The 143,664-nt window shown below is 48.3% G+C and overlaps 1 protein-coding gene and 1 non-coding gene across 11 annotated transcripts; both read right to left on the bottom strand.

Annotated features, from left to right (window-relative positions):
* Positions 1-46,177: 46,177 nt before the first annotated feature.
* Positions 46,178-101,151, bottom strand: TLE3 (TLE family member 3, transcriptional corepressor). 10 transcript variants are annotated; one of them, XM_077919098.1, is made up of 20 exons: positions 100,142-101,151; positions 99,424-99,512; positions 98,070-98,133; positions 95,544-95,588; positions 80,426-80,488; positions 78,588-78,662; positions 69,908-70,112; positions 68,737-68,753; positions 66,242-66,361; positions 65,869-65,919; positions 63,937-64,089; positions 62,035-62,167; positions 60,464-60,648; positions 59,600-59,676; positions 57,819-58,068; positions 53,310-53,557; positions 51,831-51,978; positions 49,894-50,044; positions 48,461-48,537; positions 46,178-47,751 (listed from the first exon to the last, which is right to left on the bottom strand). In XM_077919098.1, the coding sequence occupies exons 1-20, from the start codon at positions 100,163-100,165 to the stop codon at positions 47,644-47,646; spliced, it is 2,283 nt and encodes a 760-aa protein (XP_077775224.1). In that variant the 5' UTR covers positions 100,166-101,151; the 3' UTR covers positions 46,178-47,643. The 10 variants fall into 10 exon arrangements, with proteins under 10 accessions (XP_077775224.1, XP_077775223.1, XP_028561383.1 ...); XM_077919097.1 differs by having other exon boundaries at positions 60,449-60,648; XM_028705550.2 differs by having other exon boundaries at positions 60,449-60,648; positions 78,558-78,662.
* TRNAV-CAC (transfer RNA valine (anticodon CAC)) lies at positions 60,055-60,128 on the bottom strand. Its single transcript has one exon. It is a non-coding gene; the product is annotated as a tRNA-Val (tRNA).
* Positions 101,152-143,664: the final 42,513 nt, after the last annotated feature.

Genomic DNA, 143,664 nt, shown 5'->3' on the forward strand with positions numbered 1-143,664 from the left:
CTGTGGCTCTAAAGGATTTCAGGTGAGGGTCTTTCCTACCTGGAGATACCAAGGAGGAGAGAGAGGTATCAATGGCCACTAGCCATGATGGCTCTGCTCTGTCTCCACAGTTGGAGACAGTGATGCTTCTGAATGCCAGTTGCTGGAAACCACAGGAGGGGAGAGGGCTCTTGGGCTCGGGTCCTGTTTGCGGGTTTCCCATAATAGGCACCTGGTTGGCCACTGTGAGAAGAGGATGCTGGACTAGACGGGCTTGTCTTACGTTCTTATGAACCAGAGATAAAAGGTAAAGGTAAAGGTACCCCTGCCCGTACGGGCCAGTCTTGACAGACTCTAGGGTTGTGCGCCCATCTCACTCAAGAGGCCGGGGGCCAGCGCTGTCCGGAGACACTTCCGGGTCACGTGGCCAGCGTGACAAGCTGCATCTGGCGAGCCAGCGCAGCACACGGAACGCCGTTTACCTTCCCGCTAGTAAGCGGTCCCTATTTATCTACTTGCACCCGGGGGTGCTTTCGAACTGCTAGGTTGGCAGGCGCTTGGGACCGAACAAGGGGAGCGCACCCTGCCGCGGGGATTCGAACCGGAGATACCCTGCATCAAAGGATATGCTATCATTGAACCACGGCCCACAGAAGCAGGTGGCACAGTTGTTCTTGCCGATAGATTACAGGTGATGTGGCGGGCCAGGAAATCCTGTTGGCAGCCCTGCCAGGCACCTGATGGATGCTTTGGGTCTGAGTGCATTGCTGCTTCCAGGTCTGCAATGAGCTGTTCGTGTGGCATGGTCACCATGCACCAAACAAGGCTGCAATTGCAAAGTGTGCATCTGTGACACTGTGAAAAGGTCAGATTTCTCCCACAGAGGGAGAGAGGGTGGCCACATATTGCACTTTACAGAGGACAGTTCTTTGTTCAATGGAGTCATCCATCAGAAGGGCTTGCCCAGCCCAAGCCCAGTTTAAGGGGCGGGTGGGTTGAAGTACTTCACGCAGCGCATGGTTAAACTGTGGAACTCCCTCCCACAGGAGGCGGTGATGGCCACCAACCTAGAAGGCTTAGAAGAGGATGAGACAAATTCATGTAGAATTTGATGGCTACTAGCCAAGATGACAAGGGACGCGGGTGGCGCTATGGGTTAAACCACAGAGCCTAGGACTTGCTGATCAGAAGGTCGGCGGTTCGAGTCCCCACGATGGGGTGAGCTCCCGTTTCTCGGTCCCTGCTCCTGCCAACCCAGCCGTTCGAAAGCACATCAAAGTGCAAGTAGATAAATAGGTACCCCTCTATCGTGAAGGTAAGCGGTGTTTCCGTGCACTGCTCTGGTTTTCCAGAAGCGGATTAGTCATGCTGGCCACATGACCTGGAAACTGTACGCCGGCTCCCTCAGCCAATAAAGCGAGATGAGCGCCGCAACCCCAGAATCGGTCACGACTGGACCTAATGGTCATGGGTCCCTTTACCTTTAGCCAAGATGACTAATGTTTCCCTCTAAGGCTGGAGGCAGCAATGCTTACAAATACCAGTTTCTGGAAGCCACGGGAAAGAAGTGGGCTGTCGTGCTTGAATCCTGCTTATGGGCTTCCCATTGAGGCAGTTGTTTGGCCACTATGAGAACAGGATGCTGGACTTGATGGGCCATTGATCCAGTGGGCTCTTCTTATTTTCTTAAGTTGCCCATCAGGAGTAGACGCATCTGGTCAGCACACTCAGTGGGCACACCGCTGCCTCATCCCAGTTCCAGCCTTCCCCACCCCATAAAGAGTTGTATTGTTTCTCTGTTTAACTTAGAACAATTATATCTAAATTTGCTTTGCATCTGTATAAATTCATAAATGCCAATTTTATGCAAATACTTTGCCTTTTTTTTGGAACAATGCCTTCAGCGGTGCTGCAACCGAGCTCTCATCAGTGTTCCAGGCAAAGTGACCAAGCACTTCCAGCAGATTTGCCAAAGGAAGAGAGAACTGGATTTAAAAAAAAACCCGCAAGCTGAGCTTCCCACTGCAGCCTGGCAACACATAAGGAACAATCCCCCGCGGAGCTGTTGCGATTAGATTTCACCCTGTGGCATTATAAAGCCTCTTCCTGCCAGGGAAGGGCACACCGTCCATCTCCATGAGCCCCTCATCTAATTTAAGTTGTTTATCTTGGTGGCAGCAAGAAAATGAGAGAGAGAGAAATTAAATCACACTTCTGGAACTCTTGGTCTGGTTTATTACCCTCTTATTATATTTTCCTGAGTTGTAATACAGAGTTTTGTGCCCCGTGCCCTCGGCCTCCTTGCAAGTCTGCCAGAACCTTTTAACGGTGACCCAGAGGATAGCTCCAGCCTTAGACATTATTGCATTCCCACTTATTCAGTCTGGGTCTCGTTCCGGCAAATGCAGTCATCTTGAATTGTTCTCAGCAAAGTCTGCAGGTTTTCTCTTTTAACAAGTCTACCGGGCTCGCAGAACACATATCAAGTTATAACGCTCATAAGTGGCCTGAGTCCATGGAAATGACAATATAGATGTCATCCTCTGTGACCCAGCCATTCGCTCTGGCTCCATCCTTGATGCAGGGTTCTGGAGTGAAGCATTGTGGTCCTCCGAAGAATGGAGCTGGCTGAGATCCCACCATGCTGTCGTCGGATGTCAGTGGATTCACATAACCACTTTTCACCAGTTCAGACCTTGCGGCTCATCTGAATCCACCCCAAGGGGCTAGATAACCCCAGACAGGAATTGTTGTGGTGGTGTGTTGGCAGGGAAAGCAGCTGGGCAAATTGCCATCAGTGCAACTTTTTCATATGACATCACATAAGGACATAAAACAAGCCTGCTGGACCAGGTCCTTGGCCTATCTAGCAATCTTCATAATCTTCTCAGACTTGTTGGAGAGGCTGTGGAAAAAGAGGCAGCTTTCCCCACCTATGGAGGGACTGCCCACAGGTAGGGAGTTCCACACGCTGTGTGAAGAAGGTCCTTTACTTTATCTGCCCAGAATCTCCCAACAAAAATATCGGTCGTGATCATTAGAAACACCCACCCAATGGCCGGCGGGCCATTAAGTGCCGTGGTGGAAGCCATGATAAAAGGCAGGCAAGGAGAAGAGGCCGACGAGTGCAGTAAGGCATCCGTGCGGAAGGAGACGGCAGCTACGGGGCTGTAATGCTTTGCGGAGCGTGCTTAATGGAAATATCAGCTCGGGCCTGCGAGAGACGCGGCGTTCATGTATAATCAAATGAGGCTTTTCAAACACTTCTGAGCGCCCGCCATCTGCTCTGCTGCAATGTACTGGCAGCTCATTCCAAATCCTGGCTCGATTGCAGATTTCTGCGCCGGGACAGCCGTGCGAGGGTGGGAGGGGCGCTGCACTTCAGGGCAAGCAGCATGACGGTGAATTGCCCCCCCCCTTTTAATCACTTACGGTGCACTGAAGGTGTGTTGGGCTGTAGGAAGTGCTTTGTCAGGACTTCTCATGGATGACCCTCGCAGCTGGCCTCTCCTAGAAAGCGTCGATGGTCTCCAGGACTGGGCCTCCTGCACAAACACCCCAGGAGGAGTCAGTAATAAGATTCTTGCACAGGGAAGAACATCAGAAGATCCTGATGAATCAGGCCAGTGGCCCATCAACCACAAGCACGTCCTGAGCCCAAAAGCCTTCTCTCCTCTTGCAGTTTGTAGCAACTGGTATTCAGACACATTGCTGCCTCCAACGTTCTGCCATGGGGCCAAAAGACTTCCCTTCGTTTTAAATCAAGTTTCTAGTCCTCATGTTTCTCACAAAAGGCTTGATTTTAATAGGAAGCGCTGGGATGAGAGAAAGGGGGGGGGTGAGTCAGTGTTTTACTGATAAGGTGAGAAGGAAAAGAAAAGCAAGAATTAACAGCCCCTCTCCATTGGGTGTGGGACTCTGTGCAAGCTGAAGGCTTTGCTCCATTCTCTGTCCAAGTGGTTGACCAATGCGGTGTACACAAGGAAGGCGTGTAAAGCCCTGAGAATTACGCAAAATTTTACAAGTAGCTCTCCTGAACTTCGGAGAAAACAAAGTAAAATCACACAGTTTTTCCTTCGGGAGAGCAAAACAGAGTCGATTAAGCTGATACAAGATGAATTGTCCCCTCTACTTCCTGTTTCAGACTGGTCAATAAATCTTAAAGGGGACATGCAAGAACCTAGGAACACAAGTCCTTCAATAAATTTGACTCTAGAATTGGCCCTGGCAGAGGATTTGACAAGATGACCATTGGGGGCCCTTCTCGTAGGGATTGCATTCCTCAGATTAGCATCACAGCCTTGTGAGGTTGCACAGTCTGCAGGCACTGGGACCACATGCTCAGGGTGCCATCACTGCATTCCTTGGTCTTGCCCCACTCTGCCTCAGCTAGGCAAGGCTCTATGATCTTGGAAGGGCAAGGGCTGTCATTGAAACACCTTTCTAATCTTTGTGCTTTGTGCATCCCTGCATGAGAAAATGGTCTCTGTGCAGCTGGCGTTCCCCCCTCTTAGTTTAGACTCCCCCATCTCCTAGCATCCTTTGGCTGTTCTGGACTGCAATTCCCATCACCCCCCAGCCAGCATGGGAGCAGATGTGCTACAAAAATCAGTGCTTCTGTGTAGTGTAGTGGTTAGAGTTGCTCGACCTGGAATTGGAAGACGAGGGTTCAGATCCCCACTCAGTCACAAAACTCACTGGGCCAGTCACTGTCTCTCAGCCTAGCCTACCTCACAGGGTTGTTGTGCAGATTAAATGAGGAGAGGGAGAACCACGTACACCACCTCGAGTTACTTGGAGGGGGGAAAAGGCAGGATATAAATGCAATAAATAAATAAATGACAGCATACCTGTAGGGTGGCAGGGCGGGGGAAGGCTGTCCTGTTGCATTTGGGGAAGTTCAAGCCAATGTGTTTTGGGGGCTGCAGGTGCTAAAAAAGCATAGAATGACAGGATCTTTTGTAAGGGACCCATAGGGTCATCTAGTCCAACCCCTTGTAGTGTGACTCTTTTCCTTTCAAACAAGACCAACTTTTGGGGTGCTGCTCTTATGGGGAAGTGGTTAGCCGGCTGGAAGTGACACTGAGATTAGCCAGGAAAAACTGGATTCTCCTAAGGAGCCTTCATTAAAATACATGTTCCATGCATTTTAATTTATTGGATATTCAGTAAACAGCTTTTGCTAATTAAGCTCCTGATTCACCTCCTTTCTCTCTCTCTTTCTTTGTCGCTCCACAAAAGTCCAAGTTGGATTCCATCTTGCCAACAGCCCAGCTGATTTTCCACAAAGGGCGGGGCAAGGAGGAGAGACACACACAACCGCTTTGTGTCTCAGAGGTGTGCTCAATAACTCCCAGTGTAAACAGCGCTGAACGGTTTCGTCTGGACTTCATTTGATCATTGTCGCGGCTGCCGCCGCCACCACACAGAGATATTAAATTCATCTCTGCAGCTATTTATGGCTCCAGATAGCTGCCGGATTTGCATAGCATGTTCCTTAATACAAACAAGACTCTGAGTCCCAGAGCTTTTGTGGAGAATTCCTCACCGTCTGCCCTGTTCAGTTGTTAAATGCATTTATACAATTTGTTCTCTGAGCAGAAATCCCTGCCGGGAGGGACTCTATGTGCTCAGATAGCTTAAAACTGACTGGGGCAATCACTTAGATGCAAAGTAACAGGGGGGGTGAAAACTCCCAGGCAATTCTCCCACGTGGGGCTCCCATTGAAAAGGAGGTGAAATCCATACCGCACTCCTAAGGTTGCTCTGTGTTGTTCAACAACTGAAGCTGAACCTGTTGGATTTCCGTGGGAGAATTTCACAGATGATTTAGTTCATGATGAAGAACATAAAGGGAACATAAAGACCCCTGACAGTAAAGTCCAATCAGGAACAATTCTGGGGTTGCGGTGCTCATCTCGCTTTACAGGCCAAGGGAGCCAGCGTTTGTCCGCTTCTGCAGACAGTTTTTCTGGGTCATGTGGCCAGCATGACTAAGCCGCTTCTGGCAAACCAGAGCAGCGCACGGAAATGCCGTTTACCTTCCTGCCGGAGTGGTACCTATTTATCTACTTGCCCTGCGTGCTTTCAAACTGCTAGGTTGGCAGGAGGAGGGACCGAACAACAGGAGCTCACCCTGTCGTGGGGCCTTGAACCGCCAATCTTCCAATCGGCAAGTTTAAACCACAATGCCACCCGCGTACCATGAAGAACATAGAATCCTAGAATTGTAGAGCTGAAAGGGACACCAAGGCTCATGAGGTCCAACTCCCTGCAAGGCAGGAGGTCTAGCTAAAGAATCCATGGGCGAGGGCAAAAAACTCTGCTGAAGGAGGGTCCACAACCTCCCAATGGAGTCCATTCCACTATCAAACAGCTCTTATCATCAAACAGTTATTCCAAAGGTTTAGTTGGACTCTCCTTTGTCGTTTGAATCCATTGGTTCAGGTCTTCCCCTCTGGAGCAGCAGAAAGCAAGCTTGCTCCATCTTCCATATGACAACCCTTCAGATATTTTAAGTCAGCTATCATTTCACCTCTGGGTCTTCTCTTCCAGGCTAGTCGTACCCAACTCACTCAACTGTTCCTCACTGGTTTGGTTTTCAAACCCTTGATTATCTTGGTTGTCCCTCCTTGGTGCACATTCCAGCTTGTCAACACCCTTCTTCAGCTGTAGTGCCCATAACTGGACATAGGACTCCAAGTGGGGTCTGACCAAGGCAGAATGGGACGCTAGACCTTGAATGGGACGCTAGACTATTGTTGATGCAGCTTAGAATTGCATTAGCTTTTTTTGCTGCCGTATCACAGGGCTGCATCCAGGGCATAGAGACACAAGACTAGAAGGGCACTGACATCACTTCCTGCGAAGAGGAGCTCAGAGCTGCAGGGCAAGCCCAACTATGTCTTGGCTCTTTCCCAGTTTCCCAGTAAGAGACTTGGAAGGAAACAGTCAAGACCACCTTTGAAATACGACATGTAACTCCACTTGGTAACAAAAGCAGAAAGCGAAGAGTGTCTGGACAATGCCTTGGCCAGACTCTTCTTTTGCTCTGCCTTGGAATTCAGAGACGGATCTACAAATGCATAATATTGTTCCCCATGGTGGGGAGAAGGAGGAGGTTACTGGTCACAGTGCATTGTTGGACATGAATGCAAAGGTTGAATCTTAATCCAGATTTATGGTTTGGTTATGAGTTCAGATGTGTCAGGCACTGCAGAAGAACAGGCAACAGAGAATCCATTAAAAAGAAAAACCCAAAGCTTTTTGTTTCCTTCCACTAATTTAACAATTAAGAAACTCATCTCCTTTTGGAAAGGAGAACAAAAGGGCCTAACAGATCCAATTCCTGCCCCATCCTTCATGGAAAACCTGTATTTTCCTTGGAAAAGCTGTATTTTGTTACGCTCTGGGGGAGGTCTTTAAAAACTTGAACCTTGCAATGACCTCTGGTTTTAAATGAATACATTGCACTGAACTGGAAACTAGAACTGTATCAAAACTTCTCTCTCTGTGGTTTGAGTTGACTTCCTCCTCCCTTGCCAACAAACACTATTCATATCTTGCTCCCACCCCCCCTTTTTTTTAATCAGTGTTTCTGTGGTTTTCAAAAGATGCAGAGCGCTACTTGGCTGTGCTGGAGTCACTCACTCGGTGTACTTTTAATACTTCCCCTTTGAGGGTACATGGTATGTGCAAAATGTTGGCACACACACACACGAGTTCTTCACATTACTCTCTGCTGCTTTCTCAACACCTGAGAGTTGGCCAACTCCCAAGGAGTGCGTTGCATGAGATAGGATCTCAGAGCACCAAAAGCACAGCAAGTTTCTCAATCTCTGGTGCAGAAAAAATATAGTACATGTTTTGGAGGTTCCAGGAGTTGCTCTGGCTGAGATCTGAGGCCTGCCTCCTCTTCCCAGACTGCCCAGCTCCCACACAAGTAGACATCCGCTCTCTGGAGTTAAGAAAGCCATTAAACGTTGCGTGTGAACCAACCCAGAACGGCCTCCTCCAAACGTCTGAGAAGCGCAGAAAGTCTTCAAGGGGTCACTTTATCTGAAATCTGACTCTCTGGAAGGCCACCTCGGAGGGAGTGTTTCAAGAAGCGGACGTTCCCTTCGCTGCCAAATGAGACTCAGACACACACACATGGATTTCAATGGGTCTTGTGTTGGGTTCCTTTCTGAGCTCCACTTCTGTTTTTCTTTTTCTTTATGGCCTTGTAAAATGTGCCTGGACAATAGCTCACATTTATCCGGTCCGTGACAGACTGCCAGCTGGCAAAGCGGACAGCGTCTGTTTGATCCAAGGGCAAAGCTACATGTTACACAGGAGAACCACGACTGGATTTCCTGAATTTAACCCTAGAATACCTGTAGTAGAATCATAAGAACTATAGAGCTGGGAAGGAACTCCAAGGGTCATCTAGTCCAACCCTCTTCAATGCAGGAATCTCAGCTGGTTTCGCTCAGTTTCACATCATTAGAATCTTAAGCTTAGCTTGCCACATTTTTACACCAATTTGATCATTCTTTTTATTTATTTGTTTGTTTGTTTTCCTATTATATCACATCATCAATGCATACTGTGTTGCAGTCATACATAAGCTACTAAGAAGGCATAGCATAAAAATAGAACATGCATAAATGAGTAATAGTGGTAAACATAATTTATTCCTCCAACTTACTTAACTTATGCATCTTAACTTTTAAAAGGTTAGTGTTTCAGTCTGCATTTCCCCTAATATACATACTTTACCCAAGCATTTTTCTTTAATATAATGCACGTTTGCATGTTAATTTTACCAATAGATGCATTTTAGGCACACATGCACTTTTGAACACCTGTTTTAGTTGGAGAACTGCACCTCAAAATTAGGAGACATGCTGATTTCAAAGGTAGTTGCCTTGAAGTGTTGCTTCAAGTAGCAACATTCAAGTTCGAGTTTCGGACTAGGACCTGGGAAACCAGAGTTTGAATCCCCACTCAGCCATGCATGGGCATAGCCAGGATTTGGGGGGGGGGGGCAGGTCTTTTGTTAGGGCTGGCAAGCCTTTTCTTAGGAGGGGGGCAGAATCTGAGTTAGTTATAGATTTTTATGGATTTTATTTTATTTTTATTAAAGCTTGCAGGGGGACCTAGGGCCAGTTACTGCCTCTCAGCCAAACCTACCTCACAGGGTCGTTGTGGGGAGGGCAGAGAACCATGTGTGCCGCCTTCAGCTGCTTGGAGGAAATGGTGAAATATGTGGGATGTAAACACAGGAGCAGTCAATGACAACATTCCTAGAGTGTACATGTTAGAACATGGGGAGGGATGTCAGTCCAGCAAGCAGGTAAACTTCCTGGGGACGGACTTCCTCCGCATGTGACCAGAGGTGGGTGTGGCCTCACCTGTGCAGGTAATGACAAAAGCACAGGGCAGGCAGCCACTCTCTCTCTTTGCCATCTTCCTTCGATGAGGAAACATCTAAGGATGCTCTCTTGGCTCCCAGCCAAGAGAGGAGATAAGGACTATCTTGCTACAATATAGATTCTGAATGTATGTAACCTTTTTAAGCTGTGCCTTCTGGGATCACATTGTGAACAGAACGTGAGTAAACTCTTTTATGCTTTTATAAAGACTGTGTCGTGTCTTGTATTTTAAGAGGGAACAAAAGGGGAAATTACCAGGGTAATTATTATAGAGGTTCTAGCGAACCTGTGCACACGTTACCGTTGCGCACTTAAAGGGGAATGTCTATAAACTCTGCTGATATTTTGGGAACTTGTTAGCACAAGTTGGATAAGGATATAATTAGTCAATATATCCTCTCCTGCACCCCAGAACATTCCCACAAAATATAAATACAATAAACAAACAAACATGGTTAAACAAAAAAACAAACAAACCCCAATCACATTAAATCAACCCACTCAAAGGCTAAATAAACAAGGCAAACTTTGGCTCTAAAAGTTAATGGCAAAATGCCAGGAAGTTCTCCATTGGGAGGGAATTCTATATTTGGGTAACAGAAGTCGACCATCTTCTCTGGAAGCCAGTGATTTTACCTCCACAGGCAAGGCCCTCCAATCTTACGAAGCAATCTAGAATCTAAACTCAACCCTTGATTTGATCAACTCCAGGCACGGGTCTACAAGGAGGAGACTTCTTTTGGGACCTTCTCTTCACAGTGGCTTCTTCAGCTTCCAAATAATAGAAGCATTTAAGCAGGCAACTAGGCTTGAGGGGGGCAAAACACAACTGACCCACCAATTGTTCATGCATTTTGAAATGTGTGATGAGCTTTCTGAGGGTCAGAGCAGTTTGACTCCCTCAGAAGGTGATGGAATTTCCTTCCTTGAAGGTTTTTACACAGAAGTTGGATGGCCATCTGTCAGGGAGGCTTTAGCTGAGATTCCTGCATTGCAGGGTGGGGGGTGGACTAGTTAACCCTCAAGGTCCAACTCTACAATTCTATGAAATAAGCAAGAAGTGCAAATATGATAAAGGTAAAGGGACCCCTGACCATTAGGTCCAGTCGTGGCCGACTCTGGGGTTGCGGCACTCATCTCGCTTTATTAGCTGAGGGAGCCGGCATACATATGGTCATATGGCCAGCATGACTAAGCCGCTTCTGGCGAACCAGAGCAGCACACGGAAATGCTGTTTACCTTCCCGCCGGAGCGGTACCTATTGATCTACTTGCACTTTGATGTGCTTTCGAACTGCTAGGTTGGCAGGAGCAGGGACCAAGCAACGGCAGCTCACCCCATTGTGGGGATTCGAAGCGCCGGCAGGTCCTAGGCTCTGTGTTTTAACCCGCAGCACCACCTGCGTCCCTTTTGCAAATATGATAGAGCTACCTTATAACAGGATCAGGACAGTCTTCTTCCCACATCCCTCATTGCTAGCATCTTCTGGCCAAGTCAAAAGGTCCACTAAGTGGGATAATTGTAAGGGCAGGGCAGGAAACAGGTGGGACACAGCTGACCAGGAATGAAGCTGCAGCAGGGGAGGGAGGCGGGAGAGGGCAAATAATTGCCTAAAATCCCTGCCTATCGAAGTTGTTAATCAAGCCTTCTCCCCGCCACTTTGCTCTGCTCCCTTTTCTTCTTCTTGACTCCAGCAAGTACTTTAACATCCTTCCCCCCCCCCCCTCTCCTTCTTCTTCAAAATTAAAGGGTGGGGGGAGAGACAGTGGTGGAACAGATAAGAGATAATTGCCTGGCTTTGACTCTGCCATTGATGTGAAAATAGGATTGGAATTACTCACTCTGGTTGAAAGGTTAGTTGAAGGTTATTACAGGGAAATTGTTATTCATACATTCCCCCCCCCCGCCGCACCCCCTCCGCCTGCTCCCCCTGTGCTGCTGGATAGCCTAAAAGATTAAATCCACCGAGTGCATAATGACCCATCATGGCGGACAATGGAGGGGGAATCTCAAGAGACGCCAGATAACGGAACAGAGGGCCTGCTGAATAATTCATGGGCCGGCAGACATCCCTTGCTAACAGATTACATGCGGGTTTTCATTAGAAGGGAAACCATTTAAAGCAGATTTCAAAAAAAAGAGAGGGGGGGAGCTGATATTTCTGAAGAGAAGTGGAATTACCATAAGCATTTCTGCACGGTTTGTTTATGCCTTTATAAGTCAGCCTTTCCCCTGACCTTCATACTGAGGGAGGGAGGCCGAAAAGGGATGAAGAGAGGCCTTTGTTCGCAGAGGCCTGCATCCCATTTCAAGAGCTAGTGCAGGGATGGGCTTTCCTCCAGCGCAGGCAGAGATTTAGATGAATTCGTAGAGGAGAGGCCTATGGGTGGCTACTAGCCATGGTGGCTATGCTCTTGGCCTCCACGGTCGGAGGCAGCAGCGCATCTGAATATCGGTTGCTGGAAACCACAGGAAGGGAAAGGGCTCTGGGTTTCCCATGGAGGGATCTGGGTGGCCACTGTGAAGACAGGAAGCTGGGCCAGATGGGCCATGGGCCTGATCCATGGGCACTTCTAGTGTTCCCATGACTTAAGCAGCACACACAAAATACTCCTTGGAGAAGGCAGGCACTGAGAAACTCAGACCACCCAAGGAAAGGAGGGAAACAGCAACCTGTTTACAGTGGTACCTCGGGTTACATACGCTTCAGGTTACAGACTCCGCTAACCCAGAAATAGTGCTTCAGGTTAAGAACTTTGCTTCAGGATGAGAACAGAAATTGTGCTCCGGCGGCGCGGCAGCAGCAGGAGGCCCCATTAGCTAAAGTGGTGCTTCAGGTTAAGAACAGTTTCAGGTTAAGAACGGACCTCCGGAACGAATTAAGTACTTAACCCGAGGTACCACTGTATACAAATCCAATTGGTAAGCAGGAGATGCATAATCACAGGGTTGTGGGTTTTAGTCCCACGTTGCGGGGAAAGATTTCTGTATTGCAGGGGCTTGCACTAGATTATCCTTGTGTGGTACCTTCCAATTCCACAATTCTGGGATTCCCTGGCTGCATTTGCAATACTGGACGATGGGGTTTGGGGGTGGAGGCTGGGATTTGTATGCTGACAATATAGCTGGGCTTGCTGTGGAAAAACGTGCCTGCATGTGGAGCAGCTGGTCCACAATAACACCCGTCTCGAAACAGCCGAGGTCTCTGAGGTCTCAGCACACACCATCAGTCACTAGGAGCTTCCTGGTTGCCCCTGACAGCAACTCTGACATCCGAGCCACAGCTCATTTCCTGCCTTTGCTGGAGTGGTAGGAAGAGTCAGCCAACAAATCAGATCCCTCACAGAGGAGATGGGGGAAGAAAAACCAGTTCAGGAGTCTGATGGATGTTGCTTGGATGCAGCCCTCCTTTCCACCACCAAAGTAGGAAGACTGTGACCAGCTCCGATTCCTGCATTGCAGGGGGCTGGACTAGATGACTCTTGGGGTCCCTCCGAACCCTACAATTCTATGATTCTGTGACTGGCATAACTGAAGATGTTGTTTGAGGGTTGGGGTGTTTTATTAGGGGGTTGCTGCTGTTGGTTTTTTGTATCTTTATTTCAGATCCTGTGATTTGTGTGGGAATTGTTTGGTCTGGTTGCGTATTTTTTATGTTTTATTTATTGCTTATGGCTACTTTTGTTATGTTATAAATGTATTTTTTTAAGATGTAAGCCACCTTGAGCACGGTTTGGGCTGTGTAAAAGCGGTATACAAATAAGATTATTTGTTGTGTTTGTACGTATGAAGGAGACGAGGGCTTTAGGCATCACAGACGAGTTCTTGAAGCCTTGCTTTTTCAATAAGGAAGGAAGGATCTGATAATAAAACAAGTTGTTTTCTGAAAGAAAGACCCCTGATCCTCCCAAGACATTTACTAAACACTCCTCATTTATTCCTGCAGACCAGCTTAAGCGCTTAATTTCAACGGAGCAGGTTGGTTGCATTATATTAAAGTCTAATTGTTTGTCAAACATGTGCTTGTTGGGAGTTAACCATGGCCTGATCCGTATCTATTTGTTGTTCCATCGACCTCAACAAATACGTTTTAAGGAACTAATCAGCATTTAGTATACAGGCAAATGTTTATCTCCTTATATCTAAATGGAATCCTAATTAAAGCCACCCAATTCGCATCGCTGCCTTTCCAAACTCCACATGGATTATGCTGGGCAGTTTAGCAGGTTGCCAGCTCCTGTTACTATTTATTACTAAGACCTGGGTGGGTGAGTTGGAAGGAGTTGAACTGACCCAGCTGTGCCCACCTGGGTATTCTGTGCAGCATCAGCAGAAGCAGCCGGGATGGGGAGGGAGGTGAGTTGCTGTGGTCCACAGGACTTCCATCATCAGGAAAGTCCTCTGTCTTGGAGCTGGCCCACCAATGAATCAAGGTGCAGCAGTTGCCTCTCAGGGTGCCGGTCCGTACAGTAATTCAATACATCCATGAAATACATCTCTAAAACCAACAATGCAAAATGTGCCACTGCAACCTTTTCTTGCAAATCCTGCTTGCATATGACAACCTGGAAAACACATTGCTCCTTTTTAGTGAAAAGTAGGCCCTGTTAGATAGGCCCATTGTGCTCCCATTTCACAGATAAGGGGATTATTATCAGAGGCAGTCACTGAACGGAGCCCATAGGCAAAGACAGAACTTAAATGAGAGAATCCAGCTGGACTTCCGTCAAAATTTACCTAATGCACAACGTGGTTTTAAAATCCAATCCCAAAAGGATGTTGTTTGAAATGCTACCAAAGTACTGCAAAACCATCTGATAAGAACAGCAAGTGTGTGTGTGTGTGTGTGTGTGTGTGTGTGTGTGTGAGAGAGAGAGAGAGAGAGAGAGAGAGAGAGAGAGAGAGAGAGAGAGAGAGACAGGCTGCACTTTCATCTTGCTCTGCTTAGCAACAACATCAAAAAGAGCCTTCAGGTAAAAGCTTTCATGTTCTTGGCTTCCATTTATTCTGCCTACCAGAAGCCCTTTCACAATATAACAGCAGTTGGTGTGTAACTCAGTCAGCATGCACTAATGCTTCTAGCGATCACAACTAAAGATTTCGCTTGAGAATCTGCTTTGGGAGCAGTAGCTTGAGTTATACAAGGAGGAAATGCCCATAAGTGTGCAGTACTGGAGTGATGGTGGGGCAGTGATGGCGGGTGGGAAGACTGAGTGGGGTGGGGGACACCATAACGGGACCCCCTCCCCTTTTGGCCTGACCATCCTCCATTCCCTCTCTACAGCTGTGTACTCATTCTCAAGCAGTGCTTTTCTTCTTTTTTTTAAAAAAAGTTTAAGGGTACAGTGGTACCTCGGGTTAAGAACTTAATTCATTCTGGAGGTCCATTCTTAACCTGAAACTGTTCTTAACCTGAAGCACCATTTTAGCTAATGGGGCCTCCTGCTGCTGCTGCGCCGCCGGAGCACGATTTCTGTTCTCATCCTGAAGCAAAGTTCTTAACCCAAGGTACTATTTCTGGGTTAGCGGAGTCTGTAACCTGAAGCGTCTGTAACCTGAAGCATCTGTAACCCAAGGTACCACTGTACTCTAATTTTCCTACTTAGATTGAAATACTGCCCCTCAATGAGGCCAAACTTAGATTCACAAAATGTTTAGGGGTATGCGTACCCCTGTGTACCCACGGGGGGGGGGGGGAGCACTGTTCTCAAGGAATATTATATTTTGATGTTCTGCCTGCAGATAGAAAAATAGAGAACAGTTTTTCTCCCTCTCTCATAACTCCAGAAGTCCCAAGCATGCTGGAAGATTGCGGCCGGTTAAAAGAAAGTACTACTTCACGCAGCGCAGAGTTAATCAAGGCAGGGATGGCTTTAAAAGAGATTCGGACAAATTCCTGGAGGAGAAAGCTATCAGTGGCTGCTAGCCAGGATGGCTCTGCTCTGCCTCCACAGTTGGAGGCAGCGATGCTTCTGAATGCCAGTTGCTGGAAACTACAGGAAGGGAGATGGATCTTGTGCTCAGCTCTTGCTTCCTGGTCTCCCATGGGAATCTTGTTGGCCACTGTGAGAACAGGGTGCTGGACTAGATGGGCCATTGGCCTGACCCAGCAGGCTCTCCTTGTGTTCAAATACAGTGGTTCAAATACATATTTAGTTATCAGCAGGGCCGGTCCTATAATGAGGCAGCTGCCTCGGGTGGCAGATGGGGAGGGGACAGAGCTGGGAGTGCCATGTGGCCTACCCTGTACCCTTTATGCTAGCCTGCTAGTCTCAACTGCCATGGAAGATACTTTCATTTCACCCAGTAAGATTCAACTGCTCCTTCACTTGGCTTCCGTATGTGCCTTGGCAGAGGGCACCGTCTTGTCCTTCGACTCAGGCAGCAAAATCTCTTGAGCCAGCCTTGGCGATCAGAAGACAGAAAACAGGCAGCCTTGAGATCTGGTGGTGAGCAAGCTGGAGTGCAGAAAGGTTCTCAGTGCCAGATAATCTGTTTGATTATTTACTTGCATCCAACTTCATCACAGCAGGCCTCTGGAAATCCATCCGTTTCGGTTCATCAGGGCCTGCTCTGATCATGACTCCTGTTGGATACACCCCAGGGATGTCTGAGCTGGAAAAGGAAAACCCAACTTTCTCCTCTTTTTAATCCTCAACTTATTTTGGATCAGATCCCTAATATAACATGAATATTCTGTTTCTCGTAGATGATAAACTACGGGCGAGGAGACAGCTGTCCTGCAGCACAGGGACAGATAACTGGGGGAACAAAGAACTTCAAAATCAGGTCACAAACTCTGCAAAGGAGGTCTGCCCTGTGTTCGTATCTTTCACCTCCACATGCTCCAGCAGTTGCCTTTTCTAAGTACACACTTCCTTCCCACAAAATTGTTCGATTTGGGGCATCGACTGGGCCACGGATGTGAAAAGGAAATGCTTCAGGAAGCCTGATCTGACAGCTGGGCCTTTTGCCTCGTGTTGCTTATTGACCTCCGGTTGTTTCCCCACCATCGTGGGAGACGGAAGATCGATGGACCGTGCAGAGCGGAGCACCTCATTGCCTCATCGACTGCGGCCAGAGAGACGTAAACATGGATCTCTGGGTGAACTTTTGAGAGTTTCTAATTGAAACATTAGACCGCTGCACCTCTGACACTGCTGGGGTTGATTTCGCTTCTCATTTAGAGCTGTGGTTTCCTCACACTGGCCAATGCACCGGGTTTTGCTCAACGTATTTTCTCCATGCTGTGCTTCGCTGTTGCTTACGTTTTGGATTTTCCAACCGCCTTCTTCATCTGGGGCTAAAAATGCAAATGAGGCTTGCGTTTCGCACTCCCCCCCCAGCAGCTGGCCAGGTGCATTTCAGTTCACAATCTCCTATTTCTTACCCGCTAATGAGGAAGCAGAGGGCACCGGGGTGGTGCAAAACAGGATCTTCCTTCTTAATATATTTCGACTGAACTGCTAGGCAACCACAGGCAGGGAGAAATGAGCTCCTGTAATCTTTCTCCACAGACTGATTGCTGGTTTCTGGAAGGCACCAACAGAAAATAAAAATCCGCATTCTGTCCCCATGCCGAGAGCTAAGTGTCCCTTTAAATAAGTTGCCCCATCATTTCTACTGCAAGACATGAGCAAGAGGTCGCACAAGGTTGCAGGATCTGGCCTTCCATCTGAATGCAAGTCCAGGCACATACCCTGCAACATTTCTCCAATGAAAATCGGGACGTCCTATTCCACAACAACAACAACTTTATTATTTTATATCCTGCCCCAGCCACTCTGGGTGGCTTCCAACATATATAAGAACATAATGAAACATTAAACATAAAAAAAACTTCTTTATACAGGACTGCCTTCAGATGTCTTCTTAAGGTTGTATAGATACTTATCTCCTTAGCTCGGGGGTTGCATAACTCCATACCCTCCAACATTTCTCCGATGAAGATAGGGATGTCCTAAGGAATCAAATCAAATTCCAGGATCAAATCAGAAACTGGGATGGCTACTGTAATTCCAGGATGGGACTGTCCCTGGAAAATAGGGATACTTGGTGGGTCTGCAGTCAAGCAGTAAAGAAATGGTGGAAAATAAATTATAGATTAAAAATCTCACTGGATTTCCTCCCATCCACCCCCACCCGATAACAGTGGACAATATTTGCCTCCTGCCCACATTCCCATTCTGGCCCTTTCACAACAGGTGATCTACAGACTTACTTGATTGGATATTGAATGCCGTTAACCTGCGTTTGAAGCCCAACCAAAAGAGGGTTGTCGGGTTTTTTGGCAACATTAGTCCTACAGAGAGTAAGCCCATTGAAAGTTATAGGCAGAGAAACTGGGTGAGAGTTAGGAACAGTCCAGGGCTTGTGTGTCCTCCTTGATCACCTTTCCATGCTAATATTTTGTGCCACCAAGAACTTAATCCCAAACACAGTACAGCAGTTAGCGCCTCCTTGTTTGAAATTAAGCTGTCCTAAATCCACAAGAATGCAGGCAAAAGGGAAAAAAAAGAAATGCAGATATGCTTTCTTGTTTTTTAAAAAATCTATCAACTTGTTTCTCCCCCCCCCCCTTTTTTTTTTTGCAAAGCCTGTCATAATGAATCATAGCCAAGCTGTAATCCTTCGTTAGAGCATTCAGCACTAATTGCTGGCAAGGAGCCACTTGTCTCTCTCTCTCTCTTCTCCCCCCACCCAACCCTCATTTTAACAAAACATTTATGCATGAAAGATTTAATGCCAGGTATCAAGCATATCATTGTAAATTTGCCACTAATTAAGGCTAATTAAAATAATTAAATGGCTGCCGAGTCACAATGCAGAATGGAAATTGCCTCCGCCTTTTCCACGCACCCTGTCCTCGATTCAGATTCCAGTGCAAACATTTCCCCCAGTCCTGATTGGGAACGGCAAGTGTGAATGTGCTTGGGTGTGTTTGTGGGGACAGACGCTCTACCTGGAGAAAGGGTAGGTGTTAATGAAGCTAATATCGCAAAACGAAGGCTGTTGCTTCTTCTCAGTTTGGGAATATTATTTATTAAGGCCCTGTCTCGTTTGCCTTTTCTTAATTTGGAGGAAGTGTTGGAAACCAGACACTTCTGTCGCTCTGGGGAGACGCCGGTCCTTGAATATTCATTACTCGCCGGGTTTTTAATCAAAGTCGCAGCCGACCCCTTTGCGCCACCAATATCTCGGCGATGAATAATTAATCCCCTGTTATTTGGAGGCCTGGAGTGAGGATGGGCAGGGTGGTGGTAGCGATAGACCGGCCTGCTGGAGACGCCACATGGCAACTCCAGATGTTTGGGGTCGGCATGTGCTCAGCTCATCAAAATGCAAAAACAACTGGCACCCAGAGCCCAGACCTTCCAGAGGTGGGCCATCTGGCAGGTGAACACAGACCTCTCAGCGTTGCAGGAAATGTGCTGATATTCACGCCACACAAGCCTGGAAAAACCTTGTTCTTTCGCCATAAAGACCACCATTGTTGTAAGCTGATTTCCTACCTGCCATTCGCCATGGTTGAGTTACGGCCACTGTAAAAATATTATATGAAAAACAGTTAAAGGCAATCAAGGGAGTCGGGTGAGTCCTGAACCAAGGTTTAAAATGCCAATGGCCCAGAGAAAAAGAGGCATGGGTCTTCTGTATGTATTGAAGGTGCCAAACATCTCTGTAGAACTCCCTCCCCACAGAGAATACAATCTCATGGTCTGCCATTTCCCACGCTTCCAAGAGGGGTGCAGATTTTTCAAGTGTCCCTATTTTCCAGGGACAGTCCCAGATTTACAGAAGCCATCGCGGTGTCTGATTTGATCCCAGAATGTCCTGCTTTTCCTTAGGATGTCCCTATTGTCATCTGAGAAATGTTGGAAGGTATGAGCTTAGCTGACCTCCCAAGTCATTTGAAGGCAGTCCTGTATAGGGAAGTTTTTTAAAAATGTTTCATGGGGTTTTTTTAATGTCAGACCCACCAAGTGTCCCTATTTTCCAGAGACTGTCCCAGATTTGGGACTGGTTTCTGATTTGATTCCAGAGCCAGTTCTGATTTGATTCCAGAATGCCCTGCTTTTCCTTAGAACGTCCCTATTTTCATCAGAGAAATGCTGGAGCGTATGGAGACGTCACTATTTTCATTGGGGAAACGTTGGAGGGTATGGAGTTATGTGACCCCTGAGCCAAAGAGATAAGTAACTATACAACCTTTAGAAGACATCTGAAGGCAGCCCTGTATAAAGAAGATTATTGTAATGTTTAATGTTTCATTGTTTTTATATATGTTGGAAGCTGGCCAGAGTATAAATAATAAAACTATTGTTAATATTGTTAAGACGCCCCTATTTTCTGCCATCAACAGTGTATATTTTCCTGGGCACGGCTGGGATCGGTCGGAGTTGTAGTCCAAAAGCTATTTATCTCTTCCAAGAAGATTGGAAGAAATTTAAAGTTTACCTTAAGAATTGTTGTAAAATTGATGAGTGCTAAAATGTCAAGGTTAAGAAAATATAGAATTACAGCTGTAAATTGATTAAGTAATAGAAGAAAGGGGGGGGGGAAAGAAAATGAGTAATCAGTCAATTGAAGCGAGGGGTTGCTGAAGAAATTTTGAAATAGGGATGCAGAAGGGGGAGGTATGGGGAAGTCGGGGAAGTAAGGTTTATGAAAAAGAGGTTGTGAAATTATACGTGTTTATATGTTTGTGTGTTTATGTATTGTTTATTGTATTGTTTTTTATGTTGGAAAATTAATAAAAATTTATATATATTTATAAAAAAAACAAAAGTTCTTTATCTCTTCCAGGGTTTCCCAAACGTGGGTCTCCAGCTGGTTTTGGACTACAACTCCCATCATCCCTAGCTAGCAGGACCATTGGTCAAGGATGATGGGAATTGTACTCCAAAAATAACTGGAGACCCACATTTGGGAAACCCTGATTTATTCCATTTATATCCAAACTTTCCTCCAAGAAACACAAGGTGTACATAGTTCCACCCATTTTATTATCGCAACAACAACCCTGCAAAGTAGGTGAGGCTGAGAGAGGCAGTTACTGGCCCAAGGTCACACCCAGTGAGCTTAATGGCCAAGTGGGGATTTGAACCCTGATCTCTCCTAGGTCCTAGTCTGACACTCTAACCGCTATGCCACACTGACTCTGGTGGGCACCAGGTTGGGGACAGCTGGTGTCTGTCAGGAGGGCCAATGTGGAAGCCCAGCCTTCTCCAAACTGCATGCTGAACGCTCTATCAAAATTTCATGATGAGTTTCAGTTACTGCCCTTTTGAAACTCAGCTGAAAGGTTACCTGTTATCCTAGATGATGATGCTCCTTGTAATACACACTCTCTCTCTCTCTTCGTGGAATTGCCACTGTGGAACTGGAGATGGGGCTACTGGGAAGTGTTGGCAGCGTCATAATGGGGAGGGAAGCTGGTTTATTGTGAGGACAAACTCGGCTGAGAGCCAGAAGTCTGTTGAGGTTGAAGCACTCCTCTTGAAACACAGTCTTGGGTTCGAATTCTTGGCTCCACTGTAAAGTACAGTGGTACCTCGGGTTACATATGCTTCAGGTTACAGACTCCGCTAATCCAGAAATAGTGCTTCAGGTTAAGAACTTTGCTTCAGGATGAGAACAGAAATCGTGCTCTGGCGGCACAGCAGCAGCAGGAGGCCCCATTAGCTAAAGTGGTCTTCAGGTTAGGAACAGTTTCAGGTTAAGAACGGACCTCTGGAACGAATTAAGTACTTAACCCGAGGTACCACTGTAGACTGGCTCAATGGCCTCAAGCCAACTGCTCCATTTCTCTGGCATGTCCCGTTTTTTCTGGAGCACTTGGTAGGTATGTCAGCATTCCTACGCACCACCCCAATCTCTGAGTGGTGAGAGGAGTTCCTGGCACTTACCCATTTCCTGTTTCCTTGGAACGAAGGTTAGCAGAAACTGCGGTGTCTCACACACCACACTGGCTCTTGTTCTCCTACCTAGCAGGTAGGTGAGCAGGGTGGAGGAAACATCCACTCATTTGTTCTATGGTGCAGAGCAGCTTCTTTGGTTATGCTAATTGTGGTGCTTAATTTGGCAGCCAAAACCATTGCCTACATTACCAGAGACTGGTTCGACAAGCTTGCTCTCATACATTTCACCCCACAGATACAGGATCCCAAGAACTGGAAGGGACACTGACCGACGCCCAAACCCACAACAGTATTGCGCACACCGACTGACAGCAATAGCTCTCCAGGCTTTTCAGTCCTCCCTCCATTCTTTGAACCTGGGAGCTTCTGCCGGTGCTCTGATGCCAATCTTCAGCTCTTCTTCTCCTGCTGTTGGCCACAGGCCTGGGGCTGAGATGCAGCTGATACAGGCGCTGCAAGAGACCCAGTTTAAACTTGCACAATAAATAATTGACTCTCCTGGCGAATTGCTCCTGGGCTTTGCACATCGCCTACCCTGTAATGGAGCACCTCTCACTTAAATATTGAAAGCCTAGGAAACTCACGGCTCCATCCTACACCTCCAGACTGACGAGCAGGATGTGAAAGAAAATGTGGATAGGACCAAAAGCATCCTTGATGAAGTGAATGCCTGTCTCAGGCTCCAGAGATCAGGGTCCGAAATACAATGTGCTAAACTCTGGGTCCCAGCATGTTCCAGGGTGGACCACACAGTGATGGGCACTCATTTGAGGTCTGTTTCATTGTTCCCTGAGCTGACAAGTTCACTGTCACCTTTGTGCGCCCTCTCAAAGAATCAGACTTCCTCCCTGTCCTCCTTAAATTATATTTGAACCCACCTACCCACCCACACTAGCAATAAAAATAAAATATGAACTGACTCTGTCTGAACTGCTGGTGTAGTCTTCTTGGGTAGCCTGTCCATGCGCATACCTATGATTTCCCAATGATTTCTGCACTGCAGCAGGTTGGACTAAATGGCCCAATGGTACAGTTCTATGATTCTATACCCTTTATGGTTTGCATCTGGAAGACTGCCAATGGGAGCGTAGCCTAACCTTGCAAAGGTAGCATACAAATAAGTGACAATGAAAATGAATTTGTCTGACTGTCTTAACCTCTTGGCTCTAGAAACTTATTTTGCCTGAGTTTAGTAACAATCTGGTTGCAGAGGGCAAGATGATCCAGCGGTATGTATCCTGCCCACATTTCCCTGTGCTTCCTCCACTGGAAGTGAAGAGGATGCCCACCAGAGAAGGAGCTTTTTCCCATTTGTAAAATGGTATCCCCAATAAAAGGGACGCGGGTGGCGCTGTGAGTTAAACCACAGAGCCTAGGGCTTGCCGATCAGAAGGTTGGCGGTTTGAATCCCTGTGACCTAACAGTCAGGGGTCCCTTTACCTTTGCCTTTTATCCCCAATAAAACACACCTGGTACTGATGTGGTCTGCTTTTTGGTGCCAGGATAAGACATGCCCAACTGCCCAGGCTCTTTAACTTCGACCCCCCTGCTTTTCATGATGGGGGGGGCTGCTTGTGGTGTTCAACTTTTTAGTGGGGGGGGGGAGTCGTCCTTAAGAACACCAGAAGAGCCTGGCTGCTGGGTCAGGCCAAAGGGCCTGAGTCTCGTGAGGATTTTGTCCAGAGCAGCTTTCCCCAACCTGATTCTCTACAGATGTTTTGGATCATAACTTCCATCAGCTCCAGAAGAACAGAAGAAGAGTCAGCTATAACAGGTCAATGACCCATCTAGTCCAGCATCCTGTTCTCACAGTGGCCAACTGGATCCAGTGCCGGATTTACATATAAGCCAAACAAGCTATAGCTTAGGGGCCCATTTTCTTGGTCGCCCCCAAAAAATGTAGAGGGGGGAAAATGGATGCACATTTCCAAAATATACGATAAAAAACAAATAAAATAAAACCTACATACAGCAACAGTGTTTTGTGTTGTGTAGGCTCCTATGATGTAAGTAATACAGCCTGCTAACCTGCTCCTAAAATATCACTGGTTTGCTCATTTCTATATATAGGGTGCCTACATTCTGCATGGACTGGTTGCATGGCAACATGTGCAAATGGCTTTAGATACCTGTTAGGTCCATAAATAGAGGGATGCGGGTGGCGCTGTGGTCTAAACCACAGAGCCTAGGGCTTGCCAATCGGAAGGTTGGTGGTTCAAATCCCCACAACGGGGTGAGCTCCCGTTGCTCGGTCCCTGCTTCTGCCAACCTAGCAGTTCGAAATAACGTCAAAGTGCAAGTAGATAAATAGGTACCACTCCAGCGGGAAGGTAAACGGCATTTTCGTGCGCTGCTCAGGTTTGCCAGAAGCGGCTTAGTCATGCTGGCCACATGACCTGGAAGCTGTATACCGGCTCCCTTGGCCAGTAAAGCGAGATGAGCACTGCAACCCCAGAGTCGTTTGCGATTGGACCTAACAGTCAGGGGTCCCTTTACCTAGTTCCATAAATATGCTACCATATAGCATATATTCAACACAAAAAACAGCGACAATTTGTTGTTGACAAAGGACAGCTGGATATATAAAGGGCCCCATTACCTTCAGTAGCTTAGGGCCTCATCAAACCTAAATCCAGCCCTGACCAGATCCCTCAATGGTAAGCCAGCAAACCAGAACTGAGAACAAGAGCCCTCTCCCGTCCTGTTGTTTCCAGCAATGGGCATTCAGAGGCACTGCTTCCCCCATTGTAGAGGCAGAGCATGGCCGTCATGGCTAGTAGCCATCACAAGTGTTGTCCTCCCTGAATTTGTCTCATCTCTGCCTCCTGTGAGGGGGAGTTCCATAAGAGCTGCCTGCCGGCTGAAGCTCTGGGAGTGGCTGGACACTGGAGACAGCTAGTGCATTACAAAACAAGACAGGTGGACCGACCTTGGAGATGGTTCCTGAGACCCCCCAATCTTCATATCAGGCCCTGCACGATCATTCAACAGAGTTTCAGGTTTCAGTAGCACATTTAACAAGTTAGGAAGAACATTTGAAAGCTTCTATTAATTATCTTCATCATGTGGCGGTTCAGAAACTGTTAATTGCCTGAAAAATTTGACACACACACACTTTTTGTCATCCTAGTCTTCTACCCTCCTCCCCCCCCCCTCCCTGGAATAAAACCCAGGTTGTCTGTTTCCTTCCCCTCCCCCACCGCCTTGTTGAGAAAAACCTGCTTCCAGCAGCTTAAAGTATTTGGTTTTTCTAGGATTATATCCTTCACCCTCCTATCAATATGAACCATTTTGCATTTCAAAAATCCTTCGGCAAACAGAGCCAGTTTGTCTTTTGTGTTTGCTAATTTAAAAACAAATATTTGCCTGCCAAGCAATACAGTCTCTTAGGATGAGCTATTAATAGGATAATTAGGCAGCCAGTAATGAAAAGGATTGCTGGTAATTATGGCAAGATTTGTTTTGGCATTTGAAGGCAGAAAAGGGAGGCTGGAGTGAGGAACATCTACCTTGAAGTTAATTAGCACGATTTGAAGATACCTGAAAGAAAAATAGGTGGCTGGTAAGGTCTTCAGTTATTTATTTATTTAATTTGCTTTTAAAGAGACGGCACAAAATTTTCTACACAATCTGGAAGGGGGAAAAAGTTCTGGCTTCTCAAAGGCAGGGTGCGGAGATCTTATGCCAGTTATTTATTTCCCACCTTTCACCCTAATGTCCCAGGGTGGTATTCAAAACAATATTTAACAAAAATTAAAACAACTTACGACCATAACAACAAGGTGGGCCCATTACACATACCTGTAATGGAATGAAAGAGACTTTGCAGAACACTGGATCTCTTGGCTGGGAGAAACTCTTATATTTATTAATCACATTTCTAATAACCACCCAGACCCTCCAAGTGTTCCTAATTTCCACGGACAGTCCTGATTTACAGATGCCGTCCCACTTTCTGATTTGATCCTGGAATGCCCCACTTTTCCTTAGGACGTGCCTATTTTCATTGGAGAAATATTGGAGGGTATAGTAGAAGGTCCCTGTTTTCATCTGAGAAATGTTGGAGGGTATGGAGTTATGTGCCCCTCAAGCCAAGAAGATAAGTACTATTCAAACTTTAGAAGACATCTGAAGGCAGCCCTGAATAGGGAACTTTTTAAAATGTTTAATGTTTTGTTAGGTTTTCATATATGTTGGAAGCTGCCCAGAGTATCTTGGGCAACCCAGCCAGGCAGGGTATAAATAATAACATTATTATTATTAGGTTGCTGTATTTCAAAAAGTAAGAACCAGGACACCCTGAATGTTGTTTTACTTGCCGAGGATCCAGAGCAAACCACCACCTTCCGGAAATTCAACCCGGACGTCACTTCTGCCCTAATTGCCAGAGAGCCAGTGTGGTGTGGTGGTTAAGAGCGGTAGACTCGTAATCTGGTGAACCAGGTTCGCTTCCCTGCTCCTCCACATGCAGCTGCTGGGTGACCTTGGGCTAGCCACACTTCTCCGAAGTCTCTCAGCCCCACTCACCTCCCAGAGTGTTTGTTGTGGGGGAGGGAGGGAAAGGAGAATGTTAGCCGCTTCGGGTAGTGATAAAGCAGGATATCAAATCCAAGCTCCTCCTCCTCCTCCTCCTCCTCCCCTTCTTCTTCTTCTTCCTCCTAATTAGTATTATGATGGAATAAAGGTAAAGGTATCCCCGCCCGTACGTGCCAGTCTTGACAGACTCTAGGGTTGTGCGCTCATCTCACTCTAGAGGCCAGGAGCCGACGCTGTCCGCAGACACTTCCGGGTCACATGGCCAGCGTTCCGTGTGCTGCGCTGGCAAGCCTGCACCAGCGCAGCACACGGAACGCCATTTACCTTCCCGCTATAAAGCGGTACCTATTTATCTACTTGCACTTTAAGGGTGCTTTCGAACTGCTAGGTGGGCAGGAGCTGGGACCGAAAGATGGGAGCTCACCCCGCCGCGGGGATTCGAACCACCGACCATACGATCGGCAAGTCCTAGGCACTGTGGTTTTACCCACAGCGCCACCCGCGTCCCGCCTATGATGAAATAGGACGTCCCTATTTCCATCAGAGAAATGTTGGATGGTATTAAAAAAAAAACATTTCATAAGTAACAACATAAAACACATATGGGCAACTGGGGTGACCAAATCCATCAATTTCAGTTTCTCTCTGGTTCACATTTTTCCTGTCTTCAGGATATTGCTGAAAATTCATCAATACTTCGGTGCAAATTTCGCCTCATACCTCCATTTTTGTGTGCAAAACGCCCATGCCCTGGTGAGGAGCAGGTCCGGATTTAGGTTTGATGAGGCCCTAAGCTACTGAAGGTAATGGGGCCTTTTATATGTCCAGCTGTCCTTTGTCAACAACAAATTGTCACTGTTTTTTGTGTTGAATATATGCTATGTGGTAATTTATGGACCTAATAGGTATCTGAAGCCATTTGCACATGCAGAATGTAGGCACCCTATATATAGAAATGAGCAAACCAGTGATATTTTAGGGAGCAGGCTAGCAGGTGGGACCCATTAATTACATGATAGGAGCCTACACAACACAACACAACACAACACAACACAACACAACACAACAACACAACACAACACAACACAACACAGAACAGAACAAAAGAAAAGAAAACAAAACAAAACAATACAAAACAAAACACTGTTGCTGTATGTAGGTTTTATTTTATTTGTTTTTTTATCTTATATTTTGGAAATGTATATCCAGGTGTTGTTGTTTTTTTAAAAAAAAAATTTGGGGGGCTCCAAAAGAGTGGGGCCCTAAGCTATAGCTTGTTTAGCTTATACATAAATCTGGCACTGAGGAGGAAGAGGTCCCTGCTGGAGTGTGGACCTTAGTCAAGCCAATCGTTGCCACCAACCTTGCAGCTGGTATATCTCAGTCCACACTGTAGGATGGATGGTTCTCTGTGAGGATTTGCTCTCCATCTGCCTGCAACCATTCCCTTCTCCTCTTTGCACCCACACTTGCCCTCCCTGAGCTGCCTGCCTGCGACGAGGACAAGACGACTGGGGGAACCAAGCACATTCTGGAGTTTAGCCGAGGTCAAACGAATATTGAAACGCAAGCAAGGCTCTTCTGTTGGATCTCTGTCCACTATGAGTTAATGCCTTATCTTTAAGTACATTTGCCATGTTACAACCCCCCACCCCACCCTCCTCTCTCAAAAAATATGCAGTAGCTGGAAGGATCTAAAAATGATTAATTAGAAAATTACATTTATATAACCCTTTAATCTGCATTTATAGGTTGCCAAGGGCAGAAGGTGAGGTAGGGGAATTACATGCAGATTAGCTTTGATCCCAAAGAAGCCGAGATCTGAGATTATTTTCCAAGAAAGAAGATGGAAAGTACGAGTAGTGTGCTGATTTGGGCAAGGGGTGGGGGGTGTGCTGGGGGAAAAATTAGGTTGCTCTTCTCATTTGTCCCTTAGTCAAGAGGAGGCTGGTTGGAGGGAGAGAGGGGAAAACAGCTTCAGGGATGCCTTGATCTTCCACAGTTTACTGTGTGGCCTGTGCAGTGCTGGTTCCAAAAAACAACTGGGCTATAAAGCTTGGGAGGAGGGGAGATTACAGAAAAAGCTTATTTCTAGCTGAGCACGGCCTTCAGCTTCCTAAACAAAATTGCTTTTATTCTCCTCAACATGTGTTCAAAAAGATTAAAGAGCTGTAAGCTTGCACAGCTTAATAAGAGTGTGCATTAGAGGAGAAGGCCCAGAACAGCAGAACAGCCCACTCTCCGCTCTGGCGACGAGGATTTGGAAATCCTGTTTATTGAATTATAAAGAACCTTAAAGGATAAAGGATATTGAAGTAGGGATTTTAATATTTTGTAGCATTTGGGGGAGTTATTTGATCACAACAATCATTTAGAAAGTATTTTGCTTCCTTTTCCTTTACTTCCTTTTAAATAAAAGCAGGGAAGCCAAATTGACCATTAAGAATTAACGGGGGTGGAAGAGGATGCGGCGGCAGCGGGGGCAGGAGGAGAGAATCCACTGTCCATGTGGCACTGGGCAGTGTAACAGTCCGGAGAGTGGCTCCTCAAAGAGAATAGCTGTCTCCTCACCCTGTCAGCACTAGGGCATAGGAAGAGCCTTCAGGGTCAGGCCAATGCCCATCTAGTCCAGCATCCTGTTCTCATACTGGCCAACCAGATGGCCCAATGAGAAGCCCACAAGCTGGATTCAAGCACAAGAGCCCTCTCCCCTCCTTTTGGTTCCCAGCATCTGGTATTCAGAAGCATGGCTGCCTCCAGATGTGGAGACAGAGCAGAGCCATCATAGCTAGTAGCCATCGATGATAGCCCTCTCTTCCAGGAATTTATTTAATCCATCTTCTCCTCCTGTGGGAGGGAGTTCCAACTATGAGCTGTGGGAAGAGCTTTCTTTTGTTTTTGAATCAACTTTATGTTTTCAAAACAAGTGTTTTTCTTTACAAAATTAAATCCTGTTTCATCTGTTCAGGTGGGACCCTGACTGAATAACGCTTCAAATGCTGGGAGGCGAGGCAGGAACGAGCAAATCTAGCAATTTCCTTTCGTTTCAGTGGCTCCTTTTCCTCATTTTACGTTCTGATGTTTCCACACCACATTTCTTAGTAGTCCTCAGAAAGTTTCACCAGCAGTTTAGTGGGGATTTTTCAAGGCAATGTTGCCCAATATACACATTCCCCCTAGTAAGGTGCATTATTTTCGGCTGTGGCTCCGATCTGGTGGAACACTCTGCCGCAAGAGACCAGGGCCCTGCGGGACTTGACATCTTTCCGCAGGGCCTGCAAGACAGAGCTGTTCCACCAGGCCTTTGGCAAGGGCACAGCCTGACTCCCTCCTTCGGCAATCTTCGCGGAGCTCTGGCCCAATGGCTGCCAGTGGCTTGAATTAATTAATTTTAGAATGAATGATTTTAGAGTGTTGTTTATGTTGTACTTTTGTACTGTTTTATTGTTGTTAGCCGCCCTGAGCCCGGCTAAGGCTGGGGAGGGCGGGATATAAATAAAATTTATTATTATTATTATTATTATTATTATTATTATTATTATTATTTTGCACATTTCCCACTACGGTAATTTAGATGAGCACTTCACCCTAGCATATAAATGTTGGTGCACATTCCTTGTCTGGAGAACTGCGTTGCAAAATTTGGAGAAGTGGAGATTTGAAAGGGCGGCTGCGTTTCGTGTATTATTTCAGAAACCACGAATTAGGCAAATTGGCCTTTTAATGCAAACTGGATCAGATTTCTTTGGTGTCCCTGACTGTGAGATGAAGGTGCAAAGCTCTCTTGACAAGTGACCATGAGGAGCTGTCCAAAGATTTAATGATTTTTTGGTCTAGAAGGACTGGCTGGGGGCATGGGGGGGGGGGAAGATTCATATCCCTTAAAGAGCCACATTCCCTGTGTTAACTTATGCTGTTCTGCTGTATAAGAGGATTGTGCAGATTAAATGAAATCATGAGACATGCCATACAAATTACATCCCAAATCAGATTTTCTAGCAGAGATTAGAGGTGTGGGGCCCAGGCGAGGTGGAGGAAAAAAGAGAGAGACTGAGGCTGTGTACACACCATACATTTGAAACACATGACTTCTCCCAAAGCATCCTGGGAATGGTAGTTTCCCCCAGAGAACTACAATTCCCGGTACCCATAACAAACTACAGCTCCCAAGATTCTTGGGAGGAAATCATGTGCTTTAAATTTATGGGGCATAAGCAGCCAAAGAGAAAAAACTTCAGCTACAGGATTATATGTTCTAAAAAAACCCACAACCCTAAAAACCTTCCCCCACATTTTATTTGTGCGCTTTTCCGTTTTCCTACCAAGCTTGGGGGAGCAGGAAATTTTTCACCAGCAGGGAGAAGTGGAGCGCTGCCTGTTCACACTCGGCATTATGCAAGCTCAACGGGGGGGGGGGGGGGGAGCCCTTTAATTACATCTGGGCTCCAGATCAACACAAGCATCCTTCATGCTTTTAACAGATTAGGGCCTTTGACAACTGTCTGCTTCTCACACAGGGCGTCTGAGAACAGAGAGAATTGGGGGGGGGGGGAGCTGCTATGTGTCATGAACCTTGCCTCTAACAATCTGGGGGGGGGGTGCTCAGCCTCCACTTCCTTTGTGTCTTTCTTTTAATACTACTACTACTACTACTACTACTACTACTACTACTAATAATAATAATAATAATAATAATAATAATCCCTTGTGTGTCCTCCATTTTGGACCACTGAATGATGGATTAGAAAACAAAAAGACATTAGCAGCTCCCAGCTCTCCCACTTTTCTCATCCCCCACAAACTGATCTCATTTTCAGGTGTGCTGCACCCTTCCTGCGACAATTAACTAGGGATCTAGTTCTCCCTCTGAACTCTGAAATAACTTGGTCATCACCATCATAAAAATATTTTTTAAAAGCCCAACCTAACACTGCATTTCTTCGTAGGCAGGACATTCATGCTTGCAGCCGCCTCAAGACGATTTGCTGCCTGATGAGAAGTGTTACTTATTTATTTCTTGCATTTACTGTATATCACCCACCCTTTTTGCTCCATGGAGCTCAAGGTGGCAGACATTGGTTCTCCTCGTCTTCATTTAACCCTGTGAGGTAGGTTAAGCCAAAAGAAGAGGCAGGAGACTGGCCCAGTGAGCTTCTTGGCCAAATGGGGGATTCGAAGTCAAGAGTCTAACCGCTAAGCCACACTGTCTCACTGGAAAGGTGTGCATAGAGTGCATGGAGGGCGTTCCACAGGGCAGGCGCCACTACCAAGAAGGCCCTCTGTCTGGTTCCCTGTAACCTCACTTCTCGCAATGAAGGAACCGCCAGAAGGTCCTCGGTGCTGGATCTCAGTGTCCGGGCTGAACGATGGAGGTGGAGCCGCTCCTTCAGGACCGAGGGTGTTTAGGGCTTTAAAGGTCAGCACTTTGAATTGTGCTTGGAAATGTACTGGCAGCCAATGCAGATCTCTCAGGACCGGTGATGCCTTTCCCTGATGCAAAGTGCTTAAAACACAGACATTTTCTGTTTTCACAGGCATTTGGACAGCACAGTCATGAATATGCTTTTAATATGCTTAGGTGTTTTTACTGCTCAGTTTCATTCTGGTTGTAAATTGCTTCAGAACTTTTGCTGGGGGCGGGGGGTACAATTCACCAACCCAGCAAACCCAACCTGAATAACAATTCCATTCATATTCTCAGCAGGTTGGGACCAAAGGGAGGCCTTCACAATTCTGTCTCTGTGGGGCCTTTGGTCCTGATCCAGAACATTTTCCCTGCCACTAACTCCCAGCATAGAGCCCTCAAACTGTGCGCCCAGTGTCGCCACACTTCGGTAATGTGGGGGGAAACCCTAATCCCTACATTTTGTCATTAAAGGTAAAGGTAAAGGTATCCCTGCCCGTTCGGGCCAGTCTTGACAGACTCTAGGGTTGTGCGCCCATCTCACTCAAGAGGCCGGGGGCCAGCGCTGTCCGGAGACACTTCCGGGTCACGTGGCCAGCGTGACATCGCTGCTCTGGCGAGCCAGCACCAGCGCAGCACACGGAAACGCCGTTTACCTTCCCGCTATAAAGCGGTACCTATTTATCTACTTGCACTCGGAGGTGCTTTCGAACTGCTAGGTTGTCAGGCGTTGGGACCGAGCAGCGGGAGCGCACCCCGCCACGGGGATTCGAACCGCCGACCTTTCGATCGGCAAGCCCTAGGCGCTGAGGTTTTTACCCACAGCGCCACCCGTGTCCCTACATTTTGTCATTAGCTCGCCTTATATTTTAGGCCCTTTTGCCAAACACCCTCCTGGTTCCATCCTGCTTGAAAAAAACTCAGCTCCTTTTGTGCTGTAAATCAGGATTGCTACAATTTAAGCCCCCTGCTTAAATTTAAGCTGCCTCCCAAACGCTCTGCGATGAAATTTACAAAGAGGCTTTTAATAAGAACAGTCACACTCTGTGTGTGTGTGTGTGTGTGTGTGTGTGTGTGTGTGTGTGTGTGTGTGTGTAGCCAATCCTCAATGTCATTTGGTTTTGCTTCAAACCTCCCCCCCGCCCCCGCCCCCCCCCGACAACTCAGGTGGATACCCCTGCAAAGCAGCCAAAGATTTTATGAGGTTTAATTTCAAGGGATTTGGAGGTGGGGTGAGGCTGCTTCACCCGCCTATAAATCTATATGTGTATATATCAAAAATCTGCAGAAGGCAGTATATGGTGTTTCATTCACATATAACAGGTCCTCAGACTGCAATCAATTAATGAGCACAATTGTGTCACTAGAGCTACCCCATAAATACAACAGAGGGTTTTGCCAAGTCCTGGAAAAGCTCATTCTTAAAAAAAACAAAAAACAAACTTGGGTGGAATGATAAACCCAGTTTTTGTGTTTGTGTGTGTGTGTGTTTGAGTGAGAGAGAGAGAGAAATTTCATATTGTTCCTAGCACACACTCTTGGTGAAAAGATCATTATACAGCAGGAATATACAGCGAGAAATCTTGTTTTGTCTGTTGCTGTACAGATACGTCCCCCTTGGGATGTTAATATCCAGCCTCCATGATGAGCATGGAGAAGATTGGAAGATGTGCAGGCAGCGCATCTTTTCCAGCGGCCTTTCCCAGGGTGGTGCCTTCCAGATGTTTTGGACCACAACAGCTGTGTTATGCTGATGGCAGCCCAACCATGCTGGCTGGGGCTGATGGGAGTTGGAGTCAAAAATCCCCAGCTTGGGGGAGGCTGTTTTAGAGCAAACCGGGAGCGGAGAACCCGCAGCAGCCCTCCAGGTGTTGGTTGCCACCTGTCCTGTATAATACAAGATTGTTCCATATTTCAGCGTAAAATGCTAGGCCCTGTATTGATAGAGTTTTGTCCTCTATTTCAGGTCTTCTCTCTCTCTCTCTCTCTCATTGTCAAGTTAGGGATCCTCTACAAATGCATGAATTTGAAAGGGTGTGTGAAAGGTCCTGAATTTAAGTTCTGGGTAGCCAAGCACAGCCAAGTCCCTTTACTTTACCTGGGATGTGGGTGGCGCTGTGGGTTAAACCACAGAGCCTAGGACTTGCTGATCAGAAGGTCGACGGTTCGAATCCCCGCAAAGGGGTGAGCTCCCGTTGCTTGGTCCCTGCTCCTGCCAACCTAGCAGTTCGAAAGCACGTCAAAGTGCAAGTAGATAAATAGGTACCGCTCCGGCGGGAAGGTAAACGACGTTTCCATGCGCTGCTCTGGTTCGCCAGAGGCGGCTTAGTCATGCTGGCCCAGAAGCTGTACGCCGGCTCCCTCGGCCAATAAAGCGAGATGAGCACCACAACCCCAGAGTCGGCCACGACTGGACCTAATGGTCAGGGGTCCCTTTACCATTAGCCAAGCACAGACACATTTACAAATCCATGTGTATGTGTGTGTACATGCATGTGCATTCATGCGCATGACAAATTCCAGAGGAGCCATCCTATTAGGCTGCAGTATATTGTAATGGATTGCTTTGAAGCCACTTCACTCACCCACCCCAACCATCCCGCCCTGTCCTGTATTTTGCAGAAACAAAGATGGCCACCCCAGGTGCAGTTCCCATCGCCTCTGGCCATTGGCCATGCTGCTTGGGGCTGATGGGGGCTGGAGTACTACAGCATGTGGAGGGGCAAAAGTTAGCTGCCCCTGGAGGTTACTCAATGCTTCCTTCACACAGGTACTTTGTTGCCTCCATCCCCCCCCCAAAAAAACTCAGGCCTCCTCCTCCTCCTTCCTTTCATTGCCTCCATCCTTTGACAAAGTGCCCCAAACCTTTGGAAAATCCAAACCCATCATTTCCGTTCTGTCAGCTTAGCCTGTTACGAAGCTGCCTTGGGCCACATCAAAACATAAACAAACGCCGGGCATGCACATCAGATTCCCCAGACTGAGTTGCTCCATGTTGCCAGCCATGCTCATCCAACCTCTCTCCCTTCCCTTTACCAAAGCAGAAAGCAATGGCCTTAAATGTAAGGACTCTGCCCCACGCCCCATCCTTTCCTCTAACAAATCCCACCACCACCAGCAGCTCTTGGAAGCTCCTACTTCTCTGCAGTTGCATTGTTGATCCAGATCTGCCCGGAGCTTATAATTGACATTTAAATTACTCCGCAGAACAACAAATCAATATTTATGGATTGCTGGGCCAATGTGTTGGCCAAATGAGTTGTTCTGGGATTCCGTCTCCCAGCGAAAAGGCCGACCAGGGTCAAGGTCAAGGCTTTGGCTAATGAGGAACAGAGGCCCCGTCAACAAACCACCAGACGGCGTTTAGCAGGGATGGAGTTCCCGTTAGTCGTTTGGCATAACATATTACGCTCTTTGTTCGTTTCCTGACTTATCATTTTTTGCATTGAGAGCTGCTCAGCAGAGATACAAAGGCTGCTTTCTCCTCCCACAACAGACCACAAAAACGACTCACCTCAGCTAAGACCAAGGAACTAAAATACTGTAAAGTGGTACCTCAGGTTATATACGCTTCAGGTTACAGACTCGGCTAACCCAGAAATAGTACCTCGGGTTAAGGACTTTGCTTCAGGATGAGAACAGAAATCGTGCTCCAGTGGCGCGGCAGCAGCAGGAGGCCCCATTAGCTAAAGTGGTGCTTCAGGTTAAGAACAGTTTCAGGTTAAGAACAGACCTCCGGAACGAATTAAGTACTTAACCCGAGGTACCACTGTACTGCTTTTATTCCCTCTTTCCCTCTCTGTTCACAAGATAGCATGTCTACCCCCTGTTGACATCTGGAATAACTGATACACTTGGGTGTATTGATTGAATGTCTTCCTGTGTGTTCTTCATGGAGCTTAGAACAGCATCTTACAACAGCCTTGCGAGGTAGGCTGAAAGGTGAGGAAGTGGCCTTAGAGTCAGGCCATTGGTCCATCTGGCTCAGAACCCAAATGGCCGAATGGGGGTGGTGGAGTGACTCCCCTGTTAGGAAAGGTTGCTGCATTTGTTTAGAGAAAAGAGTCACATGATGAAATTATGTATGGCACTGAGAAATTTTCTCCCGGATAGAGGAATGTTTTTCTGCATCTCTCCTAACACTAAAAGTTGTGGGCATCCGATGAAACTGAAAGTTGGGAGAGAGAAACAAAGTCCTTCTTCATTCAGCAGTATGGAACCCACTTCTGCAGGAGGCAGTGATGGCTGCCAACTGTGATGGCTGTTGATGGCTGCTAGCCATGATGTCCATGCTCTGGCTCCGCTTCCCACAGGCATCATAACCCTAAAATCAGCCTTTGCCAACCTGGTGCCCTCCAGAGGTTTTTGGAAATGTGAGCTGCGACAAGCCTCAGCCCCAGCTAGCACAGGAAAGTCAGCCCTAGGAGGCCTCAGGCCTCAGTGAGCATTGATGAGTTACATGAGAATTGGCCTCTGCCTGTGAAGGACGGGTTAGTCCTCCTCCTCCTCTTGAAGAAGCCTTTGTCCCTGGAGAGCTGACAAGAAACAGCAACATACAGACAGGATTTAGGCCCTCTTTAATTCCCCATCATTTTATAACCACCCCCCTGGTGGCACTGGCTGCTTCCAATTAACCCCAGAGATGCCCTTGACTTCTCTAAAAGTTTTTTATCAGCTGGTATAGCCAGCACCCCCAGCGGCCAACCTCCAAGGAAAGGCGGGGAGACCCCAAAAAAATGTTCCCTGGGAATCCAAAACATGCATCCGCACTCAAGTCATGCGGTGGAAAATTTCTTGAGGGTATTAAAAGCCAGGGAGGAGCGCTGCGGCTGCTTTTGAAGTCCTCTCTTCTCCCCTTTCCACGTTTTAGGGGACCAAACGGAGGATGAAACTCCAATGACATGGAGGAATAATCCCCTATTCAGCCCTGAAAGGATTATTCTAATTACTTTGATTATTAAAAGATCAGACGGGTCCCTTTCTGCAATCCTGCTTCTCCTCCCCGCTCCCCGCACCCACCCACCGCACAGGCCGGGAGCATCAGCCAAGCCAGCTTTTAAAAAAAGGGCTCCGCAGTGGGAATTGGAGAACGTCTTAAGTAAACAGAGAGAACAAATGGAGGCCGCCAGAGGCCCTGGGCAGCTCCTGTCTGCTCCATGAGCTGTCCGCCCAAGCGCTGCCTCGCTGGGGCCTGGGTCTTTTGTGAGCACCTCAATAGGTACTAAACAGGCCCTGAAATCGGAACTCTTTGGGGCTTCTCAAGTGTGCAGAGCGTGGCTGGCTGCCTCCTTTATCTCCGTGGCGAGGTGGCGGTGTCAAGCAGAGCCGCCATGAATGAACCAGAGAATGGCGGCTTTCATGGCCGTCTATTTCCCTCCCCTCTCTGCGCTAAGCCTCCTCCCTCCTCCCTTGGGAGTCGAGGGGAGAAGAGAAGCACAGATGGTCTCTCCTGACCTGCTATTTATCATCCTGGCAAAAGCTTTCCTCCGTTCAATGCGGCGGAGCAGCCCATGGAAGGGAGCCTGTTTGTTTCTGCTGATGAGGACCGTCAATTTGCACAGCCGTCTCATTAGGCCTAAACCGCCAATTAATTTCTTTTGTTCTCATTAAACTGGCTGATTCCTAAACATTTCGGGCCTGGCAATGAGGGGCCCGGCTAAGAGCTTCAGTCCAGGAGGCAATAGCAGACACAAACGCCATACACTTGGCCAACTTTCTGGGCAGCTGCACAAAGGAGCCAGGAGTCCTCACCAAAAAATGCTTCTGGGAGTTGGGCGCGTTGAATTTCTCAACTTTCACATTCCCAAAATGAGGGGTGCTGAAAAGTTGTAACATGACTTGGGAATTTTGAAAGCTATTCTGGGTTAAATTGATTCAATGTTGTTTTTCATGGTCCATAAATTGTATAGAAATCATTAAAAATGACTGCCAAGTTTGCATTTAGGAAGGGACATTTCCTGAAACAATTCTCCTTTCAAAATTTGCACTTGTTCAAATTTTGCAATGGAGTTCTCCAACCAGGGAAGGTGTCCCCAAATGCATATGTTAGGTAAAATGCGTATAAAGATGCATCCGTTTGTGAAAATCACATACTGTATTTTTCTGTGTATAACACGCCCCCATGTATAAGACAACCCCTATTTTGGGGGGACCACAACAAAAACCAATCACACACCAAACTGCCACTGCCAATCTCCTGCTGGCTGCTGCCACCGACCCCCCCCCCCCCGCTTTCCGTGTATAAGACTACCCACAATTTTTGCCTATTATTTCCAAGGAAAAAATACCATCTTATACACGGAAAAATACGGTACATTGCTGCATTGGATCATGCAGAAAAATGTGTCTGTTAAGAAAAAATATCACTAAAATGCTGACAAATGTCCAGTGAGGACTTTCTTAAATCAATCAATAAATTGCAAATGGGTGTGGAAATATAGAGAACGGAATGAGAATCGGAAGGAAATAGAAACTGACCAATTTGCCCATCCCTGTCCCCAACAGGGGAATTAGCTTTACACTGCTTAAAATGGCTTGTTAAAGGGACGGTTGGCAACTCCAGACTATTGGAATCAAAGAATCATAGAGCTGGAAGGGAGCCTAAGGGTCATCTAGTCCACCACCACCCCCTGCAATGCAGGAATCGCAGATAAATAATCACTAGCAATGTTTCATAGGCCCCATCCTTACAGGGGGAGTTGCTAAACTAGTAATCTGCCAGAAGCCTCTTTTGGCAATGAGTGGCACATAAACAAATAAATAACTATTTTTTTTTTTTTGTACAGTAGCACCTTTGTTGTTCTTTAGTCGTTTAGTCGTGTCCGACTCTTCGTGACCCCATGGACCAGAGCACGCCAGGCACTCCTGTCTTCCACCGCCTCCCGCAGTTTGGTCAGGCTCATGTTGGTAGCTTCAAGAACACTATCCAACCATCTCATCCTCTGTCGTCCCCTTCTCCTTGTGCCCTCCATCTTTCCCAACATCAGGGTCTTTTCCAGGGAGTCTTCTCTTCTCATGAGGTGGCCAAAGTATTGGAGCCTCAACTTCACGATCTGTCCTTCCAGTGAAAACTCAGGTCTGATTTCCTTAAGAATGGATGCGTTTGATCTTCTTGCAGTCCATGGGACTCTCAAGAGTCTCCTCCAGCACCATAATTCAAAAGCATCAATTCTTCGGCGATCAGCCTTCTTTATGGTCCAGCTCTCACTTCCATACATCACTACTGGGAAAACCATGGCTTTAACTATACGGACCTTTGTTGGTAAGGTGATGTCTCTACTTTTTAAGATGTTGTCTAGATTTGCCATCGCCTTTCTCCCAAGGAGCAGGCGTCTTTTAATTTCGTGGCTGCTGTCACCATCTGCAGTGATCATGGAGCCCAAGAAAATAAAATCTTTCACTGCCTCCATTTCTTCCCCTTCTATTTGCCAGGAGGTGATGGGACCAGTGGCCATGATCTTCGTTTTTTTGATGTTGAGCTTCAGACCATATTTTGCGCTCTCCTCTTTCACCCTCATTAAAAGGTTCTTTAATTCCTCCTCACTTTCTGCCATCAAGGTTGTGTCATCTGCATATCTGAGGTTGTTGATATTTCTTCCGGCAATCTTAATTCCGGCTTGGGATTCATCCAGCCCAGCCTTTCGCATGATGAATTCTGCATATAAGTTAAATAAGCAGGGGGACAATATACAGCCTTGTCGTACTCCTTTCCCAATTTTGAACCAATCAGTTGTTCCATATCCAGTTCTAACTGTAGCTTCTTGTCCCACATAGAGATTTCTCAGGAGACAGTTGAGGTGATCAGGCACTCCCATTTCTTTAAGAACTTGCCATAGTTTGCTGTGGTCGACACAGTCAAAGGCTTTTGCATAGTCAATGAAGCAGAAGTAGATGTCTTTCTGGAACTCTCTAGCTTTCTCCATAATCCAGCGCATGTTTGCAATTTGGTCTCTGGTTCCTCTGCCTCTTCTAAATCCAGCTTGCACTTCTGGGAGTTCTCGGTCCACATACTAGCACCTTAGAGACCAATTAAGTTTCTTCTTGGTACAGTGGTACCTCAGGTTAAGAACTTAATTCGTTCCGGAGGTCCGTTCTTAACCTGAAACTGTTCTTAACCTGAAGCACCACTTTAGCTAATGGGGCCTTTGCTGCCGCCGCACGATTTCTGTTCTCATCCTGAAGCAACGTTCTTAACCTGAAGCACTATTTCTGGGTTAGCGGAGTCTGTAACCTGAAGCGTATGTAACCCGAGGTACCACTGTGTAAGTTTTCGTGTGCATGTGCACGAAAGCTTATACCAGGAACAAACTTAGTTGGTCTCTAAGGTGCTACTGGACAATTTTTTATTTTATTTTTTATATTTTGACTGTGTCAGACCAACACGGCTACCTACCTGAAATAAATAACTGTAAGGCAGAGATTTTGCAGCTCGGTTGTAGCTGGAGACAGAAAAGAAGGGTCTGAGTTTTTGGAAGAAGCAACTGCCTTTAATTCATACCCGCTGCACTGAAAGGAAAAAAGCCAAGAAAGCGTTTGTGCATCTTGGCCCAGAGAGCTAAGCAGCCCTCCTGAGTTGTAAGTTTATGGTTTCTGTTTCACCTCTTTCCTCCTTGCTTCTGCTGCAGCCAGTAATGGCTGAGGTTGGGGGGGGGGTTGATGGTGGGGCGAGCATGGTTGAGGTTAAGTAAAGGATCCAGTTTACAGTTTATAGATGTCTGTCTTCCATGTAGCAAGATTTTTAAAAATAAAAATAAATTCTTCTCTGCAGCATGAGTTTGGGAGCTATGTGGGAAAGCTGTCAAATGTGGGGAGACACCACATTTGGAGGGTTGTTACAACTTGGAACCAGTTTACCAATGAGATGCCTTACCACATATATAATGCTCACTCGACAGATTTGGAGGAACTGGCCCCGTTACAGGTGCCACATAATATCTGTTCCACGTTTGTAAAAACTCAGCCTTCTTTAGAGTGGTAGGATCTACACTTTGGAACTCCCAGCCAATGGACACCAGGCAGGCGCTTTCATTTTTTTCTGGCACCTGCTAAAAAAACATTCTTGTTTAGACATGCCTACTCAGATATTTAGGGACGTGGGTGGCGCTGTGGGTAAAACCTCAGTGCCTAGGACTTGCCAATCGCATGGTCGGCAGTTTGAATCCCCACGGCGGGGTGAGCTCCTATCGTTCGGTCCCAGCTCCTGCCCACCTAGCAGTTCGAAAGCACCCCTAAGTGCAAGTAGATAAATAGGTACCGCTTTATAGCGGGAAGGTAAACGGCGTTCCGTGTGCTGCTCTGGTGCCGGTTCGCCAGAGCAGCTTCGTCACGCTGGCCACGGACAGTGTCTGCGGACAGCGCTGGCTCCTGGCCTCTAGAGTGAGATGAGTGCACAACCCTAGAGTCTGTCAAGACTGGCCCGTACGGGCAGGGGTACCTTTACCTTTACCTTTACTCAGATATTTAGAAAATTGTTGCGAATTTTAATCCATTATTAGTATGCTCATTTTAACTTTTCAAACTTTTTGAATTTTCTCTGCGAATTCTTCTTCTTGATAACATTACTGCTTTATCCTTTTTGCAAACCACTCTGAATTACAGTGGTACCTCAGGTTACATACGCTTCAGGTTACAGACTCCGCTAACCCAAAAATAGTACCTCAGGTTAAGAACTTTCCTTCAGGATGAGAACAGAAATCGCGCGGCGGCAGCAGCAGGAGGCCCCATTAGCTAAAGTGGTGCTTCAGGTTAAGAATGGACCTCTGGAACGAATTAAGTACGTAACCAGAGGTACCACTGTATTGTCGTCTTTACAATCAAGTGTACAAATTGTATGAATTAAATAAATAGTCCAACCTGCTCTGCTCTGGCTGAAAATGTAGCATTTGTAAACACACACACACATTACAACACACCAGGAAAATCTCCACTCTTTCTCCTCCGAAGACAACTCGGCCTCTATTTAGGGTTTTCCCATAACGTATCACCATAGCAGATTCAGAGAAAAGGGAGTCAGTGGGGTGTGTGTCTGTAGATTCCCAAACAGTGCCTGCTCCCTTCCCGCAAGGCCTTTCCACACCTCAGCAGAAGGGTTCGTGGGCTGCTGCATCATATAGAAGGTGTGCCTGCCTTTGTGACATGCTCACATTCCTGCTCTGGAAAACAGCCAAGCTCCCTGGGGGGGAAGCTGGTGACGTTAAGTGTCAGTTGCTTATTGTTTCCCCCTGGATGGGTGAGATGATTTATGGTGTCACCACGGCATGGAAACCTGGGAAGGAGCGTCCCCAAGCAATGTGTCCCAAGTGGCCGAATTGATGGGCTCGTGTGCGCTGGGACTGAGCAGAAATGGGGCTGTAGTGGCGATAAGAACCACTTTCTGCAGGACCTGGGCCAGGTTGTCGCAAACAGCAGAGGAGGAGGTGACCAACGGGACTCTTTGCACACAGCTGTTGGACACTGGAACGAACCACCTAGGAAAGTAATGGACTTTCCGTCATGGGAGGTTTTTAAGCAGGTTGGGTGGGTGGCCATCTGCTGGGGAATCTTTAGCTGCGATTCTTGCATTGCAGGAAGGTTGGACTAGATGACCCTTGGAATCCCTTCCACAAATTTAATGATCCATACATGCTGGCCTGCACACAGAACACAGCCGGGAGACTGGAGGGCTCTAGTTTTCTACATGCAGGAATTTGTAGGGAACAATGTTCTGTTTTCGGGAAGCCTGTATATAAAATCCTGCACAGACAATTTCATTTCTAGCAATGCCCAGTTTGTTCCCATTTTCCCATGAAAATTGATGTGAGTTTGAATCTGTTACAGGGTTTCCCAAACTTGGGTCTCCAGGTATTTTTGGACTACAGTCCCCATAATCCCAGACCACTGTTCCTGCTAGCTAGGTTCTCCATCCTTTGCCACCCTGACCCCCACCTCATCCTCCCGCAATGTCAGGGCCTGGCCATTTGCCTGTTCCTTTATCTTCTGAAGACCATTGGAGGAGGAGATCTGCCCTGTCCCCTGCTTTCATCTTGCTCAAGGTGCTCTATTTTTGGCTTCGACCTTCTCTGCTTTGATCTTTCTTTCCCTTTGATATCTGGTGTTTTTAGAAACATATTGACTTCCTAAATTCCTCATCCTACCAGGGACCGATTTGAAAGTCAGTTGGTGCCTTGTCCCCATATAAATAATCCAAGCACAGCCTAACAGATAATCTAACAATGGGGAAGAAAGATGCCTGCTTTACAATAGCCCATGATGGATGGGCCAGAACAAAGTTTCACGAAACTAAAAATTGCTTGCAACCTGAACCCCTAACCCTTTACACCTAACCTGAACCACTTCATCTAACAGTCATCTAGTCCAGCCCTGGCAATGCCGTAATCTCAGCCAGCGATTCCTTTACTTCTGCCATTACGGCATGTCAGCAACCTTCAAGCCAGCAAACAGAACTGGATGTGTTTGTTAGGAGTGTGGAATGCATAGAAATTCCCCCTGCCACTGCAGACAATGGCACTGCGCAATCGTTCATTATAACTCAATTACAGTAATTAAAACGGGTGGGATGCAGCAGTGGAACAGATGAAGTGATGGGGGGGGGAGAGACCAACAAAATTTTGCACGCTGCCATGTCGTCAACTCAAGAGAGCAGCAGCTGACGGCATGCACCAAGCTGCCTCCTGCCATCTGCTCCAGGATGCAAGAGCGGCAGGGCGGTGATGCTGCCATTGCGCACTCCACGGGGTTAACTTGAGGGGGACGGGGACAGGTGACATTAAAAGGCACAGAGGACTACTCTGCATAGAGATGCCATCGGGAGAGGCCGCAAATATCCATGCAGGCTGTGGATGGAGCAGACATTTCATCCGAAACGAAATGTGGGCCGGCCCATCTGTTAGGCAAGCAGTACCACAAGGGCGGGTGTCAAATCCTTGTGTGCTCTCAGACCACCTGCCTGCAGAGCTGCCTTCCACCCAGTTTGGTGACTGCCAGCAGCACTAGCCAAATGCAGAAGCTCCTCCCTGGAACCCCAATAACCAAAGAAAAGGCCTGCAGAGTCCAACATCCTGTTCTCACAGCGGCCACCCAGATGCCCCCATGGGGAACCTGCAAGCAGGACCTGAGAGCAACAGCACCTTGCTCACCTGTGATTCCCAGCAAGTTGTATTCAGGAACATCCCGATAGTGGAGGCAGAACCCAGGCACTGTGGCTAGGAGCCATTGATAGCCTTCCTCTCCACAAATTTGCCCGGTCCTCTTTTAATTTGCCCCATCCCGCTCCTCCTTGTGGGAGCAACCATTGCTTAACTATGCACTGTGTGAACCCTCCAGCATTCAGCTCCACTGGGTGCTCTCAGTTCTGGCATTAACAAGACTCTTCCCCATCCCTTTCTCCACTTCTTGTTGCAGCGAAGCAGCCACAATAAAATGCTCCTCGGGGCCTAGGCCTTCGTCTGAGGAAGACTTCATTGTGGACGAGGTGGCCTTGGCGAGCGCTTGGTTCACACTGCAGTACTAGGGAACTTTATTAATTTGCCACTTCAAATGTGCCTGCAAGGCCAGCTTGCTCCAAAAGCCAGAGGAAGAACCCCATTCCACACAGCAAAGCAAGGGCAATGTACTTCCAAAGGCAAGGAGGCGGCAACAGGAAGTGGCCCACTTTACCTCATGAGGCAAATCTAGTGCCGGCCCTGACTTTATTGCTATTTATTTATGGCACCTTTTTCTTCAAGGAGCTCAAGGTGGTGTACGGGGTTCTCCCCCTCCTCATTTGATGTCCGCAACAGCAGCCCTGTGAAGTAGATTACGCAGAGGCAGTGACTGGCCTAAGGTCACCCAGTGAGTAAGGGGATTTGAACCTTGTTTGCTCCCAGGTCCGCTACCGCACACTGGCTCTACTGAAGTCTCTCCAGGTCCATCTCTACAAGCACATTCTGAACAAGAGGGGGATGAATGTCCATATTCCTTTTGCCTCCCACGAGGCCTGGAGCTCTTTAAATCCATCCTCACCAACATGGCTCATTAGCCATGGAATGTGGCTTGTCCGGTGCTTAGCCACCCACCTTCTTTCGGGGGTCCATGCCTGGTTTGGTGAAGGCTTCAGCCTACACATAAACGCCATCTGTTGACCTGCCCTCACAACCGTTTCCTGGAATCGCTTGAGCGTCACAGATCTATCCCCCCACTGTTGCCTGACATAACAACTTGTATCAAATGGAGCCACTGCCAGACCTTTTCCGGAAATGAAGCCTTAACACGACACAGAATTGACTGGGATATTAATGACCTGTTATTTTAGAGCTTAGTGTCTATTGGGGGAAGAGGCTGACCATGATGCTCAGAGAGTGTCAGCGACTTCCAGGAATGGTAGGGATCCTGAAATTTGGACCAGGCGCTGATTTCAGCTCTCCTCCTCCTTCTGTCCCTCTGGCCACATTTCCACCATACATTTTTAGCATTAGAACTCCCCCAAAGAATTATGGGAACTGTAGTTTAGGCAATGGTGCCAAGTGTCATTGGGAGACCTCCATGCCCTTCACAGCGCTGCAATTTCTAAAATTCCCTGGGAAGAGGCCTTGACTGTTAAACCACTCTGGGAATTATAGCTCAGTTTGGGATGTTTTGGAATACAGTTGTTATTTGAGCTCTCATTGTGAATTCTGATTACACCTTTCCACTCGTAACAAATGTCCAAGGCAGCTTATATTAACAAAATTAAAAACCAGGACTCTATCCTTCCAGATTCAGTTCATTAAAAAGAAATAGATTATCCTGCAACTCGCCTTCCAAGTCAAGTGCTGAAACTCACAAGACTTACTCATCATATGCTAAGCCTCATAAAACCAAGGCCATTTTAAGCAAGCAAGCATAAATATGTTTTGCTCCATCCCATGTTATTTTACAGTTGTATCACCCAACACAGAGCATCGTGAAGAGCTAAAAGCATCCTTAAAAAAACAAAACATGATAAAGAGGAATTAGAGTTCTCAAAAGCTGCAATAGGACCCAGAAGAGACATAGGCAGGAAGGGCCTTTGAAATAGTGGCAAATGGAAAATGTATTTAGGTTATCCATAAATTTAACCTTTCCAAAAGTGCTGACTAGGCAAAGGTTATAGCAGAGAGGAATCCGCTCATAAAGGGCAGAAGACTGGAAGGAACTGGCGGATGCAACACCCTCTGCACAGACTGTGCCAGGAGGGGGACGCCACTCCCAGCCCACAAATCCATCTTCGTTCCTTACTAAGGCTATTGGGGGATTTCTGGGTGGGGGCATCTCCCGGGCCATAGGTCCAGCTACCTTGCTCCTTTCCCACCTACAACTCAGGCTTCACCTTTCACTGCGGTATATTTTATTGGAAATGTGGGTGGTTGCTCTGCTCTTTCCTCTTCCAGCCGGGGAAAGTTCGGGAACCGCTGCTGTAGACTATTGAGCTAAATGGATCAATGGACTGCATAAGGCACCTTCCTGTGTCATCTCTAAAGCAGAGCCGGCCCTATTAGTAGGCAGAGTGAGGAAATGGCCTCAAGTGACAGATGGAGGAAGCAGTGGGAGCTTCCTTCCAAAAAAAAACCCCCAGGTTGACAAAGACTTGAGTACAGAACAGAAGAGAAGGCACACAATGGTAAAGGGCCCCCAAAGTTATTTGCTGCTGCTGTTGTTGCTGTTGAACTAACCTGCATTGCAGGGGGTTGGGATAGATGACCCTTGGGGTCCCTTCCTCCTCCACAATTCTGCTTGGATGCCAGTTGCAATTTAAAACCACCACCACAATCAAAGCACACCCGATCAATTTCTGTACCACCGCCAGTTCAGAGACTTCCCTTCCACTCCATCCCGGTTCCTAACTGGAGCTAAGAAACACCCCCACCCTGAAAGGCACAGGCCACCAAAGAAAAGTACAATCAGGAAAAGAATCTCTCTCCACTCCATTGTCCTTTATGCACCGGCATGGCCTTTAATAAAAACAGGTAGTTTTTTTTTTTCACCTTTTAAGCCATAGTGTTTTGTATTTTTTTTAAACCAGATCAAAATCAAAAATTAAAAAATAATCCATAAAAATGTGGTATAAAAATTCTCTTCCATATGCTACATTACAGGGCAAGATCTTCTGCTACACAAATACGTAGATTTTTTCCCGTGTTTAAATCTTATTTTCTCCTTTAGTACAAAAAACGTCAGGAGGGCGAGTCTCCCTCCTCCTCCCCACTTTCACTTGATCCAAGAGGCTGGGAGAGGGAAGATTTGCCAAAGCCACGCGAAACCCCCACTAGATGCCAACGCCACCCCCAGTCCCCATCGCACAGAAATCGCTTCGTGTTAGTAAACTTTTTAAAAACAACAACAACCTGCATTTAAACGTTACCATCTCTATCACTTTTACTTTCATTGGAGTGTTTAAAATAAAATTTAAAAAAGCCCACACAAGTTGCTATTATCTTTTTTCTCTCTCTCTGGCTCCCTGAGCATATTGTTGAACGTTGCTTTCTTGTAACCCCTTCCTCAGCATCTAGGCCTGAAGGTCACACATAACAGGCATGGTGGGGTCCAAAGCCTATCCGGACACGGACCTCTCATCGCTTCGCTCCAAAGACGGAAGTGCTTTTAAAAAATAAAAAGAAGAATTCCTATAGAAGACGGTGGTGATTGTTCCATTGCTGCCACCCGTCAGCGGCTAAAGGTTGCAATCCGGACAAGGGCTTGGGTCTTGGAAAAAGAGACAGAGGATGCTTCACAGGTACGGCAGTAGAAGATGGGAGGTTGGAGGGCAATTTTGCTCCCACTAGGGGCAAGTGGTGGGTCAGCAGAGTCTCTCAACCAAATGAGTGTTTGGAGGGGGGGGCAGGAGAAGGATGGCCACCACCAAAACCAAAAAACCAAAACCCCAGTGGAATACAGTTACAGCAGACCAAAGTAAGAGGAGAGAAAACAAAATACACAGCTGGCCCCCGAGGCCAGAAGGAGTCCCCCACCGTATTAAAACTCGTCCGCTATTTACATTTCCCACAAGTCTTACAGAGAGACAAAGAAGGACGAGTCTCTGCCGGGAAGCAAATCTGGTCCGGAGTTTGCTTCCCCGAGATCACAGGCATGAGAACCAAGAAGTTAAAAACCAGGAAAAACCACAAGCCGGCTGAGGTCTCCGGAGAAGACGTTTGCAAAATCCCGCACAGCTGGACCAAGCGCCAAGGTCTCAATTGCCACCAGAACAGCGACCCTAAGAGGGCGATGGAAGATCTCCCCCCGGCCCCATAGCCAGGTGGCGCAGCTTCCACAATAGAGAGCATCATGGGAACGTGCTCAGGCACTCTCTCCATCTGCCTGCTGGAGTCCCAACCGCCGCCTGGTCGGATCGCAGTCTGCCTGGAGTGTGGTGGCCCCGCAGAATCCCCTGGGCTCAGTAGATCACCTCGTAGACTGTGGCCTTCTTGTCCCCTGAGCCCGTGACGATGTACTGGTTGTCCGCCGAAATGTCACAGCTCAAGACGGAAGAAGATTCTTTCGACTGGAGGCGGGAAAAGAAAGGGAAAGGGAAACTCAGCAGGGCTATAATCAGCTTCAGCAAACGCATGTCAAGATCTATCAATACTCAGAGACAATAAGGGTATAAGTGACGTATCAGAAACATGGCGGAACCGGTGAGGGTGGGGCTCAATGAGACACAAGAGCTAGAACTGGGGTCCCCAATAAGGTTTGAGTTCCCTGGGTTGGACCGTACTGGTGGTACTGTGTCGCTCTGGAAAGTGCTGATGGATGAAGATGATAGAACTGACCAACTACAGACACACCTGTCAATACTGCTGCAATGGATCAAGCCCTCCCCTCACCTGCAGGGCTTGCCAAGGGCCTCGAGGAGGAGGAAGAGAGGTATCCTGCACCCTCAGGCTCTGTTTACAACCCTACCCCTTTCCGTCAGTCCTTTATCAACCCAGCCAATTTGCTTCAGCTCCACTTTGTCTTCCAAGGTCTGTAACATCTCACACCCCACTCCACCCCCAATCTGGTTACTCAAGTTAAGAGGGGGAAAGCACTCTGCTCATGCTCAGAGGTGCTGTTTCCTGTCCCATCAAGTCACACTTTCCAGCTTGCAACTTGGCACCAAGATGGAACTGTAGAATCTGATCTGTGCAGACACACCCACATTCACACACCCCTTTCAATCCAGATGGCACCTAAGGCAGGATTTGGATCCTGGAAGCAGGAATGACCCTTACCTGGAATATGCTTGCTCCATAGGGAGTCCTCCAAGCGTTGAGGAGGTTATCTTTCCCGGTGCTCACGAACCACTTCCCTGAAGGCACACAAAGCAGAGTTTCAGTTCTCCCAGGTCAGAAAGGAGGCCAGAATAGTGACAGAATCCAGTGACGTGATCCCCAGAAACCCTACAAAAATCTCAACCAGGAAATTCAGCTCTCAGTAGGATCTAGCCTAGGAGAGGGAAGACTTGTGGGATCTCTTTTTTTAACTAGAACCACCAAGAGTCAATGTGGCATAGTGGTTAAGTGTGCCAGACTAGGAGCTGGGTTCAAATCCCCACTTAAGCCATGAAGCTCACTTAATGACTTTTGAGCCAGTCACCTAACCTCCCTCACAGGGTTGCTGTAAAGCAGCAAGGAGAATTATGTATGTCACCTTGAGATCCTTGGAGGAAAGGTGGGATAATAAGGATATAAAGAAATAAAAAAGGTCCACCCACCAGGGCATGGTACAAAAGGCGTAACGCTTGAAATGAAATAATTCTGAGCCCAAGATTTTGCTTTTGGGGACTAGAACTGAACTGGACCCACAAAAACCTTCACTCCTGGTTACCCCAAACTTCCTTCACTTCAGCAGTAAAATTGACTCCCAGGGAATGGAGAGTCATTTACTTGTTGCCATTGTAAAACCATGGGAAATCCTTGTAGATCTACCACAAATCATCCAGAGATGGACTGGTTGACTCCAATTTACCACCTTGTCCACCACTCTGATCTAACATTTGTAAATGACAGTAATGGGTTCATACTCTCCTGCAACACATTATATGACATCCTTCTCTAACCTGGTGCCCTCCAAACATTTTAGACCACAACTTGCATAAGCCCCAGCATCCTAAGGCTGGCTGGATCTGGTGGGAGTTGACGTCCCAAACATCTGGAGGGCCCCAGGTGGGAAGAGGCTGCTCTAAGTCACAACAGCAGCCGCATCTCAGGTTCCACCATGGAAAGAAAGGAGGTAAATAAACAAAAGCAAGCCACTTCATCAGGTGTTCTGATGTTGTGTGACCTGTTCTGATGTTGCTCTCCCATACCTTGTGCCTGCCACCCAACTAGGAATCTCCCCAGAAATTAAGGTAAGGAGCAGACCAGCATTCACCCCTCCCTATGGGGCTCCCTACAATGCACCTCCCACGATGATAAAATCGTCTCTTAGCAAGCAATATAATCCAAGCGCCATTTGGGCAGCTGCTTTGCACTCAGTCTGTGGTTTATCAAGCCCAGTTTCCTCCATTTGGAAAGGGCAGAGGGCTCTCCAAGTCTCATAGAGAGAGAAGGGGGACCTTTCTTGGTGCAGCTACACTGAGGATTGAATCTGAGACATTTCGGACTCTGCAGACCCTTCCCCAAGAAAGAGGCAACTAACTCCGTGGATATTCTGGGCCCCTTACCGCAGTAGGCAAACTTCAGCGACAGGACACAGCTCTCGTGAAGGTGGAGCTGGTATTTGTCCGGCTTGGTGTGGTGGAGAACTTCCACGTTGCTGCTCTCCATGCCCACAGCCAGCCATTCGCCTGTGGGGCAGTAGCCAAGCGAGAAGATCTGTGGGGAAGAAAGGAGAGCAGGCCTGAAAGGGGCGTTTCCTCCAGGAAGCAACCACGCTTTAAAGTCCGCTTTGGAGGACACACACATACATGCAAGCTTTAAAATTCAATCCCATTGTATATGGCAAGTGGAAGGAAGAGAAGTTGCACACTGGTAAGAGATGGGGAACTGGAGGAAGAGGGTGTTGGGAGCTTCCATTCCACCTTTAGTAGCAGACAGGGGATTGCTACGTGTCACATGCCTGTTTCTTTGTCTTGATTTATGATTAATAAATCCGTAGGCATTAGTATGTATCCACAGCCTCAGCCTCTTCTGTTTGTGCAGTTTACACTGCTATGTATAGTGTGCTCAAGTCAGCTAGCTTGAGTCGCTGATTTACGTCGGAGCCAGAGGTTGATGGATCTTCGCAGCGTGATGGCTGGGAGGGAAACGATCCAGCTGGGGGCTAGCCAGCTGGCCTTTTGACCCCCGGATGCTGACAAGTTCTCCACTCAGGGCCCTGAGGCTGCTGCACATTCAAGACCTACCTCCTTCAACACTCCCCATTGGTAAGCAGGCAGCTCCTCTGGCTTGCAGATCAAACCATCTCCTAACCCAGTGGTCCCAAACTTTTTTGGGCCCCCACCCCCTTGGTTCTATAAACTCATCCCCGGTGCCCCCTACTCTACCAAAAGGATTATTCAGAATAGTGCTTTTGCCGACCCACTAAGGAAGGTAATAGCACAATAAAATCCAAAACAATAATTGCACATTTATTCAAAATCCAGTTCAAACTATTGAGTTTAATTCAGTCGACAAAATTGATGGACTTGATTCAGGGATACGAACTACACCTCCAGTGTCATCTTGCCACCCCCTTGTGGTACAGCCCTCTCCAGGGGGTGGTACAGCCCCACTTTAGAACCGTTGTCCTAGATAGATTTCCAGAAGAGTTTCCCAACTATTTAAGGGCTCCTTCTCAAGCACGGAGTGTCCTCTTCCTCCTTCACCTCCAGCACTTAACTGGGGTGAGATCCCTGCCATGGATGAAGCTGCTCAAAACCTCAGCTGTCCCACAAATGCACTCCAAGTCAATTCTCACCAGTACCTGGAGCTGGGTGTATGGGGTGATGTCTGCAATTGCAGGAGAAGTAAATATAGGGGTGCAAAGGCTCCCCTTTCCTGGCCTTCAGAATTTGAGCACAGCCTAGCATGGAGAGGCTCCCAGAAGCAGAGGCTCTCCTTTGTCGGGGTTGCACAGAAACTCCCCTGGCCCATCCACCAGGGCCTCCTTTTGACACCAGAAAGATGTCATCGTTTCCACCTCAGCAGCAAGTTCCCAAAGTGCCCCATGAAGGCTCATGTGTGAGGTCCAGCTGAGAGATAGGGATAGGAACTCACTCAGGTTGCCTGGACTGTTCAGCCTGAGGCTTGCAGGTCCAAAAGATACCACCATGAAAGTTGGTAAGGAATAACACTGCCAAGCTTTGCTAGTGAGCACACCAGATGCTCTTGAGCTTTCTGTCCCCTTGTTCAGGCTTTTTCTCTGCTCAAAGCTTCTGGTTTCTGAGCATCCTGAGTGGAGAGAGATGCTGTTGCACTCGGGTCCTGCTTGTGGGTTTCCCATTGGGGCATCTGGTGGGCCACTGAGAGGGCAGGATGCTGGACTAGATGGGCCCTCTTTGGCCTGGTCCAGCAGGGATCTTGGTATGGTCTTCAGAGTTGCTTCTTAAGGAAGCTTTCCATCCTGAGCAGGGCTGCTGCCTCTAGGAGAAAAGGCTGAGGGAGTCCCACACTGGCTTACCTGGGAGGTGAAGTCATGCTGCTGCAGCTGCCTGCCTTCCCTCAGGTCCCAGGACCGCACCGTGTTGTCCAGGCCTCCTGTCCAGAGCTTGGTGCCATCGTGGGAGATGTCAATGCAACTGGCACCGTCTGTGTGGCCCTGGAATTGTCTGAGAGAGAAAACCAACATTCAGAGACATTTAGGAGAAGGGCTGTAAGCTCACCGGTGCATGATCTGCCTTGCAAGCAGCAAATCCTAGACTCAACCCCCAGAATCTCTAGGTAGGGAAGGGAGAGAATCTTGACTGAAAACCCTGGAGACCCACAGGCAGTCAGTGTAGACCAGGGGTCAGCAACCTAAGGCCCATGGGCCGGAAGCAGCCCACGGAGGCCATTTAACGGGCCCCTGAACCAAGCTGCCCGCTCAGCGAGTCCCCATGCGCTGCGCTAAACCAGCACAGCGCAGTGTGGGGACTCTCTTCCGTGGCTCCAGAAATTGCTTCTGTGCATGCCCAGACACCGGAAATCGTGTCTGCGCATGTCTGTGGTGCCAGAAATTGCTTCTGTACATGCCCAGATGCCAAAAATCGCTTCTGCGCAGGCGCAATTTTCAGCACCACGGGCATGCGCAGATGCGATTTCTGGCGTTGCACTGCACCGGCCTGGCCCACGGAGGATCTCCGCCCATGCCCAGTAAGCCTTGCCGACCCCTGGTGTAGACAATACTGAGCTAGATGAGCCAATGGTCGGACTCAGTGTAAGGCAGTTTCCCATGCTATTGTGAGAGGAGGGAATTTAAGCCTCTACAGTCTGGGTCCCAAATGTCCTTATCTCCAGCTTCCAGATATTTGGGAAGGGAAGGCTTGATAGACACAGCTGCTGAGGAATTCTGCATTTGGGTTGCAGGTAAGGACCTGAGCTGAGCATATGGGGGGGGGGGGGGCGGGATGACAACTTAGGAAGCCAGGAAGCTTAAAAGAGGTCTCAGAACACAGGAAGGTCAGTCACAGCACTGGGCCCAGCTAGCTTAGTGCAGTCTACACTACCTGGCAGCAGCTCCCCAGGGTCTCAGACATTCCCTGTGAGAAGAGCCTGCAGGATCAGGCCAAAGGGGGCCCATCAAGTCCAGCATCCTGTTCCCACAGTGACCAACCAGTTGCCTCAATGGGACAGCAACAGACCGAAGCACAAGAGCCCTCTCTCCTCCTGTGGTTTCCACAACTGATATTCAGAAGCATTGCTGCCTTCAGCTGTGGAGGCAGAGCACATCATGGCCTGACCTGGAGATGCCAGGGACCTTCTGCATGCAAAGCAGGTGCTCTACCCCTGAGCTGTGACCCTTCCCGCTCTTCCAGAGCAAAGGGTGAACAGAACATGGCGCAAGAATTTAGCTCTTTGGATCCCTTGGTTTCATTTGGACAGATGCTTCCTGCAAAATCTCCTTCCCCATCTACCTAAGACTTCTTTGAAAGCCCTTCCTTACCACCAGGACCTTACTCACCTGACCAGTGTTTGGTTATGGAGATCCCAGACAGCAATGTTGCCGTCGCTGCAACAGGAGAAGCAGACTTTGGCGTCTGGGCTGATGGCCAAGGCGTAGCAGGCGGGGGCGGAGGAGGTCAGCTCTGCCTTGATCCTGGGGGTGGGGGAGGCCAGGTCCCAGATGGTGAGGGTGCTGGCCTCACCCCCCACAATCAGTGTGCGCCCATCCGGGAGGAGCTTGCAGGAGCGGATATAGTTGTCCCTGTTCTGGGGGCAGGAAAACATAACGTCAATGACACAACCCAGCTCCTAACTCCATGCGCATATATATATATATATATATATATATATATATATATATATATATATGCAGGTTTTGGTGTCCTCGGGTGTCTTCCCGTGTAAAAGTTGGGGTGTCTAGGCGACGTTTCGACGAGGTCTCACTCGTCATCTTCAGGCTGGTGCTTTCGGCTTCTTGTTACTGGAACAGAGCAGGATCTCAGTGTTTGAGTTCCTATAAATACTGTTGAGGAGGTGTGGTGTATAGCCTCCAATGTTCTGGGCAGAGAGGAAGTTCCCAGGCTAGTGTGCCTTTTCTTCTTTTGTTCCTTAATTGCTTGAGGGATATCTTGAGTGATTTCTTGAGTGATATCCTGAGTACCATTTAGGTGGGTCATTAGGTGTGGATTAGTTGCTAAAGCCTTTGTGTCTTGACCTCTTGAACTTTGTGAAGAGTTTTTCTGAGAAGATGGCTGTACTGCACTTAGTTGTGCTCTGGCTTGGCTTCGTGTAAAGGGGCGAGCTGTGGTTTTGTGGCCTGTGCCAGCCAGATCTGTGTAGGGATTGCAGGGGGGTGCAGCATCCGGAGGTGCCACCATGGTTTGGCTACTGGATGGTGTCTGTAATTTATCTGTGGAGAGGGTCTGGGTTTGGGTCTGGTGTGGTTGATTGGTGATGGCGTTCTGTGTGCCTCTGGATCTGGTGTCAGTTTTTGTGGGGAGGGCTAATTTCCAGATGTCTGGCAAGCGGGATGTGTCGTCACGCTTGTTCATGTTGTGAGGGTGTTTCTCTATCTCGATGGCTTCCATGATTATTCTCTTGTGGTGATGTTCCATGTTAGAGAGCAATTTGGAATCTGCAAAATTAATTTCGTGTCCTGTTTCTTTCATGTGTTGGAAAAGAGAGGAAGTTTTTTCTTCTTTTTTGACGGCATTCTTGTGTTCTGCGATACGTGCATTTATTCGTCTGTTTGTTTGTCCAATGTACGTGGCTGGGCAGACTTTGCAGGGTATTTCATAGACCCCTTGGTTTTCCAACTGGATTTTATCCTTGGGGTTTCTGAGGATATTGGCTATTTTTTGGTTGGCGCAAAAGGCTGTTTTGATATTGTGTTTATGGAGGATTTTGCTAATTTTATCTGTAGTGCCCTTGATATAAGGAAGGAGGGCCATGCCATTGTTTTCTTCTGTGTCTTGGTTTTTGGGGGGTGTTTCTTTTTGGATTAGCTTCGTAACCCTGTTTTGCTGGTATCCATTGGCAATTAACACATTTGAGAGATTCTGTAACTCAGTTGTCAAGTGGTCTTTGTCAGCCAGGCGTTTGGTTCTGGAGATGAGAGTCTTGGCTACGGAGTTTATTTGTGCAGGGTGGTGGTGTGATTGTGCATGTAAGTAGCGGTTGGTGTGTGTTTTTTTCCGGTAGATAGTGTGTCCTAGGGAGCCATCAGGTTTTTTGTAGATTAGGACGTCAAGGAAGGGAAGTTGGTTGTTGGCTTCTATTTCCATAGTGAATTGTATTTTGGGGTGTAGGCTGTTGAGATGTGTGAGGAAGCTGTCCAGTTTTTCCTTCCCGTGTGGCCAAATTACAAAGGTGTCGTCAACATATCTGAGCCAAAGTTTGGGTTTGTGTTCTGACTTGTCTAAAGCATTGGTTTCAAAGTGTTCCATGTACAGGTTTGCGATGACCGGTGAGAGGGGTGATCCCATAGGTGCTCCTTCTATCTGTTTGTATCTTTGTCCATTGTGGATGAAGTACGTGTTGGTTAGGCAGTGGTTGGTCAGGTCCAAGATGTATTCGGGGGGATTGTATTTGTTTTGAATGGCTTGTGAGCTTCGATGTTGTATCTCTCTTCACACAAGTGCCCATTAATGAAGCCTTGACAGCCATTCAAAACAAATACAATCCCCCCGAATACATCTTGGACCTGACCAACCACTGCCTAACCAACACGTACTTCATCCACAATGGACAAAGATACAAACAGATAGAAGGAGCACCTATGGGATCACCCCTCTCACCGGTCATCGCAAACCTGTACATGGAACACTTTGAAACCAATGCTTTAGACAAGTCAGAACACAAACCCAAACTTTGGCTCAGATATGTTGACGACACCTTTGTAATTTGGCCACACGGGAAGGAAAAACTGGACAGCTTCCTCACACATCTCAACAGCCTACACCCCAAAATACAATTCACTATGGAAATAGAAGCCAACAACCAACTTCCCTTCCTTGACGTCCTAATCTACAAAAAACCTGATGGCTCCCTAGGACACACTATCTACCGGAAAAAAAACACACACCAACCGCTACTTACATGCACAATCACACCACCACCCTGCACAAATAAACTCCGTAGCCAAGACTCTCATCTCCAGAACCAAACGCCTGGCTGACAAAGACCACTTGACAACTGAGTTACAGAATCTCTCAAATGTGTTAATTGCCAATGGATACCAGCAAAACAGGGTTACGAAGCTAATCCAAAAAGAAACACCCCCCAAAAACCAAGACACAGAAGAAAACAATGGCATGGCCCTCCTTCCTTATATCAAGGGCACTACAGATAAAATTAGCAAAATCCTCCATAAACACAATATCAAAACAGCCTTTTGCGCCAACCAAAAAATAGCCAATATCCTCAGAAACCCCAAGGATAAAATCCAGTTGGAAAACCAAGGGGTCTATGAAATACCCTGCAAAGTCTGCCCAGCCACGTACATTGGACAAACAAACAGACGAATAAATGCACGTATCGCAGAACACAAGAATGCCGTCAAAAAAGAAGAAAAAACTTCCTCTCTTTTCCAACACATGAAAGAAACAGGACACGAAATTAATTTTGCAGATTCCAAATTGCTCTCTAACATGGAACATCACCACAAGAGAATAATCATGGAAGCCATCGAGATAGAGAAACACCCTCACAACATGAACAAGCGTGACGACACATCCCGCTTGCCAGACATCTGGAAATTAGCCCTCCCCACAAAAACTGACACCAGATCCAGAGGCACACAGAACGCCATCACCAATCAACCACACCAGACCCAAACCCAGACCCTCTCCACAGATAAATTACAGACACCATCCAGTAGCCAAACCATGGTGGCACCTCCGGATGCTGCACCCCCCTGCAATCCCTACACAGATCTGGCTGGCACAGGCCACAAAACCACAGCTCGCCCCTATACACGAAGCCAAGCCAGAGCACAACTAAGTGCAGTACAGCCATCTTCTCAGAAAAACTCTTCACAAAGTTCAAGAGGTCAAGACACAAAGGCTTTAGCAACTAATCCACACCTAATGACCCACCTAAGTGGTACTCAGGATATCACTCAAGAAATCACTCAAGATATCCCTCAAGCAATTAAGGAACAAAAGAAGAAAAGGCACACTAGCCTGGGAACTTCCTCTCTGCCCAGAACATTGGAGGCTATACACCACACCTCCTCAACAGTATTTATAGGAACTCAAACACTGAGATCCTGCTCTGTTCCAGTAACAAGAAGCCGAAAGCACCAGCCTGAAGATGACGAGTGAGACCTCGTCGAAACGTCGCCTAGACACCCCAACTTTTACACGGGAAGACACCCGAGGACACCAAAACCTGCATTCCTGTACCCGTGAAAATCTACGAAAGCATATATATATATATATATATATTCCCCAGAGCAAAATGGACTCTGGGTGCTGAGTTAGGCAGCTTGAGCAAAATATTAATTCTATTACCATAATTGATTTTTTAATCGAAACATGATTAATCAGATGCAAGAATATTACGTTTTCACTTTTTGCCAAATAATATTGATTAGTTTTCCAAATTTCTAACAAATCAGTGCCAAATTACATCAAGTTTAATACAATTTTTCCAAAAAGTTGACTTCCAGCTCTTCATCTTAGAAAATTATTACATTATTGAGATAAATAAGGAAGAGGTTGCATTGAGCATGGTAAATGTCCTCTGAAATATATGCCATTTCCAAATATAGCAAGCTTATATGTGACCTGTGCAAACATTGCTATTGTTCATGTGCATTTATAATGTTTATTTACATATAAATCCATTAAAATACACGGAGAAACAAATGAAGGTGCAAAGAAGCAAAGAACCCAGGCTGAGTTCCCTGAGGCCGGCTGCTGACATGGAAAATCCTCAATCAGTGGCTTATAACTCATGAGTCATGGACCCAAAGACCAAAGGCTCCTTGGACTTGAGTGGAGGGCCGTCCATTCCCACTGCTTACCAAGCAATCCAGCTGGGAGATGGGGCTCTTGGTGCCAGGTTGGCTGATATCCCAAATCTTCACACATCCTTTCCCACCAGTGTACACGTGCCGGGTAGGGTTGCTGATGGTCACAGCACACACCACCTCGCCATGGCTCAGTGTGTTGATCTGACGGGCGTGACGGGGGATGCCGGGGCCGGCCAGGGCGTCGTGAGGAAATGGGACGGGTTGCATCTGCCCATCGGCACTCACGTGAAAGGAGTAGGCTCTAGGGAGGAGACAAGAGAAGGGGCGCTGAGACTGGTGGCAGGGGAGAATGAGGGCTCTGAAGACCAGTTGCTGGGAAAGACAAGCGGGGAGGGCACTGAGGTTGCATTCATGGCCTGATTGCAGGTTTCCCATCCAGGTATCAGATTGGCCATTGTTTTAACAGGGTGCTGGACCAGATGGGCTCCCTTTGGCCTGGTCTCAGAACCTAGTTTAGATTTCTTCTTTTCCAGCCTAAAAAAAGCTGACAGCGACAGTGGCTTCCATGAAAGGTTATGCCTCTATTTTAGAGGGAGTATATATGTACAGAGTTCAGAGGCATCCAAGGCACCAGTGGAAGTTTTGGGGGGAAGTGTAAGAGAATGGTTTTAATCCTCATGTTCCTTTGCAGCCCTTCATTAAAGTGTCTTGCACCATAGCAGTCTAGTCTTGAGAGGTGATGATAAGTCTAAATTCAACACTTATCTGCTATATCATGCTGGCTATAAGCCGCCCAGCCAGATGGGCAGGATATAAATAATAAAATATCATCATCATCCAGCAGCCAAGTTCTTCTTATGCTCTTGTCTGCTACACCCCCAACAGTCTCCTAGGGCTGGTGTAGTCCACCCTTCCTGGAAGTTGCCAATTGATTTCCAGACACTACTCAAGGTGCTGGCATTGGTGCTTAAAGCTCTAAACAACTCAGGCCCCAAATATATGAAAGACCCCCTCTTTCCCTACAGGCCCTATTGGGAGCTGAGATTGGCAGAAGGGGCCCTCGTGGTTGTCTCCAGGAGATGACCTTCTTTGTGGTGGCCCCTAAGCTGTGAAACCTGCTCCCCACACAGGTGGCCTCTGGCACCTTCATTCTACAGTTTTCAGTGCATCTCTTCACCCAGGCCTTTGAGGTGCACATTTTTAGCACCCCGCCTTATTTTGATGCTTGTTTAAAATTATTTTCAATATTGTGTTTTAATGCTGTAACTCACCATCGGGGCCCTAGGGTGAAGGTCAGGTAATAAAAATTAGCAGCAGTCCCAGGGATTAATTAAGACATCACATCGCCTAACTGTCGCAATGCTATGCAAGTGTGGATGGTGCCAAAACAACCACGAGGAACATCCCACGGGAACATCAACACTTCTGTTCCCTTTTCAAACCTCTTCATTTGAGGAGAATGGGATTTCTGCAACCAGAAACCTCGTCGCTGTGCTTGCAGCATTTCTTTCAGACCAAGTCAGCACCCAAAACTTCCACGGGTGCCTCTAAGCTGGCTCCCTTTCCCCTGCATGTTTATTTTAGACTTTGAGGAGGGAGGTTTTCTGGTTTGGTTTTCAGACTTTTTCTTTTCTTTTTATTAATTCTGATTACGACTCAGGCAGACATATTAAGCCACCCAGATGAGCTCTTCCCTGCCGCCAAATTTACATGGGCAAGGAAAGGGCTAGGGTCTTCCTCAGAGTAGGCCCCTTGTCTGGAGATGGGCAGCAATTGGTTTTCAGACTTGTGGACTGAACGCTTTGGGGGAGAAGGTTGAGGGTCTGACTTACGGCTTCCCGCCGGGGATGGACGCCAGGCTGGTGGACAGGACGGGGGTCCTCATCGGCGGATGCGGGTCAAAGCCAACCTGGGAACCAAACAAAAGTGAAGGCATCAGGAGCCTGGGAGAAACAAAGATGTACTCTCACAGGCTCCCACAGAAACCACCCAGCAAAGTGCTGCTGGCTGGAGCGGAAATTCAGTTCTGACAAATTTGCGGCCAGTTGTTTTTTTCATGGGAGGAGGGGAGATAGGGAAAGACCCCTCCTCCAAGGCCAGGAAAATGAGCATGCATTTCTTAATTTGGGGTGGGGGCTTTCCCCTTGTTCCACAGGCACTTCAGACCAACATAACATGGACCGAATGGGACAGAGAAAGCTGCCTGCCTTGTACTGAATCAGACCATTGGTCCATTTCACTCAGTACTGTCTGCACTGACTGGTAGTGGCTCCCCAGGGTCCCTACCTGGAGATGCTAGGAATCGAACCTGGAACCTTCTGCATGTGAGGCAGATGCTCTGACCACTGAGCTACAGGGGCCAGAAACGGAAGAACTAGCAAAAGATAAACTAGGAAGGTCCTGCTAGGCATCAGGCCCACAGGGGCATCAGAAACTGCCTCAGACCATTGGCCGATCTAGGGCCACTTTCACACTCTACATTTAAAGCACTCAAATACCACTTTATATACAGTCATGCCTTTCCCCCAAAGAATTCTGGGAGCTGTAGTTTGTTAAGGGTGCTGAGAGTGAGCTCCCTCACAAAGCTGCAGCTCCCAGAGTTCCCAGGATTGGCAGTTAACCCACCCCTCACCCACCGCCCCGCCCCCCATTGAAAAAGGAGCTAAAAAGGTTTTACGTACAGCTCCAAAGCTCACCATTGGTGACCGGCCATAGGCAGCGGCAGCAGCGGCGGCGGCAGCCGTCATCTGAGGCGGGATGTTGTGAAGGCTGGCGTAGGCCCCAGGGCTGGTGAGGGAGCCGTTCATCTCATGGTGCCCCATCATGGCAAAGGGGGTGGCATAGGAACCAGCAATGGAGATGGGTGTCCTCAGGGCAGATGCTGGAGAAAGAGAAAAAAGGAAAGGGGGGGGAAAGAGTGGATCAATTACTCAGGGGAAGAAACGCTGACTGTGGTCACCAACTTGGATGCCTTTGAAAGAGAATTGGACAAATTCCTTGGGGAGAGTTGTCAGTGGCCAGTAGCCATAATAAATAACAACAACAACAGTTATTGTTGTTGTTGTTATTTTATTTATATTCCACTCATCTGACTGGGTTACTCCAGCCACCCTGGGCGGCTCTCAAAATATTAAAAACACACAAAAAATCAAACATAAAAAACTTCCCTGAACTGGGCTGCCTTCAGATGATCTTCTAAAAGTCAAATAATTATTCATCTGTTTGACATCTGATGGGAGGGCGTTCCACAGGGAGGGCGCCACTACCGAGAAGGCCCTCTGCTTGGTTCCCTGTAGGTTCACAGCTTGCTCTGAGGGAATTGCCCAAAGGCCCTTGGAGTTAGACCTTAGTTATCTGGGCTGGGCAATGGAAGTGGAGATGCTCCTTCAAGCCGTTTAGGGCTTTAAAGCCTATGCTCTGCTTCCACAGCTGGACGCAGCAATGCTTCTGGGTACCAGTTGCTGGAAACCAAAGGAGGGGGGAGTCCTCTTGTGCTCTGGTCCTGCTTGGGGGCTTCTCTCTGGGGTCTCTGGTTGGCCACTTTGGGAACAGGATGCTGAACTAGATGGGCTACTGGCCTGATCTAGAAGGGGGGTCTCATTTATATCTCTCACCTTTCCAAGGTTACATACTTCTCCTCCCCCCGCTTTTATCCTCACAACAGCCCTGTGAGGGAGGAGAGGCTGAGAGGCAGTGACTGGCCCTTGGTCACCCAATTACATTCATGGCTGGGGGGTGATTTGAACCTCAGTGCGTTAGGTCCTCACTCAACAGTCTAACAACAACCCCACACTGGCTGGTGATTTGAACCCTGGTCTCCTAGATCAGAGCTTTCCAAAGTTTTCATGTTGGTGACACACTTTTTAGACATGCGTCTTTTCATGACACGGTAGTTCAGTTTTACTAACAAACCAGAGGTTAAACTAACCCCTTTCCAGCCCCTGGAGGAGTGTGGGGAGTGTTTGTGCGACGCAGCTGACACACTGATGTGGTGACACACAGTTTAGAAAGCTCTGTCCTAGTCCTACATTCTAACCACTGGCCTACACATTCTCTTCTGTGACAGGCTGCTCAGATTCGTAGATGGAGGGGTGGAAAGGTGGGTCAGACAAGCAGGAAGCTGGGAGTTCCCTGTCCATTCCACGCAAACGCTAAAACCTAAGCCCTCTCTAGGCCAGTCTTTCAGCACCAAACATTGCTTTGCCTTGGCAGAAGTGGCGAACACCTGAACCACACGCACAACAACCCTGCGAGGGGAGCCACATACCTAAGGGATCCATTCCAGATGGCTTGCCTGGCATCGGCCGAAGGCCCGGGGTGGTGCTTGTCCCAGGCGTTGGGGCATCATTCCTTGGAGTAGGGGTGTTGGACTTCAGCCCTGGGGTGGAAGATTTGTCGTTCTGGTGCAAAACAAGATTGGGGAAGATGGGTTGGCATCAGCAAGATCGATTCCACAAGTGCTTGTGGGGTCTCTTAGCAAACAATTTGGGAGGTGGTTTTGGCTCAGTGGGAGTGCATCTGCTTTGCATGCAGAAGGTCCCAGATTCAACCCCCAGCAGCATCTCTGGGTAGGGCCGGGTGAGACCCCTCCCTAAAAAGCTGGAGGGCTGCTGCCCATCAGTGCAGACAGTACTGAATGAGCTGGACCCATCGTTTGACTCAATGGTCAATGGCTCAGGAACCCAATTCTGAGATCTGCCTCCATTTGACATTTTGGCAAGTTTGGCTTTCTGCTTTCTTCTTACGAAGGATCCTGAAACATTCCCGAAATGAAGAAGGCTCTCTGAGCAGAGCCACCAAATCTGAAACCTCAAATAACTCATATCTATGATCAACCCTCTCCTCAGTTTACTCCAAGACAGAGTTTTGAATTCTTCTAGTCAAATGTGGACTCTCCTATATTTCTTCTTAAGGTAAAGGTAAAGGTAAAGGTACCCCTGCCCATACGGGCCAGTCTTGACAGACTCTAGGGTTGTGCGCCCATCTCACTCAAGAGGCCGGGGGCCAGCGCTGTCCGGAGACACTTCCGGGTCACGTGGCCAGCGTGACATCGCTGCTCTGGCGAGCCAGAGCCACACACGGAAACGCCGTTTACCTTCCCGCTAGTAAGCGGTCCTTATTTATCTACTTGCACCCGGGGGTGCTTTCGAACTGCTAGGTTGGCAGGCGCTGGGACCGAACAACAGGAGCGCACCCCGCCGCGGGGATTCAAACCGCCGACCTTTCGATCGGCAAGCCCTAGGCGCTGAGGCTTTTACCCACAGCGCCACCCGCGTCCCTCATATTTCTTCTTAGCAAGCATGGAAAATGTTGAACATTCGTTCTGGCTCTTGCTTCAATGCAGCTCTTCTCAAATGCCAAAGAGTTACCAAACATTACACATCAAAGCATGTTCCGATCAGTAAAGCAACTCCCTTGGATCCTTCGGGTGGGGGTTCTGTGCCCAGCACCCCCCAACTATTGCCCCAAGGCAAGCATGTTCTTTGCTTCTCCAACACACAGACGGGGAACAAAGGCCTAGACTGTTGACTTTAAACTGGCTCGAAACGAAAGCTGCTTTCTGGACCAATGATCTGCACAGCAAAAATGGTCCCATCCACAGCAATTATTACCAGGCCCTCTTCTATGTGATCAGGTCTATTGGATCGCTCCTGATCTCCACAGTCCGATTCATGCATTTATAGGCCACCTTTTCTTCCAAGGAGCTCAAGGTGGCAAACGTGTTTCTCCCCTGCCCCCCCCCCCATTTAATCCCCTGAACAACCCTGTGAGGTGGGCTAGGCTGAGAAGCAGGGCATGGCCCAAGATCACCCAGTGAATGGCTGAGTGGGGTTTTGAACCCTGGTCTCTCCCAGTTCCTAGTTTCATAGAATTGTAGAAATGAAAGGGATCCTGTTTCTCATCTAGTCCTGCAAAACAGGAATCTCAATACGCGGTCCCCCATCCAATTTGAAACCATGCCAGACCCTGCTTGGCTTTGCAAATGTGCTAGCAGTTTTATTGCTGTGCCACTATGTTAAAGACTCTAATCACCACGCCAATGCTGCCTTTCTCTACATTCACTCATAAGCCGGACTTCCACTCCTCCAGGGAGAACCAGCTCCACAGGTCCACCTTCAGCAAGCATTCCCAAGAGGGCAGAGGCATCTTCGGCAAGGCCTTCACTTACATGGCCCAGGTCTTTAGTCTTGGAGGAAGGGGTGCTGCTGGATGAGGCCACCGAGGCAGGGCTGTTGGGGGCATCCTTCTTCAAGCCACGGGCTTTGTCGATCCCGTTCTCCGGAGGCGAGTGGGCAGGGCTCACCCGAGGCGTTGCAGGATCCTGGGGAGCAGGGAACACAAGGAGGCTGTTAGCAGCAGGGGCACCACGGAGTCCCTTTGTCAAAGTAGGATGGAGGGGATTGCAAAACACCCTAACATAACACATTTACTTGGTATACTAAAACCTATTTACGTGTGTGTGTGTGTGTGTGTGTGTGTGTGAGAGAGAGAGAGAGAGAGAGAGAGAGAGAGAGAGAGAGACTGACTTGCAAACAGACTTATTCTGAGGCACATAACAGCATAAAACAAATTGCTGCTGCTCTCACAGAAAAGTTCACTCTCTACAGTTGATTACAGACCTAACCGGTGGGGGGGGGGGGGATTGCCTACTGTGGTGACATCCTTGGGTTCTATACTGCATTCACTCTTTCCAGAGCATTTTGGATGCAGCACCCCCCCCCCCAGTAAAGCCACTGGACACCCACAGCTTCTGCATCAAGAGAAAAATCTCTTTATTCTTTTCCTACAGATTATGCACTTAAAAGAAGCCAGGCCAATCTGCTCCATCTCCATACAGTGGTACCCCGCAAGACGAACGCCTCGCAAGACGGAAAACCCGCTAGACGAAAGGGTTTTCCGTTTTGGAGGCGCTTCGCAAAACGAATTTCCCTATGGGCTTGCTTCGCAAGACGACAGCCCATAGGGAAATCTCCCGGACAGCGGGGAAGCGCGACTTCCCCACTGTCCTCGGACCTCCTCCCGCCGCCCGGCTTCGGAACGATGCTCCGAAGCAGGGCGGGGGGGCGGGAACTCCTCCTCCCTCCGCGCGGCTTTGGAGCATCGCACCGAAGCCGGGCGGGGGGGCGGGAACTCCTCCTCCCTCCGCGCGGCTTTGGAGCATCGCACCGAAGCCGGGCGGGGGGGGGGGGCGGGAACTCCTCCTCCCTCCGCGCGGCTTTGGAGCATCGCACCGAAGCCGGGCGGGGGGGCGGGAACTCCTCCTCCCTCCGCGCGGCTTTGGAGCATCGCACCGAAGCCGGGCGGGGGGGGGGGCGGGAACTCCTCCTCCCTCCGCGCGGCTTTGGAGCATCGCACCGAAGCCGGGCGGGGGGGCGGGAACTCCTCCTCCCTCCGCGCGGCTTTGGAGCATCGCACCGAAGCCGGGCGGGGGGGGCGGGAACTCCTCCTCCCTCCGCGCGGCTTTGGAGCATCGCACCGAAGCCGGGCGGGGGGGGCGGGAACTCCTCCTCACTCCGCGCGGCTTTGGAGCATCGCACCGAAGCCGGGGGGGGGGGGGCGGGAACGCTGCCTCCCTCCGCGCGGCTTTGGAGCATCGCACCGAAGCCGGGCGGGGGGACGGGAACGCTGCCGCCCGCCGCGCGGCTTTGGAGCATTGCTCCGAAGCCGGGCGGCAGGCGGGGACACCTTCTCCCGCCGCCCGAGACTTGGGGTGGGAGGAGGGTTTCCCTTCCCACCGCCAACATTCAGAATGCTGTTCTGAATGTTGGCGGTGGGGAGGAAAACCCCTCCTCCCACGCAAGCCCCGGGAACAGAGGGAAAGCGCTGCGCGCCTTCCCCTCTGTTCCCGTACCTGTCCTGAAGGCTTGCGGTGGGGAGAAAAGCCCTTCTCCGCACCGCCAGCCTGGCAAGCTGTTTCCCTAGGAACACATTAATTGATTTTCAATGCATTCCTATGGGAAACCGTGCTTCGCAAGACGAAAAACTCGCAAGAAGAAAAAACTTGCGGAACGAATTAATTTCGTCTTGCGAGGCACCACTGTATAAGGTTAAAGTGGACTTCTTGTTTGAGACTGAAAGGGAGAGGGACCCTCTGCCATACCTCATTGGAGACGTCCACCACCAAGTCATCACTCTTGTCACCGTCGCTGTCCTGAAACAAGAAGCAGTGACTCAGTTGAAAGACAGAAAACGCCTCCTCCTTAAAGCCTGCAAGGGCTGCCTAGGACGACACTCCCCTCTGCCTACTGCGAAGTAGTGGATGAGTCATTATTAGTCCTGCGGCTACACTGTCCCTTGGCAAGATGACAGGTTTGCGCTTGGGGGGAAAATATGATGTGACTTTCGCGATTGTCACAGTTTGAGGTTTGACCCGTTATCATGTGAGTTCTGCTTTTGTGAACCGCCCTGAGATCTATGGTCCTTGGCCAAAACAAGGTCAGATGGGGAGCACAACAGGGGCTTGTAAGACTTACATATCGGCTCATGCTGTCCTTCTCCTCCGCTTTCCGCTTCTTGGAATCGATGCTGTAGTCGGTGGGATTCCTGTGCTTCTCGCTGGCTCTCAAACTCTCTGATGGGGAGATGGAGTTATTCTAGAACAGAAGGAGAAAAAGAAGAGAGGGTTATGCTGCCCACTTGCCTCTTAGTGCACCCCCTTGTTATTATCTCCCCCCGCCCCGCCTTGAGGTGGTACCACCCATTTTGGGAACCACTGCCCCAAACCATCCCAAGGCAGAAGACCACAACAGCACATAGCCAACTTGTGTGCACGTTTCAGACACATGACTTAGAAACTGTGTACCAATCTTAAAAGTGAGAAGCGAATTTGTTTCGATTTGTGGTCCCTCGTCCCCTTTCTAGATTTAGGACTTCCTAGTGCAGGATTCCCCAGCCCAGCAGCACCTCCAGGTGTTCTGGACTACGAAGCCCATCATTCCCAGTCACAGCATTGATGCCAAGGGCTGATGGGAGTTGTAGTTCCAAACCCCTGGAGGGTGCCAATTTGGCAAAGGACATCCTGTCTCGCAGCCAATTAAATGTGCTTTTTAAATGTTTTGCAAGTATGTGATGGCTTTATATGTTTTTATTGCTCTGAACTGCTTTGATGTATATTTTTATGCAAATATTTTTATTAATTAATAATTGGGGGTGGGGATGGGGAAGCTCAGGCTTAAACTTTACTGCCACTGCATGTCACACACAGAACGCAATTCTGAAAACAGCTGCTGGCCTCTTGGCATCTCCTGCCTCTGTAGCCAAAATTACAGGCATTTTGTTTCTCCACAGAACTCAACCTTCATCCCCCCCCCAACCCGGCAAAAGCCTTTTGCTAAAGATAAAATGACTCTAAGCCAGCCCCCATCCTCCCTTTCTTTCTCCACTGAATGGGAGAAGCCCAGCAGTTCATGTTTCCCTCCTCGTATCCCCAATAAGCTGCTTTGGGGATCAACCAGCCGCCTTTTCTTCTCAGCCAGTCATGCTGAAAAGGCTCACGGTTCCCGAGGAAGAATCGCATTAGGGCCTCTGGAGGCACTGAGGCAGGCCGCCAAGAATCTCCCCTCCTCAGAATACATCTATCTCGATATTTTTGCTGCTGCAGCAACCCAATTAGGAACTGTGAACAAAGCAACCTGGAGATGGATCTATGAGTGTCAAGGCCCTGCCCCCCTCACCCTAATTTGGCAAAAATGCTGCATCGCCCCAGAAACTCCCCCACCAGCCCCTTCATGAGAGCTTTCGGGGGAGGGGGGCTGCTGAGGACTATCTCCCCATGCCCACCAAGATGGCTCTGCCCTGTCATGGCGTCTGACACTCTGAGGGGCCGTTGGCGTCCCTCAGATGGGCAGGAAATCAATAAAAAGGGGGGAACTTTGCGCCTCAGGGGCATCCCCTCCTCCAGTTAGAGCTGAGAGGTGGAGAATAGCTGAGGCAGAGTCTACAAAGACCCCTCCCTCAGCCTTCCTCATTTTCAAAGGATGATGATAATGAGGGTTTGGGCCACTTTGTTCCTGCTCTCCTCACAGCCTCTCTTTCAACACAGAAAGAGTAAGCAGAGCCCTCATAACTGTAGCTGGAAGCTGAGCCCCACCAAGGACCATTAATGTCCAGATGGATGGCCACGAGGGAGCAGGGCGGGGGGCCGCCGTCCTCGAGAAGCTTAGTTAACTGCCTGACCTTCCACGTCCCTGCCTCACACAACGTAATCACCCAAGTCCTTCCCAAAAGATTAGATGACCCAAGATAATGGAACAGCTACCAGCAATGAAATTGCTTCCTAATTGCTGAGGGGGCTTCTCGCTTCACTCCCCGCCCCCAATCCCCCAGGTCATCAGCTCAGACTGAACCGCTCTTGTTGGCAACGGTTGAGACAATCTCAACAACAGCCAAATGGTTAGAAAAAAGAGTAGGGAAGTCACCCTAATTCAGTGGTGGTTTCCCCTCCAGGGAATCCGACCACTATGGGCAACCTTTGCCAAACTGGTGCCCTCCAAGTATTTTGGACCACAGCTCCCTCCAGTAGGGATCTCGGATGCTGGGGGTGATAGAAGCTGGGTCCATAACACCTAGAGGAAACCAAGTTGGCAAAAGCGGGTGCCAACCAAGCTGAATCCAATGATCTCAAGACCATCCAAGTGGCAGGGAAAGTCTAAGCAGAGTGGAATCCAAGGGAAACAGTGGCAGAACCAAAGCTCAGGGGTACAGCAGCTGCCTCGCCTGCAGAAGGCGTGAAGTTCAATGTTCAACGGTGTCTCCGGATAAGGCTGAAAATGTCCCCTGCCTGAATCCCAGGACAGCCCGGCACAGATATTCCTGACTCTGGAATGGAGAAACGTTTTTCTGGGGAGTTGAAGTTTCTAAAACATGACTTTTGATGGAAGGAGAGCCCGAGCCCAAGGAATGGCAAAACTCATCAAGCGTTCAATACAAAGATGGTGTGATGTCCAGAGGGGAAGGAAAGGGGACTTACTGCGCTGGCGTCCCGATCTTCCAGGAATGAAGGCAGAGTTGGCACAGAGGTCGGAGGCATCCGAGTTGAAAGGGAGCACAAAAAGAAGTGGGTGGGGAAGGCAGGGGGAAAAGGGAGAAAGTCTTAAAATAGAACATCAACCCAACTGTTCCTTTGCACGTAGCGATCTCTGGTCTGGCTTGATAAAAAGCCCCGCTGGCCTTTTCATCTTTGTTCTCTGGAAGGAATCTTGGCCCAGACGGCAGCAACCCCCTCGCTCCTTTTATTTTATTTTTTGGCAAACAATTACTGGGCCAAACAAGCAGCACCACACAAGGGGGGAAAATGGAACAGACATACAAAGAGGAAAAAGGGCAACTAAAAAGTAAATAACTGCAAAATGGTTTGTTGACACGTTTCTTTCCAAATCTGGAGGAAGAAACCCATTTCCTTCCCATGTTGGTCCTTAGACAGAGAGATTTCTCCGGCAACTAACTAGGCGGCTGTTTTCTGTCAAGGGAAGAAGGCTGGAAAAGCTCTTTTGCTGGTGGAAGAGATCCACAGATCCTTTGGGGGGGGTAGGAATTTCACTAGTCTGGGAATGGATTGAGACATGGATGGAGAACTTCAGTCACAGAGTGGCCCTCAGTGTATTTCTATCTGGCCCCTGGTCACGCTTTTCCTAGGCCCTGTCCTGTCCCCTCCCTCAAGTGCATTTTCCTGCCTCAAGAGGATGGAGCTGTGGGCATGTAGAAACATCTGCCTTTTGTTTGGTTGGGCCAAGGGCACAAAAAGAGCCCCACCCATTACTCTGCCCTCTCTTGCCTCTGGCTGCCTGCGAGAAGATGCTGCCCCTGAACTGATAAAGAGTCCCTCCCCCTGGATTAAGGCAAAAACATTTTGGGGAAACCACCTGCCTACATTAATGCCACCCCCCCCTGCATTTCCCAGACTGCATATCTCCACACAATACATTTAAAGCACAGGGCTCCCCCTAAAGAATTCTGGGAACTGTAGTTCTCCAAGGGTGCTGGGAACCGTAGCTCTGTGAGGGTTAAACTACAGTTCCCAGGATTCTTTGGGGGAGGAAGCCATGTACTCTGAATGGATGGTGCATACTTCCTGAATGGAAATTACACCCACAACCCATTTTAGAAGCAGGGGTTCAGAGGCCCGCCTGCCCTTTCCTCACCTCGGTGGTCCAGGTCGTGGTGGTTCTTCTCATCTTTCACCGTCAGGTGGGCTTGGCTTCCCAGCGCCCCGAGAGCCAGGAGCCCCGAGCTGCTCCCTGTGACCGGTGGGATCCCAGGTGGCGGCAGGCCCGAGGGGTGGGGCGGGAGCTGCACAGGGGGGCCGTGGGCCGCATGGGAGAGGTGCTGGGCCTGGAGCTGCTGCTGCTGCAATAAAGCCAATGGTAAGAAGCGCTGCGACGAGACCTGGCGCATCACTCTCACAAAAACCTAATCAAATCCAGATGGTCAAATTACATTGACAAAAAAGGAAGGAAGGAAAACTTGAGCTTGAAAGGACGGTGGCTGCAAGGCTGGGGAAAGGTTAGTACTTCCAAGCCTTCATGCAGGGAAAAAATAAATACAAAGTTGTAAAAAGTTGCTTATGTACTTTTGGGCATCACACCCATACTTCTAGATACAACTGAGTTTACATTGTGTGTGTTTTTTAAAGGCGAAACAGTATAAAGGTTATGCACTTTGATACGTGCTAAGGATAAGCATTTATTGCCTTGAGTTTTACTGACAGTACTTAAAAGCTCTGCAATCTGGAATTCTGAGATTTGAATGGCAAACCTGGGCCAGGTTTATTTTTGGCTTTAGGCCTGGGGAATCAAACCTAAAATGAAACATTAAGCAAGTGAAAGTGCAGGCTGCGGAGAAGGGAGGGGGAGAAGAGAGAAAGACAGAGAGAGAGAGAGAGAGAGAGAGAGAGAGACTTTCAACAAGAACTGCAAACCAATCAAAAGAAGAAGAAAATGCAGGCAAGATTAGGAACCTAAGAGGAGACTGCTGGATCACTCAAGTGGCTCATCCAGTCCACTTTTCCCTTCTCATGGTGGCTGACCAAACGCCTGTGGGAAACCCTCAAGCAGACCCCTCTCCCCTCCTGTGGCTTCCAGCAACTGGTATTCAGAGGCACAGCATAGCCACTGGTTTTTGTTTTTTTGCCAGCAACCTTGAAAGGATTTAGCATCCTGAAAGGCAGGATGATGGTGGTGGTGGTGGTAATAACAAGGTATGCAAACTTTCCCAATCCTAGCCAAGGCCAAAACAGCACCGATAGCATTTGCCTTCCTGCCAGAGCATTGGAAAACCTGAAGCTTGCGCCTGTCCTTAGTTAATGATCCCCTCCTTTCCTCTAGGAGTCTTTGTCAACTTGCTGCCTACCTCCAGGTGTTTTTCCACTGCCACTCCCATCAAACCCAGCCAGGCACTGGGGGAACAGGCCATGCTCAATGCCAGGTAATTAACCACACTCACTTGGGGCTCACAGTTACAGATAGGTAGCCGTGTTGGTCTGCCATAGTCAAAACAAAAAAAAATTCCTTCCAGTAGCACCTTAAAGACCAACTAAGTTAGTTCTCGGTATGAGCTTTCGTGTGCATGCACACTTCTTCAGATACTCAGTGTATCTGAAGAAGTGTGCATGCACACGAAAGCTCATACCAAGAAGTAACTTAGTTGGTCTTTAAGGTGCTACTGGAAGGAATTTTTTTTGTTTTGACTTGGGGCTCACAATCAGGGTGGCAAAAAAGGGTAGCACTCTGCAGTGTTTCAGTGCGTGTTAGCAGGAGTGTGGGGGTGGGAAACTACTTCCATTTTTTAAAATGAAGGGGTGATAGCTCCCCTGCCATTAGTTGCACATAACAGTGTGGTCTTGTGTGGCATTATTTATCAGCATGCATTTAATATTAATTTACTTATGGACAGATTAATTGGGGGGTTGGGTTTCTTAACTGTAGTACTATTAAACTTACTCTCTCTCTCTCTCTTTTAGGAATCCAATCTTACTTATTTCACAAAATTTATACAGCACTGGATTGCAAAAAAATAAAACCCTCAAAGTGGTTTGCAAAAAAAGATAAACAGTGTTATCAATAAAAAGAATCACCAGCCATAATTTAAGATATCCAAAAGTTTAAAATAACAACAAACTAAAAACAGATTAAAACTCGCATCAACTTTCTCAACATCTGGGTAGGCTTGCCTTTTAAAAAAATGGTTTTAGGAGGTGCCCAAAACAGTACAGTGAAGGTGTTTGCCTGATATCAGTATCTTGTGTGTTTGGCAAACCTTTACAAGTTGAAACAAACAACACGAGCAAAAGTGTGATACGTGCACATGCATTTTCACCGGAGCTTTTTAATCAGAGGTTGGCTGGCCATCTGCCAGGGATTCTTTAGGTGCGATTCCTGCACTGCAGGGGGTTGGACTAGATGGCCCTCGGGGGTCCCTTCCAACTCTTACAGTTTTTCAAAAAGAGAAACAAACCAAGGAATAAGTGTGCAAGTGACCTCATGACGGCTGCCTGAAGCTAGGAACCTCTTGGTGTCCTGTCCCCTCTGCCTCCCAAGTTCATCTCAGCGGATTACACCAGATCACTTAACAGGGATCAGTTACCTCTATAGCACAACACAGGCTCACCGGCAGGGCAAAGGGGAGAGGGAGAGGGATGTGTGTTAAAGAGAATGTGCCAGATCCCTTTCATTTGCTATGGGTCAAGGTGGGGTTCCTGGGAGCAAGGAGGTTAAATGATGTAGGGCAAGTTGAAAGCCTGGAAATTCTCCCTCCCTCTCAGTTTTGCCCCCATCTGGGTGGAAGGCTGGCTTGCAAGTTCGTAAAGCCAACTTGGGTGGTGGGTGGGGAGCACTTATCTCAATATACCGGTGATACAAAAGGATGCCGTAAGTTCAGTGCGCAGGGAAGAATTTCTGTTAGGATATGAGAGGTTACGGCCACCATATAAGGATGTCTGGGCAGATGAATATCTTGGTATGTAGAGTGGTTTTAATTGGATTATGTACATCCTGCTTCATGGCTTTGTTAACCGATTTAATGGTTCACCACTTGCATTAAATTTAGTCAAGTCTTCTAATCATTTCCAGAGCTACAAAGTGAATCCAGGGCTCGGTTTCAGAGGCTTGACGCAAGGCAGGGGTGGGGAGGGACAGAAAGTCAACCGCTTTGAGGTTTCTCTATAATCAAGTGGCGTATAAATTTTATGAAACACACAGCAAACAAACAAATAAATGATTGTGCCCTGGGTGCACAAGGCGACTGGGCGAGGGAGGAGGAGAGCCAAACATGTGGTCATGTTGCACATTACTCTGATGCTTCTGCCTTATGTGTTCTTTCTTCCAAAAAGGTGCAACGCTGGAAGCAGAACCTGCACTTTCCTTATAGCTCTGAGTGCAGTGCAGGGACTGGCAAGGAGACACAGCACCCGCCTCTATCGTTCTCCCTTGGCTTGTCCCTTCCAGAAACATGGAAGTTGGGGGGATCCATCTTTTCTTGGGTGCTGCAAGAGACACATTCTCAGACTGAGGAACCAGACAGGCCTCCATAGGAGATATACCGCAAGCTAAGTGGCAGAACATGTGCCTGGCATGCAGAAAGCCCCAGGTTCAATCCTCGATGGCATCGCCAAGAAGGACTGGGAGAGTCTCCCTGAGAGTCGCGGCCAGTCAGGGTGCAGACAACACTAAGCCAGATGGACCAAGGACCTGACTCATTACGTGGCAGGTCCCAGTGTCCTCAAGAGAGCTCTGCTTCGGTCTGCAACAAGGGATAGGAGATAATCCAGGAAGTCTCTCTTGAAACTCCAAAAAGGCTCAAGGCATTTCAAGTGTTATAGTTAAGAATCTAAAAAGAGCCTACAGGATCAGGCATATGGCCCATCTGATCAAGCATCTTCTTCTCACAGTGGCCAACCAGATGCCTGGAGGAATCCAGCAAGCAGGATTCGAGCATAAGAGCCCTCTCCCCTTCTGTGATTTCCAGAAACTGGTATTCAGAAGCATTGCTTCCTCCAACTATGGCAGCAGAGCAGAGCCATCATGGCTAGTAGGTCTGTCTGAACAAAAATGTCTTTAGCAGGCACCAAAAAGAGTACAGAGAAAGCACCTGCCGGATATCAATAAACAGGGAATAAGCATAAATCACTCCATGTATGAGATAAGCCAACAAGTGCAAGGTCAGCCAAGACAATTGCTATGTTAATGGACCAAGCCTAACTATAGGTGATAAAGGCATGTCAGCTCATGTGTCTTGTGCTGTGTGTCAAGGTCAGTCTTGAGAAGTGAGTTCGAGTCTGTACAATGTCTACAATTGTTGCAGCAACAGAAATACTTAATGTTCTGTATCTGCAAAGCCTACAAGCTATATGTATTTATCAACGTCCAGAACTATGGTACTGAAGCCTTATCTTCTGCAGCAATAAACTATTTTGGACTTTAAGCTGCCTCTGTGGACAACTGCCACTACGTAAGATTTCCCAACAGTTAAGGGCTTTATAATATAATAATAACACCCTGAACTTGGACGGTAGCAAATTGGCAACCAAGACAGATCTCTGAGCAGAAGTATAATATGCTGACAAGGCCCCCACTCCTGTCAGCCATACATATATTTGAAATTTTGCCTTCTCCTCTCTCTCTTATTCTCACCACCACCTCAATCTCCTGGGTAAGAGTCGTTTCTTGGTTGGTCCTCAGTAAATGTGAAAGCAAGCTACATTTCCGCCTAAGCCAAGCGCAACCTTGTCAGCCTTCTGAGTCAGAGAGAGAGATCCACAGGAGCACAATAATTCCTGCTTTGGAGAAATCTGTCAGGTGGGCCATTATCCGCTCTCAGAGCTGAGAGAGGCTTGCACTCCATCTCATCCAGGAAGCAATTACCTGCTGGAGGAGGGCAGGGGTGGGGTGGGGGTTCAGAGGCCTCAATTGTTTACCTAAATTGAATTCCAATATCTGCCTCTGGCTGCGGTGACCTGCCTTGCAGCCTTTGAAAAGAGGAGCCCATTCAGGCACAGAGCAGTCTCCCCCACCCCGACCCCCATTTCACACTATTCCCCCACGCCAAGCAGCAAAGCCCCCCCAAAACAGCATTCACACCATCCATTTAAAGCACTATGATGTCCCTTCAAACACTCATGGCTTCCCCCCAAATACTTATGGGAGATGTAGTTCATTAATGGTGCTGAGAGTTGTTAGGAGACCCCATTCCCTCCACAGAGCTACAATTCCCAGAGTTCCCTGGGAAGGAGGGATTAATTGTCAAAGAACAGTAGCCCTGTGAGGAGCATGTGTGTCTCCTAACAATACTCAGCACCCTTAATGAACTACAACTCCCAGGATTTGGGGGGGGGGGGGAGGAAATGTTCCACAAACATGGGGATACCACTGAGAAGGGCCGTTCCAGTCTCTCATCACCACCCTTTGGGCATCTCAAGTGTGGCACCCAGAGAAGGGTCTCAGATTAAGACGTTGAGATCCGGGAAAGCTCATGCAGTCAAAGATCTATAAAAGCAGAGCTATTTTTCTAGAAAAAGAGGTGCTGGAACTCACTATAAATGCCTCCCTTGTTCATTTATAATGGTAATGGTGCCCACCTGAGAGGTGCCCGTTCCGGCAAGTTCCGGCTGAAAAAACAGCAATGTGGCTAAGGTATGAGGGTACTGGACCCTCTTAAGACTTCATAGGTGTAAGAACAATTTGGCAGCCAGTACAGCCAGGACATAACTGGCAACGGATGTTTGGACTTTCTGGCCACCGTCGAGAATCTGGCTGCCAACAAGCACAAGCAGCTGTTTCCAAACAGTCTTCAAGGGCAGCCCAGCGTTTAACACTTTGCAGTAATCTAACCTAGACCTGACAGGCTTCTCCGTATGGAGAGGTCTCAAGGTATTTGGAGACTAGGGCAGTTGCGCCAACTGCAAGGCACCCGGAGGGGCAGCGAAGTGGGCCCCACCCACCACAAACGAACAAGGCCCATTCAAAGTGTTTCCATATGTCATCACATTCCTTTGTCTGCAATGAATGGGGAAAGCTTTGATCTGCACATTAAAGTTCCTCCGCTCCAAAATACAGTCCCCCCTCCCCACCAAAGGAGTCCTTTGCAGAGCAAAACAGTCTTGTCACTGTTGCAAGCAGTCTATTTCCATGAGCCATTATAACCATGCAGGAAGAAGAGAGACACACAGAGAGAAAAAATATGCCTAGGAAACAAGGAATTTGTTAAGGGGCAGAGGGATTTTTTGGGGGGTGAATCTGGTGTCATAGCAAGGCTGCTTTTTGACCCAAGGGTTCATCTACCTTCATTTTTTACAAGCAAACATGAGAGAAAACAAACATGTAGAATTCCAAATATTACCATTCACAATCAGAAGTACTACAGCAGAAGAACAAACAGGAAAGAGTTCAGGTCGTGTCATGTTAGCAACATCAACAGGAACAAGAAGTTAAGTAACTAAAACATCCATTATTGAGGGAGGGACTCAGCTGAACAAAGGCAAGGCCCTGGCTTCCCTGTGACCTAAACCCAAGGGGATTCTTCCTGCCAGTGGCGTAGCGTGGGGGGTGCAGGGGGGGCCGGCCGCACCGGGCGCAACATCTGGGGTTAGGGCAAATTCACAGGTTAGGGGGCGCAAATCCACGGGTTAGGGGGCGCAAATCCATGGGTTAGGGGGCGCAAATTACTTGCCTTGCCCCGGGTGCTGACAACCCACGCTACGCCACTGCTTCCTGCCCTGACTCTGCATCCTTGGCAGCCAACACGGGACTCTATTTTGAACCACAACTCTCAGCAGATGGGGATGATGGGAGCTGCAGCCCAGCAACACCTGGAGGGACAAAGTGTTAGCCACACCTGTGCTGCCTCAATGCATTTGGGAGGCTGTTTACCAAAGAACCAGGAATCAGCAGGTGTTTTGAGTCAGCAAATAAAACCCAGTTAGATAGAGCCTGTAGGATCTGCAGCACCTCCTGGAGCAAGGCAAGGCAAGGGAAACACCAAACCGCCCCAGTTCAACATCACACATTGCACTACAACGGCGAAACAGAGACAGAACAGACCTCAGCGAAGCCAGGAGAAGGGCTAGCAATTGGCGACCATTTTTAAAATATGTGTGTGTGTAACACAAAGGAGAACAAACTCCAAGATTCTTCAGGAGCGTTTTGAAGCAAAGCTTCCCATATTGCATCCTGCGGGATGTGCTAAGGAGCAAATAAAAAGGTAAAGGGACCCCTGACCATTAGGTCCAGTCGTGACCGACTCTAGGGTTGCGGCGTTCATCTCGCTTTATTGGCCGAGGGAGCAAATACTCTGGGCTTAATTTCATAGTTTAGTTCTAGATTTGCCAGGCATGCAAGGAAGGTCATCTTGCAAAGAATATATATTTTTTTAAAAAACAAAATTCACAGAGGGATTTAAGTAAGGAAATGATGCATTAAATATATATATATATGTGAATGCTTTGCACATTCCATTAATGCCCACAGTTAGTCCCTGTTGGCACCATTTTGCATTAAGCCAGCCAGCCCATCTACGTCTCAGCAGGTTTTCCCAACCGGGCCATGTTAAATTTGGCTGTAATTCCTGCACTGCAATGGGTTGTGGGGGGGGGTGTCAAATTTTGGCCTCGCTTCCCCCACCCCTTGTGGGACAAGGCAGTGTGCAGCCAACAGATTCCATGTCAAAGCACTCTAGAGACCCAAGTGGTATGAAAAGTTAAGACCGCCCTGGTGTAGATGGTGTTGAGCTACATTGGCCTTATACACTGTATAAGGCACCTGCCTCTTACAGTTTATCTGCACATTGGAGGTGAAGTAGCTCCAGGACTGGAGGGGAAGCTGAGCTTGCTCCATCAGGCCCCTTCAGCTGTCATCTGGGGGCAGTCATTGCCTAGGACTGATGCCATGGGAAAGCTTTGCTGGAGGTCCAGCTCTATTGGGCATTTTCTGCCCTTGAACTGCACCAGCAGCTCATTCTAGGAACAAGCGTTCAGAAACTGGAGATTTCATTTTCCTCTTCCCTCCCTGTCCCCTTTTCCTCGAATGCCGTGTCTTTTTTGGATTGTAAGTCTGTGCAGGCAGGGGCTGCCTTGTTTGGGTCGATTGTATGTACGCCCCTCTGGGAGCCTTTTTGGCTGAAGAGCAGAATACAGATGCTCTGAAAGCAGTGGTTCTCAAAGGGGGCAGCATTGCCCTCCTGGGGGCAGTGGGATTACTTGGGGGGCACTAGGAGGCAAGGGGGCGGCAGAACAACTATTGGACTTTGAAAAGCTGGCATCACTGGATCATGTTCATCAATTTCATTGAATTAATTCAACTAAATAGTTTTAACTGGCTTTTGAATCAATGCACAATGGTCACTGTTTTAACCCGATTGCGTTATTGTCTTCCTTAGTGGGCTGTGCAAACTGCTATTCTGAATAATGCTTTTTATAGGGCAGGGGATGAGTTTATGGAACCGATGGTGGCCCAAAAAACGTTTTGGGAAATAAATAAAGTACAGGATCATTCTTCAGGCTGCTCAAGAGCCCAGCAGCCAACAAACTGGGGGGGGGGGGCACATGATAATTAAAACCATGTGTGGGCAAGAAACAAGACAGAAGCTCTTTCTGCCCCGGCTGCTGGGAGAAATTTAAACCAGGCATTTGGTCTCCAGCCCTCTGGAGACACAGCAGCAACATGGGCCTAGCAGAGAGGCTGCTTTTAGCTCAGGGCAGCGGCAGTGTTGTTTGCAAACGCAGCCCTTCTCTGAAGCCACGGCAGGGAGGCCAGGGCTGTCTCTGTTTACGGTAAATGATAGGAATAAAGGGGTAATACACACGGTGAGAGGCAGATTGGGAACTCCACGTACCCCGATGATGGCGTTCAGCTCCGTCATCGTGACCTGCTTGGCACGCTCAACAGCCTGAGCCACTTGCTGTTGGTGCTGCGGGGACAGAGAGAGAGAAAGTCTTGAGGCATCCTGCACCTAAGGAAAATGCCAACAATCGAAAGGTACACCGGTTTGGCTTTACAGTGGTACCTCTACTTACGAACACGATCCGTTCCAGGGTGCCATTTGCACCCCGAAAAGTCCGTAAGTAGAGTGCCGCTACTGTGCGTGCACGAAGTGCACAGATTGCCTGTGGCGAACCCGGAAGTAAACACTTCCCGGTTTGCCACATTCGTAACCTGAAAAGCCACAACGTGAAGCAAACGTAACATGAGGTATGACTGTATTTCATTTATAGCTCAGCTTTTCCTCCAAGGAGCTCAAGGTGGTGTACACGGGTCTCCCTTGTCTTATTTAACCCCCACAACAACCCTGCAAGGTAGATTAGGCTCAGAGAGGCTGGGACTGCCCCCCACCCCCAGGTCACATCCAATGAGCTTCATGGCAGAGTGCAAGGGGTGGAGATTTACCCTGGACCCTCCCAGCTCCTAGTCTGACACTCCCCACCAAGGGAATTCTGGGGACCACCAAGTCTGTGGGGCACCCCAGAGAATTCCGATAGCAAATTATCAGCATCGCCCCAACGCCACGCTGCTGAGAACCCCCTGTGCAAGGAAGGCCTGGCGATTAAAGCCAGATTTGCGGAGTGGATGTGTCCCGAAGGACTCACAAAAACAGAGGGGAAGCGATGTACTCAAGAGATCAGAAGCTGCTTCTTAAGAACTTGGTCGTACATCAGTATTTCCTGTCTTCTGGTACGTTTCTCTAAGGAAAGGGGGCTGGGAAGTCTTTTCAGGCTGAAGGCCACATTCCCTCTTAGAAAACTCTGAGGGTTATATGCCAAACACCCTCCCAGCCATTAGATTTTTCGGGGGTAAGAAAAAAGCATTTCATTGTTTCAAGCCTAATTAGGGTTAGAAGAAGACGAAGAAGAGTTTGGATTTGATATCCCGCCTTTCACTCCCCTTCAGGAGTCTCAAAGCGGCTAACAATCTCCTTTCCCTTCCTCCCCCACAACAAACACTCTGTGAGGTGAGTGGGGCTGAGAGACTTCAAAGAAGTGTGACTAGCCCAAGGTCACCCAGCAGCTGCATGTGGAGGAGCGGAGACGCGAACCCGGTTACCCAGATTACGTGACTACCGCTCTTAACCACTACACCACACTGGCTCTCTCAATCAAGAGGCTGTGATTGCCCTCCAAAGGTCACACTCAGGGAGCTTCATGGCCAAGTGGGAAGTCTGAATCCTCGTCTCCCCATGTTCTAGTCCTCATGTAATCCCTACAACAACCCCAAGAGGTAGGTTAGGCTGAGAGAGGCAGTGATTGATCCAAAGTCACCCAGTGAGTTTCATGGCCAATTGGGGGATTTGAACGCTGCTCTCTCCCAGATCTTAGGCCGACACTCTTAACAGCCACACCACACTGGCTCTCAAAACTGGCTGCTAACACTGCTTTGTGGACAAGTCTCAGAGATGCAAGTCCATCCTCTGGGTAACTTGCAGGAAGCATTTATTGGCTAAGAAAGAAGTAGCTCAGGATGGTATTGAAGCAAAATGGCGGGTCAACAATTATCCCACACTTGACCAAATTAAGTGGTGATTCTTCTGCACATCCATCGACCCATCACTGCATCAGTCCAGCCCTCCTGTCTGCAACCAGGTCTTTAAAATGAGAGGAGCATTTGGTCTCAGCCCTGCAGGGCTCCTCCGCAGGTTTGGCTTACTTCTCCCCCAGCAAAACCCCTTGGCATCCTTACCTCTTGCGACAGAAAAGGCATGATCTGGGCTAGAATGGTGTTCAGCCTTTTAGCGATCTCCGTCTAGAAAGAAGAAAGAGAGAGAGAGTCAATTTACTGTCATTCACACACCATATTACAGGTGTGTGTGGCGTGTGGGGGTTTTTGGGGGGGTGTAAGGGGAGGAGTCATGATCCAGGGTTTAGAAGCAGCTGCAAGAAAAGCTTTGCAACCCCCAGAACAGCATGCCCACATCCTTAGCTGAGATTCCTGCATTGCAGGGGGTTGGACTAGATGACCCTTGGGAGTCACTTCCACCTCGACATTTAAATGATCCTATAATTAGTCAAGTTTCCAGTAACCCAAGGCCGAATGAAAAAGAGAAGTCTTTGGCTCAGCTGCTGTGCAGCAACTACAGATTCGATATGCATGTTTGTAACAGCAGCACTATGACTACATTTAAACCATACATTTAAAGCACTATGATACTATTTTAAATTGTCAAGGCTTCCCCTAGAGAATGCTGGGAGCTGTAGTTTTTTAAGGGTGCCCCCCTATTCCCCTCCCAAAGCTACAATTCCCAGAGTTCCCTGTGAAGAAGGACTGATTGTTAAATCACTCTGGGAACTGTAGTCCTGGGAGGGGAACAGGAATCTCCTAACACCCATCAGCATACTTAACTACAGTTCCCATGATTCTTTGGGGAGAGCCAAAATTGGTATCACAGTGCTTTATGTTCCAGGCCTATTGCAGTATCCTGCAATACTGTAGTTGGGTGGGGCAGGGTGAACAGGGCACAAGCACACATCAAGTTTCTAATCCTCATGAACCCATAGGTGAGCTTGGAAGTACACAGAGAGCATCTGGCGAAACTTCAGGACTCAGACGTCCTTCACTGCTATCAACAGCAAATACGTGCAAAATATACAAGAGCACTTCTTTATTTCAGGAGGTATTCAAGGATACGTAGTACCGGCACCTCTTTTTTTGTTGTTAAAAAGTATGGCACTTCCTATAACCACTTCATGGTGAGTAAAGGTAAAGGGACCCCTGACCATTAGGTCCAGTTGTGACCGACTTTGGGGTCACGGTGCTCATCTCGCTTTATTGGCCGAGGGAGCTGGCGTACAGCTTCCGGGTCATGTGGCCAGCAGGACTAAGCCGCTTCTGGCGAACCAGAGCAGCACACGGAAATGCCGTTTACCTTCCCGCCGGAGCAGTACCTATTTATCTACTTGCACTTTGACGTGCTTTCGAACTGTTAGGTTGGCAGGAGCAGGGACCGAGCAACGGGAGCTCACCCCGTTGCAGGGATTTGAACTGCCGACCTTCCGATCGGCAAGTCCTAGGCTCTGTGGTTTAACCCACAGCGCCACCCGCGTCCCTTCATGGTGAGTACCGGTACCTATTTTTCCGGGGGGGGGGGGGGGAGCAGGAAGCATTGTACAAGCATGTCCATTTCATCCAGGATGTAAAACCCAGGTTTTCCTAGCACAGAGGAAGCCTCCGTATAAGGAAGGGTTAATAAAAGACAAGCACTCCTGGACCAGGGCAGCTGTTAAAACAGTTCTGGGTTCCAAGGCAAACAAAATCTGATCACTGGCCAAGGAATCCACAAACAAGGCTAACAATGGAGGCTGGTCAAAAGCACACATTGGAATGGGATCAAATGATCCAAAATTCCTTTTCATAAGTCAGAGCAGCTTGTTATCAATAAAGCATTTAATTTTTAAAAATGATTTAACAACTCAAGACACATCTTCTGAAAGCCAAAAGGTCCTCTGTTCTTAAAAGCTGCTGATTTTCCAGTGAAGGCTATCCAAACAATATCTCTTCTCCTCTGGACAGGAAAAGCTACAGCGAGCATGATGCATGTAGCAGAAACTATTTCTCTTCTAATGGGCTTTGAAAACTGTAGAGGAAGCCTCTGATTCCTGCATTCTACTATTCTTCCCCTTTCACAGAACATCAGCTGCAGGAAACATTTATATGCAAAGTTTTAAGGCTAGTTAGTTAATAATTTGGACGCGGTGGCGCTGTGGGTAAAAGCCTCAGCGCCTAGGGCTTGCCGATCAAAAGGTCAGCGGTTCGAATCCCCGCGACGGGGTGTGCTCCCGTCATTCGGTCCCAGCGCCTGCCAACCTAGCAGTTCAAAAGCACCCCCGGGTGCAAGTAGATAAATAGGGACCGCTTTATAGCGGGAAGGTAAACGGCGTTTCCGTGTGCGGCTCTGGCTCACCAGAGCAGCGATGTCACGCTGGCCACGTGACCCGGAAGTGTCTGCGGACAGCGCTGGCCCCCGGCCTCTTGAGTGAGATGGGCGCACAACCCTAGAGTCTGTCAAGACTGGCCCGTACGGGCAGGGGTACCTTTACCTTTACCTTTAGTTAATAATTGCTGCTCCCAGGATCAAAGGAGGGGGCACTATTTCCCCCTCCCCCATAATATTTATATACCACTTGATTGTAGAAAACCTCTAAAGTGGTTTACAAAAAGAATAAAACAACAATCTTGTTACTAAGAACAACACACACACACCCCAAATTTACAAACAAGCAATTAACTAAAAACACACCAGCATTCTGCATAAAAAAAGAATGTTTTTAGCAGGTGCTGAAAAGAGTACAGGAAAGACGCGCCCCCCCCCCCCGCCTGATGTCAAGAGGCAGTGAGTTCCAAAGTGTACGGTGCTGCCTACACTTCCAAATGCAGAGTGGGTGTTATGCAACACCTGTAACAGCGCCAGTTCTGCAGACTGAGGAGGTCGAGAGAGCATATATGGGGTAAGGGAGATTAGGCGGCCTGTTGGCAGGAGAATAATCCTCTCTCTTCCAGTGTCATGGCAGCAAAGGGTTAACCAACAATGGAGTGAACAGCAGATAAACAGGAGCATTCCACCGAAATTTGATCTGCCATCTCCTCCTGCCCCCAATTAAAAAGTTCAGCTAGGAAGCAGCTCTGCATCTGCAATCTCCGGAAACCCCTTTTCAAAAGCTTTTCTATTCTTTATTTCTTGGGGGGGGGGGAGGGCTGAAATTTAAAGAGCTACAACCGTACTGCTTTTAAAAGAGCATCCTGGAACAGATATCAGAACCAAATTGTAAGCAACCAGCCTTTCCCCACTCCCCACCCCAAGAAGAGGCAATCAAAAGGAACAGCATCCTGGTTTGCCCAGAAAGAGAACCCTTTGCCCCAGTGGCACAAACCCCCATGCGCACACCCCTCACCCTAAAGAGAAGCTCACGGGCAAAAGAAACAGGGGCTGCTCACTCCAGAAACCACTGCCAGCAAGACACTCTGAAGACAGCCTCTGCCAACCTGGTGCCTTCTAGATGTTTTCAACTAAAAGCTAAAAGTTAAAGGACCCCTGGACAGTTAAGTCCAGTCAAAGGCAACTATGGGGTTGTGGTGCTCATCTCGCTTTCAGGCTGAGGGAGCCAGCGTTTGTCCACAGATAGCTTTCCGGGTCATGACTAAACCGCTTCTGGCACATGGAGGACTGTGATGAGTGCTAGAGTGCATGGAAACTCAGTTTACCTTCCCGCTGGAGCGGTACCTGTTTATCTACTTGCACTGGCATGCTTTTGAACTGCTAGGTTGGCAGGAGCTGGGACAGAGCAACGGGAGCTCACTGCATCGTGGGGATTCGAACCGATAACCTTCCGATAGGCAAGCCCAAGAGGCTCAGTGGTTTAGACCACAGCGCCACCCGCACTATCAATGCCTCTTAGCCACGATGGCTATGTTCTCCCTCCACCCTTGGAGGTATTCTGGGAATTGCAAGTGGGGAGAACTGCTCTTGCACTCAGGTCCTGTTTTGGGACTTTCATTTGGGGCATCTTGTTGGCCACTGAGAACAGGATGCTGGACTAGATGGGTGTGCTGGTCTGATCCAGTTGGTTCTTACATTCCTATGGACAACAGCGCTAGGACTGATGAGAGCTGAAGTCCAAAATGTCTGGAGGGCACCAGGTTGGCAAAGGCAGCCTTAAATACACGGTGGTTTTATTGTGGTGGAGGATTCCACAGGTTAGAGGACATCCAACCAATCAGGGCTGGAGAAAATTCTAGGAGGATTAAGACAAGACTTGCTACATCCTCTGAGCAGCCTTAGAGTCACAAAATTGTAGAATTGGAAGGGACCCTGAACGCAGCAACCACACCTTGACCGCTACTCTGGCTGGAAATTCCTCATGCTAAATCTTGCTACCAAATGTATTCCCTTCGCTCTGCTCCTCCTTTTCAAGTCCCTCAAGGCAGCCCACAAGGATACGGAAGCTGTTTAAAATCAACAAGCAGGCCACGAAAACTCACAAAATTAAAAGTTATCATTAGAGGCAGCCTAAAAACTAAACACTGAAGTACTCTGGGGTCCCAGACAGGACGCAGATGGCCCTTTTGTCACAAAGCCTGAGTTGTAAATATTTCTGCCGTTGGCAAGGATTTCAGAAGCAAACTTTTGTTAGGTGTGTGTGTGCGTGGCAAGGGGGGTGAGTGGAAACCTCCAAGTTTTGCGTTCCAAAACATGGCCTCACATCAAAGCTACACCTTCCCGTTTAACATCCAATTCAATAGTCCGTTTAAAAATATTTGTTCACTTTAGTTAAGTTTGACAAATGAAAAATTTAAAACTCACTTGTCCCTGGTTAAGGCTGAATGAAGGCCTGCCAGGAGAGAGGCGGGGGTCTTGGAAAATGCACCTTCCTCATAAATTCACCCCATTCATCACAGCATCTCAGCCCCCTCGCCCCTCCCCACCAACCAACCTTAATTCATCACCCTCCCGTTTCCACAGCAACCCTAACCCCTCATTCCCCACTAGGACATTATGCAAATAGCTCCTTTGCCTGACCGCAGCTCTCTGCAAAAATCACAATGCCTGTGCCAAGGCAGGTCGCATTCTGCTGAGTGCAGGAGCCGCCAATCACGTTGGCTCCACAAATTAACACTGGATAAAAGCCACACTTGGGAGAGGAACGGGCAGCTGCGGGTGCAGGCAGAGACACTGTCAAGTGAGTGATGGTGAACAAAGGCAACTTCAGCCCACTTAGGAAAAACAGATTCCATCAAGTGCAGTGAGTCCAGGAGCCAGGACCAGAATTCTTACCATATGCACAGAATGCTTACGAATGCAATTTTTGGCCAGGTCTGTGACACATCCCAAGAGATGGCAAGGAGGTGGCAGCAATCACTGGGCGTTATTTAGATAAAGTCAGTTCCAAGCAGGTGGGGTCATGACCCACTGAAAGGCAATTGAAAGCCTGTGTGGTGTTGGTGGTTATAGTGTCAGACTAGGACCTGAGAGACCAGGGTTCAAATCTCCACTTGGCCATTATGTTCAGTGGGTAACCTTGGGCCATTCACTCAGCCTAACCTACCTCACAGGGTTGTTGTAGGGACTAGGACCTGAGGAGACCAGGGTTTGAATCCCCACTTGGCCATGAAGGTCACCCTCTTTTTGCTGAGACGACACCACACAGGAAAAGTCAAAAGGAACCTCTTTTTAAAAATATTTTTATACCAACTAAAGAAAGAACCTCTCAAAGCTTTAAAAGTTATCTCACCTCAAGACTGAAGAACAAACTCACTTTCTCTTCTGCCAAACATGAGGCCAAACTCACCAGGGAAGAACATTTGGGGGGGGGGGGGAATCACAGCACTCAAAAGCAAGACTAGATGCCTGCTGACTTAACTCCATCTTGAGGGAACATGACCCTGAAAATCTCCCAAAGAAATGGATTCTCCCTGAGTTGTTGCCAACTGACCAGACGCCCACCAACCCCACCCTATGTCCAAATCTTCAACTCTACATGCCTGCCACCCAAGCCTATTGCCCCTTCTGCTACCTGTGATCTACACAGACTCGCCACCCTCCATATCAGGGGGTAGACAAATGCGGTGCCTGCGAGGGGCGATGGGAGCAGGAGGGCAAGACAGGCAGAGGGCACCCGCTTGGCTGGCCCACAGTCCAGCAAGCTGTGAAAAGGGAAACCCAAACGGTCGAGGGGAGGGAGCAACTATGCAGAAGAGGTTGCACTGTTTGGGGGTTTTTAGAGAAAAGTAGAGCAAGGAGTGACATGTTGGAATATTCAGGACAGATAAATGGAAGTCCTTCTTCACCCAGCGCATAGCTAAACTATGGAACTTGGGTGGCTTTAAAAGAGGGTTAGACAAGTCCATGGAGAAAGGCTATCATTGGCTACTAGGTACGATGGCTGTGCTCTGCCTTCAGAGCTGGAGAAAGCAATGCTTCTGAATAGCAATTGCTGGAAGCCAGAGGAGGGGAGGGTGTTCTTGTGCTCGAATCCTGCTTGCGGGTCTCCCAGAAGAGGCATCTGGTTGGCCACAATGAGAACGGGATGCTGGACTAGATGGGCCATTGGCCTGATCCAGCAGGCTCTCCTTATCTTCCTATTTCTGCCCAGTCAGCTCTTTAGACAACCCCACTGCCTCACCATCATTTTTTATTTGTATGCCGCCTTTCCACAGTTAAAAAAAAATGCTCAAGGCGGCTTACAGCATAACAAGATTTACCTAATTACAAAAGTCCTAAACAATAAATAAACCACATCAAAAAAAATACACAACCAATGGGAAACAATTTCCACATAAATCAAAATCTTAGATGTTATTGTTATTTAATTAGATTTTTTCCAGTACAGTGGTACCTCAGGTTAAGTACTTAATTCGTTTTGGAGGTCCGTATTTAACCTGAAACTGTTCTTAACCTGAAGCACCACTTTAGCTAATGGGGCTGCCTGCTGCCGCCGCAGCACGATTTCTGTTCTCATCCTGAAGCAAAGTTCTTAACCTGAAGCACTATTTCTGGGTTAGCGGAGTGTGTAACTTGAAGCGTATGTAACCTGAAGCGTATGTAACCTGAGGTACCACTGTAGTGGGTTGTTGTTGTTTTATTTGCACCCCACCCATCTGCGTTGCCCCAGCCACACTCTGAGTGGCTGTTGTTGTTGTAACCTGCCCTGGGGACCTTAGGGTGAAGAGAAGATGATGTTGATGATGATTTCCATTTGGCTGCTGAACAGTGTTCATCCATTTAGTGCAAGGGTTTCTACTTGGGCAGCAGGACTTTCCCCTCCCCTCTCACTCGCCAACATTCTCCCCCACCCTTCCCAAATCGGCTCCAGAGGGTTGTGGGGGGCTCCTGAAACAGATTTAGGGGGCACGCTGGAGAATCGAGCCCCCCAGGGGGTGAGCAGAGGGATCACCAAGCACCCCTGCTGACATTTGGCTTGGCAGAGCAGGCCAGCCAGCCAAGAGGATAAATGAGTTGAATTCCTCCCTTCCCCTTTGGGAAAAAAACAACACACACAGCCACCTATCTGCTTCTGCATACCCCCCTCCAGTTTCCCAAGGAGTCTTTAACGGCAGAGGCGGGCAGGGGAAAGGGATGGGGATGAGGCCATCCGCCCAAGTGCCTCCAGCATTTGTTGAAAGCAGAATATTGTCTCTCTAAGCAGATGAAAATAAGGTCCTTGAGCCTCCAAGCGGTTCTCACTCGGGGAGACAATTAGGGGCACTTCCAGCTGTCTAGCACTCGCTCAAGTGCGCTCTTCAACCAGGCTCTCAATGGCGTGTTGAAAGCTATTTGCGGCAGCAAAGCGTTATTAGCCAGGATGGAGAGCGCCGCTGATGAGAATTAAATTCAGGGAGGAGTGTGGGCGCGCGTGGGCGCAAACGGTTATTACGGATTTGCCAATCGCACGAGGCAAACGAGGCCGATTCGGGAGATAAAAATAAGGACGCCCAGCCAGGAGATTCAACAGATATTTGGGGCGGCAGCGAGGTGGGTGGGTGGGGGGGTTGTAATGTGAATCCAGGCGTCCCTGCCATTAACTAAAGGAGCCGAGCTAAATGGGAGGGGGCTCCCGCAACTCGGGGGGGGGGTCTCAAGCACTTGGCAGATTCCTAGTATTATCTCTTAAGGAGATCACTAGCTGGAGATGATGCAATGTTCTTGGAACCTCAAAGCAGAGAGGGCCGGGGGGGGGGGGGTCACCAGCAGGTCCCACCAGGCTGAAAAGGCACTCTGGTTTGGACAAACAGGCCAAACCCTACGCCAAAGGATAAATGGACATAAATCTGACATCAGGAATCGCAAGACAGAGAAACCAGGAGGAGAACACTTCAGTCTCCCAGGACATTCTATACAAGATCTCAAAGTAGCTGTCATGCTACAAAATAATTTCAGAAATAGACTGGAAAGAGAAGCTGCTGAATTGCAACTTACTACCAAACTTAAAACCATGGAGAGACCTGGTCTGAATAGAGACATTGGATTCTTATCTCATTGTACATGATAAAGCTACAGGTTTACCACATCTACCAGCCAATCAGCCATTCCCACCACCCTTCTGAGTAATACCCCTCCCCACCCTCTCACTATATATAAAGGTCTGGTGACTTCTGTTTCAGAGTATCTGAAGAAGTGTGCATGCACGTGAAAGCTCATACAAAGAACAGACACTAAGGTGCTACTGGACAATTTTATATATATATAGTTCTACTGCGTCAGATCAACACAGCTACCTACCTGGCTTCCCTCTGCTCACCCAATTAGGCAGATACCATCTTTTGGCATTATTTTACCTATTTTAGAGCAAGAAGCTTAAACAGCCATTTTAACTGCTACAACGCAGCGCAGTTAAAACTATGGAACTCACTCCCACAAGGAAGCTGGGATGGCCACCCATCTAGACAGCTTTAAAGGGTTGCCAAAGAGCATCAATGGTTGCTAGCTATTACGGCTATGCTGCCCACAGCTGGAAGCAGCAATGCTGCTGAGTGCAGTTGCTGGAAACTGCAAGAGAGAGAAGACTCTTCTGCTCATTAGTTTGCCAGAGGCAGGAGTTCTTGCACCACACAAAGGACCACTCACAGGCAGCTTAAACCTGCTGTGAAATTTTGCTTTAAGAGCATCCTTCAATCTGTCTGGATGTCTAAGTGGCGACAAGTTGTACTTGATGCATTTTTAGGCCTTTTAGAGAAAGGCTCAGCGGCAGCACCTGCTCTGCGGGCAGAAGTTCAAACCCCAGCAACATCTCTAGGTAGGCTTGGGAGAGAGTCACTGCCGAAACCCCAGAGAGTTTCCACTGCTACCAGTCAGTGTAGACAATGCTGAGCTAGACGGACCAATGTTCTGACTCAGTGTCAGCTTCCCGTGTTCCCAACTTCTCCTAGTTATCCACTGCTCATCAAAGCCTCTAGACAGCCGCTCCCGCTGCAATTTCCCCAAAAGAAATCTCCTCCATTTTTTATATACTCAAAGACAAACATCCACCAAGGAACCCTGCGCCTTGCTCTGCCATGCTAGTCTGGAGGGCACAAAACAGCATGAATCATTCAAGCGTCTACCCGATGGTGTGCAGATAAAGCTAATGCAGGTCACCTGAGAAGTCTGTTAGCTCAGAACCTCCTTGCTCAGCAGCCACACCACTATTAGTGGCTGGGATTTACTTGCAGGAGTATCTTGGCCAGAGGAGGAGCAACAGGGGGTCTTTTCATTCAGGCCTCCTATTTAACACCTCCTGGCTGGGTTTCTTCAGTGTGTGTGCATGTGCACACGCACACACACATGCACACGCACACAAACACATATGGCAGCTTGTGTTAACAGCTGTTCTCATCCAGCGGCTAAATCATTTTTTTCAAAGATTGAACCCTTCTCTCTTCCCACTCAGGATTCACAAGTACTAAAAGCCAATCAGTGACTAATCCTTAAACAGAGGCCATTCAAAGGCAGCCTGCAGAAAACCCATCAATGTTTTCTCATTTGATAAAATTTATACACTGCTTGGCTGTTGTTGTTGTTTTTTAAAAAAGCTCAAAGTAAGAAAAATTAACAACAATTTAAGGCATTTGAAAAGTTAGCATAGCAATGGACTAAAAACAGGTAAGACTTGCATCCAATTTCTAAACATCTGGGTAGGCTCAGCTGAACAAAACTGTTTATAGCAGGTGCTGAAAAGAGGACAGTAATGCACCTGTCTTATGTCAATAGGCAGGGAGTTCCAAAGTGTAGGTGCTGCCACACTAAAATATCAAGTTCTTTCTCTTCCTGCTGTCTGAACAGTTCCACACTGGATGAATTGTGATGAAACACTACAAATCCTCCAATGCCGGCTGTGCGATGATAGCCTTACATTTTTATGTATATAGGAAGATTACCCTAGAATTCCTTGACTGTTCCCCCAGGATATCATCCCCAAATTCATGACTTGCCAGATGGAATCCTTTGGGGATGAGCAAGTACTTGTATTACCAACAGACTAAAACACATACCCAGAATCACCATGACACTAGGAGCAGCTGAAACAAAGGAGATAGCAGTGTTGGGGCTCACCCCCACTAGGACTTGAATGGGATGTCTGAAAGCTTTCCATTTCTTATATGAATTGGGGATTGGTGAGGGGCTTTCCCCAGGCAAAGAGGAGCCCACAGGTGGTTTCCAAACCACCCTAAACCCTTTCAAAGCCATGGAAACACAGAGGAAGCAGAATTAAAATTATTCCCCAGAGGCCACTTGAAACAAGTAACTGCTTTTGAAAGAGTCATCCTACAGACTTCAAGGAGTATTTTTTTACAGTCAAACAGTGTATAAATTTCATGAAATAAATAAACAAATAAATCCTGCTCCAGCTAAAAGAGGTCAATCTCTCAAGCTTAAGGGTGAAAAGAGAAAAGTATTTCCCTGTTGTCTAAAGACAAATAAGATTGGCAGCAAGCGTGTTTCCCTGGGGACAGTCATCCCCAAACAGGGAGGGCCACCACCAAAAAGGCCCATACTCATGAACCTCCCATGGAGAAGCAGGTGCACATGAATTCTAACACAACTTAGAATTAAACGCTTCTGACATGCTCAGCAACTACACAGAATATCTAACATTCAAGAGAAAAAATACTTTTTTAACGAAGACTGGGTGAGGCTTTGTTCCCAGCCATCTCTAGCCTTCTCAAGACACCCCTTTTCATCCTGTCTTCCCCCTGTCTTTGCTTTCATCCTGTCTTTCCCCTGCCCCACCACACCCATTGCAGGGACCTCACCCAACTATAAACGTTGTTCCATGGGGTCCCAGATCAGGCCAGGTGAGCACACAATGGACAGCCCCGCACTTCTCTCTGCCAGTCACCAGGCAGACATTTGCCTTCAAATAAAATCCCACAAAAGCCACAGTCGCCCCAAACAAGTCCCGTTAGACCAGCTTTCTTCACCCTGGCCACTTTGCCCTCCAGATGTTCTGGATGAAAACTGGGAGTTGCCGTCCAAAACAGCTGGAGGTCCCCAGGTTGGCAAAAGCAGAATCAACTGTGAGTGGATGGGCGCGAAGGCAAGGTGAGAGGAGAGCCAGCTCCCTGCTACCTGCTGAGCCCAGCAAATCCTCTACCCAACCTGCTGGAAGAGGCAAGGCGAGAAGGCAGATTAAAGGATCGGTTTTCCCTCCCCTCGCAATCAAGGCAGCTCATTTCATTTCGTTCAATAATCCTTAAAATGCCATCTCCAACCAAAAACATCACACAGACACATCGACTACAAAGCTGCCCGCCCACCCCCTCGCGCAGATATAAATCTGACATAATTACCAGCCAGGGAACCCGGCATCAAAAGGAGCCGTCCCCCAAAGCAAGACGTAGGCTGGGAGGGGTTTGCTTGCAGAGAGTGAATTATCCCCCCCCCAAAAAAAAAGAAGAAAAACAACAACCACCCAGCCAAATTGCCAAGTCTGAAGAGTCCCTCTCTGGCACTTTCTTCGCCTCCACAGGCCTTTCAAAGCTCGAGATCTGCAGCCGCTAATTTACGACTCTCTTAGAGGGGCGAAGGTATAAAGCAGCAAATGGAAATAGGCCTTTAAATCAGGTTTGAGAGCAGAGTTCTGGAGGGCAGCAGCCACACAATAAGGGGTCTCTCTCTCTCTCCACACTGGGCCAGAAAGCTTTGTTAGGAAAAATACCAAAGTGTCTCTCAGTACCCCGGTTCAGTTGCCTGGGACAGCCAACCAAGGTATCAAGAGACTTTTCGGTATTTTCCCCAACAGCTTCTAAACTCTCCTTATTTCTTTATTGCACTGATTAGTTGCTCTTTTGGCCGTAAGTGACTTATAGAAAGTGAGGCACACGCCAAAGCCCAGTTTAAAAAGCAGAAGAATACAAAAACCTAAAAAGCGCAAGATCTCTTATGCCTTGGTCAAAAAGCCCACCTGGAGTCCTGTGTCCGATTCTGGGCATCACAGCTTTACGAAAGATGTTGGTAAGTTAGGACATGTGCAGAGGAGGGTTTGTTTAGCAGAGATACAATAGCCATTCTCAAATATCTGGAGGGAAGATGGTGCAAGCTTGTTTTCTGCTGCTCCGGAGGGTAAGACCAGAACCAATGGATTCAAATGACAAGAAAGGAGATTCTGGCTAATCGTTAGGAAGAAATTTCTGAGGGCAAGAGCAGAGGAATTGACTCCACTGGAAGAGTGTGGACTCCTGTTGTTGGAGGTTTTTAAACAGAGCTTGGGTGACCATCTGGCAGGGATTCCTTAGCTGTGATTCCATCACAGCCTAAGAACCACCACTGGATCAGGCCAGCATCCTCTCCCCACAGCAGCCAACAAGATGGCTGAGGTTAAATCAGCAAGCAAGTTTCATGCACAATCTCCCCTCCTATGGTTTCCAGAAACTGGTGTTCAGAAGCATTGTCTGCCTCAAACTTTGATGGCAGAGCGTAGTCAACATGGCTCGTAGCCGTCAATGGCTTTCCCCTCCAAGAATTGGTCCAATTCTGTTTTAAAACCATCCAAGTTGCCTCCTGAGACTGTTTAACCATGCGGTGCACGAGGAAGCAGGGAGCTGGACTAAATGACTCCTGGGGTCCCTTCCAATGCTACAATCCTATGGTTCTATGGTCTGCTGTTAAGCTCCAGCTCTTCCCCTCCAAGGCATCACAACTAATCAGGCCTGATCTCAATAACTTCATTCCTTGAAGTTTTGCTATCATGCGCCCAGGCCCTAGGCTCCTTAAGGTTTTAAGCTTATCAAGGAAGCAAATCGCATTCCCAAACAGCTCAGCTTGTTCTGCCCTTGCGGGGGAGAAGGGGGGGCGGGGAGCCATTAGAGTAAGACAGAAGTTGCCTCTTTGCCAGACAAACAGGTGGGGCTGCAATAGTCATTAGATGCTATCGCCTGGAAGAGGAGTTTAACTCTTTGCAAGCCAGTCACTCTCGGGAAATGGTGGCAGTTCAGTCTAATATGACTATGGGGTCGAACTTTTGTCACAGACAGCTTTTCCGGTCCTGTGGCTACCAAGAAAAGGGGAAGGGGGATCTGGCAGAGCTGTAGGGGGTTGGGAAAGGATTCAAAATTCCCAGTGTCCAAGTTTTTTGGAGAGGGATCTTTTACAGCACCCTTTGCCAGCCCCGTACCCTCCAGTTGTTTTGGCCAACAACTCCATGCTGGTTGGGGCTGATAAGAATGGTTGTCCTAAAACATCTGGACAGCACCAAATTGGAGAAGGTTGTCTTACAAGCACTGACCAAATTACTTGTTTGCTGCTGCTTCAGAGGGTAGGACCTGAAGCAATGGATTCAAATGGCAAGAAAGGAGATTTCAAGTCAACATTAGGAGCAACTTTCTGAAAGCAAAAGCTGTTCAACAGTGGAACGGACTCCCTCAGAAGGAGTCATTTGAGGTTTTCCACAGGGGTTGGGTGATCATCTGTTAGGGAATCTTGCATTGCAGGGGATGAGACTAGATGACCCGCAGAGTCCCTTCCAATTCTAGGATTCCATGACCACTTTCACAGTCTCATCTACCTTCTATCCATCCCTATGTATGTACCACAGTCTACTCCCTTTTGGCTCTGCCCCTTCTTTTAAGAAGCAGGCATTTGGTGAGATTATGTAACAAAAAAGTGCGCCCTTGAACACATACAAAGCACATTTCTATCAACACTCATTTATTTAGAGGAATACTAATACGCTGCCCTTCACATTATCATCATAGGGCTGTGTACACATATGAAACAAGGACGAACCTATTAACTCTACCAAATTAAACTTACAACAACAGAAAATCAACTTCCATAACCCAATCTTTCTGAGGGCACCATCCAAACACCCCCCACCCCCCTGGACAATGTTCTAAGAGATAATTACAACTTTCAGTAAGACCTGGGTGCTTGACAACTTCATTAAGCATCAACTTCATTAAAACAACAAAAGTGACTTTAAACACAAAATGCTCCAGGTTTCTGCTAATTACTTCGCTGCTTTTTTAAAAAAACTGTGCTATCCTGGAATAAAATTTAAGCAACGCGCAGTGAGGTTTCCAAAAAAAGAGATGAGTAAGTAGGTCATTGAACTCTTTTGTTTGGTTTCTACCCATCCGGGTACGCCTATAGCCAGGCTACAGTTTTTATTTATTTTAAATGAATTTTAAAAAAAGAAATAAATCAAAACTACAGTAGCTATAAAAGCCAGTTGTGTTAAACAGGCCAAAGCTTCCAACTTTTGACCACAGCCCAGTCGCTGTCAGTCAGCTGATGGACTTGATGTGCTCTCCAACCCCACAGATCTCCTTATGCCAGGATCCCATGTGAACGGCACCTCACTGCCGTGGTGCATTCCAAGGTGCCAGCAGACAAACTACCTCTGCGATCCTGGGATCTCCACAGCAGTGAGGTCACCAATGCATTGCAACACATCATGTGACAGAAACGGGCGTTGCAAAAGAGGAAAGTGCAACTTGGTTGGAGAAGGGGCAGGATGTGGAGGTGCTGAGAGATGGGGGTGGAGGGAGTAAGACTGCTCTGGTGCAACACAGCAACCGCAAAAACACAAGTATTTGCTCAAAACCACAGTTGCGAAAGGGTCAGAGTTCCACAACTCCAAAGCCCAACGAAAACAAAGGAATTTGAAACGCCAAATAAACGCCACGGTCGTGCACACCTCTTCACCTCCACAAGTCATTCTGAATCGAGTCCAAGGGGGCAACATTTGCACTGCCCTGATTTTCACACAAATCTCCCTGGCAACAGCTTAATGCTCTCTATGCCCCAAGCCTTGTTCCTGAAGTAGCCGAAGAGAGGGAGGGGAGAGGCAACAGACCACTGAACAGGGACATGGTAAGCAAAGACACTCACCTGCTTGTGCATTTCAATGTTCAAGCCGTAAGACATTTCATAGTACTGAAAAAGAGAAAAAAATGGGGAGGGGGGGAGAGAGATCTTCATTAATCATGCAATAAATGTTTGGAAGCATCCTGAATATGGTAGCCAGTATCTCAAAGCAAAGCAGGAGGAGAAAAGAAAGGTTTGCTCTCGCTTTGCAGGAGCCCAAGAAACTGCTGCAGCCGCAGAGTGTCCGCCCTGCTTGACATATCTTTAACAAGATGACAATGCTTTGACACGCCTGCCTCTTCTCCGAAAGCTGCTTAGGAGAGCTCTAGTCGCGAACTGCGTGCTCTCTGTCTCCTGGATGCAAGACAACCCACACAGGCTCTGGGGAGACATCTTGAGCTATTTCTGCGCTGCGCTCAACATCACAGCTCAAGGGTGTAACACACCACACATGCAGAAAGGCGCTTATTTGATAAGCAGCACCTGTCATTAAGGGATTTCAAAAAGCGGGATTGAGAAAACCCGCTACCTTTGACCAGGAAGGCCTACGTCCAAAAGGGCTCCAAGTGTCCTACATTGATGAACACGATGTTTTTAATTGTTAATTAAAGGTTGTGCTGCGCAGCAGCTGGGGATGGGGCAACACACCAGGAATTCACTGCATTGCTTTAGACATGCCCTCTCACCCACACTCTGACACACAGACAATTTGACATAACACCACTCAACTCCCTTCTCAGATTGTTGTGAGGTTTCCAATTTATTGAGTCAATAGCATTTATACACCTTTTCCTCCAAAGAACTCAAGGTTCTCCCTCTCAACAACAAGCCTGCGAGGTAGGCTAGCCCGAGAGGCCCATGACTGGCTTCAGAGCTGAGTGAGGAGTTGAACCCAGTCTCCCAGGTGCTATTCCAACACTCTAACCACTACACCACAGTAGCTCTCAAGCCCTTTCAATACTCCAGGGACTGGCTGCATGCATGCTAAGCCGGTGGCATGTATATCTGCATGTTATACGCACAAAGGAGGTAGGACCAATTGCACTCTGTGCTATGTGCAACTGAGAAGAGCACAGCCAATCCGCACTTCTCCAGATGTGTTAGTCCACCGCACAGCCAGTGGAGAAGGGTGATGGGAGTTGCTGCCCACATGGCACACCTCCCCAGGAGCAAAATCCAGTGAACATTGTGGGTCTCATTTCTGAGTATAACCACCCATGAGCTGCATTTGTTACAGGGTGGCCACAATCTATCATTTGACGTGCGCCGGCCACAGGAGGAAAGGGGGACATTTTGGAGGCCGCAGACACACCAGAAGTGGTCAACCTGTTTCAGGACTGTACCACTTTCCTCGGCTGGGTGTGGGTGTCTCACAGGCCTCAACCTCCTCCAAATATGAAACCAGCAAGTGAAAGAGAAACAGAAACTAGACCCCTTTGCCCTGGTGTTCTACATACAAGAATGTCTCTTTTAAAATGTGCAGCCTAGACCACCTCAGTGAGAACCCAGCTGAGAAAATGAGATGCCCTTGATCCAAGTCCCCTGCAGCCTTGCATTACAAACCCTGGGTTTTTTTGGAGGGGGGAGGCAGAAGGGGGGGGGGGCAAAACCTCATTTGGGCATCTGGTGTGCTCATGAGGCTCCCAATGAGGTCAGACCCAACCATGCCTGGAAGGAGTAACATGGCGAATAGTCAGACTCAACTCAACTATTCTGCCATATAGCCAGCAAGAGCCAATCCATCACATTTAACCACAAAAAAGGACCCTTTAAATGCCTTTGAGCTGCGCACGGCCGATCAGTTTCTGACAGCCATTCCCCAATACCTGGTTCTGCCAGGGCTATTAACCTCTGGCATTCCCGGAGCTGCCACAACCACAGGGATTATTAGCAACTGCAAGGACCACTTCCCGGGAAAGGCTTTCCTGTAGCAAAAGCAACAACTGACCACACACCGCAGCGATTAGGCATTTACACAGCTACGGGGACTCAAATCCCACTTGGGCGGCTGCACTGGCTACAGCTGGGCTGAGTTAACTGTTGGGCCAGGAGGGACTCGCGAGGAGCTGAATCAAGGCACTTCCTGGGGTTGCGGGTTTTTTGGGGGGAGTTTCCAGCGGCAAAGAAGTGAAAGCCCAGGTCGGGCACCCACCACACCACCAAGGGCTTATAAACACTGTGGTTATTTACATATGTCCACAGGGAGCCAACAGCTATTATTCTTCAGATATGGAAAAACCTGTCATATTAGTGGCATATTCCATAGAAGAGCAGAAAGCACTCAGAACTGCCTAAGAAAATCCTAAGGACATGGGCCATTTAGCCAGGTGTGTTAAAGTGCTTCCCTGAAAGCACAAGGGCACACAAAGGGGGATAGGTAGAAAAGGGTTTGTGGAGCGGAATGGGACGGGAACCTCATATGAGACCCTGTGAGTTCCGAAAGAAGCCTTCCACCCAATGTTTTGGGTTCCAACTCCAAGTGACCCAGCTTGGGTCAGAGAAGTCCAGTTTTCCCCAGGCAAACAGTCGCCATCAAAGAGTCTCTCTTACCATCACGTAGTGGCGCTGCATCTCTGTCTTTTCATTCGCAAGCTTGTCGTACTCTACTTTAAGACTAGAAAAGAAAAAGAGAGAGGGTACCCGTCACAACTCAGAAGTCCCAGAAACACACAAGTTGCTAACAAGACAGGCAGGGTGGGGTGAAGGGAGAGTCAAGGAAAGGGTATCTGAAAGTCACACTTTTTCATCCAGAAACCCTTCCTTCCCCATTAACTCTGCAGACATGCAAACTATGAAAAAGGATGCACTCTGCATATGCTCCAAGACACTTAATCCTTCACAGAGCCAATTCAAAACAGAGTCACAAGGCTACAGGTGAGTGAAGCACAGCTCTTGTGAGGCAAGAGACTTGCTAGATTTTTTTTTTTTAATGAACAAAGTGTCACTGGAAATTCAGCAGAGCCTGAATTATATACACTGCCAATGAGTGGCATTTGTTCGTTTATTTACTGGAGATTGTGATAAAGTACTTTAAATCGGAGGTACCCTCAGTGAAAAGGCAGCCTTTTTCTGACAGATGAGTTGCAAAAAAAAAATCTGAAGAAATACGCTTGGGTTTTTTTATGCCTTACCCTCGGAGCTTCAATTACAGAACCTGAAAAGGGACCTGTCTTGAACCTCTTAATGATGTCAGCAAATCAAAAGCCAGAGAGGTGATATTGAGATGGAAAGGTAGGGGGGAATTAGCATGGAAATTTGGGATCGTCTAAGCAAATCCTCCCAAAAATGCCTAGAAGCTGTGCAGATTAAAACTCTCAGCTCCGAAATAACATGCCCAATTTACTTTTGGTGCTAAACACACAGCCTCTGACTGTGTGCCAGCAGGCTTTCTATGGAAGCCTGCTTGGGACTGCCTCTTATCTGAGAGTAAATCCCCCTAAAATAAATGAGACTGACTCCCAAGAAAACCTAGATGGGATTGGGCTGCAAGTAAGGAACCTTAAGAGTGTTTGATGGTACCACTTGGGGTGTTCCTTGCAATCAAAACAGCTTAGCAAGCAATGGGGAAGAGGAAGACATTTGAAGGCAAGGGGGTTGTTTTCTTTAGCTAAACAGCTACTAACTAGCAAAGACAACGTGCAGGAAATAAATGGATGTTCCTAGCAGACAGGGCTGCAAAACTCCTTTCTGGAAACTCCCCCAAATGTTCTTAAAGAAAGTGAAAGGGGGGAGGTGAGCCCCAAGTTGACAGAGAGTGGAGAACAATAAGCAGCCTGGATGTCAGCCAGCTCTGTGGTTTCTAAGACACTCCAGACCGCCTGCTCTTTTAACCCTTCAGCGTCTGTCAGGATTAATAAGCCTTTCACCTTTGCAAGGTGGGAGGAAGGAGCCAGAGAAAGGTTACCTGTGGTACTGAGCCTGCAGGAACTGGAACTCGTCCTTAATCCTGTCACAGGATTCGGCAACGGTGAATTTGAAGCCTGGCTGGCCAGGCTGGTGGGGTGCCTGGAATGGGGAGAAGACAGCCCCCCCCCAGGTTTATCAGTAAGTCCTCTGGGGCAGCAAGCCCATCATCAACACACACCCCCCAGTTGTGGGCACCCAGAATGCCTCCCACAGGACTGGGGGAGAAGTGCAAGTTACACGCTAATCTCCCCCAAATCCTTGCCCCCCAAAAAGCCTACATAAAAAGAGGTTGATGAAAATCTAGTCTTATGACACCTGGCTCCCCCGATTAAAAGGGGGTGCTGCACAATTAACCAAAAATATAAACAAGGCCCCCCACACATTTTTTTAAAGCAGCAAGTTCTCTGTGGCACCACTAGCAGGGGGCTCGGTGCTTCCGTTCCTTCCCCACCCCCAGCCCCACATATACCCGCGGGCTTGCTGGAGGGAAAAGTGAAGAGGGAGGGGGGAGTGCCTGGAATTGTATGGGGGAGGGGGGAAAGAGCACCACGACAAACCCCCCCCCCAAAAGGGCGAGTTCCCAAGCGGGCCCCAAGGGGCGCTGCTCCGTTTACACGCGGCTCAAGCCCCCAGGGCCGCGATCCGGATCAAAGGCCACGGGAAGGCCGAGCAGGGCGCCTCCCTCCCCCCCCCCCTCGACTCCGCCACCTACTCACCGGGTGCCTCCCTTGGGGATACATGGCCGGCCCCGCGATCGGAGCTACGGTCCCTCCGGAGCCTGGACAAAGGAGGCGAGCGCGGGCGCTTCAGCAGCCGCCGCCGCCACGGCCGGGAGCCTGACGCGCCTCCCCCTCGTCCTCCGAGCGCAGCAGCAGCAGCAGCGACGACGACGGCCGGGCTTCCCCCGGGTGGGCAGCGGCGATGGCGGGCGAGGGGGAGCCGCCGCCCCTTCCGGGCATCCTACCCCCCTCCCCGGGCTCGGAAAGGCTCCCCCGCCGCCGCTCGAGGAAGAAGGCAAGAGACGATCGCCTCCCTTTAACAACGGCACCCCTCCGTTTGTATTACACCCAAGCGCGCGCGTTCACACGCACAATCCGCAGCTACTCCGAAGCCGGCGGACGGCTGGGCTTTCCTTTTTGTTAGCAGATCCACCAGAAAAAGCTCCCTCGGGCAGAGCAGGAGACGAGACAAACGCCGCGGAGTGTTGGAAGGGGAGGGGGGGCGATACTTCCTTGCAAATCCGCCCGGCTGCTCTTTCCCTGGCCGCCGGGGCTGCAACGATTTCCTCCTCGCTCGCTCGCTCGCAGGGAGACAAGAAAACCACACGAAGAAGAAAAACAAAGCCCGGATTGTTGTTGTTTTTCGGTGGGGGGGGGCTCTCTCTCCTTCGCAGTAACTCCACCGAGATCTTCTCCGCGCGCGCGGAGCCGAGTCAGGCGGGCTCCGTCCCTTGTTCTCCTTCCCACGGTCCTCCCCGTCGCAAGAAAGCGCAGCCGGATCCAGACGGGGTCGCCGCGGTCATGGAGGCGAAGAGAGCGGGAGAGGGGGGGGAGAGGGGGGAGGGGAGGTCGCTTCTTCAAAGGAGGCAAATCCTCAAAGGCTTGTAGCGGCGGCCCCCACCCCGAACAAGCCGCGAGCAAACGTCGTTCGGCAACCCCCCCTCCCCACTTCTCCAATCCGGCCTTGCAATGCCACCCACAGAAGGCGAGGCTCCTGCTGCTGCCGCCGCCGCCGCCGCCGCTGCAACACGAGAACTCCGCGTCGCGCTCCAAATAGGGGGAGGACCGAGAAAGGCGAAGCAGCAGCAGCAGCAGCAAACGCCGAGCAGAGAAGAAAGGAAGAAATGAATTGAAGGGCTGAGCGAGCTCTGCGCCAATCACAGCGCGGGGATCCCACGTGGGGGCCGCAGCCACTCGCCGCGTGATTGGTCGGCGCCCGGGTCGAGTGCGGGAGGGGCCGGGGAGAGGAGGAGGGGGTTGGAGGGAGGGAACCTCTCGGTGCCACCTGGCGTCCGAACGGGGGAAAGGGAGGCGAAGCGGAGCAACGGACCCTCCCCCGATCTACCCTCACCCCCCAACGCCGGGCCGCTTCCTTCCTTCCTCGCTGCAGCCCCCCAGCAAGTCTGCCCCCCTCCCTTTTCCTTTTTTTCCCACGGCTCCTGCCCAGGCGTGGGGGGGGGGCTTCTCCTTCTCTGCCCGGGGATCATTTGGTTGCGGTTTGGGCTGATGATATAATCCGACGTGAAATGCCACCGCGCCCGGTGGGGGGGGGGGAGGCCGCTTCTGATGATGAGTTAGGAAGTTGTGTATGTTTGTCTGTACACTTCCGGGGGCAGGCGGGGAAGGTGAGGAGGTAATAGCAACAAGAGAAGCGCCCCGCCCCGCCCATCCAGGTTTTGGAGTGGGGGGCACAACGTGTTAGGCGGAGGAGAGACCATCGAATGCGAGAGCCAAGGTGGAATAATAATAATAATAATAATAATAATAATAATAATAATAATAATAATAATAATAATAATAAATAATTTATGTATACGCCGCCCATCTGGCTGGGTTTCCCCAGCCACTCTGGGCGGCTTCCAACAAAACACTAAAATACAATAACCTATTAAACATTAAAAGCTTCCCTAAACAGGGCTGCCTTCAGATGTCAGATGGCATAGTGATATAAGGGTATCGGACTACGAACCGGGAGAGACCAGGATTCGTATCCCCTCCACTGGGCTATGAAGCTCACTGGGCGACCCTTGGGCCAGTCATGGGCTCTCTCAGCCTAAGCTACCTCACAGGGTTGTTGTGAGAATTGAATGAGGCTGAGGGAAAGAAAGTCATACGCCACCTTGGAGGGGTATACAAAGTAATAGCACAAGAACTGCTGCTGCTGCTGCTGCCGCCGTCCTCATCCGTTCCTTAAGACTTTGTAGCGCTGCCAGATCTTGTTGCTGTTTTAGTAACAATGCTTTTAGGAGAGGAGTCCAGTTCTTCCTCCCGCCCCAGCAGTACAGACAACATAACTGTCTTCCCACGTGTTGGGTGCAGATAAGTATTGCAGCGGGATGGTCAGTTCTCACCGAATTGCCTTGGCAGCCTGGGTGTTGTTTTTAATTTATCAGATTTTCCTAAGAAGGGGACAATCCGGATTATAGTGGGGGAGGAGGGGAATAGATACCAGCTCATCCCACAATAGCCACCTGTCTGGTAACACCCTTTGATCTCTGAATCAGCAAACATAACCTTCTGAATGGCCAAGGGCCTGTAGGCCCATTTCCCTCCCGAATCTAAAAAGGTCTTTGGAACTCCCTGCGGGTGCATCTAAACACCGAGTGCACTTCAGAAGCTTCTTCAAACCGGCTTAGCCTTGAATCCCTCCTGGTTGGGATGGGAAAGTGTTTTGATGCAGCTGGCCAAGGATGTTTTATCACCTTTAACTTGGGAAGGATTTGAAGGTTTTCGCTTTCCTCTTCTTGATTTTTCTATCCTGTTTTATTATTGTTAACTGTCTTGGACGGGCAGGCGGCCTAGAAATATTTCAACTCAACATTTTCAGCAGAATAACTCCACCCCTGAGCGATCTTGTTTGGTTGTGTGCAGTCAAGTGACCACTTTTCTAGGAAAATTGAAGGCTTTTCAAATAAAATAAAAATTGAAGAAGAAAGAAGACTGGAAGATGACCTCATGATACAATTTTACACAATCATAACATTGTAGAGTTGGAAGGGGATCCCCAAGGGTAATCCAGACCAACTCCCTGCAATATACAGATACAATTTTTGTAGAATGTAATTCAAAGCGTTTGGACAGAACGGAAACTGAGGCTGGGTGGCCGGGCCCTCCACGAGGCCGAGGGGCGAGCAAGGTCTTGCACCCACTCGCTGTCTCCCAGGCCCGAGGCGACCCTTCCGTCGAGGCGAGGGGGATGCCCCTCCCCCACGAGGCAAGCGCGGTCCGGACAACAATCGCGGTTCTTGTTTCCGCAGCCCGTGTGAACACGAGAGCGCTTTCCCCTCCTAATCTCATTAGATCTGCAAAGCAGCCCCAATTAGAAGCTATAAAACAAACAAAATCGCTTTTGTCATTTTAATGTTTTCACTTCGGAAGATTTAGGGCCGATAAAACGGTTGGCAGGGCTGCAAAGGGAGAGGGGGAGCAGTCAGGCGGTGGGAGAATTCCTGGGGGGCGCTGGGCCCGCCCCTCCCCCTGCCTTTGATGTGCCCACCAGCAGGACGGGGGGGGGGAGGGGGTGCCTTGTGCTTTATGCAAACACGACCCCCCCACTGCGCTACCTGTTATTCGCTCCCTTTTCTTCTGAAAGTCTGAGAGACTTTGATGGAGGCCCCCCTCAATTGGGGGGGGGGGGGAGGAAAGTAATTTCATTAAAGTCACACACTCGGCTGCACCGATTTGCAACAAAGCACCGCTCAGGCAGGCCCCGGAAGGGCCAGAAAGAAGCGTCAGCCTGTTGCTTGCGCCGGGCCGCCCCCTTTCCGGATCCGGCGCAGCAGCTGCGCGTGATCCCCAAAAAGCGGGGGAGCCGATAGCGGCGGTAGCTACGCCGAACCCCGAGTTGTTTCAGATGAACCCCTCTTAGCACGATCGTCCCGCGTCATCCCTAGCCGGGGCTCACAACGCTCTTTACGTGCCCCGGGATACCAATGAGACGGGGGACTGAAACGTGGACCTTTCAGGGGATTCTAAGCCACTTTTCCTCCGCGGTAGCAAGTATGGGCCAAATGACAGGTTGCAATCCTAAAGTTGCGCGCGCAAAACTTAATTGCTGGAGTTGTGCTCCTAGATATGTCTTGATAAAATGACGATGATTCAAAGGCAGCACTGACTTAAGCCTCCCAAACCACGAACCTGCTTTGCAGAGCTTTCTTACACAGCGCCTAACACAAGAGTGCCTCTGGCGCTGCGCAGAGTGCCTTTCCCAAAGCCAGGAAGCCAGGCTCTCTTGGGGGCTGAGCCCAGCTCTTCCTGGACCCCGAGGGTTGCCAACGCAGGGCGCAGAGCACAGTCCAGCGGGCCTCCGGGAAGCGGGGCCGGGGGCCGTTCCCACGCCGCGGAGTTCAGCTGGAGCTCCGACAGCGAGACAAAGGGGAGCATTCGCATGCTAACGAAGCGGTTGCGGGGCCTCCGTTGGCCCTGGCTCTTGCCGGAGCATTTGCAAATTGCTGCTGCTTTTGTCGAGCATTTGCAAATGGCAATTGCTGCTGGTGCTGAAGGGGGCCCGCCTTGCCTTTGCCGTCCCCTCCTCAAGCCCAGGCCCGGCCCAGACGGCTCCCAGCTGCGGAGGAACAGAGGCAGTAATTAATTGAAGGAGAAACCCAGGCCAAGCTCCCGCCCGCCCCTCCCGGGCAGCGCCCATTAAGCACAAAATGGCTCCCCTCGCCTGACGTCACGAGGAAGGAGAGAGAGAGAGAGAGTGGCGCGAGCCCCGCCCCTCCTCGTCTTCCTTGTCCCACGTGGGGCGCGGCCGTGTAAAGAAACGGGGCGGGGAAAGCAAACCACACGCGCGGGAGGGAGACGGGGAAGCGGCGCCCGGCCAATGGGAGGAGAGAGAGCCCTCCGCCGGCTCCTCATTGGCCTGGGCGCCTCGCCGCTGCCACTCCAAGCCGGGAGAGCTGTCCGTCAAAGGCACGTGGGGCGGCCGGAGCCCGAGCGCTGACAAATAGGTTGCCTTCCCGAGACTGGCGCTCGCGGATCCTGCTTGGAAAGGGCCGCTTAATTAGCTCTGAATGGCTTCTCCTTCCAGCTCAAACAATCTGTCACTACCATGTGGTAAAAAGGGAGCCGTGCATTTAAAAAAAAAAGAGAGAGAGAATGAGAAAAGAAAAAGGGGAGGAGGAGGGGCTAAATATCAATTTGATTTTATGCATCAAAGGGAGAAGCTTCTATTTAAATAAATATTTAAAGTGAAATGTGTGTGTGCATTTAAAGGAATTTGAGGAAAGGGGGAATTAATAGGCCACGTTCCCCCTCCCCTTTGCTAAATTGACCCCCCCCCTTTTTAAAAATGGGGACTCAAATCAGAATTGCAGGAAGGGGGGTCTCTGATTGCTTTGAAGTTGGACATGGGGGGGAGGGAAAATGAGAGTATGGAGGGACTCCCCCCCCCCGCAGGCGTTCTCTCCCTCCCCGGGCAAAACAAAAAAACAAAAGCCTCCGAAGCCCCCCTCCCCCCTGCAGCTCATTAGTCGCCCGCGTCTTCAGGGCCCCCCACCCGGCCCGGGGACGTTGCCTTCTCCTCCGCGCCTCTAATTGGATCCGTTCCTGTTGCAGCCGAGTGGGCGCTCCAGGGTCGCAGGCCGCCTCCCCTCCCCCACCCCGCCTAAGCAGCCGGGCAGCCGCCTCGCGATTGGAGGCCTGCTGGAGCGCCGGGGAGCCGGCCCCACGTGGGACACAAGGCAGGCGAGGCTGCCACCGCACCGCGCAACAACCGCCCTCCACCCCGAGCGCGGTGGCGGCCAGGGAACTCCGGAATGGAATCCAGGAGGGAGACGAGGAGCTGGATCAAGTGGGGACAAGTCCCTGAAGCTGGCCTGGTTTTCTGCATGGTTTTCGTTGCGATTAATTGATTGATTAGGGCGATTTCCCCAGGAGATAATTTTAAAAGCTTTAAAGCACAAAAACAGTAAATACATTTAAAAGAGGACAGTGTGGTGGAGTGGGTAGAGACTCAGGGCCATGAAGCTCACTGGGTGACCTTGGGGACCAATCACGGCCTTTCTCAGCCTGTCCTACCTCACCCGGTTGCCGTGAATATAATACAGAGGATGGTGTATGTCATGAGCTCCTTGGAGGAAAGATGGGAGGTGAAATGTAGAAAATAAATAAAATAAACCCTAACAAGAAGACAGGGACACGGGTGGCCTAGGACTTGCCGATCAGAAGGTCGGGGGTTTGAATCCCCGCGACGGTCTGAGCTCCCGTTGCTCTGTCCCTGCTCCTGCCAACCTAGCAGCTCCAGTGGTTCGCCAGAAGCGGCTTAGTCATGCTGGCCACATGACCCGGAAGCTGTACGCTGGCTCCCTCGGCCAATAAAGCGAGATGAGCGTTGCAACCCCAGAGTAGTCTGCGACTGGACCTAATGGTCAGGGGTCCCTTTACCTTTAACAAGAAGACAATGGTGGTAAAGACTCATTTCTCCAGGTGGGAAAGCGTGTCAGAACAAAAATGTATTCAATGTTAAAAATAAATAAAAATGCCATTTGTATCTAGTGATGGCCAGAGAGAGAGAAAGAGAAACCACATCCTAAAATGGGAAAGACCAAAGAGTTATCGGGAGCAGCTCCAAGAGTTAACAACTGTGGTCGAATAAAGGTGTTAGTCCTCAAGGTTCCACAAGACTCCATGTTGGTTTCTCTGCAAAAGACTAACAGGGCTACTGCCCAGGGCCCCACCCACTTCATCTCCTTTCGCCCCCATCTCCTGAAGACACAGTGCCCTCAAGATGTTGCTGGACTGCAACGCTCTTCAGCACTCCAGTGTTGGGGGACTATGGGAGCTGGGGGTTTAGCTTCAGGTTCTCCATCTCTGAGCTGCAGAAATATGGGGAAAGGAAGACATATGGTTTCTGAGAACAGAACATAAGAAAAGCCTGCTGGACAAGCCAATGGTGGGAAACCAGCAAACAAGATCTGAGCACAAGAGCACTCTGCCCTCCTGTGGTTTCCAGAACCATTTACTGCCTCAGACTATGGAGGCAGAGGATAGCCATGATGGTTGGGAGCCATCGGTAGCCCTCTCCTCCATTAATTTGTCTGATCCTCTATTAAAGCCATCTAGGTTAGTGGCCATCTCTGCCTCCCGTGGGAGCAAGTTCCACAGTTTAAATATGGGGTGTGTGGAAAAGTACTTTCTTCACAGCTGTACAGCACAATCCCTTGCATTGTTACTCAGAAGTAAGTCCATGTAATGCACCACACACACCCTGGAAGTGTTTACAATGAGAGAAAGGAATCATTCAGCTCAACATGAGTTAATTGCTATTTTCTGTAGCATCAGAAGGTCATCCATCCACCATTGCCCCATATTATCATTCCTGGATTCCTAAACTTTTTGGTCGTGGACTGGAAATGCAGTCAAAGGAATTCCAAAGTCAGCAGAGTGGCTGGGGCAACCCAGTCAAAGGGGTGGGGTACAAATAATAAAATTGTTTTAAAAGTAATTGTTGTGGGGGACGCAGGTGGCGCTGTGGGTTAAAGCCTCAGCACCTAGGACTTGCCGATCGAAAGGTCGGCGGTTCGAATCCCTGCGGCGGGGTGCGCTCCCGTCGTTCGGTCCCAGCGCCTGCCAACCTAGCAGTTCGAAAGCACCTTCGGGTGCAAGTAGATAAATAGGGACCGCTTACTAGCGGGAAGGTAAACGGTGTTCCGTGTGCTGCGCTGGCTTGCCAGAGCAGCGATGTCACGCTGGCCACGTGACCCGGAAGTGTCTCCGGACAGCGCTGGCTCCCGGCCTATAGAGTGAGATGAGCGCACAACCCTAGAGTCTGGCAAGACTGGCCCGTATGGGCAGGGGTACCTTTACCTTTACCTTTAATTGTTGTGGGTGGTGAATGTAGCTCAGCGGTAGAGCTACAGTAGACCTTTGTATGCAGAAGGTCTCAAGTTCAGGAAGGGTTGGGAGGGGCCCCTCCTGCAGCCCAGAGGACCTGCTGCAGAGGACAATTCTGAGCTTTGCATGCATGCATCCTGAGTGCAACTGCCAGAATCTCCAGGCAGGGCTAGGAATGCCCCTTGGAGGGTGGCTGCTGGTCACTGTCAACATCACTGAGCTAAATGGATTGTTGGTCTGAAAGGGTAAGATGCAGCTTCCTAGATTGTGGCATCGTACAAAGGCCTTAGCAGTTTTATTATCTGCCCACTTTCATCAGGTGCATGATGTTTAACCCTAAACTGGCAAGCACAACATGTGGAACAGATTTCCTCGCAAGTTGGTGCACCCTACTTCCTTGGAGGTTTCTGAACAAAGGTTGGCTGGGATTCTTTAGCTGGAATTCCTGCACTGCAGGAGATGGACCAGATGAACCTCAGAGTCCCTTCCAGCCCTACAATTCTATGTGCATGCGTGCGAAATGTGAATCGCAGAGGGTTGATTTCAGAGAGAACCAAAATGCGAAAAAGAAAGAAAGAAAAAGAACACACCGGTGACAATTATCTTGAAAGCAAAATAGTGACAGCGACCATTTGAGGCAGTGCAGTGGCAGTCGGTGCTATTGGCACCGAGATTGGCAAGCTAATGAATGTATGCAGTGTGGTAACACAGACACACAAGGACATTCTCAGTTCAAGCTCCAGGTCTTCCCTCTGGGGTTTCATTCATTGGTTTGTTTTTAAAATCCAAGAGGTTCTTGCAAGTGGCAGCCGCCCATGTTTACTGACTTTGCCGGCGGGAACCACTTCCTGCTATTGCAAAGCAAACTGGTCACTTGGGCTGGCCCCTGCCTTGCAAAACCCTCCTGGAGGTCCTCCTGCCTTCCTGCCCTGGGCTAATTTGCTGGCCAAATGTACTAAGCATGAGGGCCACTTTGCCAGCATTTCCTTCCGAATGCCTTTGGTGGTGGTGCGTGTTGACATCATCCCTCTGGAAGGGGCACGGCATTGCGGCTCTCAGGCATCTCTGCATGGGAAAAGCTGCAGGAACATGTTGATGGCATGGCGATGGATGGGCCTGAGCAGATCCCAGGCAGCTGCTGAGGCAAGCCAAGGCACTGCCAAGATCCTTCTTGCCTGCCAGGGGGCATTGCTTATATTTCCAATGAGTGGAGGGCAGGGCCGTAGCTCAGTGGCAGAACACCTGTGATGCACTCAGAAGGCTCCAGGTTCAGTCCCTGGCATCTCCAGGTAGGGGTGGGGGAAGGTGTCTGCCAGAGTCACTCTCAGTCTGAGTGGACGATACTGAGCTAGATGGAGCAATGGTGTGATTTGGTAAAAGACAGCTTCCTGCTGAAATCAGCCCTCTGTTCAGAACCCTAAGGACTTGAACCTTGATTCATTTTTAGCAGAAGGACTTGTAGCCCAGAAGCAGAACCCATGCTTTGCAATCAAAAAGTCCCAGATTCAGTTCCCAGCATAGGGCTGGGAGACACTCCCTGCCTGAAACCATGGAGAACGGCTGCCAATCCGTGTAGACAGTACTGGGATGGATGATCCAATGGTACAAGGCAGCGCCTGATGTTCCTACAAGTGGCACCTGAATTTGGGAAACTGCACAGCCCACCCAAAACCTGACCACAACATCTAAACTGCTATATCAGTCTCTGCCTCCTCCCAAGGCCTCCCCCCTTCCACCTCCCCAGTATGGGCCGCACTGCCTCTTCCTTCCCATCTGGGTCTGGCTATGGGGTCAGCTACTTCCCACTTATCTCCAAAGGCTGGCCAAGCAGGGTCTGAAGCCATGACCAAAGTGGAAAGCGACTTCGATGATCAGCATCCACAGTAGGGAACGGGGAGTGAGACGAGCCCCTTAGGTCAAAAGAGCCAAACATCCAATTGGGGGAAGGGTGAATAGTAACTCAGTAGTAGAGTACCTACGTTGCACATAGCAGATCCCAGGTCCAATCCCCAGTTGCATCTCCAGGTAAGGCCAGAAAGGACCCAGGGTCATGTGTCACCCAATGTGGCCATTCAGGTATTGCTTTCAGGTGAAGTCTACTGTGGAATCTTGCAGGTGCCGGAAACTTTGCTGGTGAGTAAAACAAAAAGAAGGGGGTTGCAGGACTGTACCAGCTGCAACTCTTACCTTCTGGGGCTCATTTCTCTCGCCTTCTGTTTTCCAGATAATGCCAACAGCCCCTGCGGATTGTGCAATCATCTCCCCCAGGGTGTAATATCCTTACTTATTTTGAGAGCAGCGATGGCAATTTTTAAGACACATAATCCTGAAACACAGGCAGCATTATTCTCTCTTAAACCAAGAAATAGAAACATTCATCATCCCACCAGTCGTTTATCCTACTTTGCCATTCATGTGTCGGCCTGTCATTTTCTGTTTGGCTCAGCAGCTGGGGAGGTTCCCTTCCCTTCCAAACAGGCACGTACAACTCTTGACCGGCCAAGCCAAACACCAGAAACCAACGATGCCTTGTGACCTGACAGGTGTTCAACAACCCCTGGGGAACTCTGCAGTCCCAGGTGGGCAGCAGAACCAGGAAGTTTATGAATCCGTGGGTGCATAGGATTTGACTTGGTAAGGCGCAAATTGTGTAGGCTCTTATTTCACATCCAGCTAATGACACTGAGATATTCTGAGGGATGGTCCTTCCTGGAGTGACACTGACTTAGCAACAGAAAGGAACATTGATGATGTCGTTGCAAAGCCTGCCTCTCCCTGTCAGAGTGCTTCTCATGAGGAGGTGCCCCTAGCCTCGAGTTCAAGTGGAATTCTGAAACAGGAACAGGACGGTGATCAAAAGCCCCCTTGCAGTCTTGCAAGGATTCTCTGGCAAAGAGCTATTCTCAGCTACTCTGATTATGGCAGGATTAATGACCTGACATAAGTGAGCCCACTTTTGGTCGTATCATTACTCTCTGCAAAAAAAAAAAAAAAAAAAAAAAAAAAAAAAAAAGGCAAAAAAAGCTCAATTTCTTTGGAAGAAATTAGTCGTTCAAACCAATAATTCATTGGATTGGCTTTTTTGACATCTGAGAGAGAGCTTGTCTCCACGGCGCTCCATTAAATCATTAAACAGCTTCTCCTCTTTAATAGTTTCGGTGGATGAGCCCATTAAAAGGACTCGGTTGCGCCGTCTCCACCTTCAGGTTGTGCAAATTCTCCTCCAGGTTCAAAACAGGCAAGGCAGGGCCCAGATGGCAGAGATAATTGCCTGCCTGAGTACCTGTGTGTGTTCAAAGGAGAGCAAACATGCGCTGCCGCAGCTCTCACACTCCCACAAAGTGTGCCAAGACAAGGCCTGAAAACTGTCGCTCCAGTCCAGAGGGACCTCTCACGTCTCTCGACAAACAAGTCTCTCCCCTTTCCACAAAGAGGAAATATGTAAATACAAATGTACCTGGAGCTTGTTAAAATAGTTTAAGGTCACACAACATGTTTGCTTATGATTAAAGCTACAAAGGGAAGGAGAACACTCTCTCCGTGCTGAGGGCTGCACAACCTCCCTGGACTCACTGGGTCTGGGCTGCTGCTTCCTTGGCCAGAGAATAATATGGTGGGTTCCTTTGCTCCTGCCACGTAGAGAAATACAGGGCTTGCTTGAAGATGCTGTCAATCAGGAAGCCAGGCTTTGCAGCATTAAGAAACATCATCGGACCTCCCCATTCTTGAGGAATGACAAGTCAAGTGGTGTTTAATTTTCAAAGCAAAGAGGGACAGGCCTGTGAGGGAAGATCCTAAACCTTCAAACCAGCCTGACCAGTTGTGGTTTGTTTGGGTTTGTTTGTTTTAACCAAAAATATATATTCAGTAAAAGCCAATGGAATGATTTTATATTGTAGGTCTTAAATTAGTATAAGCAAACAGTGCATAGCAGAACCTTTTAGAAACATTTTCTATGTGGCAGTGGGTGGATGAGGGACTTCCCAAACGTATGACAGGAAAATTAACTGTATTCCGATTCACCCTGATAAAGAGCGCCCCCAGAATGTCACTTTTTCTTGTGTGTGTGTGTGTGAACACATATACCGGAACTTTAGGTTCATGCAATTAAAGTGGATTTTTAAAAACCACCTGGCATTTTGTGGTTTAGAAAGTGATGGGGAAATGCATTGAAAGGTGCGGGATTAACGTATGACTAACAGGAAGGTGTATAAACACCCACAAGCAAATCAGGGTGACTATAGGATGGCTGCTCATTACCTTGAACCAGTACATCAACAAAGAAGAGTTAATACTCAGTAAATACATGATCTAATCTCACCATTGCCTAAGCTTCCTGCAAGCCTGTCAGGATGAATGCTCAATAAATAGTTCCTCTGGAGGAGCCCAGAGCTCATTGGGGACTTACAAACTCCCAAATCCAGAGGTTCAGAGAAAACATCCAGTTGCCAAGATGAAAGGAGAGAGGCTGAAATGTTGGCCCTGCTAGCAATAATGAAAACAAACAAATCCTCTGGATTCCTAAAAGCAGAAGGATGGTTATTTCCCCCCAAGAAGCAAAGGACTTTTCTGAATCTTGTCTTTTGCCTTTGACCTTCCCAGCCTCCCAAAAAATGTCCTGGGCTCCCCAGCCCTGCACTTGCCAGTTCTATCTCCCTTGTACAATTCTGCAAGCCTTAACAATAATCTATGTGGGACTTAACTTGGTTCTTAGTACCTGTCCATTCCGGGGCCCTGCAGACATTTGGACCACAACTTCCATCAGCCCCAGCATCACACATCCCTGATGGGAGTTGTAGACCAAAACATCTGGAGGGCACCAGGTTGGGAAGGCTGACATATACTGTTGCCAGCCTACTAACTGCATACTCTGAAGTCAAAGTCAAAAACTGTGAAGGCCCTTTAGCCAAATCCAACCTCTTGAACAAATCTAGTTACTATCCAAGAATCGAAGACAGGCATCTGGTTGGCCACTGTGAGAACCTTGGGCTTCTGGCCGGATCCAGCAGGGTCCTCTCATGTTCTTAAAAGATCATTAGAAATCTGCTGCAGAGCATTGCTCAGAAATTTGCTGGCCTCTGCTTCCAAGTGCAGATCCAAAACCTGGAGGGGGGGGGGGGGAGACTGTTTTTAGTTAATCCAAGACTTCCTGAAATTAGAACGAGGGAATTTTCTAGTATGTTTCAAGCTGCCTACTCTGTAAATCATCTGCCAAGCTGCTCCTCCCATCTTGCTAGGCATTACACAGCAGTGAATTTAATCCTTGCAATTTGCATGGTGCTTTTAAAATAGTTTTCAGGACATTTCAGTCGTTAATAAAACTCAAAGGCTACTTTGCTTAATAACTAATAGATTACAACCTGCTAGGTTTTACCCAAGCTGGGTGCATCAATCCAGCAGCTCATATGTTAGGAGCTGAAACCCATGAAAAGCACTCTGCGGTGATTGAAAGCAGATTTGCTCCAGATCAGCAATGCTAGACCCTTGGAGTGGATTTAAGAGTTTCAAGGAATTTGGTCACCTTTGGCGAGCACCGCATCTTGAACAGCTTTCCCCAGCCTTGTGCCCTCCGGAGGTTGTAGGAACAACCACACCTATTACCCCCAGCTAGCCTGGCCATATGATGGGAGGGCTGATGGGAGCTGTAGTCTAAAACATTTGGAGAAGGCATCAGGTTAGAGAAGGCTTCTCCAGAACAAAGACACAGATGGCTTTTGGAAGGACACTCATAGAGGACCTGGTGCTTCAATACAGCTGCCCAGATGCAGGAAGTCAGATTTCATTCAATCAAAGGTGTTGTGCAAAGTGGAATTGGCCCAATTGGACATCTGGGTCTCAGCTGCCTCCAGCCAGGTTCTGCGTAGCACCACATTAGGAGGCAGGGGTGCTAATTTTAGGGAGTAGAAGGGGCTTTGGCCTCCTCAATATTTGTGGGCAGGGGGCTGAGCCTCCCCAATATTGAGGGGTGTCCAAACAGATCAGCCTCTGACCTGCAAACATGCCCTCCACATTCCCCATCCCCTGCCGCAGATGGGAGAGCGCTGGCATCCCGGCAGGGGCTCTCCATTCCCACTGCCACCGGTTGGGTTTGGGGCACAGAAGGTGATCATTACTCTTTGTGCTCTCCAGCCCCTGCCACTGGCAGGGTGCAATGTAGTGGGAATCTCTGCAGAGGGCCCTGGCTCCCCTCCCACCTAGCACATGGCATTATGCATCTGACCCCTCAATGTGGGGGGCAATTTGGCACCTCTGTTAGGAGGAGACCTCAGCAAGCAGAAAACGGCAGTGCTCCTTGAGCACTGTTCTCTGCAAATGATGGTCTATTGTCTCAGTTCTCATTAGACAATAGGCAACCCTTTCCCTTTATTATTTGCTCTCTATTTTTTAAGAGGCCACCAGCTTTGTGAGTAGATAAAATGAGGACTGTCGGTTCTTTTAAATGGGGAAGATATTGCAGTTTGGCTCAATGGTTCCCAAAGTGGGCAGTGGGATTACTTAGGGGGGTGCTAAGAGGCAAGGGGGCAGCAGGGGGGCACTGGAGGTTTAAATGACTACCAGACTCTGAAAAGCTGCTGTCACTAGATCAAGTTCATCAACTTTGTTGGGTGAGTTAATTAAATAGTTTTATTTGGATGTTGAATAAATGTGCAATTAATTGTTGTTACTGCTTTGAATTTTATTGTGTTATTATCCTCCTTAGTGGGTCGGGCAAATTCTTATTGTAAATAATGCTTTGGATAGGCTAGGCTAGGATAGGATAGGATAGGATAGGAAAGGATAGGAAAGGAGCCAGTGGTGATGAGTTTATGGAACCAAGGGAGTGGTGAGTCCAAAAAGTTTGGGCACCAGTACGTTGACAATCCTCTCCCCATACTCCCCCCCCTTTTTGCTCTCTCTTTTTCAAGAGGGCAGAAGCTTTGTTAGTCAATAAAATGGAGTTAGGGGTGTTATAGACTGGCTGTGCTGTTGTTTTAGATGCAGAAGATATTGCTTTGACTTTTCCTCAACAGGGACAATGCATTTTAGTCACACTCAGAATAGACCCATTGAAATTAAATGATCCATGTCCCATTATCTCAGAGGGCCTCCTCTACCTTAGTTGAGGGGGAAAGTCTTCTTATGAATTGATAAAAATTCTGCGTCAAGTTTTGTTAGTTTATTTCCATACCACATTTCTACAAATTTGTATCCAAAGCTGCTCACAAGGCTAAAATATTCAAAACTAACACACAACTACATTATACCATAGGGCGGAAATATGAAACATGATCATATAAACATTTCATGCAAGATAGGAAAGAAAGAAAAGGTAAGGAAATGAATATGAAATATTCTCATGCAACATGTCACATATACTTCTAAGCAGAGCTGACCTGTGAACTAGTTCAGAACAACACTTTCAAGTCTTAATTAGAATGATACTAATAATGCAGTAGTGCCATGAGTGTTTGATAGGAGATAAAAAGTAGATCTTAATAAATTGAAATGGATTGGCTTTAAGAGGTGTGATTATCTTATTAACCACTTAACCAGCCTGAGTTGTCCGTTTCGCCTCTTCTGACATCGCAGTGACTTTGAGATCACAACTTCCTCCAGGGGATTAGGAAAGGAGAGGCAGGTGTTATTCAAGCACCGATATGTATTAATGATCCAAGATGTTGTGCTCTTACATGGATTTGTCATATTACATGGCAGGAAACAGCAACTCTCTTCCATCAACACCCACACACAAGTAGGAGCTCCTGCTCTGCCAGGTTAGCCTGGAGAACGGTGTGTCTGTCTTTTGCTTCCTTTATCCGGCTGTCACACAATCCTACACCAGCCTACTTGGAAGGAAGTCCCACGGAGTTCACTGGGGTTAAGAAGCAGCCATTTGTGGGCTTCCCATAGGCATCTGACCACTGCAGTTGTGCAATACAATATATATTTAAATCACATTCTTTCCCTCAATTATGGTTGATTGATCTTTAAAACGGTTGATCTTTAAAGAGCACACAACAACAACAACCCACACATTGTATGACATTTTATTCTCTTTGAAAAATTACAACACTTGGAGCCTCTCAGAGTCTCTGCTGCTTGCAGAAGATTCTGGATTAGGATGATTCATGCAACATGATAGAATTGTAGGGTTGGAAGGGATCCAAAGGGTCATCTAGTCCAACCCCCCCGCAATGCTGGAATTGGAGCTAAAGAATCCCTGACAGATGGCCACCAACCGTCCATTTAAAAGTCATCTCACGCTGACGCTCACTGTCATCCTGGCATGTGATTGTAACCTTGGGGGTTATTTGACACGCATCCCGAATTCATCTTGGATGTCCTGTTTTCTTTACCCAAGAATCTGGCAGAATTTGAACGTCTGTTGGCCTCACTGCAGTTTCGCTGTGCTTGTTTCATGGCAGCGCTGCTAATTTGTTATCTGTTCAGCATGTTTTAAAGGATTCCACAAGTTTTGTTTATCGCTGTCTTGTTTCTGTATCTTTTTATTAATTACTTTAGTCTGTTGCTCCCCACTCTGGGATTGAGAGTATTCCAGTGCAGATCATTTTATAAATACTTGGACATAAAGAAAACTAAATACAATGTCGTCCTGCTGAGCCGAAATCTGCATATGCACTGAGAAAGCCACAGAACCAGTTGAGCACCCAAAATCCCCTGGAAAAAGGCCCCTTGCAGGGGATTGAGGGCAGGAGATTGTGCTAATCAGCTCATGGGCCAGACACAAATAGGTGGGTGGGGTATAAATAATAAAATTATAATTATTAAGTATGCTGTGCATACAAGAAGCCTCCTCCTTTTAACTGTTGTGTGGCCAGTGTGGTGTTGGTTGTATCGCCCAGTGATGAGGAGCCTGTCCCTGGCCTACAACTCCCATAATCCCTGGCCACTGGCCATGCTGGCTGGGGCTGATGGGCGTTGGAGTCCAACAGCACCAGGAGGGCAACAGGTACAGCTAGGAAAGGACGATCCATCTTGATAAGAAATCTTGATTATGCATCTTCCACGGAATCACTTAAGCAAGGCACTTAACCCTCATTTTCAATTTGCGGCACCCACGAAACACGCACACAGTCTATTTGCACACCTGCTTCAGAAGGGTGTAGATTAAAGGATTAATTAATTGATGTTTGCAAAGTGCCAGCTCAGTGCCAAGTATTGTTTTGAAATTATATGGCTCAGCTCTGCCAATGTTGGGTAATGCAGCTGTCTTAACTTGTGCTTAATTCATTCCCGCGCCGTTGTTGTTGTTGTTTATTAGGTGGAATTCAAGGCAAGGCTGGGAACCACGGAGACTGCTTTGCATAGGAGGTCTCTAAATTATTGCTTCGGGTCCATTCAAAGGCTGGAAGGCGAAGGCTAGTGGGTGGATCACGGGGGTGGGGAGTTTGGAAGCAAAAGAGTGGGGTGTCCCTCAGTGCCTGGAGGGAATGTTCCCATGGGGCGGGTGTGTTGTAGGGTGAAAGAGAGTCCTGTCTCCCAACTAATTGTAGATCTCCCAAACTATAACCTTGGAAGCCGTTGAGTTAGAAAATAAGAACCTGTTGGATCAGTCCAATGGCCCATCTAGTCCTGCGGTCAACCAGATCACACCCTCCAACATTTCTCCAATGAAAATTGGGATGTCAATAATAATAATAATAATAATAATAATAATAATAATAATAATAATAATAATATATTGATGCCCTGCCCATCTGACTGGGTTGCCCCAGCCACTCTGGACAGCTTCGGACATTTATAAAATCATAATGAAACATGAAACATAAAATGAAACTTCCCTCTACAGGGCTGCCTTCAGATGTCTTCTAAAGGTTGTATAGTTCCTTATCTCCTTGGCTCGGGGGTTGCATAGCTCTAAACCAGGGGTCAGCAAACTTTCCCTCAGACCTTGTGGGGGGCCAGACTATATTTTGAAGGGGGGGGGATGAACGAATTCCTATGCCCCACAAATAACCCAGAGATGCATTTTAAACATAGCTGTCAACTTTCAGATTTGAAAATAAGGGATGAGCAGCCTCACCTGTCCCAGAGTCTATGGGATATCTAACAATCCAGGATAGCAGCGGGAAACGGCGCTGGAATAAGGGAATTTCCTGCAAAAAAAAGGGAAGGTTGACAGCTATGATTTTAAATAAAAGGACACATTCCACTCATGTAAAAACATGCTGATTCCCAGACCGTCCGAGGGCTGGATTTAAATGTGATTGGGCCAGATACGGCCCTTGGGCCTTAGTTTGCCTACCCTAAACCCTCCAATATCTGCCCAATGAAAATAGGATGTCCAAAGGAAAAGCGGGACATTCCGGGATAAAATCAGAAACTGGGACGGCTTCTGTAAATCTGGGACTGCTCCTGGAAAATAGGGATGCTTTGAGGGTCTTCCAGAAGCCTGTGGGAAACCTGCAAGCTGGACCAGAGCATGACAGCACTCTCCTCTTCTGTGGTTTCCAGCAATTGGCATTCAGAAGCATCTGACTATGGAGGCAGAGCAGAGCCATCATAGCTAGTAGCCATGGATAGCTTCTTTTAAAGCCATCTAGGTTGGCAGCCATTATTGTCCCTTGTGAGGGAACGTGCTGCATGAAGAACTTCGGCTGATGCTGCGTAACAAACCTGATAGGCTAACAACAGGCCCACCCCAAGCACTCCCCACACAGCCACTGTATGGTGGGTTCATCTCCTCCTTCTTTAAATGCTGCATGTTGCCCTCTGTCCCTCAGGCATCCTTACCTCTGCAATACCGCCATGCAGCTGATTGATCCCCCGCTCCCCATTTGCCATGAGAAAGGCAGGTATTGCATCAAGGAAGATTAGTTCTCTTACATTATCCTCAGAAGGTGTGGAAAATATCTTTTACGAATATTAGGCAGTAATTGGAATGACTTTAAACCGCATTGTATCACGCTCAGTTGGCTTGAAAGTGCTCAGGTGCATGTCAGCGTGCAAGAAGGTGGCGAAGAAGCTAGGGCGGTTATTCCCTGTACCTCTGTTAAGAGAACAAGTGGCGTAATGGTTAGAGCGTCAGACTAGGAGACCTGGGAGGAGTTGTTGTTGTTTAGTCATTTAGTCCGACTTTTCGTGACCCCATGGACCAGAGCACGCCAGGCACTCCTGTCTTCCACAGCCTCCCGCAGTTTGGTCAAACTCATGCTGGTAGCTTTGAGAACACTGTCCAACCATCTCGTCCTCTGCCGTCCCCTTCTCCTTGTGCCCTCCATCTTTCCCAACATCAGGGTCTTTTCCAGGGAGTCTTCTCTTCTCATGAGGTGGCCAAAGTATTGGAGCCTCAGCTTCAGTATCTGTCCTTCCAGTGAGCACTCAGGGCTGATTTCCTTCAGAATGGATAGGTTTGATCTTCTTGCAGTCCATGGGACTCTCAAGAGTCTCCTCCAGCACCATAATTCAAAAGCATCCATTCTTCGGCGATCAGCCTTCTTTATGGTCCAGCTCTCACTTCCATACATCACTATTGGGAAAACCATAGCTTTAACTATACGTTAAAGGGTTCAAATCCACACTTGGCCCTGAAGCTCACTGGGTGACCTTGGGGCATTCCCTGCCTCTCAGCTTAACCTACCTCACAGGGTTGTTGTGGGGATTAAAGGAGGAGAAGGACCATGCACACTGCTTTGAGCCTCTTGGAAGAAAAGGTGGGATACAAATGTCATATGTAAACGACCAATAAATAAGCATAGCTCTACCTGGGCAAGGAATCCTCATGCTCCCTGGTCCTATTATTGCAAATTCTTGATCCTGCTTGCTGGCCAGCCATTGTGAGAATGAGATACTGGCTACTGGCCTCATCCAGCAGACTCTTCTAATATTCTAATATTAAAACAGCACGAGAAAGACCCTGAACATATTCACAAACTGTCTCTTAAAAAATAAATAAATTATTAAAGATTTCTTAGTTTGCAAAAATACATGCATTGTCTCTTTTTTCGAGTTGCGTTTTCTACAGATCAGTTTCATTTGTTGTGAGACATTAGCGTTACACACAGTGTTAGGTTAGGAAGAAAAGGAGGAAAGGGGGGGATGGTGGGTGGGGTGGGGTCAGGCGGCAATGCTACTATTCTTCTGATTAGTTTATCTGTGGGGTTTGTGTCAGCATCACTTGTGTGGGTCCTCTTACTATTCGCTTGTTGTATTTCTTTGGTGGTGAGAGAGGTTGGGGGGTGGCCTAGGGTGTAGTTGGTTGTCTTTGATCAGCTGCAGTGAAATTTGTTTTTGTGTGTGAGTGGGCTGGGTGTGTGTTTTTGGATCACCTTACCCAGATTGATTCATATGTTGTTGGTGGATTCTTGTTGTTGTCTTGATGGGCTGTGTATGTGATAAAGGGGAACTATACCGGGATGAAGGCATCTTCTTCTATTTGTCCCTGTGTCAGTTTCAGTTTATTGGTTAAAAAAGGTAAAGGATCCCTGACAGTTCAGTCCAATCGCAGATGACTCTGGGGTTGTGGCACTCATCTCGCTTTACAGGCTGAGGGAGCAGGCGTTTGTCCTCAGACAGTTTTTCTGGGTCATGTGGCCAGCATGACTAAGCTGCTTCTGGCGAACCAGAGCAGCGTTTACCTTCCCGCTGGAGCGGTACCTATTTATCTACTTGCACTTTGACATGCTTTCAAACTGCTAGGTTGGCAGGAGCAGGGACCGAGCAACAGGAGCTCACCCCATCGCGGGGATTTGAACCGCCGACCTTCTGATCGGCAAGCCCAAGAGGCTCAGTGGTTTAGACCACAGCGCCACCCACGTCCCTTTATTGGTTAGTTTTTCTAAGAAGTCTGTTTCCCCTACTGTTTGATACCATTGGTCCATGCTTACTCCTGTGAGGTCTCTCCAGTGTTTGGCTATGATGCTTCTGGCTGCTGAGAGTAGGTGGGTTGAGGTTGGCACAGATGCAGACCTGACTCCAGCACCACCTACCCAATTATTGACTGCTACTTTCACAGATCTAAGCAGATCTGCCTTCTCCCCCAAATAAAGAAGTGTGGAAGTAGTATGTTAACGTGTATGTTTGACAGATCTTTTCCCAAGGCAGGACTGTTCCAGGGAGGCCTCTAAGCCATCCAAGATCTGCATAACATCAAGGGAAATCTTTTCTGGGCTGTTTTGCATAAGGCACACCAGGCACTGCACTGAACATCCACAGGAGCAAAAACAAGATGAAATAAAAACCAAAGAAATCTCGCAGCACAGCTCATCCCCCCTCCCCCGCCTTGCCAAAATGCCCAGCCTGGCTGCCCACCAGCAGTTGCCAGGGAGGGTCCCTGCTCCTGGGTGGGGTGATGGGGGTGCCCTCCCAATGCACCAGCCCCCTAGCTGTAATTAGAGGGGAAATCTCCAATCAGCCAAGTTCAAAGGATGCCAGGGGTGTGTTTGCAAAGATGTCGCTGGGGGAGACAGGCAGCCCGAAGGGAGTTGGGTTGCTTCCAGCAAAACATTCAGGGGAGAAGCACAGCATCACTCCAGCCTGACGAAGCTGCCTTGGACTTTGGGGGCAAGTTATAATGATTCTGTGGCACTGCAGAGGTGGAAACTGCATTGAGATGGAGTGTCCCAGGGGGAAGACTCTCTAGGGAGATATTGGTGGAAGATCTGCCTCTTCTCTTTAATGAAGTCCCCTGGTCTTCCTCCTTTTTTCCATTCCGCCATCCTGTGCAAGTCAGCTAGAAGGATGTGGGGCTCTGTTTCCTCTCGCGGTCCCAAGCTGCATCTTGTTTTCTAGGGTTGCTGCCTTTTCCCCTTGGCAGGGCGGCGGTGCCAGTGGGAATACGGTCGCATACAGATCTGCCGGCTGTTTGGAAGGTACAGCGATGGGGAAAACATCGACGCTGGAGGCGGCGTTGACCTCCCTGCTCAACAGCTCCATAATCCTAACTCAAGTGGGCTCTAGACTAGCTCATTATCCTCCTCATTATACCGTGTTTTTATTTCATACGCTGCAAACCAGATGTTAATTATTGTGCTCATTTGTGGAGCATAAAATAAGAACACAAAGCAAGTCGTGCAGCGAACAAGCGAGGCGGAGGAAAGGCAAGATGTCGTATGGCCAAGGAGCCAAAGAGCGGAGAAAGCTTCCTAGTTTTTCCTCCATTATTTTTTTTTTACATTTAATTGTTGCTCAGCTGGAAAGCAATTCTCTCTCGATAGTACAGTGTGGTCTCACCATGTTTATAAACCTTAGAGGAAAGGCGAGTGAGAGGTGACAGGATATAAAATTATGCATGGCAGGGAGAGAGTGGATAGAGAAAAAAGGTGTTCTCCATCTCTCAAATCACTAGAACTAGTCATCCGAAGATGTTGAATTCCGAAAGCTCCAGGACGGAGAAAGGAAAGGACTTCTTTGCTTAGTGCAGGCTTCCTGAAACTCAGCCCTCCAGACTACAATTCCCATCATATCTGATCACTGGTCCTGCTAGCTAGGGATCATGGGAGTTGTAGGCCAAAAAAACATCTGGAGGGCCGAGTTTGAGGAAGCCTGGCTTAGTGCACCAGTGTTAAGGGGCTGTCAGGGGAGCAGGTTCACAACAGGTCAGAAGGGAGACTCAGAGACTCAAAGCAAGGTCAGCTGTTTTGTTCAGGAAAGTCGTGTACAACAGAGAACACACAGGCACCACCACCTCAGTGAAGACGTTGCCAAGATTGGCTCTGGTCACCTCCTCCTCCTTGTAACCCTCCTCTTCCTTTCCAAGCAGATGCAAACTCCAGTGGGGAGGATGCCCACATGGGCTTTTCTTGCTTTCTGTTCAGCTCCATGTAAAGCTCTGTATGACCTTGGGGTCAAAAGGTGATGAAAGCTCAATATAGAGGAACCGGGCAGCATGTGTGAAGCTGTTGCAGTGTCTGTCTCCTCCCTGTCCTCTCCTTCAGATTCTGAGCTCAAAGTGTGTCCCTCTGCACCCAATCCCTGCCTCTGGCTCTTCTTCTCTCAAGCCTGCTGCGTCTTCCACCTCCTGGATTCCTCCCTCCTCTGATCTGTCTTCTGTGTCTCACCACCTCTTCTCTGGGTCCGAGCTTTCTGTCTCTGTGGCTCCCCTAGAACCTTCTGTTCTGAGAATAATTTCTCTTGGGAACACTGACACCCATCCCCACTGTTGTCGCCTGCCATTTGCCCCCCACATGCAGTGCCGGATTTACATATAAGCTAAACAAGCTATAGCTTAGGGCCCCACTCTCTTGGGGCCCCCAAAAAAATTTAAAGGGGAAAAAACCTGCATGTACATTTCCTAAATATAAGATAAAAAACAAATAAAATAAAACCTGTGTTTGCATTATTAAGTTTGTTTTGAATAAAAAATCATTTTAAGTTAGAGCTTAATAATTATTTCACCATTAATATACTTCTTCTTAATTGTATTTCAGTTGAATAATTACTTTGATAAAATACATATTTTGTTATGTGCAAATGGCTTTAGATACCTATTAGGTCCTTGAATTACCATATAGCATATATTCAACACAAAAAAAACAGCAACAATTTGTTGTTGACAAAGGACAACTGGACATATAAAGGACCCCATTACCTTCAGTAGCTTAGGGCCTCATCAAACCTAAATCTGGCCCTGCCCACACGCCAAGGATACCAGAGCAGTGGTGGGGACATGTGGTGGTGCTCAGCTGAACATTCATTTTAGAAGCACTGTGTCAACTGGAGGCAGATTCTATGTTGTTGCTGGCCTCTGTCTGTCTCGCAAGGCAATGGAAGAGTGCCCCTTCCGGGGTAAAGCGGGAGCAACAAATTGCAGAGTAGTCCATGGGGCAGGGGGCAGGGACATTCTGGGCTAATAAAGTTGGCAGTGGCAGCTACTTCTCCAGTGCTTCTCTGGTAACTGCCAAGCCTGGATAAAGTTATTTTTTAAAAATGAAATGAAAAGGGGGGGACAGCACCAGCCTCTGGGTCTCATACCCCACATTGCAAGAGGTGCTGATACCCCCCCAAGACGCACCTGTCAAACAAGATTGTCAGATGAACTTGGAGAAATCAGAGAAGCCTGCTGACAGTTTTGCTTCTGACATCCACCCCCCGCCGCCCCCCCTGCTCCCGTTTCCCGGCCGTTACAGTTCAACTCTTCAGAGACATTTGCAAACAGGGAAACAGAAGGGTTTGTTCGCAGACAGCCCGACAGCCATCACTTACATCGGTGGTATATGCCAACTTCAGAGATGCGTGTCAGGCACTGTTGCTGTATTCCTTTCACAGGTGTCAGGGGAGAATCTCAAGAACACAGAGTCTGCAAGAAGCACCTTCAAAGTTCGCAAATTCCACGGGTGATGCTGCTTGCTTTAGGGGGGAGAGAAAAGACGCAGCGCCAAAGAAGCCCAGCTTCCCTTTGCCAGCCCCAAATGTGCGTCACGACAGCTCACAGTGGGGGAAGCATGAGTGTTGATGTGCAGATGGGCGGCTGTCAGGAGCAATGTTCTTCTGCAATGCCTATTTATAGGGAGGGGAGGAATAGTAGAATCGTAGGATTGTAGAAGTGGAAGGGATCTCAAGGGTCATCTAGTCCAACCCCCTGCAATGCAGGAATCACAGCTAAAGCATCCCTGACAGATGGTCACCTGACCATCACAAGGCACTAGTGAGAGCACAGCAAGGGGGGCTCTTGACATCTCAGTGACAACGAAGGGGCAAACAAATGCTGGCTAATGAAAGAGGAAAAGCAGTCAGTGGCGTAGCGTGGGGGTGCAGGGGGGGCTGGCCGCACCGGGCGCAACATCTGGGGGTTAGGGTTAGGGGGCGCAAATTACTTGCCTTGCCCCGGGTGCTGACAACCCACGCTACGCCACTGAAAGCAGTGGCCACCATCTGACTTGAGCAAATCCTGTACCGAACCTCAGGTGCTCTACTGGTTGTTTTGAAGGTCTGTTTACAACACTAAGTGCAATCGGTGAGACACCAACAATGGTTTTTCTTCTTTACCTTAGCCTTTGAAATCTAGCAGGATATTGTTTGGGGTTGGACTGAATTGGTTTGGGGGATAAGGAAAAGACTGGTCAAGTTGGGTGAGCAGGCAAGCCTTTTAGTTGCAAGAATGGGCTTGGCATAACTAAAGAGATGGGCAAGTGCTGTTGATATTCTGCCATAAAACTTAAAGAGCTGGAGAGGCAAATCTCCCTTCCTTCCTCCTTCCCCGGATTGGAAATGATATCATGGTGTCTGTGTGCAAAAAAACAAAACAACCTCCAGCCATGGCTGGAATGGTGCTGAGATGATCAGCAAGCCATCTCTGCTTTCTCCCTCCCCACCCCTGAATTGACTAACTCAATCTCCCGCCCCCTTGCTCTTTGTTCACTTGTACATTAATCACCCCCTCCAAACAATGCAAGGGTTTCACCCCACCTGTCAAAGGAAAGGCCATCAAGAGCCCATTAAGAAATGTGTGCCTGGTTATAAAATGGATGGGCTGCCCCAGAATCAGCCTCGTCCCTAACCATTAAGACTAAGTGCTTCCATCTCCAGGTGAAAGGCTCCTCCGATGAGGAGAGGGGCCTCCTGTAATTGAGGTCATAATTATCCGTCAGTTTTCTAATCATATTTATTGAGCGGCCCACCTTGACTGAGCTGCACCGGGGTGCCTAGTCATTTTCATGGATCGGACGACAGACAGCGTGATCAATACGGTTCTTTAGGAGAGTTCAGACCAGGAAACAAAGAAGGAGGAGGAGGAAAGGAGGGGCATCAAGGGCAACTTTGACCAGGGCAATGGGAAAGAGAGAAGGGGGAAGGGGAGTCCTGTGTTCTTTTGCAAATCTTTGCTTCCCAGGCACCTAGAGGGAAGACTCTGAGCATAGGCACCAACTCTGGGAGGCCCTGGGTGCTTTGGCACCCACAAAATTTCCACTGTGGGTGCCGCAGCACATCCATGGGCAATGGGTTCCAGCAGAGGCCCTGCGGGGGAGAAGGAGGCCCTGACCTAGTAGCTGCCACCATGGCACCAGAGAGCCAGTGGAGGCAAGGCGGAAGTGGCAGGCAGAGACTGAACGAGATGGTGTGAGAGATATGTGTCACGTCACACACGCACCACTGGCACCCACAATCTGGGGCCCAAGTCGGCGCCACTGACTCTGAGGCAGGCTGTGGCAACCTAGTGCCTGCTGGATATTTTAAATTACAACTCCCGTTAGCCCCAGCAGGGCCAGTCCAAGTTGGCGTTTTGGCACCTGAGGCGAACCACAAAATGGTGCCCCCTCCCCGCCAGGCAAGATCTGCATCAAGAACAAGGGTGGTAGGTAATAAGGATTGACATTGGGAACTGCTGCCCCTGTGGATCCTGCCGCCTGAGGCGGTCTCCTCACCTTGCCTCACAGGTGGGCCACCCCTGAGCCTCAGCGTTCTACGGCTACGTTGGCGGGGGTCCTGATGAGACAACGGGAGGGCCACAGATTGGGAAAGGCTGGCTCAAGGAAAACTCTGAGGAGACGTTTGGTTTGTTATTGTTTTTATTATTTATATTATTGTTTTTATTTTGTATTTTTATGCTGCGGATGAAGGGCGGTATGCAAATTTAATAAATAAATAAACAAATAAGAAGAAACAAGAAGTTAAGACATGGAGGCACCCAATTTGATGAAGGACAATAATTGCTAATACCTTCATCCTACCTCCCCCACCTTTATATTTTATTTACAGTATTTCATAAAATGTATAGATCACTTGACTGCAGAAAACCTCATGGGGGATTATCGATGGATTCTAGCCACAGTGGCCTTGCTCTGCCTCCACAGTTTGAGGGAGTAGTGCTTCTGAATAGCAGTTGCTGGAAGCCACAGGAGGGGAGAGGGCTCAAATTTGTGTTCCAATCCTGCTTGCGGGTTTCCCACAGGCATCTGATTGGCCACTGTGAGAAGAGGATGCTGGATTAGATGGGCCCCTATTGGCCTGATCCAAGCAGCTCTTCCTTTGTTTCTATGTTAAAGCAGGAGGCTACAGGGTCCTGCCCGCCTGCCTACCTTCCCAGTTCCGTCTTTTGATCCCTTTCCTTATCACTTTCCTGATGGAAGAGGCCCTGGCGCGCCATCTCTCAAGCGGACTTGTATCCCTCTTGCCAACAAGAGTGCTTTCCTCTGTGAAGGAGGAAGGAACTTGCTGAAAACAGCCCTCTAATGAAGGCTTTTTGGGAAAGCGCTCCCAGCACTTGCTCCCCACGTGACCGCGAGCACAAACCCAGCACTCTTGCTCGGCTCCTGGAAATGAAAGGGGGAAAGGTCTAAGTGGTGTATAATTACGGGACCGGAGTCACTAATTATCATCCCACAACCAAATGGGTGCTTTGCGACAAAAGCCACAGGCTCCCAAAGGGTTGGAGCTGCCTCTTGCTTCACACCACAAAATTCCCGGCGAGAGGTGGTGGTTGTTTTTAAAACATCTGCTGTCCAATTTAAGGAGGCCAATGAAAGGGAGGGAGCTCTCCCTCTCCTAACCAACTCAAAAAGCTTAGCTCCAGCCAAAATCCACAAGGATTTCTCCTCTGGGCTGGGGTTCCTTGCTCCAGAGGTCAGACATGGAGCAGGGAAAGTAGAAAAGAGGAGAGCGACTCTGAGAACGTGCAGAGGGCCTTTCGCTCAGCAGTAAAATTATTATTATTTAGAAGACATCTGAAGGAAGCCCTGTTTGATGTTTTACTGCTGTTTTAATATTTTGTTGGGAGCCACCCAGAGTGACTGGGGTAACCCAGTCAGATGGGTGGCATATACAGAATAAAATTGTTGTTGTTAACACCCAGACCAACTGCCCCACTTTTGCAATAAGCAGGGGAAGTCTTCCTAGGCAGCAGACAAGTCTAGGAGGCACCATTCCATTTTACAAAGGATGCATCTGGTCAACTCCAGTTATTGGCATTGAATAAATAAGTTTATGCGCAGGGCTGCCTCTGAAGACAGTTCAGATGCTTCAGCTGGTACAGAATTTGGCAGCCAGGTTGCTCACTGGGACAAGATGGTTTGAGCATATCACACTGATCCTGGCCTGACTGCCCTGGCTACCAATTAGCTTCTGAGCCCAATTCAAAATGCTGGTTTTGACCAATAAAGCCTTAAACAGCCCAGGACCACAATTTCAGAAGGACAGCCTCTCCCCATATAAACTACCCCAGACCCTGAGATAATCTTCTGAGGCCCTTCTTCATGTGCCTCCTCCACATGAGGTCCAGAGGGTGACAACATGAGAACAGGCCTTCTCTGTGGTGGCTCCCCGTTTGTGGAATGCCCTCTCCAGGGAGGATCATTTGGCACCTTTGCTTGCCATTTCCACTCTGTGCTGGGCAGCAAAATACCTTGGGCTGGCACTGGACATTTGGGAGAAAAGATCTCCAGCTCCAGATCTCCAGAAGGAATCCATGAAGTGGTGATCTCTACTGGCTCAAGGAGTTGATTTGACATGTCTCTCTTTCTTTTTTATTTGTGAAACACCTTTCAGATAAGTCTCAATGTGATTTACAACCATAGAATAAAAGCAACTGGAACAGGTTTTATAACAATGCAGAAAACAACTAAAGATGAGTTTAAACACAAGAGAAATGAACACCCAAAGCAAAGACCTAAAAAAAAGGAAAGCAAGATGTTTTTTGTCCGCCTAGAAAAGCTTATTGAAACAAAAACTTCAGGTTTTTTCCAGGAAGTACAAATAGTACTTTAAAAAAGGGACAATGTCACAGAGCACTGCTATTTATATGGAGCTTCCATGTTTAAAGACAGTCAATCCCTGAATGCAAGTTGGATAGGGATACAAAGGTAAAGAAAAAGCCAGAGGTTAGTTGCCTGCCTGGCTTGCAGTTTTCCTGGATATATTTGGCAATCTTTGATGTGATCCAAGTAGACCTTAGGTTGTTCAGCATGATGCTCTTCCCATATGTTGCCTGTTCCTTCACTCGGCCATTTACCCCACATAAAAACACCCACCCACTTCATTGTCACTGTTGGGTTTACAGCAGCTTGCCAAATATAAGAGGAAAAAAATCAGTTCGGCTCAGATTATTGTGGAAGAAATCGCCTGGTGATGATTCCCTCCCGCTCTCCGATTTCGCTCAGATCCAGAGCCTCCATATTACCATCCTCATCTCTCCAGGAATCTAATAACACGCGTCCACTTCATCTCTCAGGTGCCTGATTTATTAGGTAATTTCTTTCCCCTCCATGGGGCTGTCCTTGTTGTCATCCATATAATAGGATGATGGAAGGCCAAGCCAGAGACAGGAGGCATTATAAAAAAAGGGACAGATACAAGCCACCTGAACTTGATGGCCCCCAAATCGATGGAGCGCAAATGGCCCTGCTTTTGGGGTTGATTTGGATGGCTGGTGAGAGGTGGGGAGGGCGGTTGGAAGAGAGATCAGACAGCTTTGCTGCAGGCAATAACTTTTTTGGAGAGTTCAAGGTGGTTGAAAGAGGAACCACGACTGCTTGAGGTGGCCCATGTGGTGTAATTGTTAGCATGTTGGATTTGGACCTGAGAGACCAGGGTTCAAATGCCTGCTTAGCCATGAAGCTCACTGGTAACTGGTTGAAGGTCATGCAGTGAGCTTCTTCAGGGTTGAGTGGAGATTTGAACCCCGGTCTCCCAGGTCTCTGTCTGACACACCAACCACTACACAACACAGGTTCTCTCCACTACACACCAGGCACTGAGATTTTCCTTCTCTTCCCTTCTTTTAACCAGCTCTAAACACATCCACACATGGCAGCAGGAAGGCAAGGGAGGCTCCTTGGTGCATTTGAGCCGTAGATGCAAAACAGCACCCAAAAGCATCCTTTTGCCATTCAGTTCAGCTTGTGCTGAACCAGTGGCAGAGATGTTCCAGGTAAACAATGTGCCTGGGCTCCACTGGGCAACAGTGTGAGCTCAGGTGCATGGTCTCAGCTGGCCGTTGCTGACATCTGCACTGCTGCTGCTACCTTTGTGATGATTGCAGCCTATGGAAAAGCCCTGGAGAGTCGGCCAGACCAGGAATGTGGCTCCTCCCACCCGCCATTAATTGCTGTTTTCACACATGCCCCACAGTAGGAAAGGGCAGATTGCAGAGCCTAAGTTTTGATGTGCCCTCCTGGAGCACGTCTGCAGGTTCTGCTTGAGGCCAGCCTTCCAGGGGTCTTTAACAGCCACTGGGGAGAGGTGTGTTGAGCAGGCAACAGCTGGCGTGGATGTGTGAGATGATGAAGTTGAGGGGAAGTGATGATCGCTTCTTCCTCCCTTTCTGTTTTTCTCTGAAGGCTTCCTAAGCTTAAGCAGGGGCCTGGTGGAATCATTCCCCAGCCAGGCAGCCAAACAGGCTCAGCCTCTCCTAGTGGCTGCCTGGGCCAAACTCCCAGCTATAAAGGAAAGTGAAACTCAGCTCCCAGGACAATTAGAAGAGTCTGCTAGATCAGGCCAGTGGCCCATCCTGCTCCCCCAGGGGCTGACCAGATGCCTCTGGGAAGCCCTCAAGAAGCACAAGAGCCTTCTCCCCTCCTGTGGTTTCCAGCAATTGACATTCAGAAGCATTACTGCCTCAGGCTCTGACCATGGAGGCTGAACATAGTAGCCATGGATAGCCCTCCGCTCCATGGATTTGTCCAATCCTCTTTTAAATATATCCAAGTTGGTGGCCATCGCTGCCTCTTGTGGGAGGGAGTTCCACAGTCTAACTAAGGGCTGCATGAAGAAACACTTGCTTTTAACTGTCCTGGATCTTCCAGCATTCAGCTTCATTGGAGGTCCATGGGGAGAGAAGGAAATAAACTTTGCATCTAAGAGCCAAAGCCATTTGTTTACAGAACGTTTCCACAGGAAATAAATGCCATGAATGGGATGCCTTGTCTTCAGTCCCTTCTTCGTGACACAGAATTGTCATCCTAGCCTCCAAGTGACGGCATCCACTGAAGTGACCAAGGGGTAGCGCTGGCTTCTGCTCTTTGGGTCCTGCTTTTGATGGCTCCTGTGGCCTGTTGTGGTCACGGTTGCACAGCTCCTGTTCATTTCAACAGAGTCTCCAAATGCAGGGAAATTCCCGGTAGATAATAAAAGCCCTCTGGTTTAGTTTAGTTTAGTTTATTAAATTTGCAGATTGCTTCACACCCCCAACGGCAAGCCGGAAGTGATTTACCGTAAGGCACAGCGGATAATAGAATGTTAATTAAAACAATGCAGCAGGCTTCCAGGCCATTGCTTTTTCGGAACAGGAGTCAATCACATATCAGCACACTAACCCTTTCCCCAAAATGTTAGGCTTTTTGTAATAAGGGAAGTGATCAGAGAATATATCGGTCAACTGTTCCACTTTAAGCGAAACATCCCATGCATTTTCAAGCTCTGTGATCTCCCACAAGCTCACAATCTGGCACATTTTGACCCAAACATGCATTTCCTGGCTGCGTGATATTGTGTGGTTCACATAACTTGTGCAGGAGCGGGGTTGGGAAGACTCATGTCCCGGTTTCTGGCATCAGCGTGTTGGAGTGTATGAGAGAACTCACTAGAAAGTGTGGGCTGACACTTTGATTTCAAACTTCATGGACTCCAATGAGTTACCTGATGTCATTGGGATGCTGGGTGATTGACAGATGGGCATCCCCATCAACATGTCAAATTGGTCTAATGGGGGAGCAGGGGAAGGTATGGATTCAGCCCACCCTCCCAATCTACTTGAAGAAGGATATTGACAAGCTGGAATGTGTGCAGGAAAGGGTGGCTGAGGGTCTGGAAACCAAGCCTGATGAGGAACGGTTGAAGGAGTTGGGTATGAGAAGGCTGAGAGGTGACATGATAGCCATCTTCAAAAATCAGAAGTGCTGTCATGTGGAAGATGGAGCAAGCCTGCTTTCTGCTGCTCCAGAGGGTAGGACCCAAATCAGTAGATTCAAATGACAAGAAAGGAGATTCTGACTAAACAACAGGAATAAACACTTTCGGACAGTAAGAGCCATTTGACGGTGGAACGGGCTCCCTTGGAAGGCGGTGGACTTTCCTTCACTGGAGGTTTTTCAACAGGGGCTGGATGGCCACTGGCCAGGGATTCTTTAGTTGTGTTTCCTGCACTGAACAGGTTCAACCAGATGACCTTTGGGGTTCCCTTCCAACCCTAAAATTCTATGATTCTATTACTCCTGGCCTTGTTCACCCATCCACCCAGCAGAGATGCTCCAAAAGGCCACTCTCTTTCTCCGGAAGGAAACTCATCTATCTTTCTGCTGTGTTATGAAGAGGTTTTTCAATTAAAAACAATAAGAATAATTCACTGGAGTGCGAGGGGGTGGTCACAGGAGGGTAAACATTCAGGAGAGGGCAGGATTAGATAGATAGATAATATTTATTACGGCCATAGGCCCATACAGGTAAAGAGGGCAGGATTTAAAACTGATGTGCCGGCTCACAGAGACTGTCCCCACCATGTCTCACACGCTTGCTGTAAACATCCTCCCTCGTGGTTATTAACAGGACAGACGGAAAATGCCACAAAGGGGAATTACGCACTGGGGTTTTGTTTAGGCGTCTTCTCAGCGGGTGGTCTGAGCAGTCATCTTGAGGGACCCCTCATGAAGACCACACCAAACAATGGAGAGGCGGAGCCACAACAGAAATGTGGAGAGTTCCGGGACAGGGGGTCCCTGAAGCGTTTGCATACATGCTCTGAGGCCAATGGAACCTTTAAAATAGTCATTATTCCCCACTCCTTCAACCAATCTTTATTATTTGACGTAGCATGCCAGAAAAGATTGTCTTTTTTTGCATTGGGGGTGTGTGTGAGAGAATCTACTGTGGCAGAACATGAAATCCCAAGCTCTCGCCAGTTCAAGGTGGGTGGGTGAGCCACAGGCTTTTAAATCCTTGAGGCAGGGGGGGGGGACAGTGGTTTTTTGCCTCGCTGGGATGGGAAATGATTTATTCATTTATTTCTTTATTAGCAGCCCTTCACCCTAAGGTCCCAGGATACGATACAGCAGTGAAACACAATATAAAAACAATTCAAAAGAACTTGCAACCGTAAAAATAACGTGGGTCTGAAAAACCTCCACCTCAAGTGTCAAAAGTCAGGGTAAAGAGGTGTATTGCCAGCATTCTCCGAAAAATGTATAATGAAGGTGCCAGGCAAACCTCTGTAGGGAGGGAGTTCCAAAACTTAGGGGCCACCACAGAGAAGGCCGAGTCCCAGGTAGTCATCCTCTTCCGAGCCTTGGAGGGTGGAGGAACTACTAAAGAAGGGTCCCTCTGGAGATTTCAGCACCCAAGAGAAAGAGGGGTGCTCTTTCAGATATTTGGGGCCGCACTTGTTTAGGGCTTTAAACACCAATGGGAACACCTTGAATTAAGCCCAGAACAAACTGGCAACAGGCACTGCTGTTTTAAAATAGAGGTGACATGAGATCAAAATGAAACCCCGGCCAGTATTCTGGGTGCTGCAGAAACTGAAGTTTCTGAGTTGTCTTGGCAGCCCTGCATAAGCACATTGCAACAATCCAATCTGGAAGTTACCAGAGCATGACTTGCAGTGGCCAAGTCATCTCTGTCCTTATAGTTGGCGAATCATCCAGAGCTGAAAAAAAGCACTGAGATCTATGGGAGAGAGCTGATCCCCATGGGAGGCGAAATTAGTACAACAGCTCCAGGCCAGCTGTGGAGGTGTGTTGTAGGAATGGGAGGCCTTTGGACCCAGCGGATCTCCTGGTCCACCCCTGACATGACCTTCTTTGCCATTCCAGCCACTGGAGAATGATTGGTGGAGCAGCAAGGGTGGCAGAGTTCTCAGCACCCACAACAGAGAGGGTTGTCAGGGCAGACCCATGTCCCTGCCAACCTCTGGACCCTGAAATATGCTCCCAGGGACCAGCAGATTGCTGTCTTGAAACAGCTGTTTCAGGGGTACAAGCTGTGGGAAGAGGGGTCGTAAGAACCAAGGATTGGGGCTGAAAACATCACAGGATGGTTTTGGGGATGCAGGTTGGCCACCCACATGAACACCACGAGACATCACAGGAAAAAGAGCTTTCAGATCACCCACACGAAAAATGACCAGAGCACAGAAGCTTTGTATTGCGGTTGCACGAGCCTAGGGGTGCGAGGAGGCAGCCATTTCTAACCTGTTCTGTGTTTACTGCAATCAGCACTGTTTCTTATCTGCTGCAGTTCGGCTTCTGCTAAAACTCAGATTATTCCTCTCACTCTCTGCTCCGGCTGAAACTCTTGAAATTAATTGTGCAATTAATTAAGTAAATAACTTACAGCAGGTGCATTTCAGCAGAAGTGAGAGGTAAAAAAAAAATGAGGCAGAAAATAACATAATTATTGATGTAACATTTGTAGCCAAAAAACAAAAACAAAAACCCAGTTATAAAGTCTGCCACTCATATTTGCTGGCGTGATTTCTGTTCCTGAGCTCGGGCAAACATAAAGAATGTGGCAATTTCCACTCCCCTTTCTGTTTCCAAGCAAATTCTCTGACATCCCTACATGGGCTCCAGCCAGCATGACTGATGGAAGGTGTTGTAGAAATCATCTGGAGGGCACCCGTTTGGGAAAGGCAGTGTTAGAGGAGTTATCCTGGTCACAAATAATGGCAAGGCCACAAAAGACCTATTTTATAAGGACATAAGAAGAGGCTGCTGCATCAGGCTAATGGCCCACCTTGTCCAGCATCCTGTTGTCATTGTGGCCAGCCAGATGTCTTTGGGAAACCAGCAAGCAGGATTTGAGCACAAGAGCCCTTTCCCCTCCTGTGGTTTCCAGCAACTGATATTCAGAAGCATTGCTGCCTCTGACTATGGAAGCAGAGCAGAGCCATCCTGGCTAGTAGCCATCAGTAGTCCTCTCCTCCTCCACGAATTTGTCTAATCCTCTTTTGATGCCATTCCAAGTTGGTGGCCATCACTGCTTCATGAGGGAGGGAGTTCCACAGGTTAACTGTGCCCTCTGTGAAGAAGTCCTAGTCCAAGCACCTCCCAAAAAGTTCAAAAAATGTGCATTCCAGACAGGTGGCCACATTAGACGTTTGTCGCAAAGCCAACCAGATTTTTGCAACGCTAGAAAGAACTGGTAACAGATTTATTTTATTTCAACCTAGCTGATGCATTTCGGGATGATATATATATGGTGACAACATAAATCTGTGCAATTTGTTTTCCAGTTTGTTAATGTATATGCATGAGTGTATGCGTGTGAGAGAGAATCATCGATTTATTTTTATTTTAAAAAGGAGTCTGCTGAGCGGTAGTCAGGGATTAAACAAGGTACAAAGTCACCCAACTTGAGGCTGCCCTCGGACGCATCATGGATTGTGCAGGAAGAGGGATGTGTGAGAAATGGCCTGAAACCCACCCAGGATTCAGTCCTGAAACCTATTATGTAAATTGCTATTTGCAAAGGAGCCTGAACAGCTATATTAAGCCTCCTGTCGGCTGACTCTCCAGCTGACGTAACAATAACAAGGGACCCAAAGTCCCAAGAAGACCTTATGTGCAGAGGACAGGTTCCAGGGAGATTACGGCTGTTTCTTTCAAAGAGAGATAATTAATAGGGAAGGAACATGGCTTGTTTTTCTCTCCCGCAGGCAACCAGGGGGTGGGCTGATTCGTAATGGCTCCAGGAGCCACCTGCTGGAGCTCAGCACCGCTACAGGGAGGGACACTCAAGCAAAATGGCTCCAATGGACTGGGAGGGAGACTTCCTTGTAGCTTTGCCCTAAATGATTAAAATCCTGCACCAGTGTAACTGTCTGGTTATAAGCGACGGGTGCAGGGAGTTCTTCTTGTTCAAAAGCTCAGGAAAAAGCTTGTTTCTCAGGAAACAAACAAATAACAAAAAGTTATTGAATCTCTGGCAGTCACTTCTAGGTGGGCTGGCCAGTTTCTACTAGAAATGGCGAAGAAAACCATTTGGCTTATATTTTCCTGGAAACCCACCCAAGTCACAGTTTCTGAACCGGGACATGCACCGAATCTCCACTCTCCTTTGAAATTTACACCTCTCTGAATGAGGTTCTCTAGTTTAAAAACTGCCAAAAAAAGGGGTCTATTTTAGGAAGAAATGTAGACAAAAACACATATATCAGTACAAAAATGTTTTATAGTCGCGAAAATTGCTTGCAAAGAACTATATATAAGGTGCAAAAATGCATATATTTGGAGAAATGAAAATGCCGATGAATGTCCTCGTGGATCTCTTTAAAAACAAAAGTTTGCAATCTAATGACACAATGGGGTGATCTGAATTTAAGATTTTGAAAATGAGAATTCATCCACCCCTAGTGTCTACACTAGAAATGTATACTACTTTCATACCACTTTCACATACACCTCAAATAATATTTAGTGTTGTAGTTTGGTGAGGATATTCAGAATTCTCTGTTAGGACACCCTGTTCCCTAAGACATGCACACAAGCCAAGGGCAATGGACAAGAGCTAAACCATCTTAAGCCTGTAGTGCAGACTACAAGGAGCTGCATCTATCACAGCAGTGCAGCAGGGGCAAAGCCTAGACACTTGATTTCACAGCAAGGGCAAGAAAACAGTCCCCAGAGGCGCTATTTGCCAGTCATCCACACGCTAAATAAATATGCTCTTTCTCTGAGAGAAAACCACCAAGTAGGCCAAACAGAAGAAGCACTAGCATACACGAGCATTCGTGACCAAACGTTCAGACTGCTGCTTTTAATTCGAAAATCCCCAAGTCCCTTTATGATGACTGACCAAAATGTCACAAAAGAATCAGCAATCTTCTGACTACAGCAAAGCTGTACATCAGGCTGGGTTTTCAGCAAAGCTGGAGGTGGGCAGGTGGTTGAGAAAGCAACACTGGCTTGGTATTACAGCCATCCTTCCTTGGAGGTTTATAAGTACAGTGGTACCTCGGGTTACATATGCTTCAGGTTACAGACTCCACTAACCCAGAAATAGTACCTCGGGTTAAGAACTTTGCTTCAGGATGAGAAAAGAAATCGGGCTCCGGCAGTGGGAGGCCCCATTAGCTAAAGTGGTGCTTCAGGTTAAGAACAGTTTCAGGTTAAGAACGGACCTCCGGAACAAATTACCGGTAAGTACTTAACCCAAGATACCACTGTAGTTGCTGACTGGCCATCTGTCATGGATACTTTTAGTTGAGTTTCCTGCATTGCAGGGGTTTAAGACTAGATGACCCATGGGGTCCCTGCTAACTCTACAATTCTATTATTGTATGACCAGAGGGCCCCACCACCACCACCAGATGATGAGGCAGTTTGAAAGTGAGAGGCAAAGGAAGCCGGTGGGGATTTCTCAGCAACTTTGCAACTGAGCACACAGGAAATGTGCTGGTCAAGCAGTTATGGCAATTGTGAAAAAGGAAGAGGAAGCCTCTTTCAACACGGACTTCCTTATTCTGCAGGATGAGAGCAGGTCACTGGAAGTGCAAAGGAGGGTTAGGGGTGGAAGAAGTCTGGGGGCAGTCGAGGCAACATCAGGGCCTGCAGGAAAGGGCTGTGTGGCCCAGGCAGAAAACCCAGGTAGTCATCACACCTGAGCAGCAAACAATGGCAAGCGTCCAAGTCATTGGGGGAAAGTATGGGCAGGATGTCCCACTGCACAACTGCGCCCAGTGCACCCGCTCACACTGTACCGCTGAGTGGGAGGATCCTGTGAGTCATGACTGCCTTTGGGCTTCTGGGATCTTAAACAAGAGCCATTGAGCAAGACAGCTGCTACAGGCACTTTCTCATTCCGGTGCTTCTCTCTGATCAGAGAATTGCAGAATATCCCCAAGGGTCACCTAGTCCAACTCCCTGCAATGCAGGAATCACAACTAAAGAATCCCTGACAGGTGGCCGCACAACCTCTGTTTAAAACCCTCCAGTGAAGGAGAGGCCGCCACCTTCTGAGAAGTCCATTCCACTGTCAAACAGCTCTTACTGTCAGAAAGTTCTTCCTGATGTTTAGTCGGAATCTCCTTTCTCACAATTTGAATCCATTGGTTCGGGTCCTACCCTCCGGAGCAGCAGAAAACAAGCTTGCTCCATCTTCCGCGGGACAGCCCTGCAGGTATTTGAAAACAGCCATCCTATCACCTGTCAGTCTCCTCTTCTACAAAAGAAAAGCCTGTCCACCTCCTCTTCTGAGGCAGCTTCCTAATACCAGAAGAAGAGAGATATCAGTGGGGACGGATGCTCAGCAGAGCTCTTATTGCTCTCCTCAGGTACTGTGAAGCACAGAGATAACCATGGGAATCTGAGTGAGGTTAGCCAGAGATAAAGAAGACGAAGAGGGGGAAACAAAAACACAAAGCAAAACCAAACCCCCCCACCCCCCAGTGCGCCAGCCTGAGAAACACCCACAGACAAACAGCGGAGTGGAAACTCACCACAGCCGGCCTTCTGCTTCCTGTGTGTCAGTGCTGATCACGCAGGCAGCACACAGAAGACCCTCTGGGGTTTCGTTTCCTGCTCTCTCACAGCTGTGACACCCTTTTGCAACCCGCCTTTGGAAACGGGGTCACCCCTGCAAGATATACTTTGTCCTAGGAGCTCTTAGCTCCTTACCGGTCTTGAAAGACCTACATTGGCTCCCAGTACGTTTCTGAGCACAATTCAAAGTGTTGGTGCTGACCTTTAAAGCCCTAAACGGCCTCGGTCCAGTATACCTGAAGGAGCGTCTCCACCCCCATCGTTCTGCCCGGACACTGAGGTCCAGTGCTGAGGGCCTTCTGGCGGTTCCCTCACTGCGAGAAGCCAAGTTACAGGGAACCAGGCAGAGGGCCTTTTCGGTAGTGGTGCCCTCCCTGTGGAACGCCCTCCCACCAGATGTCAAAGAGAACAACTACTACCAGACTTTTAGAAGACATTTGAAGGCAGCCCTGTTTAGGGAAGCTTTTAATGTTTGATGTATTACAGTATTTTAATATTTTTTTGGAAGCCGCCCAGAGTGGCTGGGGAAGCCCAGCCAGATGGGTGGGGTATAAATAATAAATTATTACTACTACTACTACTACTACTACTACTACTACTACGGCTCTCCCAGGTGGCCTGCCCCACCACAGACAACCATTTTTGAATTTATTTATTGCATCAATATCCCACATTTTCCTCCAAGGTGCCCAGGGTGGCATGTGTGGTTCTTGCCCTCCTCATTTGATCCCCACATAACCAGCACATTCTTAACCTGTGGAACTTGCTCCTGCCGGAGCCAGTGATGGCCACCAACCTAGATGTCTTTAAAAAAGGAGTGTACAAGTTCATGGAGGAGAGGGCTATCGAAGGCTGCTAGGCAGGATGGATGCCGTGCTCTCTGCCTCCACAGTTGGAGGTAGCAACGGAGGTAGCAATGCTTCTGAATACTAGTTGCTGAAAGCCACAGAAGAGGAGAGGGCTCTTGTGCTCAAATCCTGCTTACGGGTTTCCCACAGGCATTTTGGTTGGCCACTGTGAGAACAGGATGCTGGGCTTAGATGGGCCATTGGCCTGATCCAGAAGGCTCCACTTAGGTTCTTTTGTGGTGAGACTCCGCAAAGCGACAGACGCAGCTCCGACCGTCCCCCTCTTCCCTTCTGCCTCCCTCTGAAAGGCGGTGTGGTTCTTGTGGGAAGGAAGGAGAGTGCAAGAAAACCCCAAAATGTGCTCAGTTTGACGTGACTGAGTCATAAGGTGGTGAACTGGGGCAGGGAGGGGGGAAGCGGGGTGTGGTTTCGCTTAGCTGGGCCTCCTGTGCGCATCCTCCTAGAAAGGTTAGAGCTTCACATGACAGCCGCCCTGTTTCCGTGCTGAGAATGGCTTTCAAGCAAGGCATCGAGATTTTCCTCTGTGGCGAGATCTCACACCACAACGCACATTCGTCACCAGCGACCAGGGGCCGCGACAGTCTATTTTTATGCGAGAGTTTTTGCACGTTCGCCTTTTGATCAAATCGCCATGCAAAACCCCATTCTGGGGTGGGTGTCTTTTGTTTGTTTTTTGGCAAAACAACCTAGGGGAAAATATGCAGGCTTGAAGTCCAAAAATGTCCCCAAGATCCTGGATTATTTCAGAAGTATAATCAGGAGTATCTTGCGGCCCTTCCTTCTAAGCTCACCACTTTATTTCAAGGTTTGGAGCTGGTGATCCGTTCTTTGACTTTTGCACTTGAGCCTCAGGTATAAATTACACCCTGCAGCTGGCCTCCTTCTAAATTGAAGGTGTCTGTCGAGGAGGGGTGCTTTTCCATTAGAATAAGGCTGCAATTTCCCCAATGCTCCAAAACGACAACTAACTATTTGCACAGGAGGAATGGTGGATTTTGTGAGGAGTGTGGGAGGTGGCAACATTAATAAAACTAGAGAGGAGGAAATGTTCCCCAAAGCACTCCAGCCCATAGCCCCTGTCCCCCAGATATGTGCACAAGCGGCCTTCACATCGTGGAGAGGGATTTTCTTATATGAACATGAGGGGGGAGAAATTGGGTCTGCTTTGCAGTTTAATGAAAATCTCCCTGATTCACAGGCCCCGAAACAATACACAAAATAAAACACAGCTCTTCTTTGAAATCTACACTTCTCTGGATTTTACAAGGCAGTTATCCAGCCCCAAAATGTGCATGGAAATGCATGCAGTATGGGGAAAGTGCACATAAGAAATGAAATGAATTGAAGCATCCCTTGGGATGTAGGGAGGCATCAGTTCTCGTCCTGACCTGTATCTGTCACATGCAGAGCTGTTGCTGTTCTGCTGCGATTCATTTTCCAACGAAAACTATGTTATTCATCTCATTGTCTGCTGTTGTTGAATTTTGCATAATTCTTTATGTTATTACTGTGGTACCTCGGGTTAAGTACTTAATTTGTTCCAGAGGTCTGTTCTTAACCTGAAACTGTTCTTAAGCTGAAGCACCACTTAAGCTAATGGGGCCTCCTGCTGCTGCCATGTCGCTGGAGCACGATTTCTGTTCTCATCCTGAAGGAAATTTCTTAACCTGAAGCACTATTTCTGGGTTAGCGGTGTCTGTAACCTGAAGCGTATGTAACCCGAGGTACCACTGTACTATGCTACTCTACACAATTGGTTTCAATGTAAAGGAAATATGGTGCAAACTGGGATGGGGGAGATGCCATCAGTTATGTATCAATTGTGGATGCAAAAAATAAGACTGAATACTGATTAGTCGCTTTACTAATGAAAATGATATCAAGTCCCAGACCAATATTCCTCAAGTGAAATGGAACCCCAACTTCTTCAGACTTTACTTTCATATTATTCCTTACATATCAAATCCTGGCTTGATCTGCCTCCATTTATAGGCATATTCTAGACTTTTTGATTGCAGTCAGAAATAAAATGTTGCTTGAATGTATGACAGCAGTACATTAAAATAAAAATTAAAAAACGCAGAAAAGTTAACGATTTTCAAAGCCAAATTCAGTCTTTTTGACACTTGATTTTGAGAACATTTGGTCTTGGTTTCCCAAACAAGTTTTAGCAGCTCAAGAGTGTGATGTTCTCAAACACATCGTCATCCCCCGAAATATTTAGCACCATTTTGCAAAAATTTTCACCAGGCAGTTGCTTCCTGTTCAAAATCTGCACAGCACCAACCGGTGTGTCTCTTCTCTAGCAAGGCACAAATAGCTCCCAACACACAGTTCCTTCCAAAGTGTTGTTCGTATCAGCTGCCGATGTACGATGGACTCCGCGCCGCTCCAAGAATCATATTTTAGCAACAAGGACATGATGGAGTGCTATATTCAGTGCTCAGCACAGAGATTAGAAAAAAAAGCAATTTTGTTTGGCAGATTTCAGTGCATTAGTTTAGGAGGAAAATAATGGGCAAAAATAACATCGTTCTGAAATTGCTAAGTTTAAGAACTGCCTTGCAGGCAACATGGAAATTTCCTGAAGACGGAACACGAAACAAACTTCTTCAAGAACTTCTACTGCATCAAATCCTTATTGAAACAATGGGGAGATGCAGAAGAGGTGCGTAGTTAAACCAAGGAACTCACTCCCACATGGATGACCACCAACCTAAGGGTAAAGGGACCCCTGACCATTAGGTCCAGTCATGGACGACTCTGGGGTTGCAACGCTCATCTCTCTTTATTGGCCAAGAGAGCCAGGCATACAGCTTCCGGGTCATGTGGCAAACATGACTAAGCCGCTTCTGGTGAACCAGAGCAGCACATGGAAACGCCATTTACCTTCCCGCCGGAGCAGTACCTATTTATCTACTTGCACTTCATGCTTTCGAACTGCTAGGTTGGCAGGAGCAGGGACCGAGCAAAAGGAGCTCACCCTGTCATGGGGTTTAACCCACAGCGCCACCCAGGTCCCGACCACCAAACTTGATGGCTATAAAAGAGGACCAGTCATATTCACGGAGGAGAGGGCTATCAATGACAGCTAGCCATGATGAGCATATTCAACCTCCATTGTCAGAGGCAGCAAAGGCCTCTGAATACCAGCTGCTGGGAATCACAAGTGGGAAGAGTGCTGTTGTGCTCCTGTTCTGCTTGTGGGTTTCCCATAATAGGCATCTGGCTGGCCATTGTGAGAATGGGATGCTGGACCAGATGAGCCACTGGCTCAATCCAGCAGGCTTGCCTTAGGCTCCTATGTGGCAAGGGAAATTGAGATTAAGCGGTCAGCCTGGTCAGGGCCGGATTTAGGTTTGATGAGGCCCTAAGCTACTGAAGGTAATGGGGCCCTTTATATGTCCAGCTGTCCTTTGTCAACAACAAATTGTCGCTGTTTGTGTTGAATATATGCTATGTGGTAATTTATGGACCTAATACGTATCTAAAGCCATTTGCACATAACAAAATATGTATTTTATCAAAGTAATTGTTGAAAAGTCCATGCAGAATGCAAAGTCCATATGGAATGTAGGCACCCTATATATAGAAATGAGCAAACCAGTGATATTTTAGGGAGCTGGCTAGCAGGCGGGGCCCATTACTTATATCATAGGAGCCTACACAACACAAAACACTGTTGCTGTATGTAGGTTTTATTTTATTTGCTTTTTATCTTATAATTTGGAAATGTACATCCAGGTTTTTTCCTTTAAGTTTTTTTTGGGGGGCCCAAGAGAGTGGGGTCCTAAGCTATAGCTTGTTTAGTTTATACGTAATTCCAGCACTGAGTCTGGTTTGTTTTCATAAAAATTTGCACAAAAGTTACGCACTGGCAGGTGGCTGTTTCCTTGCACTTCCGGCTGTACTTTCCCAACACTTTTCATTCTGTGAAAAATCCTGTTATGAAAGAAAAAAAGGGCAGATTTGTTGCACAAGAGTGCTGCTGCTGCTATCTATCACAGCGTACCTGTTTTCTTTGCAATGGGTTGTTAGATTATCTTCATATCAAGGAAGGCTTGTGGGAGGGGAAGGCAGGTGGTCCTTTGAGGTACATCTGTTTTAAGCCATATTGGGAGTTTGAAGGAAGCACCAGCACTTTGGATTGCGCTTATAAATGGACCAGGAGCAGAGTAGTGATTTAAGGACTAGTAAGATAATGCAATGGGATGCGGGTGGCGCTGTGGGTTAAACCACAGAGCCTAGGGCTTGTCGATCAGAAGGTCGGCGGTTCGAATCCCCATGACGGGGTGAGCTCCCATTGCTTGGTCCCTGCTCCTGCCAACCTAGCAGTTTGAAAGCACGTCAAGGTGCAAGTAGATAAATAGGTGCCGCTCCGGTGGGAAGGTAAACGGCATTTCTGTGTGCTGCTCTGGTTCGCCAGAAGTGGCTTAGTCATGCTGGCCACATGACCTGGAAGCTGTACGCC

Source organism: Podarcis muralis, chromosome 14 (assembly GCF_964188315.1).
Source record: "Podarcis muralis chromosome 14, rPodMur119.hap1.1, whole genome shotgun sequence".
In the NCBI taxonomy this organism is placed as follows: Eukaryota; Metazoa; Chordata; class Lepidosauria; order Squamata; family Lacertidae; genus Podarcis; species Podarcis muralis.

What these genes read in the sequence shown, in the direction of transcription:
- TLE3 (XM_028705548.2), bottom strand. Translation starts at nt 100,165, where the DNA reads ATGTATCCCCAAGGGAGGCACCCG. An exon ending in TGGTGGACGTCTCCAATGAG is followed by an intron (nt 64,090 to 65,868) that starts GTATGGCAGAGG and finishes CCTGCTCCCCAG; the next exon opens with GATCCTGCAACGCCTCGGGT. An exon ending in ATCTGGAATGGATCCCTTAG is followed by an intron (nt 60,649 to 62,034) that starts GTATGTGGCTCC and finishes CTCTTTCTCCAG; the next exon opens with CATCTGCCCTGAGGACACCC.